At 54.4% G+C, this 120,692-nt stretch overlaps 1 protein-coding gene across 1 annotated transcript; it reads left to right on the plus strand.

Moving 5' to 3' along the window:
• The first annotated feature begins 12,142 nt into the window (after positions 1-12,142).
• On the plus strand, positions 12,143-92,545 carry EPHA8 (EPH receptor A8). Its single transcript, XM_090023664.1, has 17 exons — positions 12,143-12,331; positions 31,465-31,529; positions 46,346-47,009; positions 68,722-68,877; positions 70,342-70,677; positions 76,952-77,076; positions 77,275-77,437; positions 77,594-77,690; positions 78,483-78,550; positions 79,198-79,323; positions 81,000-81,185; positions 82,643-82,704; positions 83,215-83,424; positions 86,435-86,584; positions 87,688-87,878; positions 88,761-88,916; positions 89,927-92,545. Exons 1-17 carry the CDS (start codon positions 12,247-12,249, stop codon positions 90,039-90,041), a joined length of 2,955 nt encoding a protein of 984 aa, XP_089879790.1. The 5' UTR covers positions 12,143-12,246; the 3' UTR covers positions 90,042-92,545.
• Positions 92,546-120,692: the final 28,147 nt, after the last annotated feature.

Raw genomic sequence — 120,692 nt, forward strand, 5'->3', positions numbered from 1 at the left:
CATTGTAAGCACTGAAAGAGATTATGCCTGTGTCTGGCCAGCTCTGTAATTAGGGTCTCTTGGAGATTTCCAGTTCCTGTAGAAGCAAAGTCCTTGAAATAAAGCTGACCGTTTAGGCTAAAGTCTTTGGTGTGTAGCTCAAAGGATGCTCATTTTTATAACGTCTAAAAATAATCCTGCCTTGTGCCGGGAGCCGGGCGCAGCTGCTGAATGCTTCTTTCTGCTTGCTGAATGCAAGCTCTGCTCAGACACGGCGACTGGCCACTGCTCGTCGTGTCACGTCCGTGGTGACGAGGGTCACGGAGACTGGAACTCTTAATTGGCTCCCATGGCAGGGTGCTGTTGATTAGCTATTATTGGTGGTAAGACCACAACCAAGCTCGACTCCAGGCACCGGGTCTGATTTTGGTCCTGGCAATTTATAAACAGAATAAATACATCTGACTTGGGGGGCAGAGCAGGCAACGACAATGGTGCTCTGACCAGCATCATTCCTAGCAACTGGCAGGTTTGGGAACCGTCTGTCCAAGGATTTCAAAGTTAACTCATGTGTGGCGGGTGACAAGGAGGTTATAGAGGGGGAAACTGAGGCTGAGACAGACAAGGGCCAGCATTTTCAAATGTGAAGCCTAGAGTTAGGCACCTAAATGCACGTGTAGATATTGGGAAATGGATGGAAGTGCCCCTCAAGAGCCTCCAAGGAGGGGGAAAAGCCTGGCACACAGACACTGAGTGACAGAGCCAGAGATAGGACTGACATCCAGTCCTACGTCTGAAGCAGAAGAGGCAGGGGACACAGGAGACCAGGAGTTTGAGGAGGAAGAAACAGCAGAAGGGAGCAGGCAGGGGGAAGAGAGAAAACGGAGTGGGGCAGCAAGGTGCAGGGACAATGAACAGGGTGAGAGGATGGGTGTGGAGGCCATCTGACAACAAGGAAAAGACCAAGACAGGTGAGGAAAAGCAAGACTCTGCTCCTGAAAGGATGAAGGGCTGGGAGCCTTGCAGAGATCCTGTGGTTTCGAAGAGTCTAAGCATTTCAAACCACCTGCTTACCCCACAAAGCCCTTCCTTCCGGCGATCGCACTACCGCTACCTCTGGAGACCGGGATTCAATACACGCAGCATCTCTTGTGCCAGTTGTATTGATTTTATTTGCTGTGGCTAATTTTTATTTGTTTGCGTTTTCCTTTCCCGGGAGAGCTCTGGCTGTGGATGTATGTGGCTGCCCTCGGTGCAAGCTCCTGCAGCCGTGGATCATGACCCGCTTCCTTTTCTGGGCCCAACACAGAAGAGCCCTAGACAGGCCGTAGCAGGGCGAGAGCCTCAGGAAGTGAAGCCAGCAGGTGAACATCACTTAGCCTGGCAGGGGCTTCTCTGCTGTTGCTAACTGTGTTGTCAGTCTCATGGTATTTTTTGTCTCTCTCAAAGCCCCAGCTCCTGCAGGCCTGTGATCAGGAAGGGGTCAGAGTTTTCCTTTGGAAGGGAAGTGAGTTTCTAGGCTTTGTAACTACAAAGAAAACCCTAAAAGCATAACTAATAATGTGGGCAGAGCTGGTCCCTTGCTCTTGCTCACCCTGGAAGGCTCCATGGTTCAATCTGGTGGCAATGATGGGAGGGCAAACGTTGTCTGGGCTTTGGCAGCTGACTGCAGTGCCTGCTGACCTGTCCTAGCAGGGGGCTGGGGTCAGCAGCAAGGCTGGGATGCCCTTCTGCCTGGAGGCAGAGAGCGCCTGGGCTCCTTGTTCTAGCCTTGCATTGCACGGTTACGCTACCCCGTCCCTTGTCATGGCATTGCAGCGATAGCGCCACCGCCTAGGGGAGCCTGGAACTTGGTTCCACTTCAGCAAGAGAGAAAATGCACGAGAAAGCAAGCACAGGCCAGGGCATTCTTGGATAAAAGACCATTAATACCTTTAATATCCAGCAATCAGAATTTCTTAGAGAGAGAACAGTCCTGCATCCCCTGCTCTCCTGCTCATCCTCAGCCTGTGTAATGAAAATCAGAGACAGCCATTAAAGAGCTGTTTAGCATTTCAATACGTTTAATATCCTCACAGATAAGGGAACGAGGGTTATTACCAAAAGGTCTTTCTTAAACTCTCCCCCTTCTGCAGCCGGCACTCCTGGCTTATGTTTGTCTGAATTCCAATTCCAAGCCATTTCCTTCAACAAGGCCAAATTATGATAAGATTATTTTTTAAATATAAAGGATATTAATACACAGTATTTCCGTTAATGACAAGGGGGAAGAACACACCAGGCCTCCACAGCCCTGACCTGAATTAATTGGGTGCTGATGGCCAAGTCCGCCAAGGACCATTGCAGTGCCCCATAACCGAGGGTGGAGAGGGGCTTGCCCCGCACAGCGGCAGGCTGATGAGCAGAGCATGCCTCCCAGTGGGGTAACTGAAAGGGATGTATGTGAAGATCCCTTTGCGGAGGGTCCAGGAGATCCCTTGGCAGCTGAGACATGCGGTTGCAGCCTTGTTCAAGGGTATGAAGCAACCACCTAGACTCCCCTTCGATGCCAGCGCCAGGTGGCTGCGCAGCAGCTGCACGACCCCCTGGGTAGAAACACGAGCGGAGATCCCCTCCTCCAGGCACAGAGCTGGATAATGAGAAGCACGCAGCCCTTGCAGGAGCCAGAGACAGAGAAGAGCAGGAGGAACCTGGGGAATGACAGCGCTGTCCTTAAAGCCCGGGTATCTCCAGAAGAGCCAGTGGCTCAAGCCAGCGCAGCCTGAATACAAACTTAGCAGCTTCTAGGGCTACTTTTACCTGCGTGGAGTCCTCCCTGGCTCTTAGACATCCCAGAATGGGAGAGGGTCATTGCCTGCCTCCCAGGACCCTGCAAGGGCCTAGCAGGAGCATCACGGTATCCTTTTAAGGCTCTAGCAGGGAACAGGCCCTGTGGTGATGTGACCCGGGCTCCTGCAGGAAAGGGAGAAAGGAGCTTCAGGCTGGTCTCAGCTCAGGGTGTGGGATATATGAGCAATTCTCTCTCGTGCATTCTGGAGTGGACAGTCCAGCAGCAGCACTGGGGTTGGTATCATTGCTTTTCTCCAGTGGTGACCCTCCTGCAGTTGCTTTTCAACCCCCAGCTATCCCAAGGGATGCTCTCATTCACAGGCATCTTCCTGACGGCGAATTAGATGACATGCAGTGGAACTCAGTACAGAGAGCAGCATAACCTGGTGGGAAAAGGGCTCTCGCCTTCTCTAATTAGAGGCCAGATCACTGCTTGTCTATTGACGTTGCATTTCGTGTATCTGTTAATGCTGAATCTGCACCTGGGACCTGAGATATTCTGCTGAAAAATGGAAACGGGAGAGGAAAGACATTTTTTAACTGGCTTCAAAATGTTCTCAAACCTTTGCTGCCCACAAAAGCCTCAGTGAATATGCACAGTACAACCTTTTTGCCAGGGGACAGCACACTTGTTAGGAACCCTTCAAAGAGAAGGGGATCAGGCAACTTAAGAGTCTGCTGGGAAGATAAAACCTGTGTAGTGTGAGGGGAAGAGGATAATCCTGTCTGCAATAAAAGCAGAATATGGAAAAGGGAACTTTACAGTCTTTTACTTCCCTGTGACTTCTTCCCTTTGGATCCAACATCACCTCTAAACCACTGCAGAGGACAGAGGAGGAAGGAAGGGACACTGCTGTCCAGACTCTTCAGGATACCTGCTTGTTGCTGTTTAAACCCAACTTTGGACAGGTGAACATGCTGGTGAGAGCATGTTTGTGGCATGCCAGGCCCAGTGCCTCTTCTGTGCCTTATCCCAGGTGCTTTCCCAGGCTGGTGTAATATTGGTACAGGGAATGATACCAAATACAGGATCGATACTTCTCTGAAGCACATGTTTTATAGGTCTGGATAACGGTTGATTATAGGAAGTTAGTGGATATTTTTCTAAATAGCTTGCCATCTATTCAGCAACTTGCAGTTATGCAGTTAGTCGGTTGTTACATAGCACCTAAGATAGACAGATCTCCAGGATTATGAAGAGATCTGGCCATGCTGTTGGAGACCCGCACTGCATGAGCCACAGAAACTTACTGTGGATGTGGAGCTCATGGAGAAGTATCCACAGTCATTACTTGTGAAAGAAGAGAAAGGCTCAGACACTGCTCTGTGGAGCTGGCATGAGCTTGTGAGACTTCTGAGATGCTACCACTGATGAGTCAAATGCATGGTCTGGATGTGGTATGTCACTGAGAGGCTTTTGGGGACAGCGCTAATTTGATTAGAGGCCATGTCAATGTAGCACTCTGTAAGATTATATTTAGGTGTGTGCTGACCCCTGAATAACTGGAGCCTTGCTGAAAGGGTGAGCAGGACTAGTCCTTGGAAGAAGGGTGGGATGCACCAGCACTTGGCTGCTGCGCAGACATATTTGGGCACTGTTTCCACATCTCAGAGGGATTTTGTTTTAAACCAATTTCAGGTAACTCAGGGCACCTTTCACTAATGTTTCCCTGATCTAGTTGGTTTGGTGTTTTAAAGATGTTTTACCTGATATAAATATGTTTGCTAATAATTCTTTTGGCAGAGAGATTATTAAGAGATGATCAAATTGCACCTATTATAGAAAGGGCTAGCAGCATGTCCTACTTCTAGTAGTGCTGGTAAAGAAACAGAAAAGCAAACACCACCTACATCCAGGGGAAGAGCATGAGACAATCTAGGCACTGGGTTTAAATTATTGTTTTCCTGTGCAATTCAAGTATTCAGGTATTTTCCTCAGTATTTTAAAATATGAGTGTGCTATTGCCAGGTATTTAGGGGCCACATAGGTAAATTCAAAAGTCTGCATCGGAAATGCTGTCATTAGTAGCAGCGTGATCTGGGACAGCCATTGATGCTTGGTTTTGGGTACTAAGGTCAATCAAACTTTGGTTTTAAAGTGGCTTCTGGTCTGGGCATATAACACACTCAAGGGAAGGGAAGAGCAGGAGGGAGCCTCCTGTCTATACTCATCTCAGCTACTTTACTGCCCTGTTGTTCCCTTAGGCAAGAAGTCAAGAGGAAGACCCCCCTCCATGTCCCTGGCTGACCTAGATGAGGGGTCTTCCTTTCTGAGGGACCTTGCAGAAGCTTGAACAAGGCAGAAGATGTCTCCTGCTAGGGGAGCAAAGGGGCTGAAGGGGGAAGGAAGGGGAGCGGTACCACAGGTTGCTCATGCCCGAGCTGAAGATGCAATGGCTCTGCCGGGTCCTGCTCCTGCGGGTCATATTCCCTTGAACCACACTCTGGTGGCTCAAAGTCTTCCCTCCCCACCGGAAACTGGAGAGGACTCCAGCAAGGCAGATCCATAGAGAGGGTCACTGGGGCACGGCACTTCTACATGGTGCAGCCCAGCCCCATTTCCAGTTCTTCTGTAAAAATACACACCAGCACCTTGCCAATGATCCTCCCTCTGCCCTGACAACTCCGGTCTGTGCAGACATCGCAGGCTGGGCCGCGATGCCTGCTTCCAGAGCTCTGGCTTGTCCGAGCTGTGCTGAGCCTCGCCGGAGCTGTAGCAGGGAAGACAGCACACACAGGTGGGAGGTGGAAGCCCCCTGCATTGAGAGCTGTTGGCTGTAGCCGTGTTGGTCGAAAGACATAGGCAGGCGAGGCTCTTTGGGTAGATGCGATCTCTTTTATTAGTTGGAAACGATGTTCTTTGCAAGCTTTCGGGCACAATCGCCCATCGTCAGGCACAGGGAGAAGCAGCGAGGAGTGGAGGGCCAGAGCTCCTGAAGGTGGTGCTGTTCACCTAACGACTCAAGTACCAGCGAACGCTCCCAGGCCCAGCCGAAAACTGGCTCCCAGCCGCCCTGGGAGAGCGGTGTGGGCGGCTGCCGCAGCACGCGCAGAGGCAGCTGCACTCCCACGAGCTGTGGCTGGACCAATGCGTCTGAGGCATCAGGCAGGAACGAGCCTGCGTGGCACCAAGAAGAGCAGAGGGAGGGTCAGGGCTGTCCTCTTCGCCAGGCATCCCCGAAGGCGCAGCCTGCCTTAAGTCCTGCTGCAGGACCTGCCTCCAGTCTCCAGCTGCTGGGAGCTGCAAGCACAGAGATGCATAGGGACGGGCAAGAATGATTTCCAAGCTTAGCTGATGGCAGCTCCTGCCTGATCCTCAGGCAGTACAGGCCCTGAGCGACCAGCCAGGCTCCAAGCTGCGACTGTCCCAACAGGCATGAGCCCCCTGGGAGATGATTAGGTTCGACTGTGCACTCCAGTCTCTCCTCTGCCTCGACTGCCATGTACAGAGGCAGAATTGGACAAGACGTGCACGGGGGAAGGCAACTCATGCATGAGCAGGGCCAGGCCTGAAGGACCAGTGAGTCCCAGAGGGAGCGGAGGCCACGTGCACCTCTGGGGGGCCAGGTCCGCAGTGGGGCGCGCTGAGCCAGTGGTGTAACTAGGGTGGGGTGACCGAGGCAGCCGTCCCAGGCACTGACACTGGGGATGGAAGGGACCAGCCGCTACTGCAGCCAGCAGTCGCTCTGCCCCTGGTGCCTAGAGCCCAGTGGCTGGGGCCGTGAGAAGGGAGCCAGCCTTGAGAGAGGACATGTCCCCACTGGGCTTTCCTTAAGTGTCTGTAAAGGTTTTTACTTTGACTCCGTCCCTGGATCCCATGCTGTCTGGTACCCCTGGGTGATGCTGGGTGCACTTGAACCTGGCAGAAGCTTCCTGGGGAAGATTCAGGCTCCAAGAGCAGGAGCAAGGCAGGGACAGGGCAAGCAACTGGGGCAGGGGGTGAGGGATGGACAGAGGAGGGGGCAGTGTCTGCGTATCCCTGCTGGCAGAGTCAGTGCTTTGTGGGGTTGACACCCTGCTCTCAGAAAGTCCCCCTGGGGGCAGGGGGCCCTCCCCTTATAACACACAGGTGGGAAAGGACGTGAGCTGAAGGTGTGTGATGGGTCTCAACAACAGAGCTCGGAGCCTGCTCACAGGCAGCTCTGCTATCCTGTGACGGGGTCTCTTTGACTTCTTTGCCTGCGGGACCTGCTTCGTGCTGCCGAATGGCGGTGACCCAGGGGTCTGCACCTAGTTTTTCTCATGGACACCTTCCATTGGAGCCTTCCTCGAGCTGTTGCCTGAGTGAAGCAAGGCAACAGTAAAATTGGCTTGCCTCGGAAGCAGCCCTAGGAAGTTTGAGGCACCGGATGAGATGGGTGCAGTCAGGATGGAGCCGCAGGGCTGGGAGAGGGGAGGTGGCAGGCAGGGGTCTGTGTTGGGTGCAGCTGGGGATACCAGGGTGTGGGGGTGTGTAGGGGACCCCTGGCTGCATGGTGCAAAAGAATTGCTGCAGTGAAGTAAAACTTTACTCATCATCACTCATGATGTTGTCATGTGTAAAAAAAAAATAGCAGCCAGTAAAAGAATAAGTGCTCATTTTTGAAAGTGCGGTGAATGGTCCTATGATTCTGTGAACCTACTTCATGAAAGCAAAGGTAGGTGGAAGTGTACGTTTCGGTCCATTTGGACTACAGATGGCAAATTTGAAGCTGGATCCGCAAGGGCAAGGAAAGCAAGCGCAATGTGAAATGCAGCCGGTGGAAGAAGGGGTTCGTGGTAGCACTTGGCACCCTGCGAGATGTATGTACTGCAAAACCTGCCGGCCTGTTGTTGTCGAGGAAGTCTCCCTTTGGGATAACACAGGTTTGGGCCCAGGCCATGAATCCAGATCCTAGGATAACTGCTTACAACAAGTGGGAGAATGTGAACTGAAAAGAGTATATTTTTTTTCCAACAAAAGAACAGTAAAACTATACATCAGTAAAAAGAAAAAGCTTGGAGATTGTCTGGGGTTGGCAACCCTGTCAGGAGGGCAGTGAGGCACAGACGCAGGGATCTAGATGCAGTGCCTCGGGCAAGCCTCTCTCTCCTTCTTCTGCAGCATGGAGAGCTCATGGGACACCCAGGTCCTGCCTTGTTCAATCCTGCACAAACTGTTGTTTGCTTCCCTGTTCTCACCTGCTGAGAGCCACACATGTGCAACTATTTGGGCACCTAAATTCCCACTGATTGCAGGGGGAGTTAAGTGCCTAAATACTTCTAAAAGTCCAGCTGTGAGCTGATTATATTGGAATAGCTGAATTTCCAGTGCCCCAGGCAACCCTCAGTGCATGGGAGTGCAGAGACTCAGCCTTGGAGGCTGGCTCAGCCCTTCCCAATGCCAGGGCATGTTGCCCATAAGCAGCAAGGGATCTCTGAGAATGAACCAAGGGGGAAAGCACCTGGCTGCACCAGCACCAGCACCAGCACGGGGAAGCGTGCGGAGCGCGGTCACAGGGAGACAGCTCCCAGCCCCCACAGAGCGTGGAAAATGCGTGCCCAGCACTCAGGTGCCATTCACCCACAGACCTCTGGCAGTTCCTTGGCTTTGGGAAAGGCCCTGGCATTTTCCCTAGGTTTCATTTTCTCAGTCTCTGAGCATAAACGAGGCCCTGTCCCTCACCTGGGCTGTGGCTATAACCTGACCCCAAATCACGCGGGAGGCTGTCATCATGAAGCCCCTGATGACAGGATCACTCCAGCGCTCTTCTTGAGAGATGGGTTCCTCAAAGGGCACTGTGTGAACAGGCCGGGGGCATCCGATATGCTGGAGCTGTTCCTGGGTCCTGGTGATGAGCGCAGTATGAATGCCTCTGCGGGCAGGTTCCCGGGACATTGCACTGAATGGGGAATTGTTGCAAGCCGGCGCGTGGGAGCAGGAAGAGCGGGCGCTCTCTGTGCTGAGGGCACCTCTCCCATGGGGCGCTCGAGGAGGATCCCGAACACTCAGGTCCCTGTGAATCCAGCGCCGGGGTGCAGCAAGCAGGGAAGCACAGGGGGCATAAGGGCCCTAACAGCATGTGGTGTTGTGGGGCTGGATCACCACTGCTCACCTCCTGTGGGGAGCTGTGAAAGCCCCAGGCTCTAGCAGGAAAAGCAGCCTGGCACCCAGGAGGACAGGAAGGGACTTATTGCCCCAGGCAGGAGTGTAACAGGGTGGGGGGCAAGCCCTGTCACAGAAAAAGGACTGGTGGTCAGGAGAAAACCTCTTCAAGAGCCAAACTCTTGTGACCCAGAGGAGCAAGGACTGGGAGCAGGGGAGCTCTACCGCAGGGTGAGGCTCAGCCCTAGGCTCTGTCAAGAAAAGAGCCCCTGGCTGGGGAAGAAGGACCCCCACAACAGGGAGAAAAGAGCCCCTGTTTGGGGAGGGCAGTGCCCCCACACCAGAGGAGACCGGCTACCTAACTAGGGGCTGCTCTGAAGCAGAGCTCTAGGCTAAGACTGAGCTCCAAATTGGTGCTGATGGGGGAGAAGGTGATTCCAGGTGTGGGCCTGTCCCAGGCAGGGATGGCCAGAGGAGAATGGGGCAAAAAGGGAATGGAAAACCCCTGGGCTGGAGCTGAGTCAGGGATTCGCCGGCTGGTAGGAGAGCAGCTGGGCCAGCACGGTAGGCTGCCTCCGGGAAGGAAGGGGTGCTGTGGCCTTGGGTGTCTGGGAGGATGGAGCTCTCTTGCAAAGTGGGTAAGTGTTGGTCCCCAAGGACAGGGAGCCCTAGGAGCAGGAGGGGCTGCTATCAGGGGTTGGCATGGTCTCCCTTTGTGGGTGAAGGTGTCTGCATGAGTTAAAGACTTTGCTGAGTGGTGCTGTTCTCCCAGCAGGGTTGACTTGAATTTGCCCTTACAGACCAGTGAGGGTTCGAGTGTTGGTCGGGAATGCACTGAGTAACCCCTGGGGCCTGGGAGTGGCTGTAGGAGGGTGTTGGGTGCAGGGGGTGCCTGAGGCAGGGATGTGCAGCGAAGGTTTGCTGAGCAGGGTAATGGTAGTATCTGCATAGATGCTTGTGAGTTAAACTGATAAGAAATTAATGCTGCAGCATAGCCAGAGCTTCAGGATTCTGGATTAGGTGTTTAATTGGCTATAGGAGTCTAACTGGGAAGGGAATTTGGACTGTTCTTAAACCTTAAAAAGGGAGCTGAGGCTGAAGCCTGAGCTGATGGGCTGAGGCCAAAGGTGCTGAAACTTGGATGGAAGAGCAGGAGCCGGAGTGGGCAGAAACTAGGATCTGAGCTGGAAGGCTCAACAAATGCAGACCGAGTGACATGGGTACAGCATGGACATGGGCACAGCTCTGGGGAGGCCAGAGGATGTGACTGAAGCCCCTTGGGCACCATTGGGGCCAGCAGGTCATAGCGAGTAGAGTTGCGGCATGGGCTTGCTATGCAAGTTGCTGAAGCTCCTGTTGTACAATAGGACGTGTATGCTGGGAGTTAGCTGGCCTAAGGTCAAGAGCAAAGCAGTGCCAGAAGGATTAGAGGTACTGGGGACTCGTCGTGGTCCCAGTCTCCCTAATTCACAATAACTTTCCTCTTAGGTGCAGCAGGCAGTGTTAGGTGGTCGCCTGTGGGAGACCGGGTGAGACTGGGTTGGGCTGGGGTCGTTCACATACCGAGGGGTGTCGTGGCCAGCCCCACAGGGGTGCCAGAGTAGGTTGTAAGCGGTTGCCATGAGGTGGGTAGGTCTGCCTCAGCACGTGAGAGAAGAGGATTATCGCACACCCGTAAATGAGCCTGTCCAGGCTGACAGCTTTTTTTGTCTCCATGCTGCAGTTGCCTGGGGGCTGTGGGGTGATCCCAGTGGGATCTGGCCCAGATTAGGCAGATATTTTATATGTGACATTTGAGAAGTGGCTACTCCTTCCTGACTCTTCCAATCCTTCCCCAAAGCTGGTTTGCTCTGTCAGACGCACCAAAAATGGGTTGGGGGTGGGGAGCAAGTGAAGCCAAGCTATAAAAAGAGATGGCAGAATGAAAATCCCGGTGTCCTCTTCTCTGGACCTGCTGGTGCCTCCTGGCAGTTTGACTGCTTTGTCTAAACTGGTCTTCAGGGCAGGACCTTCCTGCAATGTGTGTTAAAGAGTGAAGCACCAGCTGAGAAAGCCACTGCAACGTGGAAATTGCCACTGATTTAGAAATTGGTGTTTGCTGGTAGCTACCCCATCAGCCAGTGTCTGTCTGCAATCCCTTGAGTAGGGAATAACCATTGAAGAGGTCTGGCACCTGCTGGGTTTCCAGTGTGGAGCGTAGTACCAACCCTTCTCCCAGCAGCGTGTGCCAACCTCACTATGAAAGCACCGTGATGCCGGCATGGCAGTGCTACGTCCAGGCAGCTGCCAGTCTGCTCCATGCATGAGGAGCAGGTCTACACCTTGCACTTGGATTTTAGCCTGGGTTAGGTACAGAAAGGGTCTTGGCAACCAGGTTTTGCTTGCGTTTTGTTTTAAAGCGTGCTTGCTTCTAGTTCAGCCCGCCTGAGCACCTTAACCGGTATAGCTGCACAAGCACATTTGCAAACAGTGTTCATGAAACGCTGGGACATATGGACCCAACTTAGGCACAGCGTTCCCTGCTGCCAAAGCCAGAACGCAGAAAACCGCCAAGAAGCGCATCTCCGTACGGGGTGTTGCAGGCTGGCAGGGCACGCAGAGAGCACAGATCCTCTGTGCAGGCATATGTGCACAGGCATCTTACCCTTTTTTTGCACCCTCCCTGGGGACTAGCATGGGAGTCATTCCTGTGCCCATTGCCTGCGGGACAGAGGCTGCCTCTGAACCATGGGTTTGGGCAGGGGAAACTTAGGAGAAGTTTCCACCCTCAGCTGGCGCCTGGGCCCCCTGCATTCAAGGCCGTGGTTTGCCGAATGAGGGGCCTGTGAGGTTTGCTGCCTCTGCTCCGGGAAGCGTCTATGCCCAGAGAATTCGGGTCTGCCTGGCTCTGCAGCTACCTCTTGCCCTGCTCCACGCTGCCTGTGCTCGGGCCCACCTGGGCCTCCGTGGCCTCTGCTGGGGATGCTCTGGGCACAACTTTGGGTTTCATAGCAACCTGCCCGCTGGCATGCGAAGGCAGCGATGGAGCGAGAGGAGAGCAGGCTGCAAGTCTGCTTCACCGGCAGCACGAGAAGAGGGGGAATAGCAGGGGGGAGACGGTGCATCCATACATTGGGCTCCGTATCGATACGGCGTGCGTGTGTGGGGCGGGAGGAAGGGAGCTCTCTGCAGAGCCCACAAAGCCAATTGGCTTTTAAGCTGTGACAGGCAGCCTGTTCCCTCCCCCCCATGCAGCTCGCCTGTGTGTATGTGAGCAAGTGTGTGTAAAGTGCGTTTGGATTAGCTGGGGTTTGCCGGAGCTCCCAGCACTCGCTGCCAAAGGTGCGTCGGACGAGCGGGCTCCCCTGTCCCACGCCTCGCGGCACCAGCGTACCATGGCATGGGCGCACGGGCGTCTTACTGCCCTGCTCTCCGTTATCACTGCAATAGCAGCCTGCATCTCTTCCACCACCAGCGAAGGTAAGAGCGCAGGTGCCGGAGCATGACACGGGTGCTGCGGAGCTGGTGGGGGTCTCCTGGCTTCGCCCCCTGGGCTGGCAGGCCCGTGAAGTTCAGTCTGGCTGGCTTCTTGCCCTCGCTCTCAGGGGGAGGCAGCTCAGGCTCCCGGCTGGTCCTGGCGGGGCAGCCAAACTTCAGGACAGGGGAGCTGGGCTCGGGGCCACGCTCGGCGCCAGAGCCGTGTGCTGGGACAGGGACAGGTCGCTGCCCCCACGGCGGTCAGAGCTGGCAGGAGAGTAGCATGTCTGACCAGATGCTGCGGGTTGTGCGGTGATGGGCTGGGGAGGAAGGCTTGCGAGGGGCTGTGGTGGGACATTTGGGGGTGACTGGAATGGGCTGCAAGCAGGATGGGGCTCAGCCGAGAGGCGCCGACGGGAAAAGGGCCGAAACTTCTCGAGCGGAGCACTGGGAAGGCAGCGGGCTCCCGCTTCGGTTATGTGACAGGGCAGCCCAGCTCCTCATGGCAGTGGAGCCCTGCTCCCGCACCACTCCTCCCCTGGCAGGGGCATGCCAGCACCTCGTCCGGGCCTCCCCTTGGCCTGGGCTCTGCCCCGAAGGCTTTGCGTGCCCATGGCTGGTGGGGCACGGCTTGGCATGCCCTTCATGCTTGTCCACCTTGCTCCATGCCACCCGCTGGCACTGCCATTCCCGCTTTCCTTGCCACCCTCTCGGCCCTTCGGCTGCCTCAGCCACAGCAGGGTCCCAGCTGCCCTGGCGCTCCCTCTGCCTTTGGCACCCAGGTCAGGTCCCCTGTGCCACGGGCAATGGGAGGGGGTCCGGAGGGTACCGCAGCCTCCCCTTCCCGGAGCCCTGCAAAGCGCCGATCCCTGGCCTGCTCCCACCTCTGGCAGGGCGTGCGGCTGGACAGCTTGGAGGTGGCTGTAACCCTGACCCAGCTTAGTGACCCCAGGTCGCAGGCAGGGCATCTTGGGTCACAGGCAGCCACTGGAAGCTGTCCTCCATCCCCTTGTGCTTCTGGGGGATGTTTCCCGCAGCTGGCTGCTTGAAAGGCGCAGGAAGGAGAGGCTGTTTGGGCTGGGAAATCCAGCTTCCTCTGGGACAAGCGGGCTGGGAGCCAGCTACTGAGTAGATTATAGGGGGAGAAGGAAAGGTTGCAGCAACCACCCGTGTCCTCGGGGATCTGGCTTCGCTCGCGTTGCCCCAGAGATCGCTGGCAGCTGAAGGGTCTCGACTGCAGGTGAGGGGACATTGGGGGTGCTGGGACCCCCTGTGATGAAAGGAAAGCCCACAGCTCCCGCTAGAGATTTTGACGGCATAGCTTTCACTCCAGGCATTGCCAGGGGGTGTTCCCCTCCCAAAGTTGGGGGTTCAGGCGCTGTTCATTTACGAGTGGCATGAGGAGGTCGCAAGCAGGCTTTGTATTGAAGGGGCTCCGTCACCCTGGTCTGGCAGCTCCGCTCAGGACAGCGCTGCCGCTGCCAGCAGCTGGTCTCGGGGCACTAGCGGGGCTTCGTCTGCCTTGGTAGCCTGTGCGTAAGGGCTTCCCCTCCCATGCCGGGACAGCAACCTCAATCCTGGGGTGGCTGCAGGCTCTCGCGGTCCCGCAGAAATCGCCATCCGCCGAGAGGTGGATTAGCAGACCCCACTGGAGGTGGCTGTGTGCTGCCTGCTCCAGCTCTGCTTCCAGAGCCCCAGCCAGGAGCACTCCCCTTCCCCTGAGCTTCATGGGGAGCTTGCCACTGCTCAGGCTCATGCCTGGGCCCCACGAGCCCTTCTCCTGCTCCTACAGGTTAGGCATGGTGGGTAAACCCCACCCTGCTGGCTGTGGACTTGGACTCTGGACTTGGCTTAGGTGTGCAAGTGCCACCCATAAGGTGATTGTTGGGCATCTCCCCTCTGACAGCACCGCACTCCTGCTGCCTGCTGCTTGGGTTCTGGTCAAGCAAAGACCAACCCAGCCCTAACCCATGGCTGACTGCGTGCTTAGACCCCAGACCCTCCCTCCAAGATCCCATGGTTTTCTGAGGCTTTCCAGTGTTCACGCAGCTTTGATTAGCTGTTGCTCAGTCACAATGGAGAGGGCTGAGCTGCAGCGTCTGGGCAAGCAGAGCTCTCTGGAGATGGGGAAAGATGGAGTCAGGCGGGTGTCTGCAACGCCAGGTGATGGTGGTTGCTGGCATGTGACTAGGGCTCAGGAAGGTCCTGGCAGAGTTTGGTCTGTCACCAGCACGGTTAGACCATGCACCAAATTGAATCATGCCAGGAGGACCCTAGGCAGAGCTATGTCGACATGGCTGTGGCAGGCAGAGATCCCTGGGTGGGGGGATACCAACCAGCAGCATGTTAGCGAGCTGTAGTTAGACGGGCACTGACCAGTTCTGCTGCTGGGGGTAGCCAAGTGCAGCAAAAGGGGCCAGGATTAGACTGTGGCTGTGGTTTTTGGGATACAGTAAGCAGAACCAGTCAATTGTTGGTGGTTATATTGAGCACATATTTCCATGGAGCCCCAGCTAAACTTGGCAGCATTAGGCCAGGGCTGTTGTGGTTATGCTGTGCCAGGGTGGCTTAGAGAGGCTCCATCTCGGGGGCACCTGCAGCATCTTGCAGCGCCCTGGCTGTCCACATCTTCCCCTCTTGCCTTCCAGTGCTCAGCAGCACCTCTACCACAAGCCTGGGTGCAGCACTGCCCTGTTTCATGCCTCTGGCAGGCAGTGGTGTAAACTGGGGTTATTAGCATGTGGCCTAGGCAGGGTGAGCTGTGGTGTTACGGATGCACTCTGCAGCCAGGGGAAAGTGGAAACTGATATCTGGGGTCAGCGGCCACACAGGATGTCTATCTTGCTTAGATGCCAAGTTCTGCTGGTCATTGGTATGATGCCCATTTGACTAGCTGTAAGAGCCTGCCAGTGGCAGCGTAAGTATAACCCAGCGATACCAAGGTGCCATGATTGCACTGAACAGTGATATTTTCCCATGGGTTTGCTGGGGAAGGGTTAGTTATTGGGGGCACTGCTAGGGCTGTTGCACTGGATTGGCACACAGAAGCAAGGCATCAATAGTGTCTGGGTGCAGCGGGTATACGGGTGCAGGAGCAGGCTGCAACAAGCAAGGCAGGAGGTGAATGAGTTTGGTGTTAGCCCCTCCGTGGTACCTGCCTATGGCCATGCTGTCATATAAATGCAAGGCAAGCTCCCTCACTTCTAATGAGCAGTGGACTGCCTTGCATTTATGTGCAGGCTCTCTTCCCTGGTGCTCCACTCCGTGGAGTCGCCATGGAGCGGCTAATGCACTGCAAACTCCCACCCTACCCGAGTCATTCTCCCACCAGGGTGCTGTGGCCTTGAGAGCCTTTCCAGGATGCCATGAAATGTGAGCATTGTTTGGTGAGCAAACATGATCCCCAAGATAAACCCAGAGATTGCAAATAGGAATCTGTAGTGTTAAAAACCTTCTGACCTGCTGTGGGCTTTCTGAGTTCTTTGCAACAGAAAAATTGCTCTATTTTTCTGTAATCAAAAAGAGTGAGAACTATGAGCTGACGTTTTCCATAGGAGCCTAGGAAGGCTGAGAACAGCTGCCCTAGCATATATTGCGGTAACTTGTTTGTGTGCCCATAACCTTGGGAAGGCACAAGTGTTGCTAGCGGTGCCTCAGGGATCCAGGGTGATGACGGGCTCGTTAGGCCACATCTATGCAGGGCCCTGTTATGTCCTTTCCATGGTGATCGCTTGAACAGGATTCACTCCCACACAGGGCTGCTATTCTTGCTTCATTTTGGTACCATTAAATCTTTCAGTATGATTGAAACACTGAAAGAGACGATGCATTAAATATCTTTACATATAATATTGAACGGAGATATTACTCAAACATGAATGTGAAAGATAAGAAAATAAATGAGGAAGCTAAAATCCAGCCTGCTTCCCTGTGGAAAGATGCTGCATCCAAAACCCTTTGACAGGCTGTACCCGAACCACTTCCACTGGGGTGAGAATACAACCAGGTAGTACCCGGCAGTCTTCTGGTGAAGTCTGCATTAAATACTGTCAAAACAGCAGTTAAAATGCGACTTCTGTGAACATGCGTGAATCTGTAAGAGTTATGCTTCTCTGAGTGATAGGTGAGGATAAGGCTAGCTGAATGCCTGCACAGGGACATTCCTCTGCTTTTGCTCCCCACATCTCTAATGGGACCCCAAAGTAGTCAAGTGATGATTTTTTTTTCTCTCCTTGGGATATTTTGCTGGCTTGTCTGCCTTTGAAGGCAACAGCAACTCCTTTTCAGCTGTCCAAGTCTGTGCTCCTGCTCGGGTTGCAGCCTTGAGCATGCTTACTGTCAGTCTCTGCTTCTTTTGGATAAGCAGGGTGCTAACTGTTAGCATCCTTATGCTTTCCGAGAAAAGATCGGAGTGCCCTAAAAAAGACCCTTGGACTCGCCCGGGCATGGCTCCCGGCTCCATCCTGCGCGCCGCCAGCCGAGGGTCACGGTGCTGTCAGTCCCTGCTGTGTTTGAAGCCTCTTCGTTCAGCACTCGGCGAGGTTGCCTGTTCACGTCGCGTCAGACGCAACATATCACCTCTGATGGAAGGTCCCCAGTGCCAGGGAGTGGGGACAGTGCTAGTAAGCCAGGGGTAGATGGACAAGTGGGGAGGCAATCACGGGAAACCTTGGCCAATTAAAGCTTATGGGGCGGGGGGAGAACATAGGCAGGTGATGAGTGGCTAATGCAGCTGGGGGGATAAGGGCATTTATCAAATATATCAGGGGGAAAGGAAATGCTGCTGAGACCGGGCAGTGCTACAGCCATTAATAAAAAAAGGAAAGAAATTAATGGTAAGTCTGAAACGGCTGAGTTATGGACTGTTTGAAAATCTATCTTTAGGCAAGAAGAGGAGAATAATTTGGACAATTAGTAAATGAAGAAAAACTCCTTAAAAAAAAAACAACAAAAAACAAACTATTGGTAAAAAAATGGGCCTTGTTACACTGTCTGTTTTTTAGCTAGAAATCCAGACTGAGACCAATGGGGATTTCTGCTGCTATTTGCGCCTGTGGGAGGGGAATATTTGTATAATCTGAACATACAGAGATGCGATGCCTCTCTATGTATTAAAAGGGCCAGCGAATCGCATTGCTGTACCACTAACGACATATCTGGAAAGTCGTGGGAAAGTGGTGAGGTGCCATGAGATTAGGGAGTAATTTAAGCGCCAGGAGAGCAGGTACAGATAGTCCAGGAAGAGTGGGTCTGGCAATTGCATTCACACATGTTTAAGAGGCATCTCTGAATAAAAAAGGGGAAAGGGGGTTGGGGAAGGAAAAGAAAGGACTGGTAAACACTGAGAGTGCCTTCCAGGCAGCTAACATGGGCTGCAAAGCCTTTCTCATTAGCCTTCACTTACAGGGCCAGATTTTCAAAAGATCCCAGGCCAGATGGTCCAATAGATAGCTTTCACACGACGCAAGCACCAAAATAAACTGCCAGGCTTTCAAAGGAAAACTGAGCTCATTTTTAATACAAGCCTGGTTGTGAGAAGGAGCTAAGTGCAGACCACAACTAGCGGAGGGAATATTTCATGGACTCATCCCTTGCTAATCTCACTTGCAGCCCCTGTGCTCAAACTTGTGCGGGGGGGGGGGGGGGGGGGGGGGGGGAATCATCCAGTAACTTATTCAGGGTGTTTTGCTTTCTCACCCCTTCTCTCAGCAGTGATGAGGGTGGGGTGATGGAAGAGCAAGTCTCTGAAAGGCAAAGTCGCTTTTTCAGCTTGAAGAAGACATAATACTTTGGAGATGCCACGGTCATTTTCAGAATTAAAAGATGGGCGGAGGGGTTGGAATAACAGACTTTCCATGTACAGCTTATTAGAGGTGGGTGGCTAGTGCAAAAGTGCTTGTGAATAAGTGAATGAAAACTGTAAATTTCCTTGGACAATATTTGCAAGCCCCTCTATTTGTTTTCTAAAAATATTCATGTATGTGATTTTTTATTTTTTTGCTTGTTCACAAAACTGCTGGTGGAAGGCAAATACTTGAGTGAATCTCTGCTGATGCAAAGGTTTACAATGAGAGTGTTCTGTGCTTATTTTATAATTGCGTTTGCTTTAATTATTCTTTCTCTGCTAATATATTTTATCAAGCTGTTTGCCTCCCCACCCCCGTAAAAGTTGACAGATGTTGGCATTACTTTCTACCTAGTGGAATGAAAGCAGAGCCACTTCTCAAGGTTTTTTCCATAATAATAGCAAAGGTGTTGTCAACCTTTTTGTTTACTGAAAACCTGGTTCTTGCTAAAGGGAATATTTGGATAACTATAAAAATATGTTCTGATAAATAGAAATTTCAATATAGCTGTTTCAGTAGAAACGTTATATTAAAGATCGGGGGGAAAATGAAAGACCCTTTCATTGTGTCGGAGATCCCCAGGCAGCATCTCTGCTATTTATGGAACACCTCTATTGCTAGGTGCTAGACCTCCTCTTCTCTCTCTCTCTCTCTCTCTCTCTTTTTTTTAATTAATATATTTTGTGTTCCAGCTCAAATCTATTCCAAATTGTATATTAATTGGGCAGAACTCAATCATTCAAAAACCGTATGGATTGAGCAGGCAGAACTCAATCCTTCTAAACCCCACGTATGGCGCTACAACCAGCACGCATCCTCCATCCCAGGCTCTCACCCTGGGACTTTAGATGCTCCCAAATCCACTGGCAGGCATCCTACGTGCAGCCTCAAGCCCGGAGGTCTTGGGGTTCAGGTGCCCCCACTTGATCTTAGCCCGCAAGAGGCCAAAACACTTGATCTGAGCCAAAAGACTAGACTTCCTCCCTCTTGCGTGAGTGAGCCTTGCGGCTCTGCTACTCTAAGACTGGATGTCAGCTTTAGCAGCACTCTTTTAGCAAGTCCAAAGTCCTGGTAGACACTTGACTCCTTTAAGAGGAGCGGACCCAGCAGGTGTTCCCCATGACAAAGGACAGCTCTTTCCCACCAAGACGGCGTGTATTGGATAACTGTACTCCAGTTTCAGAGGCTGAAAACATACATCGGATTTCTCCTGGAACAAAGCCTCTTCTTCTGGGATGCTACAGATGTACAAGCCCTTTGGAGGGTGGTTATTTGAGTAAACTGCCATGCAAGCTGTGTTTGTAAATGAATGTCTTGCACCTGTTTTGATGCAAATCAAAGCCCAAGACAGACCTGGGATAAACCTGATGTCTGTTTTCAGCCTTTGAGCTCTTTGCTCAAAGAACAGAAAGGCAAAGCTTGTGCACATGGCTGTGCCGGCAGCATGACTTGTCTCTCTGCTCCAAAATGTCCAGGATTTTCTCTCTCTCCTTGAACTGGGTGGCAGAGTTTAGACAACCTGTCACAACAGCTCAGTCCTTTGTTTCAAGCTGTTGTCATGCTGTTTCTCAAGCTCTCTCTCTCTTGGCTAGCAGTCATTAAAAGCAAACAGCTGGTCCTTGGTCTTCCATTTAATCTCTATTCAGATGTTGATAGTCCTCCATAGTTTATTCCTACTAATGCAGACAAGTCTACTTGACCAACATCCATCTGTTCTTATCCTCTCCCAGAGAAAGAAATTAACCCTGTTGTTCCCAATATATCATAATACAAAAGTGAGCGGGCAAGCTGTCATGTGTGGCTTTTTTCATAAAAATAAAAATTTCCCATTTTCTCCATATGTAGAATTTATGACTAAAAAAACACCAAGTCATGTAGCCTCACTAAATTTCATGCAGTTACCCAACTGAGCCCCATAACCTGTGTATGGCTAAAGCATACCTTTCATAAAGGTATTCAATACTTACTTGAAAGTCAGCAGGAAAGGAAGAATCCATCACTTCCCTTGACAGTTTCTCTCTCACATTAAAAATTGTGCCTTGTATCTAATTTGAGTTTGTCTGGCTTCAACATCCAACCATTTGTTCTTGTTAATGTCTTTGCTACATTAGAGCCTTTTATTACCCTTATTTTTCGGCCCATGGACACTAACCAAACTGTCTCATTTTGTGATAAACCAAACATACCACGATCTTTACAGTTTTCCCTTTTTATAGCATTTTCTAATCCCTGAATCATTTTGTGTGGCTCTCTTCTGCACCCTTTCTGACTTTCCAATATCTTTTTTCTTTTTTTAAATGCAGATATCACAACTATATATATTACTCCAGCATTGTTCTCAACAATGCAATATACAGCATTGGAAAACCAGCTCTTTTGAAGCATTATTTATTTATTTATTTTATTTGTGTGTATAATTATTAATTAAAATTATGTATGTTAAATTGTATTATTTATTTATATTATAATTTTTTATTTTATTATTTTAAATTATATGCATTAAAATTATAACTGCCTGGGACTGTTCTGCGTGCCCACATTGAATGTAATCAGGTCACGATCACAGTCTGTAGGCAACCACCAACTTCCAGTCCAGTGATTAATTCATCTTTATCCAAAGGCCCAAAGTGGAGTTACCTTGTGTGGGTGCAATAACTTTTCTTTTAGAAAATCATCATCATGTGACTTTAGAAACTCTAATATAATGTTTTGCTGCTGGCTGCATGACACCTTCAACGGATGTCAGCGGTTTGGGAGGGATAATGGTAATGGTGACAGTGTTTTACAAATTCCACTTTGGATGATTCTGCTTTCCCTTAAATCGAGAAATCCTTCACATCTATAAGTGTGACCCACTCTAAACTTCAGCATTCCCATCAAGGGGTAGTTACCCCACTTAGGATGACACATTGTGATCACCAAAGGACGAGCAACAAATAATTCAAGGTGTGCTCAGAGCATGTAGTTGAAAAGCATCCTGCAATGGATCAGAGCAGGTTTCCCTTAGTAAGAATAAAAAGGTTAAAGGCAGCCTCTGGGCCAGGCTTGCTTCCCTTCGCTATACGTGCAACCATTGCCAACCTGGAGGAAAAAGCTGGGGTATGGGGGGAGGGGTACATGCCTACTGGAAAGAAACCCCTTCACACATGATGTCCATCAAGCAGCTGTGATTAATGAGCAAATTGGAAGACATCAGAATTTCATAGTGACTAATTCACAGGGGAAAACACTTTTTTTTCTGAAATTTTCCTGAAGTCTCTACTCCAAATAGGCTGCCACCTCTGCAGAGATTTTTGGAGAATACAGAGATAGTCTTCCCGGGAATTTCAAGGGGAATTTCTGTTCTGGTAAAGAAGGCAGCGGTTCTGTAAGCAAAAACAAGTGCAATGGAATTTAATCTTCATGTAAAAGTGACGTGTGATTTTGTTTCTAGAAGATAAATGGCTTAGCTATAATATATAAGGCCACATTCTCTCCTAGGGAGCAAATTCCCATTCACTTCATTTGAAGTTGCAACTGCCAGATTAGCACTGAATTTGGCCTGCAGCTTCCTCAGCTGCAGCCAAGGTGCAAGAGAGGCTGTTGAGAGTTATAGCTGGCTTAAAAGCCTGGGATGTTTATACGGGTATGGGTGTTTGGTGCGATACTGGGAGAAGATTTGGGTTTGTACATAAAGCTGGTTGTCATAAGCTCCTTGGAAAACTACTAAGGGAATGTAAGAAAAGAAACTGGTTTGGGCAAACACTATAGATGTTAATTTTTTATTTTTTTTTGACCTTTGCACGTGCCAAATGGAGAGAGCTAGAACGATAAGAAACTCCATGATGGGGTGCATTTATAGCAGAAATTGTGGCATTTCCATCCCTGAAGTTTTGGAAGAACTGGGTAGACAAGGCCTTGTCTGGGATGATGTAGCTGGGCCAGTCTTCCTGAGATGCCTTCCAGGCCTCATTTTCTATGATTCAGTGTACTGAGAGCTCCTGAAAAATAGGGCATTCTCCTTTTCCCAGGGGGAGCCCGGCAGGGTATCACATGGACCTCTTCCCTCCCAAACAAATGTGGTTACACAGTAAACTGCACCTGTCTTGGATGATGAAACACTTTCTGCCCACCCTGGACCTCCACCCTGTAGTTAGGCAGTGGCACGGGTGTTTTCTGTTGCGCGTGCAGTTGTGAATAGGTGCAACAGAACAAGAGCTTGAATGGAAGCAGATGCTGTTACCACCTGAGCTTTGATTTCTAAGCACTAGGCAAGGGCCTATGCAGGAAACTTCAGCTGTAGCTCGGCAATGTAGTCCTGAAAATGCAGAGACCACTTGCTTGCAAAGTAGTTGCTGCCTGGGATTCCTCTGGTCTTGGGTTTCCTGTTGTAGAGTTTATCAGAAGCACCAGCAACCCCACACATGGTCAGTCCAAGCTCCAGGGCTCGGCAGCCTGGGAGAACCAAGTTCTCAAAACCAGGCATCAAAAACCAGAAACTTCCCGAACTAGTGATCGCTCTTGAATCTAGGCCGCTCAGTGTGGATGCTTTGAAGTCCTGGGGATGTGGCAGCAAAAGGCAGGAGCCATGCCAAGGAATCAGTGTAATGCCATTGGCATGGGGCAGGAGGGGAATGCAAAAAGAGAAGCAGGTGGGTAGAAAGCAGGCAGGATCACTGAGGCAGGGGATTCACACTCATCCTGCTGGGGCTGTTCCCTTGCAGATGGCTAAGCGCGCGTGCACCTGAGGACGTGATGTTTGGGGGTGACGGGCTGGTCAGCAGGTGGCATGGGACAGCAGAGCTGGGTGCACTGTGGTGGAGGGCAGTGCAACGGGGGAAGCTTCTGCCTCTCCTGGAGCAAGGCTCCAGGCTGAATCCAGGGCCATCTCGCATTGAAGGCAGCAGCTGTCTCGGTAAGCCATAACCCCCTGGCATGTCTTCCTCCCAGGCTCAGATCTCCCTAGTGGGGGCAGCTTCAGAAGCTGCTGTCTGACCACTGGTGATGAGCTGGCAGGCCTGGAAGGACCCTTCAGCTGGGTGCTCCCCTTCTCTGACTCCAGCTGTTCCCCTAAGGCCTGTCCTCCCGCTAGTCTCCTGATGTTCCCTGCCCCTCTCCCCCTCCTCACAGCTCCAGACCTTGAATGTCTCTGTGGAGTTGCTTCTTTCTCTGACCTTTCTCCCCTCGAGTCCCCCAAGCTTTCCCACCTCCTCCTCTCCTATCTCCTGCTCTGAATTCATAATAAGCTGTAGTTCTTCCCTAGACGCCCACGGCACATGCTTGCTGACCAAGGCAAGTGGATATCCAGTGTGGCTGGAGAGAAATGGGGTAAGCAATAGGCCCTGGAGTCTGTGCATGTTGGTCAGGAGTCTGTAACGCTACCTTCACACCCCTTGGCACGGGGTTGACTTACAATGATGGTTCTTGGCAAAGCTCTGCCAGCACGCTCGGTGCCATTCATCGGGCCCCTGTACATATACGATTAGTAGAGCCCCTTGTTTGCATTTCATTGTATGGACCAATGTGATCCTAACGCACCCGGCCACTGGGAGGGTTGGCAGCGACAAGAATTAAACCCGCGCCCGCTGAATTCGAAAGCATTGATATCAACGACCTAAGATGAAAAAACTCGCTCTGTTGTCCAGGGCTGTGGCAGGTTAATCAACCGGTCTGTGTGGCCCAGCCATCACTAGATGGTGTGCCGAACCGAGCAGGGTGGGGAAGAGCCAGAACGGTCGGAAGATTTTCATCCAGATGCCTTCTCATTGGAAAGAACTTGAAAATGCTGTTCTTTGCCTTGCTTTGAGAAAGTGTTGATACTTTATTTTGGAACATCAGATGCTTTGGGATTGTTCCTTTTCCCATTATTTCAAGCAATGGCAATAAATAATAGTGCTCTACTGTACTTCTGTTAACCTGTAGTAATATGATGTTATATAGCAGTGGAAATGCATTATTTTTCAATTGTGAGGGCAGTTGCTAGAGAAGGCAGGCTGCTGTCGTGGCCCCTGCTTTGCCTGCGCCAGGTTGGGGTGCTGTGCCTTGTGGTCGGGTGTCAGGATTGACTGTAGCTTTACTGAAACCCCATCTCTCTTCTGTATCCTTGTCTCCTGCTTCTGTTGCACTGAAACAGTTTGTCCTGTTTTCACTGTATTATGCATTGCTACTATGGACATGGCATGAAAGAGCATGCAAACAAAACCATAACATGAAATTCCAAAAACATTTCAAAGCGATGGCATAAAATGTTGAATTTCCAATTAAAATGAGAAATTACACAGCTCGGAAATTCAGTTTTGCAATAAAACTTTTTGGAAACCAGAATTTCCAAACAACGTGTATATTGTTCTGAATCTGAACAAAAATAGTTTGGAAAACTTGACATTTCCTGTGAAATGGATATTCCAAACCTCAGCCAGCTCTGTCGACATACGGTATTCGGCATTCATTATCTTCCCAATTAAAAAAAAAAAAAACGATCAGGAAACAGAAGCCAAGGTTTTACAACTGAAGTGCAATGATGGCTATGTGCTAACTCGGTGGCTGAGGAGCTGCAGGTCCCGCTGTAATCCATGTGCTCAGATTTGGTGCTGAAAGGTTTTCAGCATCTATTGTGTAAATCAGAACACTTTCAACCTACCTCAATTAAAATGTCCAATTTTAAGAGCTGTGCTCAGCATCAGGGAATATTGTTACCAATGCAGAGGCTGTATCACTTATAGGATCACCATGAGGTAGAATAGGTACAAAGGACCCGGTGAAAGAAAATTACTAATAAACACCTACAGCTCAACCTAGGTCATTAATTGGAAAAACTCCATATTCTAATTCTTGCCAACTGGAAAAAATTTTACTGTGGGTTTTTCAATAGCTGAGGACTTTTCTTAAAGGCCCAATCCCTGGGTGTGTGCACCTTTGTGAGTTTTTTCTTTCTTTCTTTCTTTTTTTGGAAAAGGTTACATTTTTAACCCTTGTGTTTAGAGAAAATCTTACCAATGTGACTTGAAAGCTCCCAATGCAAGGCTGACAAAATATGCAACACTTTAATACTAGCTAAAATCTCACCATTTTAAGTGTCTCACGATTTGCAGTTGGCATCGATGCATATTCACAGCTCAAATGGCTGTTCAGGAATGTCTGTCCTAGCCTGGCTCTGAAAATTGAGAAGAAATCCCATTCATTCTTGCCTTCCTGTACCTTTCCTGCAGACCTAATGCTTTTTCTGCTGCAGCAGAGTCTCCCTTATTCACTGTGTTGAGTGGGGTCTAACAGAGGGCAGGAACTAGCGGGAGGCTGAGCAGCAGTCGGGTTACTAGCCAGCCTGGCTAGCACAGGAGGGTCAGGGTGACGGGTTCAGGGCTCGCTGTTCCAGCGGGGTGGGGATTCGGAGGCAGAGAACAGCGGCATCTAGAAGTACCGATAAGAGTTTAATTATCAATGCACGAGGCGTTGTTCCAAGGAGGGAGCCGGGCTGTGAATCTTGGGAGGCCTTTGAAGTTCTAATGGAGAGGAATTGAAGCCCAAGGGAACAGGGCTGCTCCTGCTGACCCTTCCTTTGCACGTGTGAGCTGGGAGCTGGCTGCCTGGCAGGGAGATGATCAAATAATTAGAGCAAAGATTGTAGTGGGTTAACAATTAGTGAGGACTCTTGATTCCCCCCCCCCCACACTTTCTGCTGCTCTTGGACATGCCATGAGCTTTGGCTTCCACTTGCTATGCTGTTACAGCCCTGTTCCTCTGCCCACCAAGCTGCTGTTCCTGGACCTACACACCACGCTAGGCCTCTGGCTTTTTAAACTCCCCTGGTTCTCAGCAGAGCCCAGCCATAGCCTGTGACCCCTTTGGCACCACTCCAGGGCACGTACTTCTCGTTGGAAGTAGGAAGCAACAGCTTACCTGCCCTATGCCCCCAGAACCAGCGCCAGCCCCTCCAAAGCACCCAGTAGCTTATAAATACCTTTTTGCAGAGCTCTGCCCTTGTAGGTGTTCTCGTTCCTAGTTTATCCCTTTTAAGGACACACGGTAACTGAAGCAACTAGACACAGACTTGAGAGGACTTCCAAATGATCACGCACAAGAGACCTGGGCAAGAACTGCATGCGGGTGTTAGAAATGCCTGTCCCATGGTTGACTAATTGCTCACCCAAACAGCAGGATCCTGCTCCCAGTTCTTTGTCATATGAACCCCCAGCAAATGCGTGTGTCGTCCGTCTGGTGACTGCCACTCGGCCACCCTCCAACCAGAGTCCAGGCTTGGACTGGTTTGGCCTGGTCCATGTCCTGTCCTGGGCAAGGGGGCTTCCACTGGGCTGAACAATCATTGATAATTTCCCTGCATGACTGCAAGGATTTGTCCTGATGTCTCCTGGCTGTTCCAGCTCGATCTGCAGAGCCAAACGGAAAGCATGGACTCGTATCATCTAAACGGTGCTTGGAAAGCAAGTTGGAATTTGCAATCCTGAGGCAGAAAGACCTCATCATATCAAAGAGGACTGGAGTTGTACAGAGACGGGTCCCTCAAACCACCACCTCCACCTGGATTGGAAGTGAGGTGGCTACAATGTTCCTCCACATTGAGGACTTTGTCTCGCCATTGCCCTGGCCAGATGGGTGTCTAGTCCAGCTGGGAATCCAGGTGCTGCATGAGGTCCCTGCCTTGGATGCAAAGGCAGGCCACCCTCAGCCTGCCACGTGGTCTCTGTTGCATTCTTTACGTGTCTCTGCAATGCATTTGGCCGGCTTGTAATGCATGCTTGTGCTCACTTATTGTACTTTGAGATCTTTCATTGTACACGTGCCTTCAAGCAGCTGGGATTGCAGCAGGTGTTGCATAGTCTGAGGCCCTGCAGTCGCAGGTGGTTGAACCACTGGTATAGCCCCACTTCATTAGCTCCTTGGAGTATCCAACTCTGGTGCATAGCTGGTTGAAACACCACCACCTTTGCCATGGTTCGTTGGCCCCCGGCGGTAAGGATTCAACCACTCGACTACCCTTTTTGCTGTCATGTATTTTGTGTATGTGTGTGGGGGGGGTGTCAATTCCCCCAGCCTCTTGTTCCACATTTGTAGTCGTAGTTTGAAGTATTAGCAGAATTTGCAAGTGTTACCTGACAGGGATCATGATATGAACGCGTCTGCTGTGCCCCTCTTTTTTGCATTGTTGACCCAGAAGGAAGAGTACAGGTTTCAGGGAACAAATGTCTGGTTTGTTTGGTTGGTTTTTTTTATTACGGTTACCAGCTGGTGGGTGGACCAGAGGCCACTAATTGTGTTAAGAAGTTTCCCTTAATTACTACTATTAACCCACTTCACAAATTCAATGTAAAATACAATCCCTGGCATTGCCTTTCTTACAATGTAGTATTTTATCCACTTCCATGTGCACAACATCTGCGTGCGTGGATTGTATCTTCAGTATTAGCATGCCCCAGAGCAGTTTATTTCACAGTAGTATACATTGATCCTATGAAATATGAACTTGCATTTCTACCCAGGAGAACTTTTACAATCTTTTCTCCAATGCCTGATGAAGGGTGTTTGTGCTCGAGAGCTTGCAGTTAAAGATTTTTTTTTTTTTGAAAAAATCTTGTTGGCCTAATAAAAGATATCATCTCTACTATGAGTCCTGATTGTCTTTTAATATACTCTGAGGCTCTTTGTCAGGGATGGCCTTCTTGTTCGGGCTCTCATGTAGGGTTCACCACAACCAGGTGATGCCAGATGGCTTGAATTCAGCAGGTACCTCAGCAACACAACTAGCAGCACCTGAGACCCCCGATCCCTCCCGTCGGGGCGCCAGGGTAATTGGTTCCGTCTGAAGGTTGCAGAGACCAGAAGGAAGCACAATTGTTTCCTCCCATCTAAAGCCCAGGGGCTTGAGGAGCATTGTGACTCCCTGCTCCAATGTAGGGGCCTTGCAGCCTTGGTGGCCGTCACCAGAGACCCGTGAAACCTCGCGCCTTCCAAGCCCTTCGGGAGGCTGCGGCCTGCTCGGCATTGAGCTCTGTGGCTGTGGCTGTGTCTGCGCCTCTCCAGGGAGCAGCAGTTAAACCCGGTGTCTTATTTAAGTGTGGCGAGGAAGCCGTGGGAGCCCGGCTGGGCCCGCGGCAGCGACGACCTTGCTGCCGCCCCTCTGGTGCGTGGGTCTGACCCGTGTGTCGAGGAGGTTGCGGGTAGCGTGCTCCTGCATTACGAGCAGGAAATCTCCTGGGCCCAGGCACTCGCTGCGCAAATTACCCAGGGAAAATGGGCAGAAAATCTTCAGATTAACAATAACAAATAAAAATGGATTTGAGATCTCGGAGGTAATTACTCCGTGCTGAGGGCAAGGTGCCTCTTTAGCAGTCTGAGCAGCGCCTCGCTGGGGAGCACGGGGGCTCGTCCTGCGGCTGAGCCAATGAAGTCACACGAGAAGCCCTGGAAATTCTTTCAAATTGTTCTGCTAACATTAATAAATGCCTCAAAAGCTCCTAATCTGCTCTGTCAGGAGCATGACGTCCGGGCGTTTCACAGCCAGCTCACGTCCCTGCTCCTTGTCTCCCACACTCCTTTCCTGATTTGTAATAGTAAGTGAAAGTGGCACCCGTTCCTCCAGCTGCCCGGGCTGGCACTGTGGCGAGCCCAGGCCCTCGCTGGGGGAGGGCGCCCCGCTGGCTAGTGTCCCGGACCAGAGCCCGGCAGGGACACGGATCATTATTAGCGGCAATAGGATTTATTATTTGTGTTCCAGTGCTTAGCGGCCCAGCCAAGACGGGGCCCCCCGCGGTAGATGCTGCACACACACAAGGTAAGGTCTGTTCCACATGCCGCTCTCGTACCACTGGGGTTATCTGGAGTGGAGTGCGGGGCTTCCCCCCCCACTAAAATAGGTCAATGAGAGCTGCCCTTAATGTGGCCGCTGTTGCGCTGTTATAGAGGTGGCTGGGGGGAGCAGCCTATTACCTAGCCAGAGCTGCAATTTGGAGGCATAGCTATTTATTTTGAGGGTTATGTGGAGCCTGTGAGCACAGGGATGGGACTGCGTGACCCATGTGGCACCTCCATCTCCTGTGTCCCCCGAGTTCGATCGGTAAAGCAAAGGCAGAGGTCACAAAGAAGGTTTCTGGGGACCGCAAGGGGAGGAAGACGGGTCTGATGGATAGGGGTAAAGGAAGGGCAGCCCAGCCCACACCCGCGGAGACACTCCCAGACCCATGGGCTTTGTGCGTCCCCAAAGCATGGAGGGGATATGGAGCATGTGCAGGGGGATGTTGAAGGCATGCCCTTGGGGCCTCGTCTCTCTTCCCACGAGCTCTGCCGCACAGGCTGCCTCAGGCTGGAGCTATGCGCTGCGGTGCCTCCTGACAGCGGCTTTGGGGTGCACGCGTTAAACCGAAATGCCAAAGTGAGGGTGAAGTGCTCAGCTGAGCCACAGAAAAGCCGGTGCTTTATTGATGGAGGCGCAGGCAAAGGTGCTGTGCTGGTGGGACTGGCTTGGAGGGAGAGGGCCCACTCCACCATCCCTCTCATCCCAACTCCCCTCCTGGTCTCTGCCTCGGACAGGGGGTGCAATGGGAGCAAGCTGCGACCTGCCTTTGCAGCTCCCGGTCTGTAGCGGGTTGCAGAGTGTGGCACAGGAGCAAGAGCGCAGCCCAGCATCACCTGCTCCCCAGCCCAGGGGTAAAGGAGCAGCCCCTTCCCACCAGACCATCTCCCTCCTCCAGTGCAGAGCTCTGCGCAGGGCTGAATTGGGTCCTACGTGTTCCAGGACCTGGGGCAGGGAGAGAGCCAGGGCAGAGCAGTCAGGAATTAGTCGCACATGCTTTCCCCCGCCGGGCACGGCACCCCCAGAGGCCTGCGCTTCCCTCTTATTTCTACCATGCAGCCGGCACTCATCTCCGTTCTCAGCCCCCAGGGACCTGGGGTGAAAGGCAGGGGAGAGGAGCCTGGGGTATTTGTGCCCATGTGCCTACATCCCCAGATGCCTGCCTGAGGTCCCTGCCAGCCCCGCTTTTCTATGATTCAGTGCACTCTCATCGGGGCATGCGGCACGTGATGCAGCTCCTCTCACCCTTGCTGGCACAACTGCTGGCAGGTCTGGGTGGGGGTCTCCGTTTTTAGCTCTTGCTGTGGGCAGAGCTGGGAGAAACATGGGTAGCTACGGGTGCTCCATGCTAGCGCCCTGTGCTTAGGACTGCCAAATGGCTATTGCATCAAATTTCCATGCCAGCCTCTCTTGCTGACTTTTTTTTTTTTTAAATTTTGACCAAAACAATTGGGTCCTGTCTGAGAATGAGAATAAGGAAAAAAAATATACTGGTTTCCCTGTGTTTAAAAAGCCATTCTCACAACAGCTTCCCTGAGGAGCTCCACAACTTCTAGCCTTCAGCATCAGAATTTGGTATTTGCTTCTCTCTTTCTGTGTCCCTGAAAAAAACCCAGCCAAGGTTAGCCAACGCACAGGCAACCTTACGTGTGCTATTCCCTTGACTTTGCAATCCCCGTGCTGTTTGAACATAGGTTTTTATGTGGGGTCGCGGTGGTACTGTTGCCCCCAGAATGGATGTACGTCTTTGATGAGACTTTCTCTTCTTGGGGCTACCTTCTGCTTGCTCCTCTTCAGTCGATCTTCAGCCTTCTCTCTCCAAGTTTGCACCCACTGGAGAAGGGTTGTGTGTGCTGTGCATGTTGTGGTGGGGTCCTGATCTAGCCAAGGCCTGTTGGGCACTGAACGTAAGGCAATTCTGCCAACAGCAGTGCTCCTGCTAAATCACGAGCACGGTTGACTCTCTTTACAGGCACAGAATGAAGAGGCTGATGAGCCCACGGTGTAGGTAGAGCACGCTGAAGTGCAAGAACAGAGAGAGAAGACACCCATACACTGCAACACGCATTCATTCCTATTTTAAACATGCGGCCTCTTCTCACAGACATGCTGTGGTATTTGCAAAAGGTCACCTCTTGGTGTGTAGGGAAAAGGAGATCAGTAGAGGCGTGTGTGACTTGGGGGTAGGAGCACGCTGCCTTGCTGCCCATGTAGGTGTGCACACCTTGCACACAGCTTAATGGTACAGGTGAGTGCTGCTGGGGGGGACGAGGGGGTGTTCGCACGGCCGCAAAGTGTCAGTTGGTGTACTGTGGAGGTACAAGCCTGGTTTAGGTGTCCTGAAGAGCATGGAAGAAGGGTTGTGAACATGCTCTTTTATGCTGGATGTACGCACGCTGTTTGCAGAAAGCCTCACAGCATAGCTTGGACTGTGCTTTGTTCCTGACTGTTTGTAAAAGGGGAGCAATTTTTTAATGTGATTTTTTTTTTCCCCCTTTATTTTTCAGTGAACTTGTTAGATACATCGACAATCCCCGGGGACTGGGGCTGGCTCACATATCCTGCACACGGGGTAAGTATGAAGCTCTTACCCAGCATGGTGAACAGAACAGATCCTGGGGTGTACAGTGCACATGGCCTTGGCTCATGATAGGTGGGCTGGGTATACCCAGAGGGAACATGCCCGTGTCTGCTTCCTGACAAAATTAGTCTGCAAGTGACCTTGGCAGAGTTTGCTTGCTCCTGCTATAGCACAATGCCATTTCCCTGGGATTTCTCCTGTAGACTGCAGGTGGGCTGGGCAGCAGTAATGCATGGTGGTGATCCCTCCTCAGCCCTCTTTGAGCTGTGCTGTGCCAAGCTGCAAGTTGGTGTCATCTTTGATGGTCGTCTAAACTCTTGTGTGAATTAGGCTGCTTCTGTCACCACAGCTGCTGGCCACAGACAGCAAATGCCACGGGGAAGCTGTCCATCCGAGCACACTCACTTCTGCTGCTCTGCATCTCCAGCGAGCAGCTCTGTTGGCAGGGTTGGAAGTGACCCCGGGGGGGACACTAACTGCAGGAGGGACTGTAGCAGCCAGCAGAAGGCCATGGCCATGCCTACCTGCACATACTGGATACTGGGCAGTGGCAGGAATCCTTTGCTGGGAGAGGTGGTGCTGGTCCGCTGGCAGCATGTAAGTAGCATGAGCTAGAGCTCAGGCAGCCGGTAGGCTGGAGCTACTCCCACAATCTCATCAGCTCCAGGATGCCATTGTTTGTCTGTGCTAATACAGCTGCAGAGATGTTTATCTGCCAGAAAACTGGTAGTCCTAAAAGGTAACCACATACCAACAGCACAGCTCTCTGATATACCTTGAGGGATTATAGCCTCCCTGTAAGTTCGGCAGCCATTTATCCATCCATTTCTGCCTGCAGCTGGGAATAGTGTAATCTGCAACCTTTGTGTGTACACACAAATGCACCAAATGTATGTGCAAACACACCGGCACCCCTAGCACAAATACATGCCTGTGCACACCTTCACACACAGAGCAAAAGCCTGCATGCACAAGCCCAAACACATGTCCTTTCCCTTCCACATGGACCTGCACTCGCTCACTTGCTGCATCTGACACACCCTGCACCCAGTGCACAACACACACATGCTCACAGCCCCAGCTTCTCATGCTGGCACACTTACTCTACATGTTCACACAAACCCCACTACCCTCTTACCATTTCCCGCCCATATGCCCAGTGCCCCCTCCAAGATGCACCTTTGTTATTAGGCTTGGCATGGGCTTGAAACACAAACTGACATCAATTTATCTGCTCGCTGCTCTTTGCTTTTTGTAGCTGGTGGTTTCTCAGCTGTAGCTTGCAGTCTATGTCCTTGCTCTCCAGGCTGCCATGCTACCACAGATGCATCTGGCCAGCTAGCCAGTGCCATGCTGGTCAAAATCAGACTTAAATCCTGGCAACAGGGTTTGGAAAGCTGTGCGCTATCGTGAGGCCTTGAGGCTTAATGATACTGGGTGTTTGCTGGGGTATTATACCCCCTTGCAAGCTGAATAGCTTCTCACTCCTTGGTGCACCAAGGTACGTGCCTCTGGAGGGATGGTGTGGTCTCATCTTAGATAGGCATAACTGCAGTGCTGCCTAGCATGGAACAAATGCTGAGCGAGCTGTGGCCTCTTGTGTAGGGGACAGGGGCAAGCCCAGCCTTGCATTGCAGGGGGCTGAGCTGCAGGGTGGTTGCCTGCAGCCTTGCAGTGGTGTGGGTAGCTACCCAGAACCACCTACCTTTGCCCTTCCTCTGCCTCATCCCCCCACAAGCATTTGCAGAGCTGAGGCTGGTTCCACAAAGTCTCTTGGAGCGAAGCATTTGCAAAAGGTTCATTTGAAATGGAGCCCGGAACCTGACCGTAAGACTTGTCCTTGGACGTTTGGGGAGCAGAAACCCTCCCGCAAGCCTTCAGCAACCAGTCCCCCAACACAACACAATCTATAGCATAAAGATTACATCTTTTAGGAGTGGGGATGTGGCAGGGCCTCTGCTCGCATGTTGCTTTTTCATGTCTCCTCTTTGTCTCGTCTCCAAACTAAATGGCCCTAATCTTTTCAGCTCCTTCTCGGACAGAAATCTTTCCTGGCCTGTAATCATTTCCATCGATCTGTTACTGGAGCCTTGCTGTCCCCGCTGTGTCTGTTTGAGAAGGAGTGATCAGAGCTGTGAATTCTTTCTAATAAGGGCAAGGAGATTTTATGAAACATTATCCGATTTGTAAAATACTAAACGATTAGCTCAGCAGTAATTGTACCACACAGACACTGCGAGGAGGAGTGTCCTGGAAACCCAGTAGGTTCACAGATGCTCAGGTCAGAAGGGACCACCGTGATCATGTCCTCTGAGCCCCCTGCAGACACCAGGCCACCGGACCTCCTTGGGGGAGTTCTTGTTTGAACTAGCAAAACATCCCGTTCTGATCTAGCAAATTGCCAGGAACAGAGAACCTCCCCTACCTTGTGGCAAGATGTTTGAATAACTCTCACTATTAATATTTGCTGTTGTTTTATACCTTGAATTTACCTCACTTCAGTTTCCAGCCACTGGATCTTGTTAGGCCTTTGTGTGCTATATCAGAGTGCCTGTTACCACAGTTTTGCTCCATGTATAGGAACATGGAGACTGGTAACAGGTCATCCTTCCCCTTCCCCTAAGGATGCTAAATAGACAGAGCTTGGAATATGTCACTATGAAGCATGGCGGATCTTCCCCAACCCACCTTTGCCACAATGTTCCCTGCTACGTTCCCTGGTGCTTTATCCAGGTGAGGCTTATAAGGGTCAGATCTAGACTGGCAAAGTCTATGCTAAAATGAGACTTGGAATAACCACTTATATCACAAAAATGACTGAGAACCCCTGGTCCAGCAGCCACAAAACTCATTAGGCACCAGTGTGGTGGATTGCAAAGTTCCCTAGGCACCTGATCCTGTTTAAGCTCAGTTGTGATCCATACACAAGGCAGTGCTTAAACTCCTCCAGAGTCTCCCAAGCGGACTGATCGGGGTGCGCCCGAGACGACCAGCGCACCCAGTCCAGCGCACAGTGCGGCAGTCATGCTCATGTTAATCCAAAATGTACTCGGAGGAGGTGCTAATGGATAGAGAAGGGGCAGAACCGAATCAGGGCTGTCCAGCTTCTGAGCACCAAACAGCTAATGTTTCTCCGTGTCCCAGGCAGCTTTGCCTCCTCGTGAGGCTGAGCCTGATGGGTGATGTGATACCCAACTGATGCCATGTCCAAGACTTACGTGCTAGGAAAGCTCAGAGCATCAGGAACATGCTTGGCATGAGCAGGGGCAAGGTAGGGGAGCAGAGGCATGAGGAAAATGAGGGGCCGAACTGTGCAGCAGGTAGAGCTTGAGGACGCGCTGATCCAGGAGCCGTGGTCAGAGCAATGCCATCCCCTGGCAGGAATCTGTGACTGATTCACCTGCCCAGGAGCCATGGTTCATGCAGAACAGACTTAGTGCTAGGGTTGAAGTCGTAGTGCGAGAGGATCCTTGTGTGTTCAAACACAGGCTGAGACCGGTACAGGGTGATGCTGTAGCCAGGAGGGACCTGTGGCTGTGGGGGAGCAGCCATCTAATAGCCCAAGCTCAAGGTACCTTTGCCAGGATAAAAGTGAAAATGCCTCCCCCCCCGAACCTTTGCCCTGTTGGGCTACTGTGGGTAACTTGCACCAGCCCCTGCAGCTGGCAACACATAGCAGAGGGATGTAGCTAGCATCCCATCTGACCACCTTGGACCTCCCAGTCCAAATGTGCCTCCCCACTTATGGGGAACCTTCAGTTCGAGTGCAGAGCAGGACATGAGCTCCCCTTAACCGCTCGGCCGCCCTGCACCTCAAACAACAGGTCCCAAGACACCCCTGACCCCAACATACTGCACAGTACTCCCCTTCCCCTTGCAGACAGCTGCCTCCATCCTCCACCCGCCTCCTTCCTTCTGCCAGGAGCGTCTGCCTGCAGGTGTGGGGCTGAGGCTCAGAAGCTGCTGGTGGGGTCATTGTCCTCAGGCCAGGTGACTCCAGCTGTGAGCCCTTCCAACCCCAAGGAGGGCAGGAGGTGTGCAGCACAGCTGGACGTTCCTCTGGATGAGCAGCTCCTGGGTGTTGCCTGTCATAATCCAGCCAGCATTTAAATGTGGCTCATCACCCTCCACTTTCATGACAAGTCCAATGTGGGGAAGGGTCACGGGGAGCAGCTCTGTCTCCCACGGGGCTCAGCTCCTCTTAATGACAACTTCAAAGTGCTCCCAAGAGATTCGCAGTGGCACTGCCCCTTTGCATCGGTAATTAAAGGCCTCACCTGCATTGAGTAGACTCCTTCATCCAATGCCAGCCCCCTCCAGGAAAGCGCCCGTGCCCCCTTGCACTTCCCTCCTCTCGGCCCACATGGCATTTGACCTGTCAAATCAGAGAGCCCCCCCGCCCCTCTCCGTCCGTCAGCCTTTCCACTGACTAATTAACACTGATGAGATGAGTCAACATGTTATTAACAATTATTGTACCGCCGGCTTTGATTTAGTGAGTCCAACAGGAAATGATTTTGTTCAGGCGCCACGTATCTAACAAGGGTGCATGATTTCTGTAATGCTAATGATGATGGGAGTGCCCTGAACAGGGCGCAGCAGTCTCCCACGCTCCCCGTGACCTCCTCTGTAGCCCGCCTGCCAGGTCCTGCAGGGCCCTGACAGCAGCCTCCCCCTCGGGCCCCAGGGGACAATATACAGAGATGCTGCCATGTCGGATGCGTGCGACTGTGCTAATAGCTTTGTTACGCCCTGAGCATGCCCAATGGGATTGTGCTCCTTCCCAGGCCATCAGCTCAGGCCCGGTCTGTCTTGTTCCCAACCGGAGAGTGCTGGATCCCTCTCTGTGCAATGGTCTGTCTGGGGGAAAGTGGAAAGTTGCTCTCTGTTATGTCATCACTGACCCCACCACCGCTGAGGGGCAGATGCTTGGATGAAATGCAGTGAGGATCTCTTGCTGGGCAACCTCCCTCCGCTTTACCACAGGTGCATGTGCTTGGCCCCCAGAGAGGATGAACACCTCAGAGGAGCACAGTCTAGCAGTGAGAGCAATTGATCCCAGCTTTGACACTTGCCCTCAGGCAAAATGCTTCACCTCTTGCACCCTTTCCATGCAGCGGGGCTCGTGATACTTGTCTGCTCCACATCAGACAGGCTGCAGGCCTGAGTCAATTAATGTTTGCAAAGCGTTGCAAGTTGCTGGGGAAATGCAAAGATTGCCATCGTTCACTTTTACGGGTGGATGCTGAGTGAGGGCAGGGCCCGTCCTGAGAGCTGGTGCAGAGCCTTGATCGTATCTAGGCGGCTGGCTGACTCGGGAACCAGGAGCGTGCTGCCTGCAGTGCGTTGCTCGGTAGAAATCGTTTGTTTTCCAGATGGATGTCCCGATAAGTGGCAGGTGCCTTATTCTCTGTCACTCTCATTTCTAGCTGTGCTGTTGGGGGGGAGGGAGAGGAGGTATGGAGATTTCCACACCCTGAACCTCTCTCCTTGCTCTGCTATGGGCCTTTTTCTGCTCCCCAAGAAGAGCTGTTCTGGAGGGCTTCCGGCAAAGACCATTAGCAAAAAACACCTTTTCCTCATGCTGCAATAATTAAAATGCATCAAGCAAAATTGCACCAAATTTGCTTAAACAACCAGCGGAGACCAAACATGAGCCGACTGTGCCCAAAGGGGACTCTTTCTGCAGTATTTGTGTATTACCACTGCGAATAACAAGCTGATGAAAGGCACCTGGGTGAAAACCCTGGGATCTGGTTGTTTCTATCCCCAGATCAGCTACAGCATCTGCTTCTGCCCCGCTGGTTTCCTAACGTGCCCCTTCACTTCTGGAAGGCGACATCCTGGCTTCTCCGCAGAGAAAGCCTGGAAAGGTCTGTCTGTTAGGAACCAGGCTTTCCTATCAGCTGCTGCTAGACTGGGGCTTGGCAACTAATGGCCTCTGCCCCAGATGTGGCCTACACGACCACTGGATTCAGCCTATGGACATGGGACCTCAGTGGCTTTCAGTGGCAGGGAGTTTCGGCTGTGAGTGCTTTTCCCCCATCGCTGCAGGGAGAAGCGCAGGCATCAAGTGGGTCCCAGCACCTGCCCATCCATCTGCTGCTGACCCAGGGTGGGTCACCCCAGAAAAGGTTGCCTGCCTCTGCCCTAGACTGTAGCACCTCTGGATCCAGATGCGGACACAGGAATGGTTGACGCTCTTGCAAAAGGGCAACAGCTGGGATGTCCTAATCGCTGTGTGGCTCATAGCAAAACCACTCCAGGTGTAACACGCTTCTGTCCCAGGTTAAACATGGAGGGTTTTTCTATGTTTGAATCATTCTCTGCTCCGTGTTGCTCCAACTCTTGTCGGTCCGTGCCCCGCACAGTCTGGCTCTAACTCTCCAAGCATTTGTGTGAGGCTCAGCGTTGACTTTGAACTCACGATAGAGGAAAAGAAGTCCCTAGCCTGTGTTCCCACTCCAAACCATCCCACCTGCTCTCAGCATGGGCAGCTAAATGTTCCTGAGAGCAGAGGCTTAATATAAAATTGCTTTTCTGCCTGCAAGGACAACACTCCCTGGTAGACCCACTGTCAACCCCCTTCAAAATGCAGAAGACACCAGCCACAGTGCTTGCAGTCTTTTAGTAGAGGACTTGGACACCGGTTCCCTGCTGGTAGATTGGACACCTGAGCCTTGGGGTCTGGACGTGTGGCAGAGCCATGGACAATCCTGCCCTAGGCAACATGGTGAGAAAGGAGCATCTTCCTCGGCTTGGGACTGAGTGTTACTTGCTTCTTGTGTGATTTACTTGGGCCTCTCTTGCAAAACAGAAGCTTTCTGCCTGGAAGGATACAGGCACCAGGACAAGGTACAACTAACATTTATTTAAAGACGGATCCATAGGAAAGGCACGTTGGAAGATAAAAATTTAAACCGGAGATAAGAGTGTGCCCCCACCACCCGTGCTTGTTCAGCCAATGTACCACCATTTGCTAATTCCCTGGATACTGGTCAGTACCAGCAGTTAATGACCTGAGGTAGAGCTCAGGGTAGTTAACTGCCTAACAAATCCCTTGTTAGACATTGCAGTGACTGATTTCACGGGGATAATCTCTATGAAAAACCCCATTTACTGCTTTATTGCTACAATAATGGGGTTTTTTTTCTCCATCATTGACAGCGGTGCTGGGGGATGGTGGCCCCTGGGAAGTAGTCGCAGCTCCACACTTGGACTCATGAAGGAGGAGAGGTCTGGATCTTTTGTGGGGAGCACAAGCCTCTTGCTGCTGGGCAGGGCAAAGAGGGGTGGGCTTGGTGCTCCCTGTGCGAGTGACCCTGGGCTCGGGAAGCCTGTCATCCCTGGCTCCACAAAGTCTGTGCAAGGGAGCTGTTTGGAGGATTGTTATTTAAAGCAGCAATGCCAGGCCCTTCCAGTGAACAAAGTTGCTTCTCCTTGCCTGCTTTTGTTCCCCTCCACTTCTTTCCCCCCCACTCCATTGCTCAGCACAGGCCCTGGGAGATTTCTAAGACCTTGCTCAGCCTCACGGATATCTGGTATTTGCATCTTTCGCCTTTTATAATCTGGTAAATTTTTTTTTTATAACTTGTGTTGACTTTAATTTAAACTATTAGACAAGTCCCTGAATACAGATGGAATCTCGCTCCCCCTCCATGCGCCCGCCACGTTAATTATGATGTCCTCATTTTCGTCTCACTAGGGGATCTTACCACAGTGATGGGGACGAGCTGAGCTTCATTTAATAAAAGCCACTTCAAACCAGCAGCCATGAGCAGGGCTGAGGAGGCCAGGTGAATGTGTGGCGCCTTCATTACTGAGCTGATCCTTATCGCCACCTCATCAGGCCCCAGCCATTCAAAGTCAAGTCTGCAGATGGTCAGAGACTCCTCTCCCTGGGAAGAACAGGCCATAGATCCTGTAATTAAGGTGAAACAGAAAAACCTTTCCAGTCCGAGATTCCTGAGGCTTCTCTCCAGGGGCCGAGCACTTCTGCAGGCCCAGGGAGAGGGGATCTCATCCCACGGGCACCTGAGTGATGTCGAATGCCTTCCGCTCCCTCTCAGATGGGTCCTGATCTGAGTGGGTGGTCTTCTCATTATTACAAGTTAGTGGGGAAAGATATTTAGCTTGGACAAACTCTGTGACCTCTGCTAGAGGGAGGGATTGAGCTGGGCCTTTTCCAGCCAATTCCTCCCTCTAAAGGGACACATGCCCAGGGCATCTGTAGACTCTGGTCCGAGGGACAGGGAATCCATGGTTCCCTCGGGGCCTCTCCTGCAGCCTAGCAGCCCTCCTCTTGCTGCTGGATGTACAGCACCTGCATGCTGTTGTCATCGCTGTCACTTGCTTGTTCTGCCTTAGCAGCCAAGGGTCGTGGACCAGGAGAGCATGGCACCGGGCTGTCCAAATGCAGAATGAAGGGATGCTCCCTGCCCCGGGCCACTGTCTGGAACATGTGTATAAGAGTGTGATGAGGCTGTGCTCTTTCCTCTTCATGATCCTGAACCTTTCTCCTGCGTGCAAATGTGCAGCAGTTGGGTGTGCCCACTCGCTGGTGTCCTCACCCTTGTTGCCAGTGGTAAGGGTTGTTCTGGCTCCGGTACTGTTCCTCCCACAACTGTAGCATTGCAGCTCAGTAAAAGGGCTGAGCTGTACCCAGTGGGTCTGCTCTACAAGTGCCTCGCAACACCTGTGAGGAAGGGAAGGACTTCACCACTGCTCGAGTGTGCAATGCAGTGCTGGGTGGGAGGGGTCTGCTGTCTGCACACCCAGTGCAAGGGCCGGCATGGCTTACATGAGTATACCCCTCTCTGCCGCAGCTCATGTCCCCTGTCTGCGTGGAAGTTGGACAGCCCTGACCCAGGGAGCTGGGGGCAGCCTTCCCCACCGCTGCACCCCAGCCGTAGCAGAGTGACGATTCCTGCACCAGCAGCAGGGTGGCACCCTATGCACGGTGCACAATGATGCCCACTGCAGCCTGGGTCCTGCAGGCATCAGGCAGCCGGACGCGCTTTCCCCCAGACTGTGCAGTGCTCGGTCTTGGTGCAGCACTCTCCCCACCCCACGCTTCAGTACCACAGTCAGAGGCCTGAGCAGGGGCCCTTCGGTCCAAACGTGATCGAGGGGCGACTTGAGCCGCATGGGGTTTGTCCTCTTGTCCTCTCACCTAATCCCAAGGGAAAGATCCTACCTCGATCCCAGGGATCCCTTGTCAGTGCAGGGGGCGGGGTCCCAGTGGCACTAGTGCAGAAGAGCCCCCGCTGCCATGCTGAAATCTGTAGGGGCCTGTGACGGGCAGTGCTCTCACTCGGTTCATCACCTCCCAGCTCCCACTGGAGCACAGGGTGAGCACCTTAGTGCTGTCTTCCCTTCTGTACACAGATTAATGCTCATTAAAGGACCGGAGAATTTGAGCTTGAGAAGTCCTTGCAGGAGAAAGCACTTGCACAGCTCTGAGCCCTTGAGCTAGAGGAGAGAGCGGCAGACACATGGACTGGCAGCCTGGAGGCCCGGGACGCACATCAGCAAATATCTCTAGGAAAAGAGGCCTGCTCAAATGAACGAGGGAAGGCTGCAGGGGCTGTGCTTGGCAGTGGGATCGTGAAGTAGGGCAGCACTAGAGCGCTCGCCTGCTCAGCCCACCTGCCAGACTCCCCGTTGCATTTCTCAGGCCTTCTGCTTTCCAACAGCAATGTTGCAGTCAAGGGTAAAAAAGCTGCTTTGGGACCTGTCGGACACCTCGAAGAGGAAAGTGCCACCAAGCCATCAGGAAATGCCAGTCTGGGGCTGCTGCAGGTCTGCCCTCTGCTCCACACCGTGTCCTGCACTGGTCTTGGGAGCCAGAGAGACTGGGCGGTAGAGACGGGGGCCAGGCAAGGCAAGATCCAAACAGGTAAATAGTCTTATTGGCTGGAGACCCTATGGCAAGGAATCTGATGAAGGAGAGTCCCCTGTAGCCCAGTGACCTTGGTGGAAATCAGCAAGGAGGTAGGCTGGGCTGCCAGCTCACGTCTGTGGCAGGAGCTGAATTTGCAGGCTCTCAGCTGCACTGCGGAGAGGCCTTGGCCCAGCTGCGAGGCTCAGGGAGGCTGTGGCCGAGAGCTAATGGCACTAGTAGGAAGACAGGGCATTTCTCTGCATGCAGTTGCCTCTCGGGTTTGTCCGCCTTTCCCAAAAGGCCCTGTGGGTCGTGTGCCCAGAGCCGTGGTTCCCACTGACACCCCACAGCAGGGAGCCAGCGACACTGTCTGCCAGCAAGTGTGGGGACAGGGCACATCCCTGGCACTGCTGCATTCCCCAGCGACACTATTTTGTGTGTATTTTCCAGCTTCCAATTACAATTAATTTCACAGGGGCTTTGGGAGGAAAACTACAGAAAGCAGATGTTGTGTTAATTTGTGCTCAATTAATTGAGATGAGGGCTTTAACGCCATCACCACCGCCATCACACAGACGGGCACAAGGAGATGCAGAGTGGTATGGCCAGGAGAGTCGGGTGTTGTGCCGAGCCGTGCGCCGGACGCCCAGTGCTGCTGGACGACGTGGCAGTGCTGTAGTGCCGTGTGCTGCAGTGGCCCATGTAGCGCGGTACTCCACACAGCCAGTGCGGTGCATTGTTTTATTGCACTGGGCCACCTTGGCAGCCCCGTGTCACTTAATGCACACTTGTGCACATCACAAGGCTGTGGGCTGCTCGAGAGACATGCTTTCACAAGCCCCATTGCTGAGTGGCACCCAGGTAGGAGCCCCAAGGCCACGTCACAGATGCTAGGGTCGGAAGGGACCGCAACAGATCATCGAGTCCGCCCCCCTGTCAGACCTCTGTGGTCTCAGAAGCAGTTTGATTCCTGTTCTACCCAGAGTTTAAAACCAGCTGCCTAGGAGGGGCTGCAGCATTTCTATTCAGGCAGGGCTGAGGGAGCCGGTTGATCTCAGGGGTCCTTGTCATTTCCCTGATTCCTGCTAATCTCTCTCCACTCCACAGGCGTTAACGGCCCTCTCTCCTTCCTAATGGTCACGATGTTCCAATCTTCAAACTATCCTTTCTTCTGCAGTTTTGCTGTCTGTCTGTTTGTTAGCCATTCTGGGTAATGTCTCTCTTTTATTTCACAGCCCTGCAGACTGTTTTTAGCTCTAGCTAAAAATCTTAACTCAGCTGTGGTCCCATGAATTCAGGGGTAGAAATGGCTGACAGTGAAGTGTTGGAGGCACCAGCAAAAAGGCTAGATTCTGTTTTATGGATCTGAATAAAAGATGTACATTTAACTATAATGACTATGGGGCTAATGACACAATATCTTCTGACTACTTTGGCTCATTTTTGCCTAGTTTATTGTGGGCTTTTTAAAATTTAACTTACAGTCTAACAAACGAATGCATAGTCCAGTAGTTATCTTTTGTTTTTGCTGTATTTTAAACTGAATAATGTAGTTCTAGCTTCCCAGCGTACTAGCAAACCACCTAGTTTCTTTTAAATGGAGAAAAACATTCACTGTGTTATATGTGATGATGCAGCACACCATCTGCACCCCTCTTTTCAGAGCCCTACATCCTTCCCTGTCTCCTGAGTTTGATCCACACAGTCAAAATATTTGCGGGGACTGTGACTGTAGTACCAGGTGCTCTGATCCTTGGAGTCATTCCTAGCCCTGGCACAGGGAGGAGGGGTCACCTTGGCAGCCCTCTCGTGAATGTGGGTTGGGCTCCTTTTTGTCGTGGATCTGCATTTCTCACCTGCTTAAGCGTACGCTGGAGCAAAGTCTCCAGTTCTACCTTTTTGTGCAATGCGAATCAGGCCTGCACGCACGCTCGGCTCTTGTCAGGTTTGTGTCTGTAATGAACCGTGGGTCATCCCCAGAATGTGAAACAAGGCTTGTGTCAAGTTCGAGCAGAGCTAGAGGTTTATTGTAACGTACTTGAAATGCTGCCTAAAAGATTTGTTTTCCTGCTCTGCTTCCTTCACCGCAGCCGTGATTGGCAGTGGCAGGGCAGCGTCGGCAGCTAATGCTCCGAGTCCCGGTACAAAGCAAGGGCACGCACCAGCAAGAATAACCAATGGCCCGACTCACTCATGCACGTCCACCCCTGGTGTGGGCACTTCTGCCCAACGCCACAGGTTCATTGCCAAATCCAGGTATCTGATATCAGGCAAGGAGCGAGCGTGGGCTGTTGTCCGGGTGGAGAGAGTGTCCTGGGCTGGGGCCGAGCCGTTTCAAAGTGCAGCATGGGAGTTGGTGTTTGGGCCCTTTTGCTTGTTGACTGGCCCCTGCACTGCTCCTCTGCGGTTCCCCGTTGGGGTGGTCTCAGTGCGCTGGGACCGCCTCAGGGCTGGGGAGAGAGACAAGTGGATCAGGAAACAAGAGATGAGAGCAGGGGCGAAAGCAAAAGAACATGGGTGGGCTGGGTGGCGGAGGAGAGGGGCAGCCCCTTGCACTGGGTATCTACAGGTCCAAGCACACCTGTCTCTCTGAGGGAAGAGAGGTAGCAGGTAGATCGTGCCTGACCAATCTAGTCTCTTTTTATGACCAGGTCACAAAACGCCTCGACGCAGGAGGAGGGGTGGATGTCGTATACTTGGACTTCAGGAAGGCCTTTGACACGGTATCCCACCCCATACTGGTGCACAAGTTAAGGGGCTGTGACTTGGATGACTGCACAGTCCGGTGGGTGGAGAATTGGCTGGAGGGTCGCACCCAGAGAGTTGTGGTGGATGGGTCGGTTTCGACCTTGAAGAGTGTGGGCAGTGGGGTCCCGCAGGGCTCGGTGCTTGGACCGATACTCTTTAATGTCTTCATCAGCGACTTGGACGAGGGGGTGAAATGTACTCTGTCCAAGTCTGCAGATGACACTAAGCTATGGGGCGAAGTGGACACGCCGGAGGGCAGGGAGCAGCTGCAAGCAGACCTGGACAGGTTAGACAAGTGGGCAGAAAACAACAGAATGCAGTTCAACAAGGAGAAATGCAAAGTGCTGCATCTAGGGAGGAAAAATGTCCAGCACACCTACAGCCTAGGAAATGACCTGCTGGGTGGCACGGAAGTGGAAAGGGATCTTGGAGTCCTGGTGGACTCCAAGATGAACATGAGTCGGCAGTGTGACGAAACCATCAGAAAAGCCAATGGCACTTTATCGTGCATCAGCAGATGCATGACAAATAGGTCCAAGGAGGTGATACTTCCCCTCTATCGGGCGCTGGTCAGACCGCAGCTGGAGTACTGCGTGCAATTCTGGGCGCCGCACTTCAAGAAGGATGCGGATAACCTGGAGAGGGTCCAGAGAAGGGCCACTCGTATGGTTAAGGGCCTGCAGGCCAAGCCCTACGAGGAGAGATTAGAGAAACTGGACCTTTTCAGCCTCCGCAAGAGAAGGTTGAGAGGCGACCTGGTGGCTGCCTATAAGTTCGTCAGGGGGGCACAGAAGGGAATTGGTGAGTATTTATTCACCAAGGCGCCCCCGGGGGTTACAAGAAATAATGGCCACAAGCTGGAGGAGAGCAGATTTAGATTGGATATTAGGAGGAACTTCTTCACAGTTCGAGTGGCCAAGGTCTGGAACGGGCTCCCAAGGGAGGTGGTGCTCTCCCCTACCCTGGGGGTCTTCAAGCAAAGGCTAGATGTGTATCTAGCTGGGGTAATGTAGGCCCAGCACTCTTTCCTGCTTATGCAGGGGGTCGGACTCGATGATCTATTGAGGTCCCTTCCGACCCTAGCATCTATGAATCTATGAATCTAGGAACCTGGGTGGGTTTACTGCAAGTTTCTTGGACCTCAGGTCTGCAGGTGGTGCCAGGGCCTGGGCCCTCCTGTAGTGGCTCTGGCTGCTTTATGGCCTCCCCTTTCCCCGTTGCCAAGGGAGCAAACCAGAACCTGCTCCTTTAGCTAGATGGGATGGAAAGCGACTGTGGCCCTAGTCATTGGCTCCCAATCCCTGCAGGTTTGTAGACGGTGCTGGATGGGACAGGATGAATCTGGCTCACGAGTGCAGAAATGCACGTTCCTCGTTCTGTGGAGCAATGGGGCAGGAACAGACACCTTGTGCTGGGGGTGCTTTGTTTACTGTTTGCTCTCTGGCCCTCTGCCATCACCATTTTCTCACCCAGGGCCCAGCCACACATTCAGATTCAAGCCAGATAGAAACCAGCTATAAAGCTGTAACCCATTTTCAAGCACTAACTTCGTAGTTGGTTGGGGTTTTTTTTTTTATAGCTGGACCGTCCTTTTTATGTTGCAATCATTACTTTGCCTGTGTGACAGGTCTAAATGTATTGTGTGATTATAACCAGTTCCTTGTGTGATAATTACTTTGCACATGTGGCCGGTTTTATTTTGCACATGTGGCTGGTCTAACTTTATTGCATGATTAACTGATTAATTGCATGATAGATGTAATGTGTAGCAGGGGCCTCTGCACCTCCCCAGTCATGCCTGCCATTCTGCTGAAGTGAACACTGCTTGAAAAAGCAAAAACGAGCATCAGACATACAGGAACCAGGGCAGCTCGGCATTTAGAAATCCCAGTGTTTTTTATTTCAGTGGCTCTTCCACTCCTAAAGCCCATTGGCACTTCAGAGAGTCCCCTCGCAATGCTCAGTGGTGCACAGGCACATTAGCCTGCAGTTGTTTTAGTGGGAGGGTGTTGGTGCTAACCTCTCTTCCCCAGGCACGTCCTTTGACAGAAGCATCCCAGCCCTGAGGGGAAGCTGGGCACGTTCACACTAACCCTTGCCCCATGCCCTGCGAGAGTCTATCGACGAGTGCAAGGTGACGATGTTAATACTAACCTCTCCCCTCTCTGTCCCACAGTGGGATTCTATCAATGAAATGGATGAATTTTTCAGCCCCATCCACACCTATCAGGTCTGTAATGTCATGACCCCGAACCAGAACAATTGGCTGCGGACCAGTTGGGTCCAACGGGACGGTGCCCGACGGGTTTATGCTGAGATTAAGTTTACCCTGCGGGACTGTAACAGTATGCCGGGGGTGCTGGGCACCTGTAAAGAGACCTTCAACCTCTATTACCTGGAGTCTGACCGGGACCTGGGCAGTAGCACCCGCGAGAGCCAGTTTGTGAAGATCGATACCATCGCAGCCGATGAGAGCTTCACCAATGTGGACCTGGGGGTCAGGCGGCTCAAGCTAAACACTGAGGTGCGGGGTGTGGGGCCCCTGAGCAAGCGGGGCTTTTACTTGGCTTTCCAGGATATAGGCGCCTGCATCGCCATCGTGTCCGTCAGGGTGTACTACAAGAAGTGCCCGGCCATGGTGAGGAACCTGGCATCCTTTTCCGAGGCAGTGACTGGAGCGGACTCCTCCTCCCTGGTGGAGGTGCGGGGCGAGTGTGTGGGGCACTCGGAGGAGAGAGACACCCCCAAGATGTACTGCAGTGCAGAGGGGGAATGGCTGGTGCCTATTGGGAAGTGTGTGTGCAGTGCTGGCTTCGAAGAGCAGAGGGATTCCTGCAAGGGTAAGTCTCTCTCTGCCTCCTAACTATGCTTTAACAGGGAGGGTCAGGCTCCAGTGCATTACTGGCCTCACAAAACGGCAGCCGAGGGGCGGTGGGGGGTGCAGAGGTGGCCACAGTGGGAGAGGAGCTTCCTCTGCAGCAGTGGTACCCAGAAATGTGAAAACATCCTGGACTGGGAGTTCGTGCTGGTGCATCCTTTGCAGCCCAGACATGGCATCCTTGACTGGAAGCTGAATAAACCACAGGGAACCTCACTCCTCTGTTCCCTTTTTGTGAACAGAAAGCAGACTAGCGGCGTGACGGCCAGGGGCCAGATTCTACATCATGTCAGGCACCTGAAGGGCATGTGCATACCTACGGACCTGCAGGTTTTGGCATGTATGCACAGTCTGGGATGCTGTTTTGCCCCATAGAAGTGTAGGATTGCTGTGGGAGCATGCATGCTGGGAGGGAGAGGATAGCCTAGTGGGTAGAGAACAGGAGACCTAGGGTCTAGACCAGAGGTGGCCACAAATGGCACAGGCAGCTGCTGGGAGAGGTGTCCCTGCCAAGATCCAAATGAACTCTTCAGGTTCAGGGCTTGGGATCGTCTGGGCTGTGGAAGCTCAGTCGTGTCGGGGTCAATGTCAATTGCCATCACCTGCGGGTGCAGGGGAAGTGCTTGGGGGTGCAGGTGCCTGGTTGTAACCTGGACTCCCAGGTAGAGGAGATGGGGCCATTGCTGGCAGGGCCTCCCTTCTGGAGGGGACGGTGTCCCATGGGCTTAAGTCTGCGGCTCTCCAGCCCCTACTTGGAAAAGCATCTCCTGACGTTGACTCCCAGCCAGCTACCGCCCTGTCTCCAAACTCCTCTGCCTGAGGAAGTCATTGCAGGGGGATTGCCCAACACCTTCCAACACATCTGGATGCTTCAGTGGTCCTGGACTGCTGTTGGTCTGACTTGCTTTCTGGGTATAGTAGAGACCGCACTGTTGACCTTGGTTGATCTCCTGGAGATGGATGAAAGTGCGTTTGGGAGGCCTGCATGGGCAGATCTGAATTGCACATGGGCCCCAGGCTGCAGTTCTCCAGCTATGCACATGCCATAAAGCAAATAGGATTAGGCTCCTGGGGTCTGTGAGCTTGTCCCAAAGATCCCCCTGTCTCTCTCAAAAAAACAGAGCCCTCCCCATCACGTGCCTGGACTCTCCGAGGTGCCGTGTGACTCGCTCCTCTCTGGCAGAGATGGATGCAAAGGAAACAAAAGCAAGACTCTGAGGTTTACAAAACCAAGGTCATCACCTTGGTCCGTCACCCCCTTGGGCTGCTGCTTCAGCCCCCCGTTCTGGCAGGTGCAGGCGGAGGAGACTTCCCGGAGAGCCCCCGCGCATGGGGAAAGGGTTAAGGCTGCCAGCTGTACAAACTGCGATAAGGAAGGCGGGTGGCCAGCAGCAGCTGTGTAACGGACTGTGCGCTGGCAGGGGGACGTCTGTGTACAGAGCGCGGTGCTCCAGGCTCCCCGGGAGACCCCTCCGCACAGATTTGTTTGCTTTCGGTTCCTTCATGAAAGGTGTTTAGAGGAACTGCGTTCTGACTGCAAACAGGAGCACCGGGCTTTGTTTGAAGGGAGTGGGGAGGCAAGTGGAGCATGTCTTCGCAAGGTTTCGACACAAGGTTAGAACATCCAAAGTCAGGCAGGGAAGGATCCAGGCACCATTGGGACCAGTCTCTGCCCCAGGGCATCCAGGATTACACCGCGTTGGGAAGGTGGGCAATATAAGAGCTCGTGTCTTCGATCCCCTCTCTCCTGTAATGATGTCCTGGGATGCGTGCGGTCATTTGTTCTCAGCCTTATTCATGGGAGTGGGAAAGAGTTACTGGCTTTAGAGAAGAGCTTCTGATTCCGCAGGGGGACTGGAGCCAAATCTGGTGTGGAAAAAGCTGCATCAGTCAGAAGGTCACTTTTGTCTCTGTTGTGCCCAAAATAGCTGCGGTCCAAACTGAAAGCAGGCAGTGCAGCTCCAGCGTCAGGTCCATACCTGGGCACATGGTCCTTGAAGCAAGGCCCAGCCTGCAGGGACCAGCAGAGAATCCCAAACTTGGCAGAGGTAGGAGAGTCTGTCCCCACTCCCTACCTCTGCACAGCCCCGACGGTCCTTATGGCGGTCCAGGAACGCACATCCGGTCAGAGCGCTTTACTCCAGACCTCAGCAGCTGTACAAGGAGCACTTGGTCCACAGCAACAATTGCTCATCTGCTGAAGGGGATGTCGTGGTCATTTCCCTGTCCAGCCCTCGCAGCCTTCCTTCTCCTGGACTCTTTCCCCAACCTCTGACTTGGGATCTCTCTCCACCATAGCAACGTCAGTGTTCTCCCACTAGCCCCAGAAACTCTGTAATCAGGTTAGACGTGGCAGTGCGTCAGTGCAAACCGTGTAGTCGTAGGAGGCCTGAGCTGCTCAGTGGCTCCTACTGCATTATAATGACGTGTTAGTCTGGTTGTCTTGTAAGAAATGATAACCCCAGGCAAAACCTCTGCATGGGGCTCCCAGAAAGGAAACCCTGCCATCACTTCATTTATTGCCCTCTGGATGAACACCCAAGTTAATATTTAGCTGGCGAGACAGAGACCGTTTATGACAAAGATGTAGAAGTGCAGAACACAGCTCCAAAGGCTATTTGAGTCTGAAATATGATGGCGCACCCTGACGACCTCCCAGATAGAGGGATCAAAGTCCAGCTTTTAAGTTCCACCCCCTTGTTCGCCCCCCTCATCATGAAAGAGCATCGGGGAAGTTAATATTGCGGCGCATCGGGAATATGGGCAGTACATTCGTCGATCAGTTGGTCGTTCAACCCAGTACCGGCGTCTGCTTCGGCGGGCGGGTGTGTAGCCAGAGTATATATTTACACACGAAAGCAAACAGATACAAATCTCTGGACCTAAGCTTCTTGTGGTTGATCGGTACTGAATTCATTTTTCATCGTGAAAAGTGCCTTTCTGGAAAGATTTATAACCCGAGTGGATCTGTCGGAATTGGAAATTAGCCGTTTTAATTGTCAGGCGGACAAGAGCAAGACTCCAGTGGCTGTTGCCCCAGCAATTTTTCATTCTCCGTCACTGGGATGAGACGATATAAATCACTCCTTGTGGCCCTAATAATCTTTCTATAAATATCAAGGAAATTCATTTTTGGTTGGGGAAAAAAAATTAAAGAGGCGATACTTTGCCTTTATGGCAGTGTTTAAAATGTGATTCCAAATTAATTTCCTTTTGCCTTCACAGCCAGACGCCTTATTTATCAAAGCTAAAGATGTTTGAATAGTGGAGGGTGTTTTTTCCCCATTTTTAATGTTCATTTTTCTAAGTACCTGACAAAGTGATGGAAGACAGTTTAGGAAAACGGATCATGGCCAAAGCCTGTAGGAGCCTTTCAGCACTGGGCGGGGGGAAGGGCTCAGCAGTGGCATCTGGGACCTGAGGGGCCCAGGACCAGGTGTAGTCCCTAGGCCCCAGCACACACTTGCCCTCCAACTCTCATTGACGTACTGCACAGGTCGCTGCTGTACGTGCTGCCTTGCTGCTGAAAGCCATTTTGACCACCCGTTGATTGGCTTGTGCTATTACATTCCCTTGCCGCTCCAGGCAATAGGAGTTTGTCATGGACTTTAGTGGGAACTTTGCCACGGACACGAGTGAAGGCCAGGCTGAGTTTGAAGAGCACATCTCTGCCTTTGCACAGCGGTTGGTGCCTGCCCTGTCCAGTGGTCTGGGAAGCAGCGCATGTGATTTCTCACTGGTGACAAAGTCCGTTTTGAGACCTCTCCCCCATTGCCTCTTAGGAGTCCCCTTCCCAAACCAGCCTAGCAGCAAAGCCCAGCTCCACCTCTGCTATTATACGCCTTTTCTCTTGACCTCTCACTGTGGCCTCTCACATTTCTGTCATAGTGTTGAGATGAGAGCAGCAAGAAAGCATCAAACCATCTACATATAGAAACCATCAGTACGGACTTTGTTTCTGGGCATTGGATGCCATGTGTTGGCTGTATGCAGCTGGGCAGATGTGTGGTACATGCCCAGTCTGTGACTCCCTTGTTGCCAACAGGGATAAAATTCCTACTGGAAAGTGTCAAAAAGGTCATACAGATGACCAAAAACTGGTGACTTTGCTGATCAGGAAGGAGCCCAGTGCCAGCCAAGAGCCTTGTCTGTACTCTGTGTAATGGCAGCGAGTGCTATGCACCAGGGCCTGGTTACCGTGAGATGGGACTAAGCCTGCTGAGCTTCTCAAGTGCTTTGTTTAAAATGAAATGAGGGACTAGGTGCGGGGGTGACTGTCAGGGTGTTAGTAGCTGTCTGGAATATGTGACTGGCCTAGTTGTAAGCAAGAGAAGTGTACATCAAACATTAAAACCACCCATATGTCAGGTGGGAGGAAAGGGCTGTTCTTGGGGTCTTCTAGCAGCACCGGACATGGGATCTGTGGCGAGAAAGCATCCCTCCATGCGAGATGGAGCGAGGTCAAGCCGGGGCCAGAGGCAGGATGTGTCAGGAGCGGTATGGGCCCCTCACACAGGTTGAGAATAACTTGGTGATGATGTTGGCCTGGTTTATCTGTCAAGGGAGGATGCACTCTGCACATCCAGGTCTCGACCGTGCAGACCCTGGACACACGTGCAGAGGGGCGGTGAGTTCTGTCGCTAGGGCGGACAGGCCCAGTCCATCCCACGTTTTCTTCCCTGTGGTTCATACCTTTCTCAGAAATAAACAGTGGGGCCTGTTTTATGGGGGTTTTGTTGTGGCTGGTCACAAACTATAAATGAGCTATTCTGGAAAGTTGGGTTAAAATCTGTTTAGCTGATAATGAGTTATGCGCATGTAGACAACCAGTTCTGTCTGCTGGGAATATAGTCAGATGACTACAAAACAGAGGCCCCGCAGTCTGGGAGCTAACACAAATCCATTTATTCAGGCAGCACACTAGCCGTGGAAATGCCTAGCTCCACAGCGTCCGTGGGGAAGTGTCTGTTTAAACACATAAATAGGAGAGGGCAAAGCAGAAGAAAAGAGGGACTCAAGATGTGAAGCCCTCAGGATTGGAGCTAGTCACCCTATGCACAGGGAATAATGTTGGGAGTAGTGCTGCTTTATTGGCTTTCTCCAGTTTCTGCAGCTGAATTTGTTTTCTCTCTGCCTGTGTGCTGCGGAGTTTGGAGACGCACATTTCAGCCAAGAACTGGTCGGGGATCAGTTGTGAACCAGTTGTTCACCCAAAACACATGACATTCATTGTCTCTGCTCTCAGACCAGAGACTAATGAGCAAGGCGTAGCAGTTAATGAATATTTCTGCTCACTCCCACGCCAGCTTGTTTGCATCTCAACACAATTCCTTGTAGGTAAAGCAGCCACCATTCCCCGTGCAAAACCCTGCGTTGCTGTTACCAGAGGGCTGCAAGCAGGGCTGAACAGGTTACAGTCGGGAGCATGTGGAGTGAAGGACTTTGGCAAATTAGGACTGCCCCAGGCTGGGAATTGGCATGCGAAGCCTTCGCCCTCCGAGGGAGGGGGCAGAGAAGGTGGCATGACATGTCTTCTCCCTCGATAGCGTGCGAGGCTCTTTTGGCCAGCCACAGGAGGCCCCCAGGGCCTTCTTGCACAGGTCCCCACACATCCCCACTGCCAGCTGGGCTCTTCAGTGCCCCTTCAGGCCGGGGCTGTTTGCAATGGGTTTGGGAAGTCTGGCTAACAGTCTGGAAGCCAGTTCATTTTTTCCAGTCAGAGGGATTCATGCTGATGAAACAATCAACAAATTTAATGTACCTTAAACCTTCCTTGTGGGCAACCTTAATCGAGCAATTAAAGCACCACAGCATTGCTAATTAAGAGGAGAAAATACCCAGCCTGGTAATTAGATGCTTGTGAACACAGCTTTGAATCTATAGATGTTTTTAACAAAGTCAGTAGAGAAAAATCAATGTTGGATCCAAATGGTGGGGCAGAGGGGGGACCAGATCTGTGCAGCGTGGTGGAAAGGCACCACCGCGCTACTCCAGGTGCCGCAGCACCTGCTAGCGTTGCAGGCGCGGGCGTAGCACGGTGGTGCCTTTGAAAGCTCTCCTGGGGGAGCTCCGGTGAGCGGGGGAGTGCATACAAACACCACGGTGCTCCGTTTCTGGCCTGGGGGCAGTGACAAAGAAACCTTGAATGTCCTTTTTCACGCTGAAGCTGCTGGTGTTACGGTGCATATTCAGGGCACCTGGCAAACAGCACCGGCACTGCCCCATAGGGTATCTGGGGTTTGTGGGACCTTTTATAGGACATTGCAGAGAGTCTGATTTAGTTAGGGAGGATTTAGTTAGGGAGCTTCTGGAGGGGCTGGAGGTATTCAAGTCATCCAGTCCGGATGATCTCCACCCTAGAGTTCAAAAGGAACTGGCCGAGGTCATTGCCAGTCCCCTGGCACGGCTTTATGAGCACTCGTGGTGCTCTGGTGAGGTACCGGAGGACTGGAAGAGGGCCAACGTGGTTCCCGTCTTCAAAAAAGGCAGGAAGGAGGACCCGGGAAACTATAGGCCGGTTAGTCTTACCTCGATCCTAGGCAAGCTGTTCGAGAAAATTATCCTGGCACACATCCAGGAGGGCCTTGCGGGGGAATGCATGCTCAGGGGCAACCAACACGGGTTCATCAGTGGAAGGTCCTGTCAGACCAACCTGGTGGCCTTTTACGATCAGATCACCAGATCATTGGATGCAGGGGTAGCAGTAGATGTAGTCTTCCTGGACTTCTGGAAGGCTTTCGACACTGTCTCTCATAGTTTCATAGTTTCTAGGGTCGGAAGGGACCTGAGCAGATCATCTAGTCCGACCCCCTGCCATGGCAGGAAAGAGTACTGGGGTCAAACGACCCCAGCAAGATGTTCATGTAACCTCCTCTTAAACACCCCCGGGGTAGGAGCCTGCACCACTTCTCTTGGAAGCTGGTTCCAGACCCTAGCCGCCCTGACCATGAAGTCGCGCCTCCTGATATCTAACCTAAACCTCCCCTCTGCCAGCTTGTGACCGTTATTCCTGGTCACTCCTGGCGGTGCTTGGGGAAACAGTGACTTCCCCAATGCCTGCTGATCCCCCCTGACTAGTTTAGGCAGTCAGGAAGGGCAACCGCACCTTGTCATGCATCCACAGACGCGTCTCGAGCAGGTCCAAAGAGGTGATCCTCCCCCTCTATGCACCACTCGTATGATCGGGGGCAGCAAGGCAGGCCCTATGAGGAGAGGTGACGGGACCTGAACCTGTTCAGCCTCCACAAGAGAAGGCTGAGGGGGGATCTCATGGCCTGTTATAAACTACTAAGGGGGGACCAGCAGGCACTGGGGGAGTCCCTGTTCCCCCAAGCACTGCCAGGAGTGACCAGGAATAACGGTCACAAGCTGGCAGAGGGTGGATTTAGGCTGGATATCAGGAGGCGCGACTTCATGGTCAGGGCGGCTAGGATGTGGAACCAGCTTCCAAGAGAAGTGGTGCAGGCTCCTACCCTGGGGGTGTTTAACAGGAGGCTGGATGAATGTCTTGCTGGGGTCGTTTGACCCCAGTGCTCTTTCCTGCCATGGCAGGGGGTCTGACTAGATGATCTGCTCAGGTCCCTTCCGACCCTAGAAACTATGAAACTATGGTTTTCTGGGTAGGTTTTGCATAAATGACAGGAGATGAGATTGCAGGGGCTTTCATTTCTCTGAGTTGGGAATAATCTTTTTAGCTCAGGCCTGACTTGTGCATGTGCTGGCCATAGCAGCGGATTTTGCAGACTGTCCTTTCTCAGGGCAAAGGACAGTCACCACTTCTAGACTCTTTGTTCACATACTGTGTGCTCCATAGGGCCACGGCTTCATTCACTGCATGGGGGGACAGGCAACCAGACAGGTGGCTGTGAGAAGATAAGGGAGACGCTTTTTTCCTAATGCACACGAAGCAGAACGCCCACCCCTCGTGCCTTCCAAAATGTGAGGTTAAGTTTCATTTGAACTTTTAAAGGGTCTTCTGTTGGAAATTTTTGCAGTGTCTGGTGTTTCCTTGAGTTCTTCAGTCTGATGGACAAATTAGCATTACTGCACGATCTTGAAGAGATACCGGAGTGAGAGTTGCACATTGCAAAATGCAATCTGTACATTTGGTGCACAGCCTAGGAACCTGCCACACGTCCTCCAGCTCTGCACCTACGTGCTTACCCTGCGTGGCATGCTGTTTCTCTCGTAACTATACGCATGATGGAAACATTTCTATTAACATTCTCTTCACAAAGCTTTAAATCTCTTCAAGGCAGGAGCAGTGACGTGTCCAAATGTTCTCTGGAGCCTAGGCACAGGTGTCCACCAATAATCCCACTGGAGACGAGCAAGCCTGACCATGGAAGCTATTTGCATCGCTGGCTTCAGAAGTGACCAGGGCTGCTTTTCACTGGGAAAGGCATGTAGGGTCTGGTGAGATGCTGCTTCCTTCTGCCTGCCCTTGAGCCCCCACTAGCTTGGGGGGGTGTCCAGAATCCCATTTCCCACGAGGCACTCCTAGCATCTCAAACCAGTGGGAGACTGTTATATGGCAGCTGGTCCCACTCTCTATGTTCATTTTGGTCGGCTATAAACTCCAGGCAAGCGGTGCTGACCCCTCTTTGCTACACGCTGCTACGGGCGTTTGCACACGTTATGTGTTGCAGACGGACACGTTACAAAACGGGAACGGGTGTCCGGGTTCAGGAGCAAGGGATGTGCAAGAGCCGAGGGCCAAGGCAAGGGTATGGGCTGAACAGGAGCTGGGGGTGGGGAGTGGGGGAGCCAAGGATGAGGAACCGGCTCAGAGCCAGGGGAAGTGTCTGTGCGGTGAGCCTGGTGCAGCCCTTTGGGGCTTGGCAGGTGGACAGCCCTGGGTTTGCAAAATCCCTGAGACGTACAGGTTCTGTTAATTAGCTAAGGGGTCTCACAGCCCAGTGAATCCAGCTGATCTGATCAATCAAGAATTCAGGGGCCTGATCCCTGCTTTGCTGAAGATCTTATCTGGATCGCAGGAGGGGTGCGCTGTGCATGCACGGCTGCTTCTGTACCGTGAGCTTGTCAGGTGTGCTTTGAATAGGCAGGGCTCTGCGGGACCTGTTCTTAGCTAGTGCTACTCTGTCCTTTAATTGAATTATCCAGCGATGTGGCCCATCTCATTTACTTAAAACCATGTTTTCAGTGATCTATTGGAAAGCAAGGAAGAGAACGGCTGAAGGAATCGTACGCTGGCCATGGGAAACAAATGGGTATCACCAGCAAGATACCAAAGCAGCATTTGCACCGCGTTTGCCCCTAAGGCAGTAAAATGAGATTCTGCTTCCCCTTGCGTGACAGCCTGAATACAGCTGGCCCACATCGAGCCTTTGAGTTCAGCTTGCACTTCTGCAATCCCCTTTTGGCATCAGAGGTGCCTACGTTTCAGGACAGCCCCCTGGAACTGTAGTCGACAAAAAACAATGGCTAGCAACAGTTTGACTGTGTTTGCTGCACCCCAGGACTGTTCCCGGTCATGCAGAAACTTCCCTACCACTCTCAGTTCTAATGGCTATTAAATGCAAGAAGCTGTGGCTCCTCTTTAACAGGAGCACTGGATAACCTGGGGGCATCTTAGCCGTGAAGTTCAATTTGGACCTTTTGTGTCATTAAGCAGAATGTATTTTCACGTGTGCATCTTTTCTTGTGGCTGTCGTGTTGCACTTAGGTTTAGGTTTCTGACAAGAGACTGGCATGCATCTGGGGTAGAGTTAAGGAGGTTTTATGTGTGCGACTCCACTCTGCTGGAATAACCATTTCTTCAGATTTGATTCAAATGCCTGATTCCCTTCAGCGAAGGGACCCGGGTCATGCTGGGGATCTGACAGTCGGGTTTGTTGTTGCCATTTGAAGACCTTAACTGGATTTGGGAGTTCAGATCTAGGGGGTTTGAACTAGGGTTTTCCTTACTGAGAAGCTGTCCTGGCCTCTGGGGTTCTGGTCTCCGGACTGTGGAGGACACTGGTTGAGCAAATGGGTACGGTGAGCAATACGCAGTTGTACTGCTCCTCCTCGATGAGAGGCAGAGATTGCTGCCTCGTGGGGTGCAGTGACTTTTTAGACATTGTTTGCAAGATGTGCTGATGGCCTTTCTAGGACCAGGCTCCTAACCAGGCACACAGAGATGGCCATGTGTGGGTGCACCTGGGTGCAAGTCCCCACAGAAAGATGGAGGAGGAAGGTTGTCCCATATATTAGCTCTCAGAGCTGGCTAGTTGGGGCAGACCCCTAGGGAACCAGCTTCTAGCCTCTCTCCCACCAAGGGGATTTGCAACTGCCCCTCTCTTACTTGCTGGCCTAGCAAGCTAACCCCCCACCACCACACTAGTCCCTTGCCTTTTGAGGATGAGTCTCTACCCTTCACGTTTAATATAGTCACTGGAAAAAAAGGCTGGAGGGCAATGCAGGAGGGAAGCTGCTGCCTAATAGATGGAGGGCTCCAGCCTCAGCCCCCATGCACAAGGGGGTGATGAACGTGTCCCTGCTCTGTGGGTTGCCAAAGATTAACACCAGACCAGGTTACCCAGAGAGGCAGTGGAGGCTCCATCCTTGAAGGTTTTTAAGACCCTACTAGACCAAGCCCTGGCTGGGATGATGTAGTTAGGGTTGAACTAGATGTGACCTCCTGAGGTCCCTTCCAACCCTCATTTTCAATGATTCTCTGATTAACTGCATCCAGGTTTGCAAAGCACTTTGGGCTGGTAGGAAGGAGGGAAAGCAAGGGACAGGCAGCAATGCCAATGACCAACCCTCCACTGGACACTTCCTCTGTTGTTTTTGCCCAGTTTTAACTCAAGTTGAAGCTTGTGACATGCAGGGCTGAACAAGTCACCACCCAGGAGGCAGTGCAGACTCCCAGCACCCTTGCAGTCGCAGGCCCTACTTTCCTTAAGCAAGAGCATGAAAACAAGAGCCTTCCCCTTCTGGAAGAGGCCGATAGCAGGTAGCGGTATGAAACAAATTGGGATTTATGCACACTCCTTTGGAAAAAAGAAATATTGAATTGCATAAAGAAATGGACAGAAATTGAACAGAGAACTAAGAAGCTCTTTGTAAAAAGGAGGAGACGGGTCACATCCACCAGGTGTGCAGGGCCATGTCCGTGCAATGCCCTATAAACCCTCCGAGGCTTTTTTTGGTAGCACTCCAGCCCCAGCCCATCCTGTGCCTCCAAGCACGAGCAGCTGGGCTCCAACACAGGGCGTCTGTAGACTTCCCTGCGCGCGTCCCCAGTGAGGCAGATCAAAGGTAGCAGGTTGGGAACGGGAAACTTCTGCTGCTGGTTGGCGAGATGTCATCGACCCTTTCAGCACTTTCTCTGCCCGGGCCCCGCTGCCGCTCACCGCCTCTTTGGAGAGTTTCCTGTTTCACAGCAAGAAGGTGGTTATTGTTCCCTTCATGGCATGGGAAACGCAGCTCCCTCCTCTCCTTCCTCTGCCTGGACGCTCTTCAAAGGCTGCCCGATCCTTCTGCCACCGCGTTGCTCCCTGTCGCGTTCACCGGGCCGCAACCCCGCTTGCATTTGGAAGTGGCCGGCAGAAAAGTCTGCTGCGCCCATCCTCTTCCTCCCTCCACTGTGCCTTGGGGGCTGGAGTCTGCGGGGAAGGTGGCCCATGCATCGCAGCTCCTGTCCGGCCTTCATGTCCGTGTTGTCAGTCCCGGCCCCCTATAGATTTGCCCTCGCGGCATAGCGTGACAAGGGCAAAGTGGCTGTAGACCTCCTGCTGCAGGGGCCTCTGGCTTTCCAGCCTCTTTTCATCTTCTAGTTAGTATAGGCAGTAAAGAGACCTTTCAGACCCAACATGGGCAGGGCAGGGTCCAGCATGGGGCATGGGGATGGCAGCCCCCACAGCTGTTCCTTGGGGAAGATGCTCAAGGACAAGATAAGGCTTCACTCTGCTACATAATGAAAAATCCCTGGAAGCCTCTGGGCCACATCACCTCCAGGGCACTGGCCATGTCCTGCATCAGTGCAGCTTCCTTCCCAGCAACATAATCCGTCCCCTGTCCCTGGTAAGATGCTGTAGGCAGGACAGAGAGGCTGCTGGGCTGCTGACTTGTGACCAGGAGCAGAGTCCCTTGCATTGGCCCTTCCCAAAGCACTTGGGCTGAGGCTTGGAATCGCATGTCAGGGCTTGGAGATCTCGTCAGGAAGCGCCTGGCAGTGGAGGTCTCAAGAGCAGGAATACTTTAGTTTAATAAAGAAATCGGAGGCTAGTCTGGGTCGGTTGCATGGTAAGAGCCCTGCTGGGCCAGCGCTAAAACAGCCGCTGTCCCCAAGCCCTCGCTGTCCAAGACATTGCTCCGACAACAGGGACCTGGTCTATGAGCGAGGCTCTGAGGTGCTATTGCAAAATGAGTAAATAATAATTGAAAGGAAAAATTAGCATAGTGAGGACCAAAAGGAGCTTATAGGACTCCAAGACTAGAGGCATCAGGTGGGTTCGGAAAGAGAGGAGAACAGGAGGTGACAACGAGAAAGCCGTGCTCAGGGGGTGGACTGTGTCTACAGCTCTGGCTGTCCAGCCAGGGCTGTTTTGCACAGGTACCTTGGCAAAGAAGAGCCTGGAACAGGATCTGGAGGGCTAGGAGGCATGGACATGTGTGCAGGATATATGAGGGGGAACACGTGGAAGTGCTGGCTGGAAAACCTAAACCCAAAGTGGTGGTGTCACTGGCAGAGTGGAGGTTAGCTCGACAGCATCGGAGGGATGCTGGGGAGGCTGTGGAGAGGATAGGAAGGGCCTGGAAAATGGAGATGAGTGGGTTTTGTTTCCAGTTTCAAGGCTTTGGTCCTCTTCTTCCCAGCCCCCCGCTGCTAGCATTACCAGTGCCCTTTGATCACCGAGCTCAATAGCCTGGCGCTGGCTCCCTGGCAAGGGCCAGCTTTTTGCTGGGTCTGCCTCAGGGACTCCATTCATCTCCTGTGCATGCTGCAATGTGCCTGTAGCACAGGGGATTCGGGGCTCAGTCCCTCCATGGCTTTTGAACTGGCCTCAGGTTTCCAGTGAATGAGAGGACTTCATCACTCTCGACAGAGCGTCGCTCAGCCCGCTCCCCCCACACCAAGGGCCAGGACTGCCTGGAAACCTCCAGGACAAAGAGAGCCAGCTGCAAATAGCTTCTGGTGCCCTCAGAAATGAACGGCATACACCATGGCACCCCAAAAATGCCTGGGGGGGTCACTTGCTTCATGGGTTGTGAAGCCTCAGACTAAGTACTGATGCCAAAGCACCAGGGCTAGGAGCCAGGGAGGCCACAACTGATCTCGTGCCTGGAAGTTGTGGGTTATGGGTTGAAGCTGGGAGCAGACAGAGCACCTCACATGGTCTCCTCTGGCCCACCCAAAATACTGGTTTTGATGGTAAATTGAGCAAAATTGGGGTGGATTTTACTTGTCAAAATCTTGGCGACTTTGTTTTGGTGTTTCTTAACCCGTTGCCACTAAAAAGAAATACCGGGTTTAAGTAGCAATGCCAGGTTTAAAAACCTTGTTCGTGAAAGTGTTTGAGGTTTTTCTTTTTAGTAAAAACATCATGATTTTATAAAGCAGTTTTTATGTGAGGGGTCAGAAAATTCTGCAAATTTGATTTTTTTTTCCTTTAACCAAAATCTAACATTTTGAATGGACTTGTTGAGGGGTCAGGGGTTCTGATTTTTTCCCTACAAAATATGGAATTTTTCCATGACATTTATTTATTTATTTTAATGAAAAATGATTTCCTGCCATAATTATTCTTTGGCTATAACTTTCTGTCTGACTGTTATCCGTTTTGGACCTTCTGCATGTGGGTCTGCCCTGCCCTGCACCTTGTCCCATCCCTTACATCTAGGCAACATGAGTGCAGCCTGGGGCACAGCGATGCCAGTTGTGGAAGAGGCTAGGGAGCTATGAGACGAGGGTTTTTTATGGCCTAACTGAGCACAGGGGAAAAGCAGAGAAGGATCTTTGGAAAGCCGCCAGCCCCAGACAGTCGCCGTGGGCCTTTGTACATGCCACGTTTTTTGCCCTTTCTTGCACTGCACAGGTGTGACTGTTTGCACGAGCGGGTTTTCCAGCTGCTTTAAAAGTCCTGATGCATTAAAGTAAAACTGCTCGGACGTAGTTTAGTTTGGCTCACAGATGAGCAGACCACAACCTGGCTGTCACAAAAGCAGGCGCCTCCCATGTCATTGTGGCCCCCTTGCTGAAAGCCCCCGAAGTGGATGGGCAGGAGCGCTGACTGTTGACCGCAGAGAGGACTCGTGCATGGCAGAGGGGCGTTGCAGCTGGGGTAAGCTTTGCCTGGGCTGTGCCCCTTTGTGGCTAAAGAGGTTTTTCTTTGCAGGAGCTGCAAACCCTGCAACTTCTGCCAGCACTGAATTCACAACACGGGGAAAAAAGGACACGTGCCCCAGGCCTCTCCCTTCCACTTGAGAACACAGCCGGTGGCCGTACAGTTCAGGCTGGGCCACAGCCCAGCTGTGCTGCAGTGGCCTCCGTTTACACCCTACAAAAAACAAACCACTTCTCCATTCATAGCTGCGAGCACAGGGCCCTCCGGGACCCAATCTTTTCCACCGGTGGGCTGTGAAAGCTGTCCGCTTGGCAGGCAGCTGTGCTGGATGCCCTTTCTGTGCATACGTGTCACTGGCTGGCAATCCCACACGCAGGGTTTCCTAAGCTTTGCCAAGCTCGCACAGGAGCAAATTCTCCATTATCCTTTTTTTAATGGCAACAGTGCCTCTCCCTGCTGCCATAAGGCCCACGAGGACACACAGTAGATGCTCCCACTTGTTATAGGCCTGTACACTTTGATCAATATTCACCATACAATAGTAAACACAGACTCCCAACTTAAACCAAGCGGATGCAGTATAGTAGGTAGGAGTCACAGTGTTTCTCTGGGTCTGACTATCCAGTGGCTTTTGGGCCAGGGGTGATGCCAGAAGCCTGAGTAGCAGGTGAACGATGCTGTGCACAGCTGTGCCCAGGCCGAGGCGCAGGCGCCCGTCTCCTGGCTGCATTGCTTGGAGGAGAGGGACCGGGAGGTGCACCGGTGCAAGGCAGGAGTGACAGGAGGGTGGGCTGGTTTGAAGTGGGGGAGCAGACAGGGCAGCAACACACAGCAGTCGGAGGGCACCATTCAGATCACAGGCAGGGGAAGGCTGTGGCCACTGCATGCAGTGGAAGGGGGGCTGCTGGCTGCAGGGGTTTTGGGAGCAACATTGGTGAAGGAAGCTTGTGGAGGCCGAGTGGCTGTGCAGGGCTGGCCTTGTGCCGATACCAGCCTTGTGTCCAATTCAGAGGTGCCCAGAAGCCACGTAAGCCTGTGGGAGGGCTGGCATCCGTACTTGGCTGTGGGACCGTGAACGAGGGCTAGGGGTAGCAGCTGTGAAGCTGCAGTGTAACAAGCCCTTGTGGTGGAGGCCCTCGGGCTGTAGTGACATCTCCACTTGAGAGAGGTGACAGTCAGCTGCACAGGTCACAGGAACCAGAAACAGCTGGTGGCCGAAGTGCAAAGGGGTGAGAGTAGCCACATGCATGGATCAGGCATCAACACTTGAGCTACTGGAGGTGCAAAGCCTGGAGAGCACCTAGCACTGACTACTGCCACCCACTGCTGTCGGGACCTCCCATAACCCAAATTTCATCCTAGCTGCTGACATCCACGTGGCTTATTTCCATGTCGGTCTCCCTGACACGTTTCTTGTGATTATGGAGCCCTTGGAGTCCAGTGGGAGAGGCAAGGCTTTGGTGCCACTTGGTTTTCACTGTCAAACCCAGCCAGGGATGAGGTCGTCACTAGAAACACTCCCCGATGCCATCGTTATCCTTGGAAGAACTGTCTCCTGGGAACGCTGCCCAGTTCTGGCTGCTGGCATATGGCCCTGGTACCCACGGGTGCCCAGAAATGGGACGTGTTTCCCTTTCCGTCCGTTGCTGATGTCCAGCACTTGCTGCTTCATTGACTGACCAGTAAATGAAAGAGTCCATGAAACCAGCTCCCAGAGCCGAGCCTGGTGTCCTTTCTACTCCTTGTCACCCAGCTATGTCCTTCGCTCCTGCACAGGCTTGTCTGGGATGCTTGTGCAGGAGAAATGAGGGGAGACGGAGTCCAGCCCCAAGCTCCTGCTCCACATCCAGAGACTCTAAAAGGAGCTTCTCCTTCTCCCCAAATTGCTGCCATATGCAGAGCGCTACCCCCAAACACCAACTTGGACACTGCAGAGCGGCTCATTCTTGGCTATCTTTTCCTTGACAGGTTCATCTATCATTTCTGCTATCCTGCCAGCTTATTAGCAGATGTTATTCTGTCCCCAGAGGATGGAGAGGGAGGGAAACAAATGGACCAAGCTACAGATGGCCTGGCAGAGCCCTTCCCACACTTTCTGTTTATTGATAGAAGACTGTCAGCTCCGGGGGGCTGCGACGAGGAGCCTGGAGCTGATGAGATAGGGAAGGGTGGGGAGAGAGGATCCCAAGTGCCACTGGCTCCACTCACAGCAATAGGGGACACGTGGGAGGAACCACGATGTGCATGCATCATAACCGGGGACCTACCTAAACTATATGGCATTTTGGGATGCAGGTATGCTTTGAAGGCCAGCCAGAAATGCTTGGAGCTGGAATTTTCCAATGTGCGTTAAGCTGTGCATGCTCCATGCATGTGCGTGTGCATGCGTGCGATTGGTGACACGGTTTTCACAGCAAGGGGCTGTAACAGCAGCTGACCTTTGCTTCTGATAAATACTTTGAGATGTTTGTTCGAGATTTGCAGCTTGCTGTCCTAGGAGGTGAGCAGACCACAGGCCTCACTGGGGGCACAAGCAGTACCCAGGCAAAGCTGGGTGGTGATGCTGATGGACCGCCACAGCCGAGATCTGGGGTGCATCAGCTCCTCGAACCCTAAGACTGCATAGAAATTTGGTATTCAATGCAAGGTCCTGGCCCCAGTGACTGCTGGCATGGCCTGTGCCCTCCCATGGCAGATTTCCTCAGTATATGAACCAGGCTGAAGTGCAACCCAGACCGTGGATCCCAGGAAACATTGCTAGGCCTGCCCGTGCACCCAGGCTTTGAGGGCAAGGCAGGAGGAAGTGAGTCCCGTAGGAGCCATTATCATTCCAGAAAGGAAGCCCAGGTGGAGAAGTGGGGACTATTGGTCATTTATTTGGCAGGTGGGGTTTGCACATGGCTGTTTGCACCCCGGCACACTGGCCAGTGGGATTTAAATACAGCGAAGTAAGTAATAAATCCCATCCTGTCCTAGGTGACTCCGGAAAGAGCTCTCCTGGCAGATGGCAACATGCAACTGGACTGAACAGGGCAAGAAACATTTGCTCTGGCCCTGTCCCTTGGCTGAATCTTCCAAGGGGGTTTTGGGATCTCATCCCCATTGCTTCCCATGGGGGTCAGGGTAAGGGTGGCAGAGCCCTCTTTCTTCCTGCCTGTTCAGTTCTGGAAGACCCCTCTCCACGGCCAGTTCTCTCCTGGCTTGTTAAATGCTTGTTCCCCTTGATGTTGGGGGCTTGCTGGCCCAGAGACAGAGGAGTGAGAATAAGACTTGCCAGTCCTAACATGCACAGGTCCCCACCCTGCTCTGTGATCTCCCATGGCAGGAAGACATCCCTCTACACCTGGGGGAAATATGAAACACAGCAAAGTTTATACCATCTGGCACCCCAGGTTCAAGCCTAGCACAGCCTGTCACCAGCATTTGCCCACATGCCTGGCAAAGCATCGGGACAGGGTTGCGTTTGGACTCAGACCCCGGCCCTGGCACTGGAGCCCTCTAGCTCCAGCACAGGGCTGGTCCGAGACTCCCCAGGCTGCTCCAGCTGCTTTGGGCTGCCTCGATGGATAAGGCCCAATGTCTGACATGTCCCCAGTCCAGACACCATCACGTGCTCACACCAACCACAGCTAATCATGCCTCGGCTCACCCCGCGTTGTTGCGCTTGATGTGGAATATGCATAAACAGTGGTAATTTAGCACGATTTTCCCCTTGACTACATCTCAAATACATGCGACTCATTGCCACAGGTAATTAACATTTCTTTACAACATTAAATTCTAAACGATTACAATCCCCGCTCAATGAAAATCTGTCGTGCACTGTGTTCCCATCCTACCCGCCAGGTAGATGGGAGTCGCAGGCAGTGACAAATTGGCTCTGACTTCGCTGCCCCTCATTAAACGTTTGGGGATCGGCTCCAGCGCCTTGGAGAGAAAGCACAGACCCAGGGGACAAGCACTGTCCTCCTGCCAGCTCTGGCTGGGGACAGAGAGTGCCCTGCTCTCGGGCCTGGGAGGGAAGAGCCTGGCTTTGTAGGATCATCTGTGGGAGGTCACCCACCAAAACAGCATCAGCCTCTCCGTGTCCTGAAGAGGAAGGTGAGTACTGGTAATCATGGCTGCCCCGAGGAAACAAAGCCGGAGGCCAGCTCTCCCAGAGGTAGGAGCCCAAGCAGTGTGGCCGAACCTACACCTCCCAAAATCATCCACCCACTCCCTGAAACTACCTGGAATTGCATAAAGCTCCTGGGATTGAAGCAGCTGTGTCTCTGCCCCTGCTGTCTGGTTTCCAAGCCTCTGGGACCATGCTCAGGTCCCAATTTTAGGCTTTCCTCTGCAACCAAGAGAGCCAGAAACTGTCTTGTATTTCAGCGCGAGCTGAGGTTCTCCTGCAGTTGGGGAGCAGCAAATATCGCAGCACTCCCAACGAAACCGTGAGTGGCCTTTACCACTAGACAAACACTGGGGGCAGCTACCGAGCATACCTCAAGACGGAGGGGCTGCAGGTAACCTGCTTCTGCTCACCCGGAGACCATCAGGGAGGGATGAGTGAAGGAGACCTTGCTCCCTGGGCCAGAGCTGTTCTTTGGCAGCCCGCTGGGAGCTGGGGCTGGGACAGGCGGTGAACGCACGCACGCAGGAAAGGGGGAAGCAGCCGTGGCTGGTGCTGAGGGGGAGAAGATCCTCCTTCAGCAGCTCTGGACCTCCAGCTCCTCTCTCTTTTCACTCCAGAGCTGAGATGTCTCTGAGGAGCTTCCAGGAGATGCTGACAGCAGCTTGAAGAGAAGGGGTCCGCAGCTAGGAGGCACGAGGGAGGAAGCAGAGCCAGCCTTGAGTTGGTCTCTGCCCTCTCCCCGGACTCCTCTCCTTTTATCCAGGATGGTCTCAGGCACTCCTGGGCATCTCCACTCCTTCCCAAACCGGCCGTGGGAGAAGGCAGAAAAGGGGACTGGGGATGGTGTCATAACAGATCCATGTCACTCCTTCACCTCCTACCCTGGCGACCCAGCCCTGGGCGCTTGTACACGTTATACGTTGTTTCGATACACATCACGAAACAGCACCAAAAATCACCGTTTTGCTAGGTTAGTCACGTCTGAAAATGCAATGTGTTTAAACAATGAGGATTGGGCACTTTTCAGACGGAGGTTGGAGGGAAGTGCAGCTGGCCAGGGGGAGAGGCCTGGAGGAGGTTTCATGCACCGAGCTCTGCATGTTCATAAAGGGGCGCTTTTCAGACTGCAGCAACCGGGATCCTTATGTAAGTGCACTGTCTTCGCTGCTGCTTCTTGCAGCCATGAGGTGCATCATGTACTCAGAGCTGTTGCACAGTTCCCCAGTGCGTGGAGTTTCCTGGTATCACCCCCAAAATTATCGCCTACAGCTCCCAAGCCAACCCTCAGGGAACCCGCCGGTTGTTAGAGACACCAAGAAGTGACTGTGTGTGACAGCGAGAACGCTACCTGCCTTTGCAGCACTTCTCCAAGTAGTTCTCTTAATAAAGAGCCAGCTTTTTTGTGCAAGCTCAGAGCCCTCTCATGTTATTACCAAGCCAGGGGGACATTGGGCATGGTGGCAGCACTCGGGTCATATGAGGCCTACAGCCAAGAAGAGAGTGAGTGCTAGGAAAACAACTCAGCACCTAGCAACTCAGCCATCACCAGTTCACCAGAGACAAATGGCACTGCAACACGGGAAAGACTCAGGCCCCTGGGAACGCTGGGTTTCCAGACAAAAACCTTTGCACAACCAGGGAAGCAAAAATGAGCACGTTTATAGAACTGGGAGTCAGGGATAAAGGACATGACTCCGGGGGATCAAAGTAAGAATGCAGAGACAATTTTTTTGCTATTTCACTGGGGAAAAGATGACGACGGTGTTTGGCGAGTGCTTTGCCCACAGAGGAGGAGACAGCCAGGAGGAAGTTCTTTTACCCAGAACCAAAACACGGGCGGGGAGATGGGTATGTGTATAACGGGGCCGGGAATTACGGCCCCCACGTGTAACTGTGGCGGTCCCTTAGAGATGGGTCATGTGTTCGTGGGGCATATAATTCACCCACAAGACTGCTGGGAGCAGCAGATCTAACCCTAGACAAATACTCGACGTCAAGTGTGGCAGACCGGCCCCGCGCAGAAAAAGGCTCTGAACCAAGACAGCCTCTAGTAGAGACCAGTGTACACTGCGGGACGCCAGGAGGAGATGGAGACGGGGTGATGGAGAAGGCAGGCGCCAGGGCCCAGTGCCTGTCTCGCAGACAAGACAAAAGGCAGATGTAGCAACGGCGCACGGGGAACGGGGAAAAGAATGGCTTTGTTGCCCACTGCTGCAGGACGAGAGAGGAAGGGGTCCCTCCTTGGCATACACCCTCCCAGGGACACGGGAAGGAGTGGGCTGGTCAGCCAAAGGCAGAGGCACCTTTGCACAGGTGAGCCAATCTGGTCCAGCCACCAAATAGCCCCACGACAGTGGCAGAGGCTGCAGCGGGACAGAGGTTACCCGGGGTAGTGGTGGAGACAAACTAAAGACACCCGTGGGATGGCAGGGGATGCCTGCTCCCTACTCCTTAAACCAACTGGGCAAAGGCCGGGACCAGGGGGATTTAGAAGCACCTTCAGCCATGCGCTGGCTTTAGGAAAGGAGGCATGTGAGCAACACAAAACCAGCAAATGTCACAGGGTACAAGGATAAAAACTGTTGAAAGGAAAACCATAGCACTGGCATGGGACCTGGGGGGAGCACAGGAAGGGTGTGGATGAATGAGGGTGAAAGCAACTCCCCACAAACAGCAGTTGCACCAGCAAGATGCTGGAGCCAGCTCGTCTGCAGAAATGGGAGACCGAACAGGCTGCAGTATCATGGCACTGGTATGCAGTTGTCGCAATAAATACCGAGTCAGTTTAGCTTTACTGTCGTGGAGTCCTCGTGTGTTATTACCTAGCCAGCAGCACATGAAATACCAGGGGAAGCCTGTAGCAGAGCACAGCCCAGGTCATCCTTCCTTCCTCTCAGCAGGGAAGGAGCCCCCGTTCCCCTGGCTGGCCAGGGAATCTCGCCCTACCCCAAGCTCCTGCTAGGTCTATTCCCCTGCCCCATACTGTGCGGCTCGGGGAGGCAGGAGCAGCCAGCAGTGGAGAGGGCCAGGCACGTCCCTGGAGCAGCTCTGTGTCAGAAGCCCACTATCCCTCGCCACTCCCAAGAGGAAGCTGTCTCAGTGTTTCCAGCAGAGAGGGTCCCCCAGGAGAGAGCAAGCGGGGAAGACGGGAGCCAAACTATCTCACCTTGGGATTGCTCAGCTCCATGTTGGTGGGGTTGACCAAGCCAGTGTGCATGCGCTGAGCCCTACCCTCACACCCCTTCCCCTTCCTTTCTTTGCAGCCTGCGAGCTGGGCTTTTACAAGTCAGCCCCCGGCGACCAGCTGTGCACGAAGTGCCCCCTGCACAGTCACTCGGAGAGCCGGGGCGCCCAGGTGTGCCGCTGTGACAGCAGCTACTACCGGGCAGCACAGGACGCTCCGTCGGCAGCCTGCACCCGTGAGTATCCTCCACCCAGCCGAGCTTTGGCCAGATGCCCGCCTGCCCCACAGCAGAGGGGCACGAAGGGGCCAGAACCTGGATAAAGATGTGCCCGGGGGACAGCACTGGGGTGGGGTTGCAGGAGAGAGCCACCCATGCACCAAGAGACTATGCATGTGCTGGTCCCCGGGGGAAACAGGTTAAAAACTGCAAGAACCGATTCCTAGACACGCTGGAGTCAGTGGGAGCTTTGCCAGGTGCTTACGGCAGCAGGGGGGCATGCCCACCCCCACGTCTGAACAACTAGCTCACTCATTACAGCTGCAGGGTGCCTGGCCTGCAGGAGCTGGGGGGGCACGCTAGCTATTGTGCCTTTCTCCTAGTGTGGACAGGGCCTTGCAAGCTGCATGCCGGGTGCCCTGGGGTCTGCGTAGGGTTTTCCTTGGGTGGTTGTGCAGAGGAGGTGTGAACACGTGCCTGCATTGCTACAGGTGCATGTGTATTTGTAGATCCGCGTGGGCAGGCTGCATCCCTGGCCGCGTGCGTCTCGGGCTCTCTGGGAGCCTGCAGGCTGTGTCTCTGTCAGTGGCAAGTTTCTCGCTCTGGTTCTTTGCCATATGAGCTTCTTCATCTGTGGGAGGAGTGCATGTGTGCTTCTGGGTGTATTTTTGTGTGCCTGGGCGTGTGGCCCCGAGGAATGGCTGAGTGTGGTGATGTGTATATGTGGTTCCAGGGGTGGGGGGAGTGTTTTTTGTATACCTGTGCATTTGTGCTTCTGGGGGATGAGTGTGTACATGTCCCTGTACCTATAGATGTGTGTGTTTCTGGGGGGGGGCAGTGTTTGTGTGTACTTGTGTGAGAGCATCCATCTGTGTGCCCAGTGTTGTGCATGTTTCTGGGGGATGTGTGCATTTGTATATCTGCTTGTGCTTCTAGAAGAGGTGTGTGTGTCTGGGGAAGGGCTGTGTGTGTCTCTGCATCCATGTGTTTGGTTGCTGGGGAATGTGTGTGTGTGTGTGTGTGCACGCGCGCACTGATGATGCTGTTGAAAGGATGTTCTTGTTTAATTTTCCTGTCTCCAGTGCTAAAGCATATACTTTTGTCTCTATCGTGTCAGGAAGGGGAACACTTTCCTGTTCAGCCCAGCCTGTCTCCCTTGCACAGGCGTGTGCTGTCTCTGGAAGCGGCCGATCATCTGTGAGTTGCTGACATGCCAGGGAAGACAGGTGGTTTCCTTGCGTTCAGATCTGCCCATTCAATCACTGCTTTCTCTCTTCAGAGCATGTCTTCCTCTGGCCAGCCCGCGTCTCTGCAGTGATATTCCCCCCGTGGATGCACAGGGCACGTCTTCCTCTGGTCGCCCTGCCGGTCTCTGTCCTCTGTTGCAGAGCATGCCACCCCTGGGCTGGGGGGCTTCGGACCATGCCACTTCCCAGAGCCCCTTCCCCTTCCCATCTGCCTGGATCTCTGCTTTCTTTCCAGGCCCCCCCTCTACTCCCGTGAACCTGATCTCCAGTGTGAACGGCACTTCGGTGACGCTGGAGTGGGGCCCGCCGCTGGACAAGGGAGGCCGAGCCGACATCATGTACAATGTGATTTGCAGGCATTGCCCGTGGGACCTGGGCCAGTGCGAGACGTGCAGCAACGGCATCCGCTTCGTCCCTCAGCAGATGAGCTTGGTGCAGGGGGGCCTCACTGTCACCAACCTCATGGCCCACACGAACTACTCCTTCTGGGTGGAGGCCATCAACGGGGTGTCTGACCTCAGCCTGGAGCCCAGGAGATTCGCAGTGGCCAACATCACCACGAACCAGGCAGGTAGGAGAAACGGACATCACCAGACAGCATGGCCGCCCAGGTCCTCTGGTATTGGCTCTGGTTGCACCTCTTCCCGAAGAGCCAACAGCCCTCAAAGACGAGCACAAAACTAAGGGTGATCAGGAGGGGAACTGTAAAGACAACCAACAATAGCGTTGTGCCCCTTTGTAAATCCAGTGTGTCCACACCTTGCACACTGCCCAGTTCTGGTCCCCACACTGCAGCAAGGAGATGGAAGAACTGGAGGAGGGCAACCAGGATCATGAGCGGTCTGGAGGGGTTTCCATGTGAGGAAAGACTACAGAGACCAGGCCTGCTTGGTTTAGGAAAGACACTCGAGAGGGGAAGGGTTTACAAAATACTAAATGTCAAAGCCAAAAGTCAGTAGGGATTTATTATTTACGGCCTCTCACAATACAAGAACAAGGGGTCACATCACAATGTGAAACAAGTGGGCAGTCAGTTTAAAATGAACACTACAGATCGCATAGACATTAGGGCTGGCAGGGACCTCGTGAGAGCATTGGGTCCAACCCCCGAGGCCGTTCTTTTTCATGCAACACATAATTAAACCACAGGACTTGTTGCCACCCGATGCAGGGGAAGTGGAGAGTTGATCCCGATTCCTGCTAACAAAGGGCCTGGGCACGTTCTTGAAGGAAAAGGGCATCAGTCACTATTGAGCACAGGAGCAAGGGGCACGGCCTCTGCATCAGAGCTTCCTAGACCTGAAATACTGGAGGCTGCAAGAGAGAGAAATGGGACAAAAAACCTGGTGAGACCCAGTTCACTCTCCCCTCCAGCCTCCTCTGCTGCCCTGTGACACCAGAGACTGGGCCAGGTGGACCAAGGGTCTGGCCCAGTACATACACAGCAATCGTTACGTTATTATTCTGTGCCGAACAGTTGCCTGCAGGGCCAATGTTCTGGTGCTGAAGGCAGCCCAGGGTCTCCCTGCACATGCTCTTTGTACAGTGGGCAGAGCAGAGGTGCACTGCATAGACTAACTGAATCAGAGCTGCATACACTTTCCTGAACAGCTGCTTACTTCATCTGACAAGTCTTTGGTTCAGTTAGTCTATAAGGGGTACCTCTACCTCTGCTAGACTTCAGAGTGACATGGCTAATGACCTCTCTCTGGTCTTTGTGTGTGGAGCTGGAGGGCAGATGTGGCTTGCCCGTGGAGATGGCAGTAATTTCCACACAGGGGTCCATGAGAAATAACCCAGACCACTTCAGATGGGGCCAGCGGGACTGTGCGCATCTCCTTAGCCCTTGTGATGCTGGCATGAGGGACACGAGCAGTGTGTGGGTTGCAGCAGAGCTGCTGTTGGCAGACACCCACCTCCGCGAGTAAGAGATTCATCCTTCTCAGCTCGCTCAGCCCTTGCAGGCTGCCTCCTCTCCATTTATCCCTCCATCTGTCCTGCTGCGGGGGCACCCCATCGCCCCAGGGGCACAGGCACACAGGGCATTTGCGTGTAGATGAACGACACTAAGGAGCACGAACCTTTAGGTCCGCTCCTTCCCAGCCCTCTCCTCCCATCCCAAAGGGCCAGACAGAAGTTCATGCCCTGCCTAGTGCTGTCTTTCCACCTCCCACCAGTGCCGGCCGCTGGCAGGTGACGGCAGCATTTGTTAGGGAAAGCCTCTCTCATGCATGTCTTATTTTTTCAAATCTCCTGCTGAGAAACAACCTCACATCCCAGACAGGTCTTCCCAGCAGTCCCCCAGGGCCTGGAGAAGACAGGACCTGTCTGCAGGTCCATCCAGGCACTACCCCAGGGCAGGGGCCTGCCTCTCCCATCCACCCAGCACTGTTTGGAGACAAGTGCAGGGCTGTTTTTCAGGGAGGCAGTTGTGAGTAGCTCTGGAGGCATCACAGGAGTCGCACTGCTCCAGCCCCAGCCAGGGAGTTGGTTGTAAACTTTCTCTTGTAGACCTCCGCCCTGCCACCCTCCTGGCACTGATCAGCTGCATCCCTCCTGTGCTATTGGGAGGGCCGCTCCGGAGATGTCCGTGTTGGCTGGCTGCACAGAGGGAGGTGGACTATTCCTGATGTAGCTTCCCTCCTGGAAGTTAACTGTTGAGCAGGCATCGTGAAACCAGCAGGGCCAGGTACCTCAGTAGTAATTGGAGTTTAGCGGCAGCATCTGTGCAGAATCCCAGCTGTCCTGCTCCACAGCACAGCTCTGGCAGACAGCGGGGTTCGAAGGAACCCTGCAGGGAAAGAGAGGAGGCCTGGGATTGAAGGCACAAAACAGCTCGCTCGCTATGAATGTGAGCAATCCTTCGCTGGCCTGCGGGGAGCTTTCAACCTGACGACTCCCCGGTGCTGAGCAAGGCGGGGACTTGGGGTCCAGTTGAATACACAAGAGAGCAGAGACTCAACACGATGTCGAAGGAATATTCACTGGAGCTAGCAGGGGAGGCAACACAAGGATTGACTCCATCCTGTCTGCACCTGGAGCTTTGGCTTCCTGTTGGAAAGGACAAATGTGCATCCTTGCAATGATGTCTAGCCTAGAGAGAAGCCTGTCACTGCACTTGCACGCAGGTAGTGCTTCATCTTTCACCTTCCCTCATCCTCTTGCCTCATTCAGCAACTTTGTCCTGAGCCCTGCAGGGGATTATCACCGGGGATTATCACTGGATAGTTTCTGGAGTCTGGAAATGCCAGGGTGGAGTTCAGGCACGGCCCAGAGTTGCGGTGTCACTGCTGATGGTTTGTGTGTGAACCGCGTTTTGCAGTGCTGCCGCGTCCTGGGCTGTTTTCTGCGTAGCTGTGGGGTATGTCTACATTGTGAAGGCACCGTGGAGGTAGCCCAGCTTGATCTCCCTCATTCAGATGGCAAGAACAACCTAGCTGCAGTATCACCGAGAGTCTGGCTGCCTGAGCATCTCCCTACCTCTGCCGTTTGCAGCCGGCTGTGTTGCCAGGGGTTGACTGCTATCTGTACCCGAGCCAGCTCCGATAGCTTTAAACTACACAGCAGTTACTGTAGTATAGACACGCTCTTTCCTTTCACTAGGGTATTTTCAAGCTCACTGGGTACAAGGGTGAGTCTGGGTGCTCCCCGCATGTATGTAATGCCAGTGCAGTTCATGGCACACGCCTGGGTGTGGAACAGCTGATCCTTCCCAACCAGGAGGAACATCTGGGGAGGAGTCGCACACCACTGATTTATGTCACCACAGGCCTGAGCACAGAAAGCTGGGAGCTCAGGATCCCCTGGGGTGCACCACGTTGCATGTGGAGCTTCCCTCCGTCTGCTCTCACTTGTTCAGGCTTGTTAGGGACAGTGCTTCCTTGGAGCCTGTGCCGCAGCCAAGCCAGACCTGTAGAGCAGCGGCTGTCAGACGTTTTAGAGCCAAGGCACCCCTCGTTAGACTCAGAGCACCCAGCACCCCTCAGGAAATGCCAGCTCTGCTTTCACTCACTTCTTGACATTTTTTTTTTTTTTTCATAGACATCAGGGCTGGAAGGGACCTCGGGAGATCATCGAGTCCAGCCCCACCCCAAAGGGCAGGAAGTCAGCTGGGGTCATAGGATCCCAGCAGGATAAGCATCCAATTTGCTCTTGAAGGCGTTCGGCGTAGGTGCTTGAACCACCTCCGCTGGCAGACTGTTCCAGACCTTGGGGGCTCGGACAGTAAAGAAATTCTTCCTTATGTCCAGCCTGAAACGGTCTTGCAGGAGTTTGTGACCGTTCGACCTCGTCATCCCTTGGGGCGCTCTGGTGAACAGACGTTCCCCCAGATCCTGGTGGTCACCCCTGAAACTTATAGGTGGCCACCAGATCACCTCTGAGCCTGCGCTTTTCCAGGCTAAAGAGTCCCATGGCTCTCAGCCTGTCGCCGTAAGATCTGTTTTCCTGACCTCTGATCATGCGCGTGGCTCTCCTCTGGACTCTCCCAAGCTTCTCCACATCCTTTTTGAATTCTGGAGCCCAAAACTGGACGCAGTACTCCAGCTGCGGCCTCACTAAGGCCGAGTACAAGGGGAGAATGACGTCCCGGGATTTGCTCGAGAAGCACCTATGGATGCACGCCAGCGTTTTGGTCGCTTTACTAGCCGCAGCATCGCATTGCAGGCTCATGTTCATCTTGTGGTCAATGATGGCCCCCAAGTCTCTTTCTTCTGTAGTGCTAACCAACGTAGCACTGCCGAGCCTATAAGGGTACTGCAGGTTTTTCCTCCCAAGGTGGAGGACCTTGCATTTTTCGGTGTTAAACACCATGAGGTTCTCATCTGCCCATTTGCTGAGCTTGTCCAGGTCAGCCTGGATCACCCGCCTATCTTCTGGCGTGGATGCTTTGCCCCAAAGTTTGGTGTCATCGGCGAACTTGGCCAGTCCACTCCTGACTCCAATGTCCACATCATTAATGAAGATGTTGAACAGTACGGGTCCCAGGACAGAGCCTTGAGGGACCCCACTGGTCACAGGGCACCACGATGAGTGACTGCCATCAATCACAACCCTCTGGGTCCGACCACGGAGCCAGTTTCCCAGCCAGCGGATCATGGTGGAGCCAAGGCCACAACTGGCCAGTTTGGCCAAGAGGTGATCGTGGGATACCAGATCAAAGGCTTTTTTGAAGTCAAGATATATGACATCAACCTCTTCTCCCTCGTCCAGGTGATAGGTCACCGGGTCATAGAAGGAGATGAGATTGGTCAAACAAGACCTACCCGCAACAAACCCGTGCTGGCTATCCCTTAGGATGTTAGCCTGGGCCAGTCCCTCAAGGATGGCCTCCTTAATAAACTTTTCTAGGATCTTCCCCAGGATAGAGGTCAGGCTGATGGGCCTGTAGTTAGCCGGATCCACTCTCCTCCCTTTCTTGAAGATCGGCACCACATTGGCCGTCTCCCAGTCTTCGGGCACTACACCAGAGCGCCAGGAGCTCTCGAAGACCCGTGCCAGGGGCTGGGCTATGACGCTCGCCAGCTCCTTGAGTACCCTGGGGTGCAGGTTGTCAGGGCCGGCTGACTTGAAGGTCTCCAGCTTCTCAAGGTGTTCCTTCACGAGGTCAGCACTGATGGAGGGTAGGGGATCCCCATCACCCGGATCTCCCTGTCCCATAGCAGGCATGGGCGTCCCATGGGACTGATGAAAGACCGACGCAAAGTACCTATTTAATAGGTTGGCTTTTTCCTGGATGTCAGTTGCCAGTTGCCCCATCTGGTTTAGCAGGGTCCAACATTGCCCTTGCTTTTCCTCCGGCTCCCCACATACCTGAAAAAGGACTTTTTGTTGTCCTTGATGCCTGAAGCTAGTTGGAGTTCAGTTGCAGCCTTGGCTTTCCTGGTTTGGTCCCTGCAGGACCGGACCAGCGTGGAGTAATCCTCCTTGGAGGTGAATCCCGTCCTCCATCCTTTGTAGGCTTTCCTTTTTAGCCACAGTAGGTCCGCTAGGTCCCTGGAGAGCCAGGGGGGCTGCTGTGCCTTCTTGCTGCCTTTCCTCCGTGTTGCAATAGATTTAGCTTGTGCACTGAGGATCGCTTCCTTGAGAAGCAACCACTCTTCTTGAACTCCCCTCCCCCTGGGGTCATGGTCCCTGGGGGCCTGACCGACTAGCCTCTTGAGCTTGTCAAAGTCGGCTTTTCTGAAGTCAAAGACTTCTGTGTTGCTGACTGACTTGCCAGCTTTACGGCGGATGGTGAAGGTGATCAGCTCGTGGTCGCTGTCACCCAACTTCCCATCGATCACTAGGTTGCCGATTAGGTCGTCCCCCGTAGCCAGTACCAGGTCAAGCAGCGCTTTGCCTCTCGTTGGCCCATAGACTTCTTGAGTCAGGTAGAGGTCATCCACGCACGAGAGAAAGCTTTGCGCCCGCTCGGATTTAGCTGAGTGATCTTCCCCCGAGATGTCCGGGTAATTGAAGTCACCCATGACAACCAAGGTCCTGGAGCGAGCGGCCTCAGTCAGTTCCCGGGCAAACTCCTGGTCAAGCTCGGGACTTTGAGTGGGAGGTCTGTAGTAGACTCCCACCGTTGTGTCCCCTGTGCCGAATTCCCCACGAATTTTTACCCAGAGGGTCTCTAGCTGTCCATGCCGGTCGCCAACATCAGCTTGCAGGGACATGTAGCTTTCCTTCACATAGAGAGCTACACCCCCGCCCCTTTTGTCTACACGATCCCTCCTGTACAGACTGCAGAAAAATAATAGAGCTGTTCTTCTGTTGCAAAGAACCGTTGGCAGTCGGGGTCCAGGGAGATTCGTGCTGTCCGGGGGGTGAATCCAGTTGCTGATGCTCTGCCATGTTTGCAGCCCCCTCCCAGGTGATGATGATCCGCCAGGAGAGCACGGGTCAGAACAGTGTCACGCTGCTATGGCAAGAGCCCGACCAGCCCAACGGCATCATCCTGGAATACGAGATCAAGTACTACGAGAAGGTAACTGTGGATATGCTTGTCTGGGCCCAAACAGTCCCAGCACACTAGACTAATACAGTGTTATTGCTTGTTATACACGGTCCGTGGTGTAATTACTGTTACAAGCCAGTCTCACACCAAGGACTACATTTGCTCCCCTCGTCCTTCCTCCTGGTCTCTGAGCAGTCTTGGTGACATCTCTGCTTTGTGCTCCAACAGGACAAGGAGATGCAGAGTTATTCTACATTGAAATCCAAAGGCACCAGTGCTACCGTCTCTGGTCTCAAGCCAGCGACCCGCTACATATTCCAGGTCCGGGCACGAACTTCTGCCGGCTGTGGAAGATTCAGCCAGATCGTGGAGGTGGAGACTGGGAAACCAGGTGAGTGAGGGCAAGGCGGGAGAGGTGGAAAGGAGAAGCAAGCATTACATATTATAGCAGGCGTTCTCCAGTGGGTGGGTGGGCTCCCTCCTCCTCCAAATGCTAGCCCTTGGATGCTCCCGTCTAGCCAGCACTTTTGTGATATTTCCCTTCCAGTTGCTCTCCGGTACGACACCATGACAATCGTCTGGATATGCCTGACCCTGATAACCGGCCTCGTGATGCTGCTGGTGGTTCTCATCTGCAAGAAGAGGTAGGCAATAGGCTGAGCTCTCTCTAGCTTAAACCAGCTGTCCCTGGGAGCGGGGCAGTGGGTGGTGTGGCCCCAGGCCTGAGCGCTCTGCCAACAACTAGCTCTTCTCTGCCTGGCAAAGCAAGTGAAGCCTTGTTGAGATCAACTGCACAGCAGCCAGCATGGCAGGGCATGCAGCTGGTCCAGAAGGGACCAAGCTCCACTCTCTTCCTGTCTGCAGCTGCAGACAAACGTGGAGAGAGACCCTGGCCACCATTCCTTCTCCACTTCCAGGAGGCTAAGTACCAAATGCTGGGGGGCAGCAGTGTGGCCTTGGAGAGAGGCAGATAAAACATCGGGGTCTCTGTCATGCAAGAGAGCCCTAGAAAAGACGGGGATTGTGCAGTGAGCTGCCGTGAACCCTCCAGGAGTGCAGTGCTACTGCAGAAATGTGCACTGGGAAGCCAAGGTGGTCACTGTTAGGTGCTGGGGTTTGTGCTGCTGTCCTCTGACCTCAGTTGTGGCTAGCCTGGGACAATGCACATGAAGGGTCCCCAGCTAAACCAAAGTACAAAGGTGCACGGGAGAGAGCAGGCAGGGTGGGCTGTGAGATGAGCTTCCTCCACGCAGCCCCGCTCTCAGCAGTGTGTACGGGGAGCATCTCGGCTCCAGCTCAGCTCCCACCTGTGACCTCCTGCTCCTGCATCTGTCTCCAGGGTGGTCCTCTCCGGAAACCCACTGCACTCCACCCCGCGTGCCCCCTGTGCTGGTTTAACAGGCCCCTTCCCTCTTGCTCTTGTGTCTCCCGGCCAGGCACTGTGGTTACAGCAAAGCCTTCCAGGACTCGGATGAGGAGAAGATGCACTATCAGAACGGCCAGGGTAGGTGCACGGCCAGCTCCGCTCTGCTCACTGTGCTGCATGGAGAACCGCTGGCTTGAGACACATTCATGGGGCAGAAGCTTCTGCTGGATTTATTTCCTCCTAGCACCGCAGGGGTGGTTTGCTGGGAGCCGGCATTCAACAAGCCCTTGTTACCCAGAGTCTGGATAAACCAGCTGGGTGGGAAGACTGTGAGAGCACTGTCATCAGTACGTGTCTGCAGTGGGGTCTGCGGCTTGCATAGTGACAGGCTGGCAGAGGGGAGGTGCAAGTACTGGTGCCCCGTGGGGAAGACCCAGGTGCTTATGGAGCTGTGTTTAGGGTCAGCTGCTCATGCTGCCCAAGGTGGAGGGCTCTGGGGGGGTCTCTCTAGTCCCTGCATGGTTTCCCAGGCTCTCGGGGTATCCAAACTCCATGGGCCTTTCTGAGGAAGTCTGCATTTTCACAAGGGGATCTCTGCTGATGTTCCCTGGCATTGTGTGATAGGAGCATCTCCTTTGCACTGCTCTGAAGAGTCAGCAAGTAGCTCTTCCTTCTCCTGGCCATCTCCACTGTTGGGCCTGGGATCCCTGCTGCCTCCCCAGCTCCCAGGTGCCATTACTGCTTGAGGGTATCTCACTGTTTCTTTCCTCTTTGGATGCAAACAGTGAAGTTCCCTGAGTCCAAGTTCTACGTGGACCCCCACACCTACGAGGACCCCTGCCAGGCCGTGCATGAATTCACACGAGAGATCGAGGCCTCCCGGATTAAGATCGAGAAGATCATCGGGTCTGGTGAGTCTCTGGCTCTGTGTCCATCACACCCTCAGACCTGTCATAGGAAACCTGATCTCGTCCCATGACAGAGGTGTATAGGGCTCGGCAGAGGCAAGGGGCTAAGTGAAATGCTGGAGATTTCACTTAGCTTCACCTGCTCTGTGGGTTTCTGAGCACAAAAGACCCAACCTGGCTGGGGTCGTTTGAGCCCAGTTTTCTCTCCTGCCCAGGGCAGGGGGGCGGACTTGAAGACCTACAAGGTCCCTCCGACCTGACTTCTATGAATCTATGAATACAAGAAATAAACCATTAGATGCCACACATCCGGGCAGCTTGGCTGGTGGCACGGCAGCACGGGCACCACAAGTTCGATCTTAAAAATGTAACCCTGACAGTTCATAGCTCTACATAAGTCTCTAGCTGGAGGAAAAAAAGACAGGGAGGGTGGCTGTGGGGCAGCAATAGGCAACCATCTGTTTTATCCAGGGACCATTAAACACACCCTGGGGGGCAGCAGCAAGGACTGGACCCTAAAATCCACTCCTTTTCAAGGCACTACCACTGAGCCCTAGTGCCAGGCTTCCTCTGCCTTGCTGCCTCTCTGACCCTACATCTCCTTCCCTCTTGGCAGCCCCCTGGCTCGTCTTGGACAGGAGGCATTGCCCTGCCTGGTCCATAGCCCAGTGGTTAGGGCACTGCCCTGGGATTTCAAACCCCTCTGGCTGAGGGTGGCCTGGAGCTGAAGTGCAAGTGTCGTGACTACGAGGCATTGGGTAGGAGGATGGAGGCCTCTTCTCTCAGGCAGCCACTCTGCCCGCATTTGCACTGACAGTGTTTCAAGGATGTGTGCAGAGTTCAGAGGCTCCAGGCACAACCTCGCCCTCTTCCTTGGTGCTCTTAGGTGCATTTTAACATCTCTAACAGCTGCAGGACTGACGGCAGGTTACAGGGCTCCTGATGTCTTTGGGCCTTGTACCTTGTGATGGGGCTAATGTGGTAATTTTAGGAATCCATTGGACAGGGACTTGCAGATGTTTTGGGCAAGGATGAACCTGCCTCAGGCAGGGGGTTGGAGTAGATAGGGTTGGAGGTCCCTTCCAGCCCAACTTTGCTATGATTCAGTGAATAAAGCAGAATAAGATCACCACTAAGCAGAAGTGGCCACAGCCAGTTCCTTCTGAGCACGCTTGGAAGGAAAAGTCTAGTCATGCAGGAGGACAGGATTTAAAATCTGCCTACGTGGCAGACAGCACCTCTTCCTTCTCTACATTTAGATGCATAAGTAGCACTCAGAAGCCTGCGGGTGAAATAGGATATCTTGGCCCAAATCCTATGGCCGCACAGAGTCTGGGTCCCTTTCCACTGCCTTGAGCCTCCCGAAGGAGAGGGCCCAGAGCTTTCAGGGAAGGCCCAGGCTGGAAAACGCTTGCAGCCCTGCTCTCTGGAATCCATCCCACCTTCTGCCGGGCTGTAAGTCAAATAGGAAATCCCCAAATGATAATGATCCAATACGGCTGCCATCATCAGTCCCCAAGCACTTTACAAACAAGGCCCCAGGATGGGTAATGCCATGCTGCAGGCTCTCTGTTGTGTCCAGGAAACAAGCCTCCTGGCTGCTGGCTTCGGTTCAGCCTGGAGTGCCAAAGTGCTGCTGGGAGCTCAGCCCCTTCGATTTGTCTCCTCTCGCTTTGCAGGAGAGTCTGGGGAGGTCTGCTATGGGCGTCTGAAACTGCCGGGCAAGAGGGAGATTCCTGTGGCCATCAAAGCTCTAAAAGCCGGTTACACGGAGAAGCAGAGACGGGACTTCCTGAGCGAGGCCAGCATCATGGCGCAGTTCGACCACCCCAACGTCATCCACCTGGAGGGTGTCGTGACGAGGAGTACGTGGCTGGCTTGCAGCAAATTGACAAAGTCTCACAGGTGGTGCAGGGCGCTTGGGAGATCGTGGGACACGATCTGACTGCCGGGTGCCTCAGGGAAAGGTGTCACATCCCAGACCTGGCAGAGAGCTCCCTGCAGATGTGTTCTGCATCTCCAGCCGCCTCGTGGCATCGTCGCTCACGGGCCTTGCATTTTCCTAGCTCTTTTCCTCCCCAAAGCTGCCCCTGTGCAATGCACGCAACGGCAAGCTGTTCTGTGCAGCCTGCAGACATGCACCTGCCTGGCAGCCACCTCCCCGCACACTGCATCACCCATAAAGGTTTGGGATAGGTCTTGGCAATATCGCACCTGGTGGGAGCTATGGAGGAACTAAGGGATGCAGCCAGGATGTAGACAACTGATGCAAAGCGCGGCCAGGATCCTTGGGCTAACGGGTCGTTGTGGGCAGGGCTCAGGCCATGCCCCTGGGGGCAAGTGGCCAACATCAGACAAGCAACGCGGCATCTGCCAAGGACACAGCGCTGCTCTGTCATTCCTAGAGGGCCCTTGTCGGGGAGCAGGATGGGTGCTGGGAGGCGGGAGGGCATGGACAAACCTTGCCCCGATGCTGCCACAGCTCCTCCAGCTTTGCCCGGGTCTGATGCCCAGGAGATTTTTCTGACGTGCCCCTGGCCGTTAACATGGCCAGGAGGCCTCGGCAGCTTGGTCTGAAGCTGGGCTCTCATCTCCCAGCTCTGGGAACCTGCTCCTCAGCCCAGCAGCTTTCTTTCCTTTTGACGTTCCCCATTAGCATCTTCAGAGGGAGACAGCTTGTCACTCGCAGGACAAGCTGCTGCTTTTCTCCTTCCCCTTCCAACTCCATTAGAGAAGAGAACCGTCTATTCCTGGCTCAAACCACTGGCAGGAGGCTGCTGGTTGTTGGGGGCAGGGAGATTTAGCCATTCACTCCACGGAGGTGAAACACGAGGACTCGGCGTCCTTTGCAACAGAACCTGCTTGACATGCCGCGTTCCCCCAGCCCGCTCTGCCCGCACCCCAGTGCCACGGATCGGGGATACTGCGGTAGGAGAGGTGCTACCCATTAGCATTCATTTTTAAATTTAAAGGCTGTATGTACTGAATTGTAATTTGAAGTCTTAGTTTTTACAAGCCCATTGTAATGCAAAGCATTATGGTAATAGGATGCAAATTCCATTTAGACAATGGAACTGACTTAGCACCATCAATGGCGCCTGTCGAGAGGCTCCCAGCTTGATGCGTTTCTGCCACAGCCACACAATTGTGTGGGTCCCTCTCAGCCCCAGGACAGGACCTCCCTGAATCTGTGTGAGGCCGCAGGAGTACAGAGGTTGCCCCGCTGGCCTGGGGCGTGCGTCCTTCTCCGCGCACAGCTGGGGCAGGGGCTCCCAGAGGAAGGTGACTTCTCTATTAACGTGACCTCTCTTGTCTTCTGTAGGCAAATTGGTAATGATTGTGACCGAATACATGGAGAACGGCTCACTGGATTCCTTTCTCCGGGTAAGGACCTCTGTATTTTTATTCACTGCACATTCCTGAAGGCTGAGTGACTGATGAGGGGGAAGAACAGGCTGATCTATACTCTGCAGCCTCCTGACCACTGTGACCTCTGAGTAAAAGCGGCGATTGAGCTCTTACCTCTGCAGGAAACACTAGCTCCAAAGCTTCCCGGCTGGCTCCCCCGGGAGCATCGCAGTCCAGGAGGCAGGGCAACTCGGGTTTGCTGTACAGGAACCCAGGAGGAAGGGGTCAGGTGTGACAGGAGCACTAATCCCTCCTTCATGCGGTCTGGCCTGGGGAGACATGCACTAACAAGTGTCTGGGTTTACAGAGGGACGCCAGGGTCTTCCTGACCAGAATGGGTGAGCTTAATGAGTCAGGTGAACGAGGGCAGAGCTCGCCCTCTCTGGCACAGGAGTGTGAGCAGAATCCACGTCGCCGAGCCGACACGGTGCCCGCTGGAGACCCAGCGAGAAGCCCAGAATAATGCCTAGGTTGTGTTGTCTCCAGAAACACGACGGGCAGTTCAACATCATCCAGCTGGTGGGCATACTGCGAGGCATCGGTGCCGGCATGAGATACCTCGCTGACCTGGGCTATGTGCACCGGGACCTGGCCGCACGCAACATCCTCGTGAACAGCAACCTGGTCTGCAAGGTGTCCGACTTCGGCCTGTCGCGGATCCTCGAGGATGATCCTGATGCTGCCTACACGACTACGGTACGTCCCTTGCTGGCCTGGCCTGGTGCTTGCTGTCTCTCTCATTGTACTAGTTGCAAAGACCCATGTTTCATTCCAGGCTGCAGCAGGATGGTCAGGTATAGAAATCAGACATGCAAGAAACTCTCCTCACTTTGCCTCCTTGTGCCAGTGCCAGGAACTAGGGTTACATTTATACCATTATAAATCATTTGAAAGCAAATTATTTGGTTAACTAATGCAACAATCCTGCATTTTTTACACAGCCTTCTCTCAGAGTCGAGTGCAAACAGATTGGTTTCCTTGCTAAAACTGCTGCCTTTGGACTTCACTTCATTACCAAAGAAAACCACAGTAGGATAGCAAAGATCAGATCAAGCCCAGTGTGCTGCTCTTCCCCCAGGCTGGCTCAGCAGACGCCCTGTATCTTCTGCCCCTGAGGCTCAGCCCGGCCTCATTTGTACCAAGGTCACACAAGAAGTCGTCTGTCTCGGTGAATCAGCAGGACCCCCGTTAAGGTTCCCCAGCAGGATCAAAACCCAGCCTGAAGACGGTGTCTGTGAGAGCACCAGAACAAGCCTCGTGAGCAGTAGATTCATTTTGTGGGTTTCAAGCTGTCAGTGGACGTGCTTCTTTTGATGTCTTAGCCAGATTCAGTGTGAGGGTGACCACGAAAAAAAACTTTAGATCACCTGAGGCATCTCCTACGTGCAGTGTCTCAGTATTTGGGCTGTCCGGGAGACTCACTCAAGAGATGGGATGAGAGATTGGGACATTTAACCTCTGCTCAAGAATTGGTGTTTAAAGTACATGACTGCAGTGTACTGTAGATATCTCTGAGCTAGCTCAAAACTAGATGGGTCAGGTACTGCTAGCAAGCAGCTATAAAGATACCCTTACTCAACTTAAGTGTACCACAATGCAGAAACTTTGCTTTGTATCAGCACTCACTTTATATCAGGACTAGTAGATCTTCCACCAGATCTTTAGAACCAGTCAACTGGCTGTTAGCTCCGGTTCTGGACAACCCATCACCAAGCCAGGTGGATTGAGCTCCACCTGGCTCTGCCGACTGAAACTTGCAGGCCAAAGACGTTGCTGTCCCTGTGCTCGTGTTCATCATGAGACAGCCGTGCACCCAGCAGCCCCCGCTGCTCAGGACCCGCACACCCGTGGGGATACCGAGTGCCCAGCCTCTAGAAGGAGCACTGTAGGTCCCACATCAATGTTAAGGACTTCACAGCCAATGGAAGAGAAATTTCAAGCTGCTTTCTTGACCACCAGCATGCTGTTTCTTGTAACCCTGCTGAGAGACTTCAGCGTTGCGAGCTTTTCTTCCCACCGGCAGAAGGCGACCAGTGCAGCCCCTGGACCTGTGCTGCAGGGGGGTCCCCCATGGGTCTGGGCTGGGCCTTGTGCTGTTCAACATATTCACAAATGATCTGGAACAGGGAATAAATGACAAGAAGGCAAAGTGTGGCGCTGACACAACATATTTCTGGGCAGTTAAATCCAAAGCTAATGGAGAAGAGTTTACAGAGAGCTTTTACAAAGCTGTGGGAGTGGGCCATAAACTGACAGATGACATCTAGCATTGATGGCTGCTGTTTAATATCAGTGCTGTTTAATAGTTTTATTCATGACTGAGAGAATGAAAGTGGGGGCTCACTAAGGAAATTTGAAGAGGCCCCCCAGCTGGGTGGGGCTGCAGACCCCATTGAGGAAAGGCTATGGACCTTGATCCACTGGAGAAAGGGTCTGAAATAGGATTGAATTCGAGAAGGCTAAAGTGCCAAGTCCTGCCAGGAAAATGGGATAATCACATGCACAAACACAAATCGGGGAACAACTGGCCAGGCTGCGGTGCTGCAGAAAGGCCCCAGTGGTTTGTGTGAACCGCAAGCTGCCTGTGAGTCAGCAGTGAGCATCTGGGGGGAAAAATCAATAGCGTAGTGGGGATTATGAACAGGAGCAAACACGCAGTCGGGGGCAAGGAAATGGAGTCGCGACCCATGCGCGAGTGGCAGGAATCTCCTCTGGTCCAGAGTGAGCCCGTCACGTCTTGCTCCATCCCCCATGAGCACAGCTGACTGCGTCTGACTGATATCTCTTGCCTGTCCCTGTTCCAGCTGGAATTCCCATTTCATGGATTTCATAGATTTTAGGGTCACAAGGGACCGATTAGATCATCGAGTCCGCCCCCCTGCCCAGGACATTTCCTGAACAGGGGTGGCCAGAACTGGTATCCCCAGTGATCTCTCTCCAGCACCTCAGCACTGATACTGCCCCATGTCTGGTTGAGATGTTTTGCCTGCTCCACCCTATGATCCCCTTCATCTGTTTTGCAACCACATCACATGCGTGGCCCTTGGTTGTCTTCTGATTGACACCATGCGTGCCGCCTCCTCACCTTGTCCAAGCTGATGGCCTCCCAGCATGTCTTGTAGCTAACCCTGCGCTGGCCTGGCCTGGATGATGTAATGGAGACGAAGCAGCTGGTCTGTGCTAGCTTCCCTACCTTTGGCCATTTATGGGGTCCAGTCTTGCCCCGGAGAGGACATCGCTGATCATTTGAAGGAGGGAAGAATATCTGAATGCACTTTCCAATTTGAGGACTCCCAGACCTAGTGAAATGTAATGAGACAATTTATATTCAAACCCTTCAGTGCTTGTGTAGCTGGTCACTGAACCAGAAAACAGTCTGTGTGTTATTCGAAGGGGCAGAGGCGCTGTCTTTCCTAGGCCACTATCAAGAGTGAACTGAGAAAGCCCCCTCATACCCTGGGTCTGCTTATTTCAGTTGTGAACTGCTCCGATTCCAGTTCACATTGTGTGTTCCCAGTTCATAGTGTGTGTTCTCAGCAGCTGCAAGTTTGATCTTCGTCACCTGGGCAAGGCTCTCACCCTTGGAGAGGGATGCTGAGAGAGATACGGAGAGCAGAAGTCAGCCCTGGAGCTCTCCTGGAGCCTGAATTTCCATGGGCCTTTGTGCCAGGTGGCAGCTTCAGGCAGGGTTTCCTTTATGTTTCAGGGTGGAAAGATCCCCATTCGCTGGACAGCCCCCGAGGCCATCACCTACCGCAAGTTTTCCTCTGCCAGCGACGTGTGGAGCTACGGCATCGTCATGTGGGAGGTGCTGGCCTACGGCGAGCGGCCCTACTGGAACATGACCAACAGAGATGTAAGTGAGCCGGGCAGACGCCCTGGACCAGCCCCCGCCCCGGGCTTCCCTCCTAGCTCTTTCCAGGGCAGCTCTCCATGTCGTAGGGCTGGGAAGGCAAATGGGGGTGCAGCTCTTCCTCCTGCACATTGCACAGGCCCTTCTCTGCTGTGGCTGCCACTGTGGTCTTGCCACACTTCAAATTATTGCATGGTCCACACTGGTTACAGCCCACAGCAGAGCTGCCTGCCAAGGTGTCTCTAGCCCGGGGTCTCCCTATGTTCTCGAACAGCTGTGCACAGCGTGCAGCTTTGTCCTGGAGCATCTGGTATGGGCATGCACCTCTGCAGGCGTTGCTGCCAGTGGGGGCCCACACCCCAGGACCGGGCATCTCCTCTAGCCACGCTCTCCTCTGCATGAAAGACTTTCTGCTGGTTTAGGGCCACGCTGGCCCCACCACTTGAGCTCTGCCCCTGTGAAACAACTGTTGCAGAAAGCCCTGGGCTAAGTATTCTGCATGGCCCTTAATTGATTTATCCAGCCAGTTTATTGGGAGACTGCATGAAGTCCCCAGGAGAAGGAGGCTTGTGGTTCAGATACGGTGCAAACAGGTGAAAAGATAACCCTTGCTGTGAGAGCCCATAGTCTGAGCAGGTTGTGGAGGAAGGCATGTTTTAGTTTTGACTTGCTTCATGTGTCAGCTTTGCCACCCGTGTCCTGTTGATGGGACCGTGGCAGGGACCTCATGAAGGGAGGGACTGGAGCAAGGTGGGGGCAAATATCTGTCTAGTCAGTGGTGTGTTCAGAGGGACACATACAGAAAACACCCTGATGCCACTGCCTGTGTCCTGTGGTCCCTGCTCATAAGCAGATCCCGTCCCTGGCTTGCTGACTTTTTTCAGTCGCTTGCTTTACTGAAGGGCTGTGACAGAGCAGGGGGCCTGAGCTGCACCCAGTCCAGCCCCTCATCCCACTGCAGAGTACCTGCTTTGCCTGCTTTCTGCAGCTATTTGTCAGTGTAGCTGGCAGCTGGCTGCCCCGACCTCTGGAGATGAATGCAGGGGACCCAGGCATCAATGCTGCAGATGCTCCTGCTCCTAACTAAGAGCAAGCCTTCCTTCCAGGTCATTAACTCCGTCGAAGAGGGCTACCGCCTGCCTGCTCCCATGGGCTGCCCCACAGCCTTGCACCAGCTCATGCTGGACTGCTGGCAGAAAGACCGCAGCGAGAGACCCCGCTTCTCACAGATCGTCAGCATCCTGGACAAGCTCATCCGCAACCCAGAGAACCTGAAATGCACGGCTACGGTGAACCGGTAAGAGCCGGGCAGGCCTGTGCTGCACCCTCCATGAGCCAGGCCAGGTCATTTGGCCCAAACAGAGCTCAGCCCAGCTGGTTTTCATAGTCGTGGAGAACTGAGGAGCCTCTTGGCTAGCCAGTATCTGGCAACGGTGGTTTCTCCTTCATTAACTCTGGCCACAATTGATTGTGAGAGCTTCCAGGCCAAAGCCAGAATATACACTGTGGCTAAATCAGATCGTTCACAGCTACCACAGACCAGTGAGAGGCTCTCAGCTACAACTGCTCAGAGCCCAAGGATGAAGGGATAGATTATAACTACTGGGACGTGCCTAAAACATCTATCCAAGCCAAAGTGCAAGTCTAGTGCTGTCCTCTTCATAACCACAATGAGGTGCGTTAGCTCTCCCGGCCACCCCAGTGAGGTCCTAAGTACCGCTTGTACCGGGGGGCTAACACCAGCAGGACACAGCGTGCATTTGGAAACAGGCTACTTAATGCCCAGAGTAGCTGAGCTGACAAGGAGCCTGCCCTTCACACACCTGGCTTTGCGCACACACGTGCACCTTGCATCTCCACAACCTGGGGCCTAGCTGTGCACACCCAATAAATATGGGCACATCTGCACACACACAGTGTGGATCACTACAAACAGGCATGTCCTTTTTGCACTCCCTCTGCCTCTGCCTTTCTATCCTTGCTGGCTCAGGCCTTCACTTGGGATGTCACGGGTCTTTCTGCACGAGGGCATCCGAGTCTCTGGCCATCGGGCTGCCAGCAGCAGCTCTGCAGCCCAACCGCGGGAATCCTTTGCCTGATTTTGCATTAGCTTGACTCCATGCCCTGAGCCCGCGCTCTCTGAGCAGCTGAGCTGATGGCTTTTCTCCTTGTCTTCTAGCTTCACCCAGACGCCCTTCGACAGAGGCATCTTTGACTTCACACGCTGTGTGACAGTGGAGGACTGGCTGGAGTCCATCAGGCTGGGGCGCTACCGGGAGAACTTCGTCATGGCTGGGTACTCCTCCCTGGGGATGGTGATGCGAATGGGCATCGAGTGAGTATAACTCTGAAGGCAGGAGGGCTGCAGGCCGTGCTGCGCTGGCTGGCCTGCCTACATCTCACGGCCGGCAGCCGTCTGCGCTCTGTGCTCACTAGAGCTGGCAAGCTTAAGAGTGAGGGTCAGGCCTGGCTGGCATGTGGGTAATATAGGGCTGGTGCGGTCACGCGATAGCAGCCCAGCAGGCTCCTGCACAGTTGTGAGGCTAGGACTACGGGGGACATTTCCTCAGCTGGCAGAACAAGCCAAGGGGCTCTGAAGCCCTGTGTTTTTAAGATCGCACAAGCCCCAAGATGTCCTGGAGGGCTCCTAATAGGAAGCCACGTGACTTTTGTCCACAGCCCCTTACTGCTATGCATCTGAGCAGGGGCTAGAAGCAACCTTGCCTCATCTTACCAGAGCTTATTTCTGTCCAGAAGCCAAGGAAGCACTGGGCATAGGGGTGCCCTGGCTTGGGTACCAACAGGCTCTGGTGTGCCGGGCAAATCTGGAGGCAGCTCACTTTCCATCACTGACGGGGAGGGCTCGCGAGCAAAGGACCAGGGGTGCAAGCTTGGCGAGAGCCTGCTGTGGAGAGCAGATTGAGATGGGCAAGGCAGGAGCCCGCACGGCAGGAGCTTGGCCACTGTCAGACTGCAAGAAAGTCAGTGTGAGCTGATGCCAGTCAGAGCCGCCCAGACGCACCAGGGAAGCTGTTTGGTGGAGGGGGCTGTCTGTCCATCTGACGGGGCTATCTGAGGACACCTCACTGAGAGGGAATGCAATTTTAGAGCATCACTGTTGCCTGCTATTAGCCTGCCAGGAGCTATTTCCCCTTCTGCTTCCCTCTCCCACCGGGGCTGTCATGGGACCAAGGTGTGCCATAGAGAACGACAGCCGATCAGTCCCTGAAACGGAGACAGCGGCACCTCCCTGCTGGCAGGGCACCGAGCTGATCCGGGGACGCCTGGAGCCCGGTGCCCGGTCGCTGGAGAGCGCCGTCTCTGACAGGGCCTCTGTTTTCGCAGGGACATTCGCAGCCTGGGCATCACCCCCATGGGCCACCAGAAGAAGATCCTGAGCAGCATCCAGCTCATGCGGTCACAGCTGCTGAACACGAACGGACGCAGGCGGGATCTCTAGACCTGGAGCCCGGGCGCCGGCGTTCCTAAAGCACTTACACTGGCGGGAGGGCAGGGGAGCGGTGAGCACGGCCCAGCACTTCTGCAGCAAGAGGCATCACGCTACAGCCGCAGACCCACGTGGCTTTCCTCATCTTTCCTGGGATCCAAGCTCCAGAGGAAGGTGGAAGTTTGCCGCTTCCTACCCCTTCCTCCACTGTGTCCCTGCCGGGCTGGGGCTTGCAGCATGGGCCACTCTTGGGCTGTATAGGAAAGCTGCGCAGGCAAGCCAGTTACGTGGCAGGGTGCTTCCCTATGCCCTGCAGTGACCGAAAGCAATAGCAGGAGCCATGGGCCAAATCTCTTTGGTGCATAGCGACTCGCTGTAAGTGCACTGAGCTGAGGCGAAGAAAGCCTTGCGTGGCCTGGAGGTGCGGCGGGATGCTGGATCCCTCCACAGGCCGCCCCGGGACAAAGGAAGCTGACCACTGCTGCCAGCACCGCATGATTGTATCCAGGGCTTCCAGCCTCCCCCTCAGCTCTGCGCAGCCTGAGCTCAGGGCACCATCTCCAGTGGCATCAAACCACACCGGAGACTTAAGCTGACCACGCGTTACGGCACCATGGAAAGCAGGAGAGGCCCCAAGAGACCCCAAAGCCAGCTAGACAGTGACCACTTCTCAAATCCACCAGCAGTGAAACCCGAGGCCGGAGCAGGTGCCTCGAGCCCGGGAGAGGGCATGTTTCTTGGGGCCGCAAGCTCAGGTTATCGCCATTGCAACAGAGCAGCTTGCTCCTCTCCTGCTTGCAAACCCTGCAGCCAGTCGGGAACAGAGACCCGGCTCCCACCGCGGCAGCACCCCTGTCTCCACGCAGCCGTGGTGTGTTGTCTTCAGGGCCAGACAGATCCCGCTCAAACTCTAGTTTGTTCAGCTATGGACCTAAAAAACCAAGAGCTTCCCACAGCCGACCTGCCTGCCTCCGAACAGGGCCTGGCTGGGTATCGTTGGGTGCAGCTGCCCTGGGGAGAGTCCAGGAGCAGCATCTCTCCTTGCAGTGCTCCCAGCTGCAAATGCACAATCCCTGCAGCCTGGGCAGAGGCTCTGCTCAGGGGTCCTCTCCATCGCTGCACGCCAGGCTTTGTCCAGGGCTGTAATGCCAACGGGCTGTGACTGCTCCACTTGATCGGTATGAGACCGAGAAGGAGCCCTCCCTTGCTGTGAGCCCGGTGGTCCCCGGGAGGAAGGAAGGAGGGGATCCCTGCAGTGCTCCCCAGTGGGTGAGTGTCCCTAGTCGTGGGCTGAGGACATGGGAAGGCAACAGGCAAATACGCTGGATCTGTCAGAGGCCTCGAGCTGGACACTGAAGCAGAAGCAATATAGAAATGGACGGGGAAGGACAGCAGGCCCCCCGCTCCCAGTGTCTCTTGTGGGTGTAAATATGATTTTTCTACCATGTTCATAACTCTTTTATTACTTTAGATAAGCAAAAATGGTCTCAAAGCACAGCAAACCAACCACAAGGCTGAACAAACTGTACCGCCTCTTCTGGCAACGTGCGGCACAAGGCACGGAGAAACCCCTCTCCGCCGGGCACGGGAGAAGTGCTGCGCACAACACAGCTGCTGCGTGGGTGTGAGCCCCGGGTGGGTCAAAGGAAGGGCTAGATTCTGCTTGCGATGGGGGCAGAGTGAATCCAGCGCCACCCCGTTGGTTTTCTTGGGGTTACTCTGGATTCATACCAGGCTAAGTGACACAGAAGCTGGCTCAACCCAATCTTCTCCTGGCAGCACTAGTGACCTGGAGAGTGGCTGGATGTCAGGGGCGGGGTTAAAGCCATTTCCAGACTGCAATAATCCTTGCTAAACCGGCTCTTCCAGGGCAGGTTTAGCTTTCTATACAGGGCATACACACCTCGGTTCTCCCTATGACTATAGATCAGGCGCTCTCTTTCTATTTCTTCCTATGGAAGCTCTTTGTAACGAGGGACAGATGCAATGTGTTGTTTTATTTACCTTCCCCTCGGCTTCCCCTTCCTCGGACCCCACGCAGCGATCCTGGGGCCGTTTCATGAGCAAACCGCGGTCAGGCCCTCATTGGAGATGTGCAGAGCATCCCTCCTGCTGCCCACGGGATCCCCCAGGCTGGGTCTGGCTGGTCCTACCGCCGGCTGCAGCACCAAGGAAGCCCGAGGGAAGGACACTGCTGCATAGGCCCAGGTCTTCAGACTTGGGAGCTGGTGGGTGAGATGCGGCTGCCAGAGGCATAAGCTTTGCTTGACCTCCTCTGGCCCCTGGGGCACAGGGTGTTGGTAGGTCCTGGCCCCTGGGAGTGGGGGGACTGGATGGTCTCTGGGGCTGGCAGTCCCAAGGAATAACGGGGGTGTCTCTGGAGTTGTTGGAGGGGTGGGAAGCTGTCAGATGATGGTCCTTAGCGAGGACAGGGGTTGCTGGACGGTCCTTGTCTCCCCTTTTCCTTCCCTTTCTTTTCTGTTTGGAGTCTGCACCTTCTCCTGGACAATAAAACTCTTCCTTCCCAGCAGCCGTCCACAGTCTCTTCTTAACAAACTGGTGTAAGCAGCACAGGGCTGTGAAGCTGTTTTGCTACCTCCTCCCTCCAGCCGTGGGTGCCAAGAGTATCTGCCCAAGCGCCCACGGCCGGGGGGAGGAGGTAGAGCCCTGTGCGCCCGCTCCCCTGGCCTTGACCAACTGGTACGACAAGCACCCTGGACTTGTGCATCTGCCCAAACTGAACTGGAGTAGGTCATTAATACCACAGGCCCTGGATGCCTTCAGCATCTTTCAGGTGTTTTGCAACTGCAGGTCAGGACTTCAGAGCAGCATGGTAGGCTCTAGTGAAGTCACTCATCACAGTTTCACACACGTGCGCACACACGTGTGCAAATGCTACTTGTGCATCATTTCTCTGAGCTCATTCTAGGGTCAAATACACTTTGTGGATGATGTTAACAGATACCAATCTTTGCCAGATATTTAGTGCTATAATTCCTGTCTGATCATCACACCTCAGCCCCACCTGCCAAGCCACACTATTCCCACACCACACTCCTTCTTCACTGGTACGCTTCGCAGCGTGGCCAAGAAAATTACTCAGAATGAGCAGATATCAAAGTGAAACCCCACCAATAGTCGATGCTTTAACAGTTAAGGGGTTAAAAATCTCATGCCACAAACCTAATGGCCTATGAAATTTTGCTTAAGTCGCATCTGTGTCGTAACTCACTGCAGAGGCGAGCCCTAGCCGCCGCGCTCATCAAGGGCATTGGCAGCTTGCTATTCTTGTCCAGTCTGGAAGTTTAAAAAGACCAACTCTTCCCAGTCTTGAAACAGAAGGGAGCCTTGGGCGATTCTGGGTTCAGGATGCGACTCCACGGCGTGATGCCCGGGGTTGTTTTTCAGCTGCTGAGAAGGTCGCGTCCCGGCGTAAACCGAGAAATGCTCACGATCGCTTCCGTGCCTGTCAAACCAGGCACGGTGCTTTTGGGACCAAGGGGTTAGGGAGCTTTCTGAGCCAAACTGCTGCAAGGATTTCCGTTCCCCGGGGCTCTAGCCTGGAGCCCCGCATCCAACAGGGCTGTATCTACATTAGCCTTTTTGGCCCCAGTGCCCACCGGGTGCAGCTCCGTCCTTGTGTGGACGGCTGCTGTACGGGGACCACCTCCATAGAAGCAGCCGCCGTCGGGATGGAGTCGTGCAATTCCCTGTGCACTTCGACCGGGGCCTGGGTGTGCTCCCTGGGGACCCCACAACGGGCCGGCTGCGGATTCAGTCCAATGGGTCTGCCTCGGGCAGAGGCACCTCGCTGTCTGTGACGCAAGACACTGTTTGTTGCAATGGCCGGCGCGCCCTGTAATGTGACAACCCACCAAACTTTGCACTGCAGCTTATAAACGGGGAGTCCCAGCCCCTCCAGCATTAGCCAGAGACCCAACGGCTTCAGACCCCCTCCACCGAGCCTCTCTCTGCTTTGCCGTCCCCCAGGAGCCACTCACACGCGACCCCCCAGCACCAGAGAGAGAGGTTTTTTAAAAACTCCTGTGCATGCTTTTCATTTTAGGGCCCAGTCCTGGAAAAAACAAGTCTCTTCACTTCGCTAGCGTCAAGGCAGGCGGATGCTTCTCAGTGAATAGCTCCAGTATTATTCTCTTCACAGCCCTGAAGTATCTCACCCGGAAACACCTGAGCTCTTCTCACTCCTTAATTCCCACATTTCTATCTGCAGCTCCCCGTAGGCAGCTTTTGCAACACTAGGGCTATCCTGCACCAGGGTATGGACAAGCCGGAGCAGCCCCATGCCCTTCCTAAACACAGACAAGAGCCTGGAATAAAAGTCGACGCGGATTTGAGCAGCAAGGCAGTCTGAGACTGCATGTGGGTGAGCAAGCAGGTGTGCGCGCATGTGCGTGGGCAGGTCTGAAAGGCTGCGTGCATGTCTCATGCATGTGTGGGAGCATGTGCATGGGCAAACCTGTGTGTTCGAGAAAGTGTGCTAGAAAGGGAGCGTATTGCACTTCCTGAGCACTTGTGACCGTGCTCCCGTGTGCTCAGGGTTGGTGCACATGTGTGACACACAAGCACACAGTAGGGCAGGCTGTACATCCTGAGTGCATGCACAAACACTCAGCGCAGATGCGTATGCAAGAGAACATGGGCCCTTGCAGGTGAGCGTGCAGTAGGTGTGCACGCAGGCAAGCAGATGGGAACGCATACAGCACAGGTGAGCTTGCCGCTGGTGTGCCGGCATTGATGAGGCCGTATCAGACAGCGAGCTGGCTCCTGCTGTGTGCTGAGAGGACAGCCAAGCAGGCATGGCTCTGCTCTGCCCGTGCCTGCGGCACGGTGAAGACGGCAGCCCCCATTTAGCACCGGGCTCCTGGATCGGCAGTATCAAAAGGCGGAGCGGCTCATTAGAATTCCTTTATTGCGCTCCCGTTCGGTGCTGCTGGAGAGAGGTCAGCAGCACTTATGAAATTTTCAATTCTCGCAGGTTTTGAATTTACATGTTTTCCCCGTGTCTGAGCTAGAAGAAGACGATGAATAAAAGATTCAAATGGGAGGTCTCCAGTCATTTAAGAGCAATGCAACGAGCATTTATTCGGGGAGAGGAGCGCTGCGCGCCGCTGCATGAATACCAACAAATTAGCAGCACACTTCAAACGGGGAATAAACAAAAGGCTGCGTTCTTTGATGTGACACTGCCTGGGAGCTGGCACCCAGCACAAGGAGCATGCTCAGGGGCTGGCCACATCTGGGCCAAGAGCAGCTGGAGGCCTGCGCACCACCGCAGCCAGCACGGGGGTCTCAGAGGCTGTCACTGTTGTGATGCCACAAAAGCATTTATGGTGGCACAGAGGCTGAGCAAACAGATGCCCCGGGACAGTGGTACACCTGGGCCAAACCCTGCACCTGCGTCCATCTGCTCCCAAGTGAACTCTGTCCGTCTTGCATCAATGCCCCCTGCCCTGCTAGGAAGCTTTTCACTCTTAGGGCCCATGATCATCCCCACCTTGCTGGGATGCAGGGAGTCCTGCTGCTTTCCCCCAACTCCTCAGGAAGTTTTGCTGACCTGAGCGGCTGCTCCTGGCTCCTCGTGGCGGAGGCATCAGCTCAAAACCACAGAACAATGAAACAGCTGCAAATGAAGACCCAGCGGCAGAGACAGGTGCCACAGCCTGTGCACCCTTTCTGAGCTGAGACCAGACAAGCCACGTCCACTGCACCCGCTGGGGAATGCCCGAACTCCTGGGGAGCTGGGGCTTAAGCCTTTCCCACCCCCCTGCCCCACAGACACTGGCCATGTCGGCACACAAGCTGCCTCCGCTTTGGCCTGGGCTCAGTCCCCAGGTACAGACTCTCCATCTTTCAAAAGCAGGACCCCACCACCCCGCTGCCCAGGCTCCAAGACCAGTGTCGAAAGCCTCCTGCCCCACCACAGGAGCACCCCTTGCACAGCCCTCCACCCCGGCACATGGCGAGAAGCACGGCAGTCGAAGCGAGCAGGCACAGGCGTTGCAGAGAGTTGCCAGCACTGTTCGTGACTTTATCAACAGGATAAGCGCTGAGCAAGGGGCAAAACACCCATGTGGCATTTCCTCCTCAGTTTCCACTACTTCTGAGCTCTCTCCAGGATTGGGTCGGTGTCCTTGGAGGACCCTGGTCCCTTCTGCACTTGCTTTCTTTGCACGGAGTCTAGTGTCTTACCTCTGCAAGGAAACACTTTCCCTCGAGAAGCACAGACCTTCATAGATTTCATAGACATTTGGGCTGGAAGGGACCTCGGGAGATCATCGAGTCCAGCCCCCTGCCCGAAGGGCAGGAAGTCAGCTGGGGTCATAGGGTCCCAGCAAGATAAGCATCCAATTTACTCTTGAAGGTGTTCAATGTAGGTGCTTGAACCACCTCCGCTGGCAGGCTGTTCCAGACCTTGGGGGCTTGGACAGTAAAGAAATTCTTCCTCATGTCCAGCCTGAAGCGGTCTTGCAGGAGTTTGTGACCATTTGACCTCGTCATCCCTTGGGGCGCTCTGGTGAACAGACGTTCCCCCAGATCCTGGTGGTCACCCCTGAGAAACTTATAGGTGGCCATCAGATCACCCCTGAGCCTGCGCTTTTCCAGGCTAAAGAGTCCCGTGGCTCTCAGCCTGTCATCGTAAGATCTGTTTTCCTGACCTCTGATCATGCGCGTGGCTCTCCTCTGGACTCTCTCAAGCTTCTCCACATCCTTTTTGAATTGTGGAGCCCAAAACTGCACGCTTCTAACCTCTGCTTTCCCTTTGAACACTTCTAGTCACCGTGTTTTTAATGGCCTGGTCTCCTTTCCCTCTGGTACCCTTTGTGGGTGGCAGGATCATCCCTTCTCCCCTCCTAGAGAGAAACTCCCCCAGGCTACGGCTGCAACATTGGTCCGATGGGCAAGGTGTATGCAGTGTCAATGCCCCGCACACGCCCTTTAGTGACGGACCCGACAGATCGCTCCCCCCTCTTTAGCTGCGAAGCGTAATGCAGGAATACACTGGAGACGCAGGGATTTGAGACCAGGCCCGATTCATCATTTGTACAGAGAGCGACCCCCGAAGAGTCACAACCCCCCAGCCTACACCCAGGCCAGTTACCATCTGTCCCGGACAACCATACCCAGAGGAGCCGTCCTTATCCTGGGGATTAAGTCTACGGTGGATTCTGCTTCCATCTGCACATCTACGCGGGCAGGTTTGTAGCCATGTAAGTGCCAAAAAAATGCCACTTACATGCAGGGAGCCATATTATTGCCACAGCATCCTCTCTCTCTCGTCCCCACAATAATCCTATTAGTGCTGCAGCGTCACTTCTGAGTTGGTCCTGGTGACAAGCACGGTTTGCTTGCTATTTGGCCCCACTACATGTATCCCAGCAGGGATGTGGCTTGTAACTTCGTGCCCTCTTGATCATCTGCAAGCAAGTCCCAGCCTCTCGTGGTGGGGCCGTTGGGGCCCTGAGCGAGGAGCCCTCCCATGTCCGTCTGTGATCTGACCACAGGTGGCTTCGAGGGTGCATGGAGGGTCCACGGATTTAACCCCCATGCCAAAACAGGAACAGCAGCAGAATCAGGAGAAAGTTAAAGCTAGGTGCAAGCGAGCAGTGGTTAGTCATATACCACGGGGAGCATCCTCCGCTGGAGGAGACGCAGCCGATGGTCTGAGCTAAGGCCTTCGCGCGGTGCCCATGCACACACAGCCCTCTCCGTTTGGGCAGGGGTGGCCCGCAGATGCAAGACCCGAGTCACCCGGCCCTTTGTGGCTGCGAACTTCAGCGACAAGCATTCAGTGCAAGGCGACAAGCCGGGGAAAACCAGGTGCGAGGCGCAAGACAGAGTACAGCCGGTGGCCGCACCGCGTAGCGGCCGCCGCTCGCGGCCACCGAGCGACTCTGGGCCTGGGCTCATAGTACGGCGGAGAAGGTAAGGGAGGTGACCCCGAGGCGAGGCGGAGGCGTGGGCGGTGGTAGCCATCTCAGCCCCTAGCGGGGTCTCTGGGGCCGCATCTCCGTGGGGCAGCGGACACCCAACGCAGGTCGCGGCCGAGATCCTCGCTCTGCCCCTTCGCGCCCGGAGGCGAGAGGCTGCCGAGGTCTAGGTCTGGCCGTGCCTTTGGGGCCCCTTCTGCTGCAGGACAGCAAGCCAGCCCCGGCGCGCACCGGGCCGTCTCCTCTGGCGGCGCAGCCCCGCGCCCCGGGCGAGCAGGCCTCTTGGAAATGCCCAGCACGTGCCTCGCAGGAGGCCAGGAGGGAAACGGCTGCTGGAAGCCCGGGGCGCTCATTTCCCCGCTGCAAAGTGCCTGTCAGACAGGCCCGGCCCTGGGGGGACAAGCCGGCCGGCCGTGGTGGAGCGCAGAGATTTTCGCTGCGCGCTTCCGAGCTCCAGGAGTTTTGATAAGTCCCCCGGCGCCCGCGCTGACAGCGCCGGCTGCTGACTCTCTGCCCTCACAAAGCAGCGCCTTCGCTTTGATCTCCTCCCAGGCCTGCGGCTGCCGCTTCCCCCCCCTCTGCTCGCCCTCACTCTCCCCCGAGCCCTCGGGTGGCAAGGAATTTCCCAGCAGCCCAGTGGCAGCAAGGCCCCCATCCCTCCTGTCCGCCGGGCGCGGGACAAGCCTCGCTGCATCCCGCGAGCAGCGCCTGTTTGCAGCAAAGATGGTGGCGATTTGGCTGCCGTGTCCGAAGGTCTGGGCACGCGAGGATGAGAGCTATGGGGGCCTGGGCGTGGGAGCGCCCAGGGCCACGGCCAGCGGCGTGGCTGTGGCTAGCCAAGCCCCGCTTTCCCGCCGCCCCGGCTGCTCCCCGTGTCCGCAGGGTCTCGGGCCACAGGCCCTGGGCTGGTTTCCCTGAGAGCATCAGTCCTCGCCACGCAGAGCGAGCTGCCCGCGCCCGGGGTGGAGAGCTTGGTCTCTCTCAATCCCACCCCAGCAGGAGGCGAGGAGCCTGCCACTTCCAATCAGCCTCGACCCCCGGATGCGGGAGCCCCTTCCACGCCCGCGGGGAGGGCCCCACCGCGCCGGCAGCTCCGGGCCCCTTTGCCCCCGTGCCTGGCTGCGTTCGAGTCCCAGAGATCCCCGCACGCTACCGCTGCCACGTTCGCTTTCACGGAGGCGACAGGATGGGAACGCAACCCCCACGCCATCCAGGCACGAACACACTGTCACGGAAACATGCAAACAGATCGATGCCGCCTCCGCAGCCGCGCCGTGATCCCTTCCCCGGGGAGCTGCCATCCAGAGCCAGCGGCTGGAGTCGCTCCAGCTGGCCCTGCCGCCGCGTCCCTATCGCCTGTCCTTCCCTCGTGTCCTCTTTGCGAGCTGGAAGAGCTCGCCTCCGCCTGCCTCCGGCCTCCTGCGATGATACAGCTCGCTCCCCAGCAGCCGCGGCCCAGCTTCCCCGGCGGCCTGCTCCGCTCCCAGCAAGCTGCAGCCCCAGCCCCGGCCTGCTGCTCTCTCCTCAAAGAGCAGGGTCCCGTGCCCCTGTCCTAGCTGGACCTGCTCGGGGATTTGCTTAAACAGGTTTGCACGCAGAGCTAGTGTGTTCATATAACCCCGTTTTGACAGGGGCGGTCTCCTGAAGCCGGGAGAGGGCTCCTCGTCCAAACCGGAGAGCAAAGAAGAGACCCCCCATCCGAGTCAGAAAGCTTCTCCTTCTTTCCAACCTCAACTTCCCCCGCTGCAGCTTGAAGCCGTGGTCCTGGCCCTGTCCCCCACGGCCACAGAGAAACGCCCGCCTCCATCCTCCCCATAATGGCCCTTCGGGTATTTGGAGACCATTCTCAAGTCTCCCCGCAGCCTGCTCTTCTCCAGACGCAGTGGGAATGTCTACACGTGCACTTTAGTGCACATTACCCTTTTTCAATGTGCATTACGGTGTCACTAAAAATGTGTTTTTTCCTTAATGCACATTAAAATAAGCTAATACACACTAAGCATCACTTAAAAACCGTGCACTTTACTTAATGTGCATTAAGCCAGGCTAATGAGCATTTTCCTAGTACCTCACAATGGAAGTACTAGATTTAATGTGCATTAACTAAAGTGCATTAATGCCCGTATAGACGCAAAGGGGCCTAGCTCCTCCAGCTCTTCCTCGTCAGTCCTGCCTCCCATGCCCCTTAACTTCTTTTCCCCTCAAGTCGGGCCACACTTTCTTGAAGCACAGGGCCCCAAACTGGAGCCAGGACCCCCAAGAAGGCTTCACCCATGCTGGACAAGGCCTCACCAGCATCGGCCCCACCTGCAGTCCCCATTAGGGCCATTTGCCACCTGGAAGAAAGCAGGAGAGTTTGTTCCCAGCCCCAGGACAAGTGGGAGCACCGCCGATTCGCAGCGGCCAGCTGAGAAAGCTTTTAGGGGACGTCAGTGCGAAGGACAGGCGTGGAGTGAAGGAGACAGGCGGCTAAGGACCGGCTTGTGTTTGCGAACAACAGTGCAGGCGATCGGGCCGCGCTCGCCCGTCCGATTCCCACCCGCCTTCCCCCAGCCCTGCCCGGGGGGCTCGTCGGCCTTCTCCTGCCCCCAGCCTGGGGCTCCCCCGCCCAGCCCTGCCCGCCCGGGATCTCGCGGGATGAAATATGAATGAGGCGCCGTGCCGTGCCGTGCCGTGCCGTGGCGCGTGCTGCGGGGTGGGTTCTGATTCGATTAGCGCTGATGTTTCTTTCATGAGGGAGAGGATTTCTCCTCTCCTGGCTGCAAACGCCGAGCTCAGTCACGGAAGCAGACGGCTGATTAACCATCCGCTGCTGCCTGCCCCGCGCACAGCCCGGGCCCTCCGGCCCCTCGGAGCAGGGCAAGACCTGCATAGGCCACCCCGCCAGCCCGTGGTGCGCTCCTGTTCCTGGCAGGGGGCAGCGCCTCTGGCACCCAGGGGTGCCCCAAACCCGGTGCTTAGAGCCCACCTTTTGCCGCCTCCAGCGCTAGCTTTGCCTCGGATAATCTGTAGCAGGAAGGAGGAGCAAGTGCTGCTTTAACTGCCTCTCCAGCAGGACAGGGAAGAAGCAATTCCTCTGCCTGGAGCCAGGCGTCGTGCTTCGCAGAGGGCAGGGTGCGCTCTGGGCGCGCGATGGGACCTCTGGGGCCGCTGGGGCTGGGGCTGGGGCAGGAGCGATGCTGATCCTGCCCTGGTAGGGAAGACGACCGCCTGCTGCCGCAGGTGGGAGAGGAGACCACGCCAGGGACGGCACCCGGTCCTGCTTTTCCTACATTCACATTTCAATGTCGTGACACCCATGGAGAAAAGCAAGCCGTGCGCGCAAGCTCCGCCGCAAGAAAGCACTGCCTCGGCCTTGCCACCGCCCACAAAACCATATTACAAATCTTGTGCCAACACCCAAATGCCACCCAGGTGGTGGCAACACCCCTGCATCCCCAACACAGACGCCTCCTCCCGTTCAGGAGGAAAGTTTCTTGTTCTTGATTATTTCAGTTAAAAACATCCGCTATTCAGGGAGAGGGAGCAATGTCATGCGACTTAGAGGACAAATCACGCAATCTTCAAAGCGAAATAGCTTCTAGGCAGGAAGTTAATTGAGATATATTTATAAATAATAAATACCCTCTTCCAACTCAGGTTCATCTCATAAATGATCCACCCAGTGGAAGACGGGATGGGGGGTGTCAGCAATGAGGCATGGTGGAGGACGCGGAGCCAGGGAGCCAGGCAGTGCATTGGCCAGAAGGGCACAGGATGACCCGAGTCCACACAGAGACAGGAGACAAAGCATCCGGCTTTATTCCATCGTGTTAAGTCCCTGGAAATCTGTATTGCTTCTATTTTGGTACCGCGCCATCACCGGGCCCCGACAACCGAGTTGCAAACAAGCCGGGTGGGGAGGCACGTTTTGGGGACACGAGCAGGGTCAATGCCCAAGTCCACTCACAGACCTACTGGGTGGAAGAAAACCTGGCCCCAAGCGACCAGGCTCCCAGGACGCAGAGCCCCGCGCAGCCACGAAGGAGAAGGTCCCGCCTTGGCAGCAGCAACGAGGCACCTCAAGGGCAAGGCCGGCGGGGTGGGAGGGAGCGACGGGGCACGAAGACAAGGGCAGTCCTCACGCCACGCATCGGCGCATGAGCCCCACAAGACCAGCCTTTTCCTATCTGCTTTTCCTCTTGGACTGGTCTCCCCTCCCCTCCTCCAGCCAGAATCAGCTCAGCTTCACCAGTGCCGGGCGAGACCGGACGGCCCAGCCCATGCCCTCCCTCCTTCAGCATCTTCCCTCGTTTCTGTGCTTGGCTGCTCCGAGGTCCATGGAGATTTCCCCGTATACCGGCTAGCGGCTGATCACACGCAGGGTCAAGAGCAGCAGTCGAAAGGAAGGAGCCACGCAGCCTTTTGCACGTGGACGCTCATCTGCGTGTATTTGCACGCGTGTGTCTGAATGCATACAACATTTTTTTCCCCCATTTCAAAATGCCAAATATCTACAGTCATACAAGTTTTCTAGGCCTAAGGCACAAGACAACCTGTCAAAAATTATCCTGAGGCTACAGAGCTAAAGACTTAAAACTCTGGACAGGCGCTTTGAAAGCAGCACGTGGACTAGCACTAAACCTCCCTCTGCCCTTCCTCGGACATCAGTTATAGTTCTCCCATTAATTATTTGCTTATACGCAATATCTCAGACAAATAGTTTCTTCTCCGTTTCTGGCCGTCTTAGTTACCACCGAGTCAAGCAGACTGCAGCGGGGTTTTAGCCCTGCTCTCGGCATGCTCGTCGCTGTTAGACGGTCCCAGGCCAGCTTCATCACCTTGAGCTCTTCCTAGGAGCCGTTCTCCTCCCCTCGGGTTTGTCCGGCGGCTGCACCGTTTCTTCTCAGCTGGTGATGCCACTTTCCTTGGCGAGATAAAGCAATAAAGCACAAACCGGTCTCCCTGCATGCTCGTGGGCTCTGCAACTTTTTTGTATGAATGAGGCTGCATCTGAGAGGAACCAAAATCAAACCATAAGGAAAGGAAACGCCACCGCAGCGAGGCAGGCTGACGGGAGCGCGGGCAGACGCAGCCCTCCTGTACTCTCGCCGGCTCCATGGGGGAGGCTCCAGTAAGCAATCCGTGATTTTATTGCAAAATGGCCATTTCTTTCTGAAATGCCCTCGTAGTTCGGGTAGGGAAGCTATTCACTGGGCAGCCAACGGCGGGGAATATTTAGGGGGTGTCCCAGGCAGCGCCAGGCCCCGCTGCGTACGAGCACTTGCCTACACACTGTGCAGCCCCCGCACGAGAGCGGGGTGCACGACGGCGGGCTCCCTCCCCTCCGGGGCTGCGCGCGGGAGGCGGCAGCAGGGCTCCCCGGGCGCGGACCTGGGACGAGGGACGCAGCACCAGACCGAATCCCGAGCTAGTGCCAAGCAGCACGGCTCCTCTGGTCGGCCTGCCCTGACTTCTCTGACGCGGCCCCGCTGTCTGCCAGCGAAGCCCCCGCCCCACCCGCCCCGTGGCCTGAGCGACCCCGTAGCCCCTTCCAGCCGACCCCAAGCTGCAGACTCTCAATCAGAAAGGGCGGGCGGGCGGCGAGGCAGGCCGTGCCCCGTGGCTTCCCGCCAGCTCCGCGTGCGACCGTGTCCCCAAAACCCAGCCCGCTGCCCCAGCCCCAGGGACCACAAGACTGGACTGGTCACAGCTATCCACGTGCCCCCAGGCCCCTCCACGGCAGCACCGTGGCTCCTGCCTCCCCGAGCATCCGCCCGGGTACCACTTCCAGAGCCTTCCTGCGGCTGCAGCTTTACCTCCAGCCAGGGCCGGGAAGGGGGGGAAGGGATGGAGAATGATACTAGGACCCTGGGGAACACTTGACACGCTATTCCTCTCATGTGGAAAGCACTTGACACGCTAGTGCTGGCACAACACGCCAGGCAGCCGGGGGTTTCTCCGACACACTCCTCCCGCCTGCCTTCCCCTCTCCTTTCTGCCCACAGCACCTTAAAGGTGCACCGGGCTTTTCAGGTGGGGAGGGGAGCCTGGACCAGACTCGCCAATGCTCACAGGACTCTCCTTTGCCCCCTCGGTGGAAGGGGGTCACGGCCGGTGTCCAGACCCCCCACCCCCTCCTGCCTTCTTGCGCTGGAGGAGAGGATCCTCACTTTGCTGCCCTGTGACACTGTCCCTGGCTGCGGCACACCCCTTGGGCACAGTGCACTGCAGGACGCCCGAGATCACGGACACAGGGCCCTGCGCACGGCTGGGATGGGCTGTGAGCACGGTGCAGGCGGCCCCTCTCGCAGGAGCCGGGACCGGAGAGGAAAATATGGAGCCCAGGAGAGTCCCGACAGCCGGGTCTGGCACTCCTCATCCCACAGAGATGCAGCATTTCCATTTGCTTTTTGGACATCCTGGGAAACAAGTCTCTGGTTTAAATTTTGAACCAGTATGATGCATCCATGGATGGACTTGCTCCGTCCCGTGGGCCCAGCCTTGCATTTCTCCGCACTGCCCGTCCCCTGCCATTACCAAACCTGGGCCAGCCCCTCTCGAAAGGTCTAAATATTGTGGTTTTTAAAGGTCAGGACTCGCTCCTGCACAGATAGCAAGACAGACACCAGGGCAGAGCGAGCGATGCCGCCAACGAAGCTCAAGGAAAGCTGCGTCGCAGCGCGGGACGAAAAGGACAGACGGACAAGTGGTCGACGCGACTGCAGTAACCACGGCACCGTGATCCGCGGCCACCCCAGGAAAAAGCAAAAAAGAAAGAAATCAGGAGACCTCCAGGAAGAGCAGCTGTGGGTCCAGATCCAAAATGCTGCCCCTAAAACAGGCTGCACCGGCCTCCGTGGCAGGGAGCTCTCCCGGAGGAGGTGGCAGCTCCACACCACTTATTTTAGCCACAACAGCCCAGCACAGCCCCCCCGCCATGCCCATCACCCCGTTTCCCTGCAAAGACCCCCTTGCAGCGGCAGAGGCTCTATAGGACCGTGCACCCGGGGAGCCCTCCAGACACCGTGCCACATCAGCTTCAACCCCCCAGCTCGGTGCATCGCCCGGCGGGACATCTCCCCGTGCCCAGGGTGGCACAGACGCAGGCAGACGAGGCGTCTTGCTTTGGCTTTGGACTCCATCTGCTGTAGCAAGGGTGGAATATACCCGGCTCACGCGCGGTGCCCACAGCAGCCGGGCCCCCGGCCCTTTTTACTGGCCCAGGAGGGGGAATAAATCAAAGTGGGACTGTAGAAGCAGAGGAGGTGGCAGCTCACGGCGCAGCCAGGGAGACCCTAGCTCTGTGCCATCCGGGCTGCTCCAGGGAATTAAGAAAGGGACTTAACCTGGCTAGGATGCAACGCAGTGCCAGCCCAGGGTAACACCCACGTGTGGCACGGCGCTACTGCCCATCTGTCCGCCCCGGCACGTGCTGCACGCAGTAGGCCTAGCACATGTGCCGGCGCGGCACGGCACGCCACGGGCTCGCTGGGCACGAACGGGGGGGAAGAGGCGCGCGGGCAGGGCTGGAAGCTGCCACGTGTGCCCCGTGCTGGAGGTCTCGGCGCCCGTGGCAATGAGCACGCCTAGGAGCTCGGGGAGCCCGGGGCCGCGTGGCCCTGTGCTTGACCCAGCCCTGCCCCGGTGCCCCCGGCCGCGGCCGCGAGGCCTGTCGGAGGAGCGGCGAGGGAAGGCTGCGGCCCCCGGGCGGAGCGCGCGAGCGCTGCCCATCTGTGTGCAAGGCAAGAGGAATCCAGCCCGGTGATTTTCTCTGGGGGGCCGAGCGCAGATCAATCTCGCCGTGTGCTGTGAAGCCTAAAGGACACCTTGAAAAGTTCTTTTCTTCTGTCAGGAAGCGGCGGGCGGCTCCTCGGGGGCTTCCTGACGGGCTCCCGACAGCACAGGGACCGTGGATCCCAGCGGCGCCGGCCTCCTTCCCCCCAGCCAGCCCCAGGCCGCGGGGCAGCGCCCGGGCACCAGACGCCAGCGAGCGCCGGGCTGCCCTGGGTTGCAGCTCTGCCAGCGCTCCTCAGTCCCTTGGACCTGGGTGCCCACAGCTCTTCTCCACGCAGCTCCAGCCCCCTTCCACCTTGACCACTGGCCCACGCCCATGCCCCTCAGCCCCAGCCGGCAGCCCCTTGCTCTCCAGGCCGTGGGGTCCCGTGGCATCAGCAGGGCAGGATCCCCACCGGCCCGGAGGGATGGGAGGCTCTTCTGCCGGTCCCGCGTGCCACCGTTTCTGCTGCGCACAGCCCAGCCCAGCCAGCCGATCCCGCGTGGCCTGGACACATCTGAGCGCGGCCGCGCCGCGCTCAAGCTGCTTCCTCCAGCACTTCCAGAAAAGCGGGGCAATGCACCCCCCGATGCGGGGTGTCCCCGTGGCCAGGCCTTGGCAATGAACCCTAGCTGGCCAGGCTCCCGACATGGCACATGCTGACAGTCTTAATCATCTAATGATCCCCTGGGGCACAATCACCAGCCAGCCCTGCCCGGGCGACCTCTCCGAGCCAAGCGCCTGGCATCCCTCCCCGTCAGCCCCGTCTCGGGCATCCTCCTGCGTCAGAGAGGCCCGGAGTTTGAATATAAATGTCCCATTGCCCCACAGCATCCTGCCGGGGCCCCTCACTCTGATACTGTAATTTAGCACCGGGAAAACAGCCGCGTTCGGAAATTAAACATCCAAGGAGCTTTCCTTAAGCTGGGGGATTATTTCCACATCATTTGGAATTTTCTGCTCTATTAATTTCCTTCTAGTCTGTCACTTTCCTCACGTGCCCAAGGCTCCCCCGCACTTGCCGCAGCCCACGCCGGGCCCCGAGCCCGCAGGCACGGCGGACGAGCCACTGCTGCCTTCCCGGCTCGAGCCCCGAGGCCTCTCGGGATTGCCCGAGTTGGGCTCAGCCACATCCCCGCCCAAGGCTGCAGACCAACGGGAGTCCCCAGTACCTCCTGGGGGTGACCCCCCTGGGACCACACGTGCTCCTCGATCCCTGCCCAGCTCCTAGGACCTTGCAAATGGGGCTCTGGAGCAACCCGGGCCTTGCTACGTGGAAGTACATCCCTGGGCATCCTCAGGTCAAGGCTGGCACCCACTTTCTCAGGGCTGCCCCCAATGCACCAAGCCCAGCCAGGGCTCGGAGCCAGCTCCCCCTTTGCGAGAGCAGCACTGGGGGCTGCTGCCACCTGCCAGCCAGCCCCAGTACGGCACACGGCTCCCGGCGCTCCCGGGACCGCGCTAACGAGGCTGCTGCTGATGGCATCGCTGGGATTTCTACCCCGCTCCGTCCAGGAAAGCTGGGAGCAGCTTATGGTAAATGCCGAACATCAGGTGAGCCCCTGGCACGAGAAAGATGCACACACCATCACCCACCGCCCTTCAGAGCGGGTGTAAGGGCACGGAGGGTCTCTGGCACGAGTCCCTGGAAACCCACTAGTGCATCGAGGGCAACCGAGTCACAAGGGAGCAGGCGGCTTCGCCCACCTTCGGCAGCAGCTGCGTTTCAGGCAGGGAGGGATCCGGTTGCACTCGGTTGCCCCAATCCACTTCGGTGCCCGATGGCAGGACAGAATCGGCCCCTTGCGGCTGAAGCGCGACGGCCCCAGGGCATCTGCAGGACAGCAGCAGGCTGCTGGCAAATCCCACCTCGGCTTGCTGTAGCCCTCCTATGAAGGCCTGGGCACCCGGCTGGGAGCGTGCGTCCCCCCCGGCGGCTCCCAAACCCCAGGGGTGCCGCTCTGCCCGGAGCACCTCAGCCTGCCAACCTCCAGCCTTGGTCACGCTGGGCTTAAAACGAGCCACTCCACGCCCTGCTTTTAGCTCCACCTCGTTAAACACAAAATCATTAGGTTGCAAGGGCCCCCCGGCTGCACCGCTGCAAACCCGCGCCCGCTCCGGTGCCCGGTGCCCAGGATCCTGCCCTGCGGGCGCAGCTGGGGCAAAGCATCCGCAACGCCTAGCCGTCTCCCCGTCCCCTCCTCTCGCCCCCGTCCCCGCGTGGGGGAGCCATGCCACCTGCCCCTTGCTCCGCGCCGGACTCGATCTTGGCCGGTGCCAATCAGCCGCCTAGAAATTGCACGGTCCGAACCGCCAGCAAAACAACCGCTCACAACAGCCCTTATTTAATCTCATCCAGATTGGCAGCTCCGCCATTACCGGGGCCAGCCCGCGCCGCCCGGCAGAGCTGTCACCGGAGACGGCCTGGGAAGGGGAGGAATAACAGAAGCAGCCCGCGGCAGGGCCTGACAGCACTTTGCAAACGTGTCATTTTGGAGAGAACTCGCCAGTCCCCAGTTCATCTCGCCGTCCTCTTCCACCTGCCAAAGGCACAAATCAAGGTGTCGCCAGGGCAGCGCGATGCTCAGCTCCTTTGAAGGGTTCGCCTCGGGCTCGCTGTTAAGACAAAGGAGGCTCGAGCGACCTCGAAGGACTGCGATGTGGTGCTTTCCTGGGCCGAGAGCATCGCGGACGCAGGCCGATCCCCGGGAGATGGGGAATGCGGTGACCGCACAGCAGAGATGCCGACACGCTCCGCTCCCTGCGTGCCCCTCGCCCAGGCAACTCCAACTGCATCTTGCTGCCTGCGCGTGCGGGCACACACACACCGCGGCACAGCCCGGCTGCACACGCGGCCTCCATCCGCCCCAAGCAGTGCCACACAGTGGCTTGGAAGCAAAGCTTCGTGCAGACCTGCTCCAATGCTCGTCTTGCTCAGTTTAGCCCCACGGGTCCCTGGCGTCAGGGGCAGAAACCCCTGGGTACCAAGAGACGCAGCCAAAATCTCAGCTAGAGCTTTAATTCAAGCTGGTGCACCCCAGGAGAAGCAAAGCTCCTTGAGTAACGGGTGCCTCCACTGAGCTGAGGGAAGCCCGCTCTTTGGGTTTCTAGGCCACGAGACCCAGATGCCAGGGACCTACCTGGTATCCTGCAGATGCCCTCAGGCATCTTCCTCGTGCCTGAAATGATACAGCAGCTGCCCTTTGCTGCGGGTGGCCAGGGTCAACGGTGGAGTGATAGGGAGGGGTGCATCTACAGAGCTCCTTAAATGCACCTTTTTTATACCTTGCTGCTTAGCAATGCCCATGTGTGCCACGATAATGAAGACACACAGGCCTCCTGGTGAGCCTTCATCCACAACAGGATCAATGCCACGCACGTCTGTGCCAGCGGACCAGGAGGATGTCTGGGACGATATTGCCATCCGGACAGATCAGAGGCACTGCACCCTCCCCCAGACAACAGAGACGCCGTTCTGGGGGGAGGCTGAAGTCCCGAGAAGCGGTCTCCTCACCCCTGCAAGCTCTGCAGGGCAGAAGCATCGCCCCTTGCTGTCCTGTAATGCCCATGGTGTCGTTCCAGTAAGTACTATCATAACCAGACCCCTCTCAGGTCATCACTCGCTCTCTTCAGCGACAGGCAGGGAAATGCAAGACTTCTTTCAAGAGCCAGCATGACATTAATAATGCAATATCTTCTTATCGAGAGCCAGTGCTAGGGAAACGCAGGCTTTCTGAAGAGTATATTTAGCTGCTTCAATCCTTGTTAAATTATTATGTAGAAAGTTAAGAAATGTAATTCTGCTAATGCGTCTAGATGAGATCAAGGGTGACCAATTCCCCCCTCCCCCCTCCCCCGTAATTTTAATTAGCGGTTGGAGTCTAGCGCATCTCAAAGAGATCTCCTGCATCGCCTCTGCTTTATTAATAAACAGCTGTTCTGAGAAGCATCCATCAGAGGAAACCCGGCTGACAGGGCAACAGGCCAAGAGATGCATGTCAGCGCCGCGGCTTCCTGCTCTGAGTCGTAAATGCCGTGTCAAGTGCGGGCTTTGCTGACGTGCTCCAGCGTATTTAAGCACATAAGAACATCGCGTCTTTGCAACCGCGTTTGCAGCCGTTCTTCATTGCTGCCAGTTTAATTCATGCCAACCCCACCATCGCCGAGAGCCAGCGTCACGTGCACGAAGGAGCCTCGCGTGGCGTCCCCTGGGCTCCGTGCGCAGGGACAGGGAGCCGCGGGCCAGGACCGGAGGAGGAAGCGCTGGTGTGACGCCACGCGGGAGGTGCTGCTGTGGCGGCACGGCAGGGATCGCGACGGGGACGACAACCGTGCGAACAAGGCCAGGTCCCCATGGGGGATGAGCGAGAGGAAGAGCAGGCAGCAAGTGGACTACAGCTGGGGAGGGTCGTGGGGGACGACGCGTGCGATGCACCCGCAAGCAGCTCCCACGGCTCAAACGTCGCGACGCGGGACACGGTGCACCTCTCCCGCAGTCTCTAACCAGGCAGCGCGTGACGTGGACTTTGGCACCGCTTCCACCCTGCTCAAGGCCCTGCAACACTCTGTGCAAAAGCCAAGAGGGGCCTCTGCCTTCCCGCTGCCGGCTTGAGACCTCCAGGTTGGAGGATGGCGCGTGACCAACGCAGAGGCAACACGGATTATGCCGGACTGGAACAGGGGCTCAGACTTGTCCTCGGACACCCGCCAGCTGGGACAGAAGAGCGTTTCACCTGGTAGATAACCCAAGGGCAGCTTGAGACCGACATGGAGTCATTGTGGGCCCCCACGGCAGAAGGGACGTGGACACGTTGGAGAGAGTCCAGCGGAGGTCAACAAAACCGGTTGTGGGCTGGGGGACCGGACTGGTGAGGAGAGGCTGAGGGACCTGGGCTGATTTAGTCTGCAGAAGAGAAGACCGAGGGGGATTGAATAGCAGCCTTCACCTCCCTGCCGGGGGGCTGCACAGAGCCTGGAGCTGGGCTGGTCTCAGTGGGGGCAGGTGACAGGACAAGGAGCAGTGGGCTCAGGCTGCAGCAAGGGAGGTTGAGGTTGGATACTAGGAAAAACCCTCTCGCCAGGAGGGCGGTGAAGCACTGGGACAGAGGTGGTGCGGTCTCCATCCTTGCAGGTGTTAAAGACCCAGGAAGACAAAGCCCTGTCTGGGATGATGTAGCTGGGGCTGGTCCTGCTTGGAGCAGAGGGTTGGACTGGATGTGACCTCCTGAGCTACCTCCCAACCTCGTTGTCTATTGACTCTACCCAACCAAAGTGCTGGAGACATCTGGACCATCCTATTCCAATAACAGCAGGATTTGTGCGCCCAAAAGGGGTCACAGAATCGCCCCTACCCTTAGTCGGGTGTCTCGGAGTCGGTCACAACCTGCGCTTGGGCTGTCTGCAAGGAGGGATGACTTCTGCCCTCAGGAGCTGGCCAGGGTCACGCAGGGTATCTAGGACAGGGAAGCCCTGGGTTCAAGTCCATGCTAACTCTTGGCCTAACATCCCCAGCTACTGGACCACTGCTCCTTTCCACTCCAGCCAGCCAGTTCTCCCCATTAGTGGAGACCGCAACCATCATGTTGCAAACTCCTGCCCAAGTCCAGCAGGCAGAGGCAATCATCACAAGTGAAACCAGCTAAATCCTGCTCCTTTTGCATTTGTTTCCCTGGATCCATTCACCGACAAGGCAATTGCTTCAGAGATCCCTGCCCAGGACCTAAAAAGAATAATGACCCCTGGCATGGCGACTGCAACACGCTGTGAAAGAGCAGGGCAAAGTTGCCTGGAAAGGAGCATCTTGGAGGGTACGAACAATACAGCATTGGGCGTCTGGTCAACAGGCAAACCATCAAAGCCAAAAACCAGGGCAGAGCTGCAGCCACCGCGAATCCTGCCAGGATAAACTGTGTTTGCACAACCTCAATTACTTCAGTTAATTTGCAATATAATACACGGGACTTCCTGGGGACAGCTCGCACCGCTGGGTCCTGCTCCCCCTCCCTCTGGGCCCAGCAGGTGAAATCCAAAGCTGCGCGGCGGCGGGCGACGGCTGCGTGGGCATGCAGGTTCACGCTCAGAGGAGCTGAAGCCGCCTCGCAGGGCACCGGAGCTCAGTTAGCTTGTGCTTTCCTGCAGACTCCTGATCCTGGGAGGTGGCTCTCAGGCAGCGGTGGGCACCTCCTGGGATGGATTCGCTGCATCTCTGCTGCCAGCCGTGCCCGGGGGAAGGCAGCAGCTCTTCAGGGATGCCCCCATGCACGCTCAGGCATGTTGCCAAGAGAGGGGGCACGTTTCGCTGTGCGCTGCCGGGAACGGTCGCGGGCGTTTGCTGACGCTGCTTGGGCAGCCTCCTCGCTCCGCCGGATTGCGTGACTGGGAAGTCAAGAGGCCTGGGTCATCCCCTTGGCTCAGCTGCCAACGTGTTGCAAAGTCGAGCTACCGCTGCAGCCCCTATGGTGCCGCATGGGCAGCCGTAACATTTATCTACCTGCAGCAGCTCGGCACTTTGAGACCCCAGGCAAGGAAGAGGGGCTCAAAGGGCTTGCTTCTCCGCCTCTCCTCCGCATCAGGCATGAATGGCACAAGCCAGCTGCTGCCAAGATTCATATATTTGCTGCCCAGGAGCCCGTGGCTGCAAGCCAGGGTCCTTTGACTTGAAGCCAGCCAGGCATGTGGCCCCCAACCCCCTGACTCAAACCGGACAGACCCCATTTCCCTGGGATGCCCTTGATCTGCTTTGGTGGCTGAACCCCTCCCCAGGGCCGGCGTGCTCCGGCACGCGCCCCTCTCTGCCCCTGCCAGGCGCGGGGAGTTTTGCTGAGGGTGTGGTTTCCAGTCACCAGGCTTGCACAGAAAGCTGCTTCAGCGACTTCTTCAAAGCGGCTCGTTTCGGGGGGGCGGGAGGGGGGTTCACGGCGAGGACGCCCTGCCTCCCTTCTCCTCCCGCAAAAACGAGACAAGTTGTTTTCAAACTAATTAAAACGAATCACCTTTTCTCGTCAGCCTCGCGTCCTCCCCCCCGCCTCCCCCTTTGAAGTTGCCCGTAACATGTTGGACTGATCAAGAGTAATTTTAGAGAAAAACAGGGGGGGAAAAAAAAATATGCAAAACTACAGACTCAGGCCCCTGAAGACTCACGCTGTCGAAGAGCGCTTCTAAAGCGCCCGGGTGCGGGCGGGCTGCCTTATCTCGGAGTTGGTGCTAGAGCGGAGCCATGTAACGAGGGACTATTTCCCATCTGCTGCATAAATCTAAAGTTACTTCAGGCAGAATGAAAAATCAGAAGCTACTTCAAAGGCATTTGAGCTCCAGATCTGTGTCAAACCTCAGCTCTAAGCATTCTGTGCTGCCCTCCCATTAAAGATGAACTTTTGTACTTGGGTAGATATCTCCAAAAGCATAAAACACAAGTTCATTTGCTTTTCAAGTCCTCCCCCTCGCTCCTTTAGTGCAGGACGAAAGAGTGAGGCTCCTCGCAAACAAACAAGTCCTTGTTTTGCCGTGGAAGTGCCTTCATCCTCCCGGGAAATAGGAGGAAGGTTTAGCAAGTCGTCGCAGGTGCAGAAAAAGCTCTGCCTGGGCGCCGAGCATCAAGAGAGGCGATGCCCCCACAAAGTCAACACTGCCCCGCGCGCACCCACCCCGGCCCCTCCCGGGGAAGGAAACACCCGCGCTGGGTGCAGCATCCATCCGGCCACGCGGGGCTAACGTTCGACACGGGGAAATGTGAACCCGGGTGGAAGGAGGTGCCGCCAAGATGCTCGAGAAGCTACGTTTTGATGCACGAAGCCGAATAAGAGACGCACGTCTAATCCCAACGACTGCAGGACTAACGAAGCGGCGCCTGGAGATTGTCTTTGCTGTATTTCTTATACCGAATGTCTAGTGCAGGGGTGGCCAACGGGCCTGTGTGCATGGCACGCAGCAGGCCAGGGAGGGACAAGCAGCACGTTGGTGGATACAGCAGGGAGCAGAAAGCAGAGCAGCAGATTGGGCAGGGGAGGGGATTGGAGCGGTACCTGGGGGGAACGCAGGGCCGATTCGTGGCACGCTGGCCAAAAAGGTAGCCCTGCAGATATATGCTGAACATATCAGTAAAGCTATGCTTGTTTTTTGCAGTCATAGAAAATGAGGGTTGAAGGTCACATCTAGTGCAGCCCCTGCTCCGAGCAGGACCAGCCCCAACTGCATCATCCCAGCCACGGCTTTGTCCACCCGGGTCTTAAACACCTCCAAGGATGGCGACTGCACCCCCTCTCTGGGAGCCTGGTCCAGTGCTTCACTGCCCTCCTCATGAGAAAAGTTTTCCTAATATCCAACTTCACCATCCCTTGCTGCAACTTGAGCCCATTGCTCCTTGTCCTGTCATCGAGACCAGCCCAGCTCCATCCTCCGTGCAGCCCCCCGGCAGGGAGGTGACGGCTGCTAGTCAATCCCCCTCGGTCTTCTCTTCTCCAGGCTAAACAATCCTGGTTCCCTCAGCCTCTCCTCAGAAGTGAGATATCTTAACCTGGAATAACGCAGCCCTGCTAGTTCTTGTTTAAACTGGTAAAAAACAGGCGTTGTGTTGGACGCGGCGATGCTCCACTGCATCTGCAACCCCCTAGATGTGCCCGTGGATGGGGGGTTGGGGGTGAAGAAGTCTGGGGAGGGGGGCGAGGTGGAGGAAGGGCAGGGCATCTGGACGGGGACCTGGAGAGCGGCCGCAGGGGATATTTGAGGAGCAAGGAGATGTTTGGCATTAACATGCAGCAGACTGAAGGCTGGCGAAGGGGATGGCTGGGAGCCGAGGACGTGAATGCAGAAAACAAGCAGGACCCCGCGGCCCGACTGCAAACAAGCAGGAGGGAACGGCGAAAACAGCCGGAGCAAATAGCTCGAGCATTCGTGAAGAAGGCAAGCGGCAAATTAACGAGGACTTGGCAACGACCGACCGAGACACCCAGCTTCTCTTTTAGCTCTGCTTGGTCAGCCGTTACCTCTGCAGGAGTCTCTTCCCCTCCGATGCCAACTCCTCAGCTTCACCTTCCTGAGCAACGGGCCCACGGGGAGACGTCAGCTTGCCCGTACCCCGGCCAGCGCCCCGAGGCATCCGGGGCCCGGGCCGTGCTGCTCCCCAGCCACCGGCAGCAGAATGGGAAACCCAGAGGACCAGGGACCGTCCCAAGACTGATGGGGGGCTGCTCCCCACGCAAGCTGCTGAGACCTGCTCCCCTCCTTGCTCCTCACAGCGGCCTGGGTCCCGCAGCCTCAAGAAACACGGACCCGGCTACGCGGTGCAGGTGGGCTCGCAGGACCACTTCCCTCCCTGTAGCCTGGACGTGGTCTCAGAGAAAGGACCCGTTCAAGCCACCTGAAGGAGCGCACTTTAGCTCCGGAAAGTGTTTACATCAAATCTACTTCGGTTCGCCTAGAAGGTGCAAATCTACCTTGCCTTGTACTCGATGGCAGACTAATACGGCTAATTATGTCTCTATTCAACCCGCCTCACCTCTCCCAGCAGTGACCCACACCCCCTTCCTTTATATTTAAATTCCCTTCCAATTAGGCCCCTGGGTTTCTGCAAATCTACCTGCGCCCTGCCCTGCCTTCTCCCCGACTTACATCAGTGACTGTCCAGTAAGGGGATTCAGCCGGTCCCCGACACCCGTTGTGCATATGGGAGAGGGAAAAACACATGGCAATGGAGCAAAAACTACTTGCAAATTCCTTCCAAAATTCTTGCTCAGCACGGCCTGTAATCTAGCAAGCGATGCCAGAAGCACAGCGATCTGATCCGCAAGGGGACTATAAATGGGATAAGGAACATATCCAGCATTATCCCGCAGAACAGCCGCGATCACATCTTCTGGAAGCAGAGAGGCAGGAACGCTACAGAAATAACTAAGATCTACTTGAAATACCTGAAACTGCTGCATCTCCAGCGGTGCAGGTGAGAAAGGGGAAGACGCCGGTCTTCAAGGAGGAGGTGGCCACGTGAGCAGCGTCGCATCAGAGCCAACACGGTCATCGCGTCCACCAGCCGTGGGGGAAGGATCAGCCAGCAGCGAGGGGCTGAGCAGATGCTGGGGGAGATCAGGAAGAATTTCAATTTCTCGTGCTGCTGGGCATGGGTGGACATTTCAATAAGCAGATACCCCAAAACCCCACATCCACATGGGCCAGATGACAGACTACACGTGGCCACATCCTGAGAAAACCAGCCACAGCCCCCCACAAGAAAAAGCCCTAAAACCAAAACCATCCAACGGCCCTTTACAATCAGCTTCAGCCAGTCTGGGTCTACAAGCCCAACGCCATACGACCGGGTGCTGTTACTTCAAACCAAGGCCCACGTGCCCTATATCCATCTGTTATACCTTGCCACGTTTAGATTCATTTTACATCCCACCTTACTATGGGTTTCCTTCAGGGTCAAGGTTAGTTTGGGGGATAGCGGCAGCAACCCTCAGCTAACATGGGCAAAGGATGGGAAAGGCTGTGCTAGATGCAGTGCCAAGCATCAAGGGTGCCCAGTGTGACCTGGACCTGGATATGTGCCCTGGCCACAGACTCAGGCTTGGCCAAACACAGGGGCAGGTACCGACAGTGCAAGGTGTCATGCCAGCCAGCCTGCCCTTAGCAGGCTTCACCAAGCTGCACGGGCACAGGCACCAGGAGGGCTATTCCAACCCCTTCCTACCGCCTGGATACGAAGGGATGGCCTGTCATCCTATAAAGCCCCAATGCACTGCGTCTAATACAGCAGCCACCCCGGGCAGCCTTAGCCGAGAGCCCTCACCCAGCCCCCTGTAGAGAGACCGACGTGCACCAAGTTCAACGGAGAGGAAGTACAGCGCCGCGCCTTGAGTGAGGGGAAGGAGCCAGCGCTGCCTTCGATACAGCACGGGGCCTTCCTAGACACCCCCCACAGACAAGCCCAGAGAGGGCACAGCCCCGAGCCTTGCAGGGAGGGCTGCCAACAGCTCCAAGCTTTTTTGGGAGCAGGCAGGATTTGCAAAAGAAAAACCAAACCACCAAGTGGAGGGTTTGAGACGGGGTGGAAAAGCCCACATCCGCAAATTGCTACAAGTGGGTTTTCTAGTGCGTGACACTAGCAGGACCTGGCGTTCAGGTGCGTGGAGGTGGGGCTCCAGCTAGCGAAGCAGCGATGGAAGATGGCCCCAACCAACACCCAGCCTGCGCCCCGAGCCGCAGGTGAGCGTGTCCACCGCTGCCACTGGACCCTGCCGAGGAGCGAGGAGCAATGGGTCTTGCTTGATCAGCAGCAAAGGGGGATGCACACAGGAGAGAGAATTAATTAATTGTGACTTTCCAAGCCAAGAGACTCCAGTTTCTATTGATCTCAGTTTTATCTGGAGTAAGAGAGACAATTAGGAGGGAACACAGCAGCAGAAGTTAATTACCAGTGGAATGAAAACTGTGTCTTTCAATTTATTAAACTTTTATCAAGAAGTAACATGGCTGCAGATGCTCTCGGAGAGAAAGTAGCTTCTTCCCATCTCCTCTGCACCAGGCTGGCAGCTCCAGCACTCAGTGATCAATAAGAAATAATAAATGCATCTTTTTTCCCCTCCCCCCAGGAGAGAAACATTTCCCACACCCCACTTGGGGGACCTCGTGGAAAGCCAGCATCCCATCCCCTTGTGCAACAAGAGGCTCCCTGCCCCTTCTGGCAGTGTCTAAATCCCCTGGGTCAGGATGGGTCTCACACTGCACAAAATGCAAGACGTGGTCACCACGAGGACTATGCCCCACAATCCCTGCAGGAAGGGAGCAGCCAAGAACCCATTAGGGGTTCATCTCCAGGGGCCCCTTTTCCTGCGGCAAGATGCCAGGTGCCCCCTTGGTGCCAACCATAGGGTCTTGTTCCCTGGAGGGAGAACAGGCCCCCATCTTGGTCCTATAAAAGTCAGAACTCCCCCCAAAACTACACCCACAGAGTAGTTATCAGCTCCAGGTACCCCTGCCGTCTCTCATCGTCGCAGTCAACCAGCCCTTTTCTGTCTTAGGAGAGAAATTCTGTGCATCTGATTTACACTGGTGAAAAAAGCTGCTGTATGAAAGACAGCACAAATATAGCCCTGAATGTTTCTTCAAAAGCTTCATCTGGTAACAAGCCAGACTGCATCCTAGCTGCTGCATGGGCACACAGCTACCCCGGCACGCGGCTTAGAGCAGTGGTTCCCGAACTCTGACAGACTGCACGCCACCCATACAACCTTCAGTACCACCAGCAAATTTTTGTCATATAAAAGCAGAACTATAAAGAAAACTCTTAACGTGTACCATGAGCAGGTTGCCTGCGTATCACTGGTGGTGCCCGTACCAGGTTGGGAACCGCTGATTTAGAGAGAGACGCAGCCGAAGCAAACCGCTCAGCTCCCAGAAAGTCAAAATGCAGCTAAGCAGCAGAAGCCCCGAGCCAGGAGATCCCCAGGCACATCCTATACAGAGGAGCAGGTCTCTCCTCAGCCTATGGGAATTGCAAATATGCGAATCTACGCCTCTCATGCATGCATTATCAATCCAAGTGCTCCCATCTCATCTCACTACCCCTTCCTCAGCACTCCTGGGGTCTGACCAGTTCAACAAGCACTTGCATTGCAGTCACATACCAAAGGGCAATGCAAACTCTTCCCTAGTGCAGGATTGCACCTTGCACCTAGATTTGGCTGGTCGTGTGGGTGTCTATCACAGCCCGGGTGGAGGCTAGACACCCGGTGCAAATTGCCTGCAGGTGTGTAACTATGCTAGAGAAGTGCCTGGGTTTCAACTGAGCTTAGCAAGACTGCACGAGCCAATCTAGCCACCGTCCCTGGTCAATACGGAGTCCATACAGAGTCCAAGCTGTAGCAGTTCGGTTATGCCAGCAAAGGCAGGGTCACGTCCCCAGTGTCGAGGGGAAGCCAGTGCATGGGGGACGTGTCGAGGGGAAGCCAGTCGATGGGGCAGATGTGCCCCATCCCCAGCTCGCATCACTGCAGCCATTCAGGACCTGCTGACGTTGCTGGGAAATCACTTGCTGACTTTTCTAAGCAAACGTGCAGTTTCCAGCAGGTTTTTTCCGAGCTGCTAGATTCCTCCCGTGTTACCTGCTGCTGTCACAGCATTTTTCTCTGCCAAGCAGCCCTTCCTGGGGGACTGGCTGGGAAGTTGAGTCCTTTCAGACCCCCAACAAAACCTGAGCGGCGCCTCATTTACATTACGCTCCAGTCCCAAATTCTATCTGATTTCACTCTGATTACTTTCCCCTGCTCTTGAGAGAATTAATTAATCTCCAGCTCTGCGCTGGGGTTTTTGGGGGTTTTTTTAAGATCGATAATGGGATGAAAAGAAGGGTGGTGCAGCTGTCATTAATCATCATTATATTAGCCACTCCAAAACGAGTTTGCCTTGAAAGCTGGAGTGACTGCAGAAAACAGAAGCATTTTTCCATAGGAGAGCAGTGCCCATGTCAATGCTGGCCCAGGACTGAGGCTTACTGGACCTGCCTGGATCTGAGTGGGGTGGTCAGCGGATATTAACTCCTTTCACCTGGGATTTATTGCACAACTTAATTTAGCTGTCTTAACGGTACCGGTGTCACGAGCAGCCAGTGCTCCCCCATCACCATACAGGATGGCTTGTCATTTTCTCTTCTGCCCCCGTGTCTGAGCACCCTCCAGCTCTCGGCCGTGCTGCCCAGAGCAGGGGGAGGCTGCAGCATTTCCATCACTAACCGTCCATTTACTGGGACTAGATGTGTGCAGGCAGATCACTACTGTCCAGCCAGGAAGTCTCATCCCCCCATGCGCTCTCAGCTTCCAACTGTGTTTTTGGTCTGGAACGAGTTCTCCCAGATTCCCTCTCCTTTGCCATTTGTGACACCACGCGGTTACCAGGTTCAATTAACATGGGTGTATGCGCCTGAGAGGAGCTATCCTGACCACCCTAAGGCAGTCAGTGCATCTACACGAGCCGCTTAGTGCGCATTAGCCTAATAACACTGCGCAGGCACGTGGCGGTTAAAAACCGTGCTAATAGCCTACTGTGCAGGTATGAGGCTAATGTACAGTAAGTGTCATAAAAAAACCTGTGCGCTGGCACTACTGCACGGTAACTCTATTACTGTGCACTTCATAGACATCAGGGCTGGAAGGGACCTCGGGAGATCATCGAGTCCAGCCCCCCGCCCAAGGGGCAGGAAGTCAGCTGGGGTCACAGGATCCCAGCAAGATAAGCACCCAATTTACTCCTGGGTGCATCCAATTTACTCGTTTATTAGTTAGTACTTTATTAAGCAAGTACTAAACTAAATGCACAGTATCTGAGGTTGCTGGGTTTGGGGTGGTAGCTGTATTGCTCTAAGGACATGGGCAGGCCAGGTTCTTTGGATAGATGTGATATCTTTTATTAGACCAAGTAGCTGAAAAAAAGTTCTTTGCAAGCTTTTGGGTACAATCGTCCTTCTTCAGGCAGTATCTAAGGTGCATTAGTGAATGTGTAGATGCTCCCACCGTCTCCCGGGTCCCAACTGCAGTCTCCAGTAAAGGAGGATCTGTAAATTATAACTTCTATCAACGCCCCCGCCCCGCCCCGAGGCGGCAGCATCCTGAAACCAGTGTGAAGCTGGTCGTAAGAGGGAAGGATGGGGAGCGATTTCACCCGCGGGACCTTCCTGTAGGGGGGTCCCAGGCTCGGCACCGAACCCGAGGCAGGAAATCCCAAGGCTGCCCTGGAATAACAGCGATCCTGGTGCCTCCAAGCAGCTTTGCGCCCAAAGGATCCCGACGTGCTTCCCAAGCGTGAACGATACAGACTCCGTGGAGGGGGCCGGCGTCACCCGCCACTGAGCAGCTGCTGCCTCGATGCTGACACAGGAGCAGACTGCAATTAATAAAGCTGGAGGAGGGCCAGAAATCTGGGCAGGCTGGCCTGCCAAAAGCTGTCTCCACCTGGGCCAAGCCTGCACAG

Source organism: Crocodylus siamensis, chromosome 12, assembly GCF_052110815.1.
Source record: "Crocodylus siamensis isolate JL-2025a chromosome 12, ASM5211081v1, whole genome shotgun sequence".
Taxonomy (NCBI): domain Eukaryota; kingdom Metazoa; phylum Chordata; order Crocodylia; family Crocodylidae; genus Crocodylus; species Crocodylus siamensis.

Coding starts and splice junctions, on each gene's coding strand:
- EPHA8 (XM_090023664.1), top strand. CDS start 12,247: ATGGCATGGGCGCACGGGCGTCTTACTGCCCTGCTCTCCGTTATCACT. Junction 12,332..31,464: donor CTCTTCCACCACCAGCGAAG/GTAAGAGCGCAG, acceptor TTTATTTTTCAG/TGAACTTGTTAGATACATCG. Junction 47,010..68,721: donor GCAGAGGGATTCCTGCAAGG/GTAAGTCTCTCT, acceptor CTTTCTTTGCAG/CCTGCGAGCTGGGCTTTTAC.